Source organism: Podarcis liolepis (assembly GCF_965112155.1).
Source record: "Podarcis liolepis genome assembly, chromosome: W".
In the NCBI taxonomy this organism is placed as follows: Eukaryota; Metazoa; Chordata; class Lepidosauria; order Squamata; family Lacertidae; genus Podarcis; species Podarcis liolepis.
In genome coordinates, this window is record NC_139568.1 from 26,268,813 (window position 1) to 26,412,991 (window position 144,179).

Consider the following 144,179-nt stretch of genomic DNA (forward strand, 5'->3'; position numbering starts at 1 on the left):
CATGCAACAAGGTTTTCAGTCCTTGCAGCAACATTTGATTTGCTCGCTCCACAAGTCCATTCATCCATGGCGATCTAGGCGTTGACAAGTCATGCTGGATTCCCTTCTCAGTCAGGAAAGCTTCAAACTGCTGAGAAGTGAACTCCCCGCCCCGATCAGTAAAGAGACAGCCAATACGTTTACCGTGAACATTCTCCAACCAAGCACAGAATGCCTTGAACTTAGGAAACGCTTGAGATTTCTGCTCGAGCATAAACACATGAATGTACCTGGAAAAAGAATCAATTAGAACCATGAAGTACCTTGCTCCACCCAAAGAGGGCGCAAGTGGACCAACCAGGTCTGCGTGCACTAGCTGGTAGGGTTTGGAAGCCTGCCTGCTAGACTCCTTGCCTTTTGGAGCAACCTTCACCTTGTTCTCTGCACAAGATACACATTTCATGTGAAACTTACAGCGTTTGATGTTCAAACCCTCAACCATCTCTGGCATCTTGGCCAGTGCCTTCCAAGAGAGGTGACAAAACCTTCTGTGTGCATCGTGAATGCAGCCTGCGTATTTCCTGTTATGACAATCTGCGATTAAAAGTGTAAACAAAATTTGACAGAGCCTCCCCCCAAAACTTATCAGGGAGATTGGCATCATGCAACAAGGTTTTAAGTCCTTGCAGCAACGTTGAATGAATGAATTTTATTAATACGGTCACAGACCAGCGTCAACACACACAATATCACAGATCATTAAAAAAATCTCATAAATACAAAGGACAATATGAATATAACAAAGATTTAAATATAAAAATTAAAATTAATTATTGGCGTTCTCCCTGTAGTTAACATTTAGGGGTTTGGTCATTATGGGATACCACTTGCTTCCTGCGATTAATTGCAGACACACAGAATTTGGCTACATTTAATGTAGTTTTGGGATTCTTGTCCTCTAGCAGTAGTTTTAAACTATGGTGTTCCGATTCTTTCCTGGACTTTTGCAAAACAGGTGTAATAAAAGTCAAACGTATATCCTCATAAAGACGGCAACGTAATAGTACGTGAAGAGCAGTTTCAACTTCCAACGAGCCACAAGGGCAGACCCGTGCTGTATATGGTTTACCCTCAAATCTGCCCTGAAGTAAGGCAGAAGGGAGAACGTTGAATCTGGCGAGGGTAAAAGACCGTCTGTATTTGGGTACCTGAAGACCTGACAGATAGTTAGCTGGAGAAAAACCTCTCCCATGGTCCCTTACTGCTGGATGTTTGATCATTTCGCTCATGTGGCATTGTAATTCTACGTCCCAGATACGTTGGCGAATTGTAGTCCTAGCTTTCTCGAAGCCTGCCGCTATCAGGGTCTGCTGTGGGATCCCCAAGCCTTTAAGCTTTTCCAGCAGTGTAGCTTTCCATCTGGATTGATAGGTATCTAATAAGGTTAAAGGTGCCAGCCCAACCGGGAAGAAAATAAGCTTTAGCCAATAATGAATCTTCAATATCCATATCCGAGTACTGATAGGAATTTGCCCAACCTCCAAACGGACCGCTATGTTGGATACGCAAGAGGGGATCCCCAGCAGGCAGCGGAAAAACTTAGTTTGGAATGCCTCTGAGAGAGTAAGGTTTTTAAAGCTGCAGATCTGGGATCCATATAACAATTGTGATAGTATTTTGGCAGCAAAGACCTGGGAGGCTGCCGGTATGTATTGGCCCCCTTTCCCATAGAAGAATCTTATTAACGCTTTGGTAGATCTTTCTGCATTTGCAATAGTATTATTAATCTGAAAGCGCCAGGAGCCCCTTTTCTGGAAGGTTACACCCAGGTATTTAAAGGTTGCTACCTGTTCTATTGAGCGATTGTCTATTCTCCATTTGTGCCTCCTCCTTTTTTTAGAGAACGCCATAACTTTGGATTTATTGTAGTTAATTGTTAGTTGTTCGATGCTACAATATTTAGTAAAAGATCTCAAAAGTTTTCTTAAGCCAACACAAGAAAAAGAAATTAAAACTGTATCATCCGCATATAAAAGGACCGGGAGGGGCGTACCAGCCAATTTGGGGGGGTGGGGGGGTGGGCATTTTCTTTCTCCATATTTCCTACTAACGAGTTGATATAGAAGTTAAATAGAGTAGGCGCAAGGACACACCCTTGCCTGACCCCCTGATGGATTTGGATTTCCTTGGATAGGTGGCCCTGTCGGTCACACCTTACCCGGATCCGTGTATTTTCATATAGACTGTGGATGAGATACAGTAGGCGTTTGTTTATATTTGCGGCGCTTAGCTTTCCCCAAAGCCTGTCCCTCGGTATTAAATCAAAAGCAGATTTGAAATCTATAAAGGCCACGTATAGGGAACCTCCTTTTCTTGATGTATATTTCTCCGCAAGATGTTGGAGAACAAGGCCCTGGTCTAAGGTTGACCGATTTGCCCTAAACCCAGCCTGTGCTTCTGAAAGAATGTGGTCTTATTCCAGCCAGTCCACTAATTTGTCGCATAGTTGGGCAGCGTACAGTTTGCTAATGATACTTAGGAGGCTGATTGGCCTGTAATTAGCCAGATCTGATCGGCTCCCTTTCTTGAATAAAGGGATGATGATTGCTAATCCCCAGTCCTCAGGGATAGTGGCCGATTGATCTATGCTGGTAAATAGGGCGGCTAACACAGGGGCCCACCATTCAACATTAGCCTTGAGGAGTTCCGGTGTAATGTTGTCTACGCCGGGTGCTTTTCCAGGTTTAAGGGATTGGATGAGCCTATAGATCTCTTCAGTTGCTACTGGGGGCCATTCGGCGCCAATATCACTCGGAGCTAGGGCCAGGGCCTGCAGATGATGATTTGATGTATATAAAGATAGAAAGTAAGCCTCCCAAATCCCAGCTGGTATAGTATAATCAATTTCAATCGGGGAGTCTTGCCAACTTTTCGCGACTATTTTCCAAAAAGTGGCTGAGTCTTTCCTTCGAGAGGCCTCTAATAAACGTTGCCCCTCCCCCCTTTGGGCCTGAAGCTGTTTCTTTTTAATCAGATCTTTATATTTACGTTTGGCTTCGAACCATTCCGCAGGAAGCAAGGGTAAGTTCGCTGATTTGTAATTCCTGTACTTATTCAGCAAAGAGCGCTTCGTAGCAATACATTCCTGATCAAACCAGGGTTTGGATTTGTTGGGGAATAGAGGTTGGCGCGATGTCTTTTTTTGGGTCAGGTGGGGTTGCAAAAGTGAGATCAAATCCTGGAACAAGATTATTCTAGATTCAAAACATGGTGAGTTTAAGAGATTATCTCTTCTCATAAGGAATATGTCTGAGTATAGCCTTTCAGATGTTTCAGCATTCAGCTTTTCGGACCATCTAATACGTGAGTATCTCAACTCCATGTTGGAGGACCTGGGGGCTTCAAGTTTATCGTTGCAAAATAAGTCTTTACTTGCATCCAGGAGGAGGCAGAGCGGTAAGTGATCACTATCAACCCTCTCCTCCACTTTGCACTCAAGGGCTCTATTTAGGAGATTAAATGATACCATAACATAGTCGATAGTGGAAGCTCCTGCGCTTGATATAAAAGTAAATTCCCCACAAGTCTCCCCATTCTTGCGCCCATTTAGTATGACCAGGTCCAGCTTGTTAGAAAGACGCAATAGGCACAGACCTGCATAATTACAACCCTTGTCTTTTGAGAGTCTGGTGGGTATAAGATGGTTTTCCTCCATGATGGGTGGCGAGTCGTGGAAGTGTGCATATAATGCTTCGTCAGACTGGCCAATTCTGGCATTAAGGTCACCAGCCACTAGCACTGAAGCTGCAGGGGTTTGAGTCATCAAACCATCAATGTATGTTTCCAGCCTATGCCAGGTGTTTTTAATCAGCTGCTTGCCTCTTTGGGGGGGGGGGAGATATACATTAATCAGTAGCAGGGTGAAGAATCTACTTTTCACTAGTAAGGCCATAGCCAGGTGTTTCAGTGTCTCTAACTTTACTAAGGACGCCCTCAACCTTGTAGATATTAAAATGCCTAGGCCACCCTTGACTCTCCCCCCTTTACTGCTTGGGGACCCTGTGAGTGACATTGAGGAAAAGCCGTTAACTTCTAGGTCCCCTGTGAGCCATGTCTCCTGTAAAAATACTATGTCGTAGCCTTGGATAAATTTAACAAAGGATGGATCAGCTGCCTTTTTTTTGCCATCCTGCGATATTCCATGATAAAAAAGTAAGGTTGGCTTTACCAGGATCCACTCCTTGTCAATTATCTTCCAAGGTACTGTTGGAATTTACCATTCTACGTGGCAGCCGACTATAATCCTTACATGGAGAGCTGCCCAGGTGTTCTATGGTGTCAGATGGTAAATATAGAGTGCTCACATTGGTAGACACTGGGCCTTTGCTATACAAGGCCTCCTCCTGGGGGTACTCTACCTGGTTGTAGCCTAATTCCGCTTCATCTAAGTATCTCATTTTGGACCAGAAGCCTGGTGAGGTTTCCTTAGGCATGTTTTTCCTTATAGGGAGCGATGCATTGTTCTCCTTTGTGAGTTGTACTTTCTTGATTGCAGGTAGATTAATCTCTGCCTTTATCTGAAGCTTACGTGGTCGACAAGCCACTGAATCGAGTTCTTGTGAGGTGATCATTTTGGAAGGGCTCTTGCTCTTTCTTTGGACATCCACCTTGGTTTCCTTATATAAGTCTTTTCCTGCCAGCTTATTTCTTAGCGTTTCTAATCTTTCTAAGATTTCAGCTTGTATTAAAGGTGGGAATGTCCAGAATTCACTAATTAAGGTATTTTCTTCAAAGGAGAAGTTGTGTGTGGGGGTACCCAGTTCGTGAGGCGACTGGTGGTTATTCTGAAATTCAGCTTTATTGTTTTCCACCACCTTTGAATGGATGTCTTTCTTATTTAATTTGATGAGGTGTGAGGGGGGCCGGGCACTTCGAATAGGCGAGTCACTGTCAGGCCCACCCTTTGCAGCTTCTCCTTATTAATTAATATTTGTTTTGCGGACGAGTCATCTTTAAATGTCAGCATCACTCGATTATACTTATTGTCATTTGGGAGAAAATCTACATTGATAACGTTACCTTGTAATAGGAGGCCTCTGAGTACTAAGTCAATTTTTTTAGATATATACGTTCTTTCTTTGTTTTTTATAAATTTTTTATTGGTTTTTCACAATTTATATAAACACAGACAATACACAATACAAACATACAAACACAAAACCAAACATGTATAGTTTCATATCCTTTTTTTCTTAAAACTTATTTCTCCGACTTCCCCATACCTCCCCTTTCTGCATTCCAATTCCCAAATTTGTTTCAGCAAATCCTCCCCTTAATCTTATCCATTTTTTCCTTTTCTTTTCTTTTACTTGATCTTTTACAGCTGTAATCCCTTACTTTCTATAACCACAACATTTTAACACTCGTTAATTTTACAATTCTTCTTAAGGTAAATTTTAAATTTCTTCCAATCTTCTTCCGCCGTCTCTTTCCCCTGGTCTCGGATTCTGCCAGTCATTTCAGCCAGTCCCATATAGTCTATCACCTTCATCTGCCATTCTTCCAAGGTGGGTAGATCCTGTGTCTTCCAATACTTTGCGATAAGTATTCTTGCTGCTGTTGTGGCATACATAAAAAAAAATCTGTCTTTCTTTGACACCAATTGGCTGACAATGCCCAAGAGAAAGGCTTCTGGTTTCTTAGGAAAAGTACATTTAAGTACCTTTTTCATTTCATTATATATCATTTCCCAGAAGACCTTAATCTTCGGGCACGTCCACCAAAGGTGAAAAAAAGTACCTTCAACTTCTTTACATTTCCAACATTTATTATCAGGCAAATGATAAATTTTTGCAAGCTTGACTGGGGTCATGTACCACCTATAAATCATTTTCATAATATTCTCTCTTAAGGCATTACATGCTGTAAATTTTATACCGGTGGTCCACAACTGTTCCCAGTCAGCAAACATAATATTATGACCAATGTCTTGTGCCCACTTAATCATGGCTGATTTCACTGTTTCATCTTGTGTATTCCATTTCAGCAACAAGTTGTACATTCTTGACAGATTCTTAGTATTGGGTTCTAACAGTTCTATTTCTAATTTTGATTTCTCCACCTGGAAGCCAATTTTCCTGTCCTGTTTGTAAACCTCCATTATTTGGTAATAATGGAGCCAGTCTCGTACTTTGAGCTTCAATTTCTCATAACTCTGTAATTTCAATTTATCTCCCTCTTGTTCCAAAATTTCCCAATATTTTGGCCTTTTGGCCTCCATATTGAGCTTTTTCACGGCTTTTGCCTCCATTGGGGACAACCACCTTGGGGTTTTATTTTCCAGCAGATCCTTGTATCTAATCCAAACATTATATAATGCTTTCCTGACAATATGATTTTTAAAAGCTTTATGAGCTTTAACCCTGTCATACCATATATATGTGTCAGGGAACTGCCATCGGAGGAACAGGTGGTGGAGGGGCTCAGGGAGGCTGGGAGAGACTCAACAGCTGAAGCAGGAACCAGCAGGGGGAGGAGTGGATCTCTGAGGGAATGCGAGCAGGCGGGAGGGCTCAGAGACACTTCCAGCGAGAACAGTGGGGAGGTATCTGAAGTTCCCATAGGGAGACCCACGCCTCGCCGGAAACTGTCACGCCGTGAGTCCAGAAGACGTGTTTCCGTTAAGGAACTTTTATGCTGGAAACGATTCCGAAAACAACCACTGTCGGAATCTGCAAGTGATTAGAGCAGACATGTCTGAGGAGCTCTGTCACACACAGAGGTTTGTGGAGTTGCACAAACTCTGAGGGACTACGATTTTATGCACAAGCAGCTCATCATCCCATCACAGCATTCCGACAGTCTTTGTAAGCTGCCTGTGCAGGAGAAGGCATCATGAGCGACCCAGCCGGAACCGAAGGAGCAGGGGTTGGAGCTGGTCCAAGCTTGGAAGAAAGGTACCGAGCGTTGGAAATCCAACTGGCGCTGCAGACGGCGAGGCTTGAGGAGAGAAGGGCTCAGGATGCAGACAAGAAGGGGAGAGCCACCCAGTTCACCAGAAAGGTACCAGGATTGGTGCAGAAGTTTGGGGGGGACCCCAAGGACTACCATGCCTTTAGAACAGAGATGCAATATGCCCTCAATGTGCAGTTTGATGAATTCCCTGACGAGGAATCGCAAGTGGCTTTCGTGATTGGGCACCTTGAAAAGGGGGCAAGGGACTGGGTGCGACCCCTGATGGCAACGCATAATGACGTCCTAAAGGACACAATGAAGTTCTTTCGCGCAATGGATCTCATGTTTTCCAGCGATATTGAGCAGGGAGTGGTGTGCAGACAGTTAATGGCTTGCAAGCAGGGGAGCCGATCTGTCCGTGAGTACTGGACTGAGTTTACCATGCTGGTTCACAGATTGGGGTGGGATTTATCGGCGGAACCCATTCAAATGCTTTTTGAAGAAGGTCTTTCTTCGGCTGTGAAAGACGAACTTTCCCGGAGTCCCAGGGCGGTTTCTATGGATCAGCTGACCAAATCTGCGCTGACCATAGGAGCGCGCCAGGAGGCGAGAGCCTTGGAGAGGCGGGAAGGTAAGGGGGAACGTTGGAAGGAGTTCCGCATTCCAGACATTCCTGAGCCAGCTTTCCCGCCGGCAGAGCCGATGGAAATCGGAACAGCGCGCGCGCACGCAGTTTCAAAGCCCAGTGAAGGGGGTAGGAAGGAGGGAAAAGGCGCCCGGAAATGCTATCTCTGCCAACAGCCAGGTCACTTTGCCAGAGTCTGCCCCCAGAGGAAGGAATGGCAAGGGATGGTGGGAGCTGTTGAGGGAGGAGTGGAGGAGATATCGGAGCAAGTAAAAGCCAACGCCTGGCTGCCACCGTCGGGGCACAGCAGCCAGGCCAAAGAGCAGTGAAAGTGCCCACGCCAGAACCTCCCAAACCTGCCCTAGTGATAGAAGTGTCACTAGAGTTGCAAAACGGATACCCTCTGAAGATTAAGGCGCTGTTGGACTCAGGCAGCTCCTGCAATTTCATGAGCAAAGAGTTTGCAGCTGAACACCAGATACAGACGATCCCTTTAAGCAACCCCCTGCAGGTGACCACGATCGATGGCAGGGAGCTGTTGGGAGGGGAAGTCAGCTTGCAGACCGTCCCAATGATAATGAAGGTGGCAAGGCACACAGAACTGATAGCGTTTAATGTGGCCACCTTGGGAGGGGCTCCCATTATTTTGGGGGTGAGCTGGCTGGCGTTACATGATCCACTGGTGGGCTGGCATCAGAGAGTGGTTTCCTTTGGTTCCGCACATTGCTTAGAACACTGCAAGGAGGGAAAGGGTTCAGCAGGAGCCCAAGCTACCCTAGCAGGGACAGAAGTAACGGAGAAGGTGAAGGTACCACGACAATACGCAGATCTCAGCGACGTGTTCAGCGAAAGGGAAGCTGACCAACTACCCCCGCATAGACCCTTTGATTGTCAAATCAATTTACTGCCTGGGGCGCAGCTCCCCGCAGGCAAGTTGTATGCCATGTCAGACAGAGAAATGCAGGAGCTAAGAGAGTTCATTGACAAGAACCTGAAGAGGGGTTTCATCAGAGAGTCAAGAGCGGTGGGAGGTAGTCCAGTGTTTTTTGTGGATAAAAAAAACACGGACAAGCCGAGACTTGTGTGTGACTTTCGGGCCTTAAACGCAGTGTCAGAACCATTGGCCTTTCCCATGCCTAGAATAGATGACATTTTGAACAGGGTGCGGAAGGGAAAGATTTTTACCAAGCTGGACCTAAGGGGGGCGTACAATCTGATACGTATAAGGAAAGGGGATGAATGGAAAACCACCATGTTCACCCCTTTGGGGGCATTTGAATATCTCGTTATGCCATTTGGATTACAAGCAGGCTCGGTGTGCTTTCAATCGCTGATGAACCACGTACTAGGGCCTTTGCTTTACAAGAATTGTGTGGCCTTCCTGGATGACGTGTTGGTGTATTCTGAGAATGAGGAGCAGCATGTGAGAGACGTCAGAGAAGTGTTGCGCAGGCTGCTAGCCAACCGGCTGTGGGTGAAACTGGAGAAGTGTCAGTTTCGTACCAAGGAGGTGGAGTTCCTGGGGTACCGCCTGTCAGACAAGGGATTGGCCATGGATCCCGGCAAGGTCCAGGCAGTGCTGGAATGGAAAACACCCAAAACAAAGAAGGATGTGCAGAGGTTCCTAGGGTTTGGGAACTTTTACCGTAAGTTCATCCGAAACTTTGCCCACCTGACGGCGCCCATAACAGACTGTCTCAGCAGTAAGAAGAAATTTGTTTGGACTGAGGAGGCGGAGCGAGCTTTTGAGGAGCTAAAAAGGGCCTTCGCCTCTGAAGAACAACTTCTGCATGTGGATTTACAAAAAAAGATGAGAGTCGAAACAGACGCATCAGACAGAGCCATAGGGGCGGTGCTTCTTCTGCAGCCAGGGAAGGAGGAGTCAGAGTGGAGACCGTGTGCCTTTTTTTCGCGAAAGCTGAACAAATCCGAGAGGAACTACACGGTGTACGACCGAGAACTTCTTGCTATTCATGAGGCTTTTCGGAGATGGAGGCACCTGCTAATTGGTGCACAACATAAGGTGCAAGTGTGCACTGACCACAAGAACCTAGAGTATTGGAGAACGGCACGAGTGCTCAACCAACGGCAGTTGAGATGGGCCCAGGAGTTCTCCAGATTTAACTTTGAGATTTGTTACGTGCCAGGCCCAGAGAACGTTAGGGCGGACGCTCTCTCACGCAAACCTGAATATTTGGAGGGGGAGGGAGCACCCGAAGAGAGACATGTCATTCCAGAGGACCGCTGGGTGTGGGGGGGGGGGCATTGGTGGGGCAAAGAGAACTGGTAGAGGGAACGGAGAATGATGAATACGCCCAGGACAAACTCAGGGGACTCAGGAGGGAGGGAGATAAACCTGGAGGTTTTGAGGAGAGAAACGGGGCGTTGTACTACAAGGGAGCGTTATATATACCTGAAGGAGAGTTGAGGGGGAAGGTACTCAAGCAGCTGCACGATAGCCCCACAGCGGGGCATTTTGGGCAACACAGAACCATGTGGCTGGTGACCAGGGAATTTTGGTGGCCCAAGGTCAGGGAAGACGTGCGGGAGTATGTGAGGAGTTGTGACCAATGCCAGCGAGCCAAAGGGGAAAGGCGGGCGCCGGCAGGGTTATTAGAACCGCTACCCACACCAGAAAGACCATGGGAAGCAGTGGCCATAGATTTCATGACTGATCTGCCAAGGTCCAGAGGGAAAACAGCCATCATGGTTGTGGTAGACCTGTTAACCAAAATGGCACACTTTATAGCCTGCTCACATGCTGTTACGGCAGAAGAAACAGCTAAATTGTTTGTAGAAAATGTGTTTAGGTTGCATGGCGCCCCCTTGAGGTGTATCTGAAGAAGTGTGCATGCACACGAAAGCTCATACCAAGAACTAACTTAGTTGGTCTTTAAGGTGCTACTGGAAGGAATTTTTTTATTTTGACTATGGCAGACCAACACGGCTACCTATCTACTACTAGAACCATGGAAGGCACCACATTGAGCCGCATGAAATGGAAGTCCATCAACTGTGTATCTGAAGAAGTGTGCATGCACACGAAAGCTCATACCAAGAACTAACTTAGTTGGTCTTTAAGGTGCTACTGGAAGGAATTTTTTTATTTTGCCCTTGAGGGTGGTTTCTGACCGAGGGAAACAATTTACTTCCAGGTTCTGGAGGAAGCTCATGAGCTTACTGCATGTAGAGGTTAATTTCTCGACTGCCCGGCATCCTGAAACCAATGGGCAGGCGGAAAGAGCCAATGGCATCCTCCAGCAATATTTGAGGTGTTATGTCAATGACAGAGAGAATGATTGGGTGGAGAAGTTGGCATTGGCGGAATTTGCCTACAACAATGCGGAGAACGTGTCCACGGGGATGAGCCCCTTTTTGGCTAATTACGGGTGCCATCCCAGGGCTTTCCCGGGGGGGAAGGGGAGAGATGGAGCGTTCCGGCTGCCGAACAGTTCGTAGAAGAAATGGAAGCGATCCATCGCCAGCTCCAACTTAACTTAGACAGGGCCAAGGAGGAATATAAGAGGCAGGCAGACAAACACAGGAGAGAAGGTGAAACCATTAGGGTGGGGGACCAAGTGTGGCTGTCAACCCAAGGGTTACCCTTCAAAGGGGGTTGTAAGAAGTTAAGACCCAAAAGATTGGGCCCATTTGAAATCACACAACAGGTCAATCCAGTGGCTTTCAGACTCCGGTTACCTAACCACATGAAGCTGCACCCAGTTTTCCACAGGTCATTGCTGTCACTGTATAAAGGGGACAGAGAAGGGAGGGTCACTCGGGGACCAGCAATGGAGGAAAGGGAACAAAGCTACCATGTAGCGGAGATCCTCGATTCCAGGTGGAAGGGAGATCAAGTAGAGTATTTGGTAATGTGGGAAGGGGAACCGGAGTCGGAAAACACCTGGGTCAGGGCAGAGGATGTCAATGACGAGGTTTTAATAGAAACTTTTCATCAGAGGTTCCCACGCAAGCCTCAACCGGTAGCGAGGTTCCGGAGGGAATACTTTGCCACCACAGACGAAGAAGAGGAGTTGGAGGGGTTCACAGATTCCGAGGAGGAGGAGGATTCAGCGAGCCGGGACGGCGATCGATGGAGGGAATTGTTCGAGACATCTGAAGATGAAGAAGATTCTTTTCGGGGTTTTACCTCCTCACCTCCCAGAGGAGAGGGAACGGGAGGGGGTGAGGGGGGCCCTGGAGGGGAGGTGGATGTCAGGGAACTGCCATCGGAGGAACAGGTGGTGGAGGGGCTCAGGGAGGCTGGGAGAGACTCAACAGCTGAAGCAGGAACCAGCAGGGGGAGGAGTGGATCTCTGAGGGAATGCGAGCAGGCGGGAGGGCTCAGAGACACTTCCAGCGAGAACAGTGGGGAGGTATCTGAAGTTCCCATAGGGAGACCCACGCCTCGCCGGAAACTGTCACGCCGTGAGTCCAGAAGACGTGTTTCCGTTAAGGAACTTTTATGCTGGAAACGATTCCGAAAACAACCACTGTCGGAATCTGCAAGTGATTAGAGCAGACATGTCTGAGGAGCTCTGTCACACACAGAGGTTTGTGGAGTTGCACAAACTCTGAGGGACTACGATTTTATGCACAAGCAGCTCATCATCCCATCACAATATGCATGCCATCCAAATACATTATTAAAACCTTCCAAGTCCAAGATATCTGTATTCTCAAGAAGTAGCCAGTCTTTCATCCAGCAGAAAGCTGCTGATTCATAGTACAGTTTTAAGTCCGGCAGGGCAAACCCCCCTCTTTCCTTTGCATCAGTTAAAATTTTACATTTTATTCTGGGTTTTTTGCCCTGCCAGACAAACTTCGAAATATCTTTCTGCCACCTCTTGAAGCAATCCATCTTGTCCACAATTTGCAATGTTTGGAATAAAAACAACATTCTCAGCAATACATTCATCTTAATAACAGCAATTCGGCCTAACAAGGAAAGCTTCAAATTTGACCATATTTCTAGATCTTTTTTTACCTCTGTCCAACATTTCTCATAATTGTCTTTAAATAAATTCACATTCTTAGGTGTCATATTAATCCCCAAGTATTTCATCTTCTTAACCACAATTAATCCTGTTTCATTCTGGAACCTCTCCCTTTCAGTAACTGTCAATTTTTTCTCCAATACCTTGGTTTTTTGTTTATTCAACTTAAATCCTGCTACTTGACCAAATTCTTGAATTAATTCTAAAACCCTTTTCGTACTAGTTTCTGGCTCTTGTAAAGTAAGTACCAAGTCATCTGCGAAGGCCCTCAATTTGTACTGTTTAGCTCCGACCTGTACCCCTTTAACCAACTGGTCTCTTCTAATCATATTTAGCAAAACCTCCAGGACTGATATAAACAGTAATGGGGAAATTGGGCATCCCTGTCGTGTCCCTTTTTCTATTTTAAATTCTTCCGTTATCACAATATTTACAATTAATTTAGCCTTTTGTTCGGAATATATTGCACCCATACCATTCTCAAATCCTTGGCCTACCCCCATCCCATGTAGATTCTTCTTCATAAAACTCCAAGAGATATTGTCAAAGGCTTTCTCCGCATCCACAAATATCAGCACTGCTTTAGTGTTTATGTTCACCTCTAATAATTCCAAAATGTCTACTATATTCCTCACGTTATCTGACAAGTGTCTTCTTGGGAGAAAGCCTGCTTGGTCCTTATGAATCTCTTCCACCAATACTTTTTTCAATCTTTTTGCCAAAATGTCTGCAAAAATTTTGTAATCCACATTGAGTAATGATATAGGGCGGTAGTTCTTAAGCTGAGTCCTTTCAGTCTCTGTTTTTGGTATGAGTGTAATATAAGCTTCTTTCCACGATTCTGGTGCCTTTTCCCTCTCTAAAATTTCATTGCAGACTTCCTTCAGAGGTTGTAATAACCACTCCTTCAAAGCTTTGTAATATCTGGAAGTCAACCCATCTGGTCCTGGAGATTTGCCTGGTTGCATGTTTTGAATGGCACCTTCTATCTCTTGTTCAGTTATTTTCTGGTTCAGATCTATTTTACTTTGATGAGAAATTTTTTGTAGTCCGTATTTCTTTAGAAACTCATCTATGTCCCCTTCTTTCTGCGGCCCTTGCGAATATAATTTTTTGAAATAGTTCTGGAAGCAGTTTCTAATCTCATTTGGCTTATAGATATTCTTTCCTTCAACCTCTAGGCTTGTAACCGTGTTTAATTTTTGTCTTTTCTTCAATTGCCAAGCCAGAAGTTTACCACATTTATCTGCAGATTCAAATGTCCTTTGTCTCATTTGTTTGATCTTCCATTCTATTTCTTGATTCATCAATTCCATATATTGCGTCTGATATAACTTAATTTCTCTCAAAATCTCTTGGGACTTTGGTTTAGATCTCAATCTCTTTTCTCCTTCTTTTATCTTTTCCAAAATCTTATCCTTTTTCTCATTTTGGCTTCTCTTCTTTATTGTATTTTGTTGTATTAAAAATCCTCGCATAACAGCTTTGCTTGCGTCCCAAATTACTCTTTTTTCAACATCTGTTTTTAAATTTATTTCGAAATAGTCTCTCAAAGTTTTTTGGGCCTTTTTGTAGACCTCTTCATCTCTGAATAAGGTGTCATTCATCCTCCATCTGAAGGAGCCAGCTGTTGTTAACTTCATCTCCATCTTTACAGCATTGTGGTCGGAGCAGGTTTTTGGGCAGATTTCCACTTTCTTTGTCTTTGGAGCCATCCCACTAGTAACCCATATTTGGTCAATTCTAGTCCATGTCATCATAGCTTCAGAAAAGAAAGTTCCCTCTCTCTCGAGAGGGTTCTTTGTTCTCCAGATATCAATCAAGTCCATGTTTTCAGTCATTTCAAATAAAGTCTTTGGTAGTCTCCCATCTTTAGAGACCACCAGTCTTTGTGCTTTGTCCATATTTGTAGATACTACTCCGTTCATGTCCCCCATCAAAATTAAGTTGTAATCCAAATAATCCAGTAAGGTCTCGTGCAACTTCTTAAAGAATTCAGATTTCCCCTCGTTAGGTGCATAAATTCCCACAATCAGAAATTTTTCTCCTTGTACTTGAATTTCAATTGCCAAAAATCTTCCTTCTTCATCTTTAAACATCAATTTCGGTAATAATTTTTCTTTTGCATAAATCACAACTCCTCTTTTCTTGACTTTATCAGATGAAATAAATTCTTGTCCTAATCTTTTGTTAATAAGTAATTTTCTGTGTATCCTCGTGACATGTGTTTCTTGTAAACAAATCAAGTCCAATTGTTCTTTTTTCAATATATGAAACACTTTTTCCCTCTTTCGAGGAAGGTTCAAACCGTTACAATTCCAGCTTAGAAGTTGCAGAGCCATCTTGCCGTTATTTACTTTCCCCTCCTACTGTGCCGAGTAGTTGTTTGTTGTCCGTCGGTGGTTTCAGTCCGAATGATAAATTTAGAATGTCTGTTATTTCCTTTACTGCTGGGGTTGGTTCCACTTCAACCACTTCTTTCAGAAGATCTTCTCCGTTGTCTCGTAGAAATTGATCCTTGTCACTCCCTGATTTTATTCTTGTTTTCCTCCCCTTATATTTAAAAGATAGGCCTTGAGGAAATTCCCACCTGAAGGGTATTCCGTTCTTTCTCAGTAGGTCAACCAGGTCTTTGTAGTAAGTTCTTGCATCCAAAATATGCTTAGGTATGTCCTTGAAGATCTCCACAAAGGAATTTTCAATTTCCAAAGTTCTTTGAAAATGCAGATTCAATATTTTGTCTCTTTCTTCTTTTGATCTTAAAATTATCAGACAGTCCCTTGGCTTCTTTCTGCTTTGTCTTCTGCCCAATCTAAAAGCAGCCACTATCTTAAATTCTTCCTTCTCTAGCTCCTGTTGCCAAAAGTCCAAAAATTCTTTTGTAAGGAAGTCCACCAAGTTGTCCTTCTCACTTTCCGGCACCGCTCTTATTCTCAAATTCCTCTCTTTCCTTTGTATTCAAGCATAGACAAAGCCAACTCATGATCTTCTAACTTTTTGAAGACTGGTGATATCTTTTCCTGGGTAGCATCTGCAGTAACCTTAGCTTCTTCTGCAATCTTTCGAGTTGTGGCTGATTCTTCTAATAATTTTTCGATAGTCTGTGTGTTTGAATTCACCTTCTTCCCCAGTTCATTTATAGTTTTCGTATTCAAATCAAGTTTTGCTGAGACCTCTGCCAATTGTTTACTAGATTCCGCACCTTGTTTTGTCAGAAATTCCAAAGACTCATTTATTTTGCAGAGAGCTTGTGCCACAGGATCAGATGACATAATTATTGTTTTGGTCTGCCCAGTTGCAGCTGTTACTGTGCCTGAGACCGAGGCCCTTCGCTGGTGTGAAGTTTTAATCTTATATTGTCTGCCGGATCTAGTAGTTCTCTCATCTGCCATAACACTCTTACTCCCAGCCAAGGTCGTTCCCACGTCTGTAGATTGTTTTCAAATGGAAGTTTCCAATGACTTAGCTATTGTAGTCCACTTTGCAACTGTTTCAACAAAGTCCTCTAGGGGGAGAGATCTCCAAAACTTTTACAACAAAATGTCTCTTTAAAGAAGTCCCCAATGTCTCCAAGAGGGTCTATTATAACAGTTCCCAGATATATTTCGAAAGCTTAACAGTCCAGTAATTAAGTATCTTTCACAAAGTCTTAACAAAGTGACAGTTCTCTATCCGGCTTCCCTATCCAGGCAGTCCGTTCCCAGGGCTTTGAAACAGCGGATAAAATTTTTCCAGTGGTTCCTTTTCATGCAGGTATCAAAGGTCCACCTTCCTCCCCCTCTGCTCCTGCATGCAAGAGGGGGATTTCAATTCTAATGTCAAATTTACTTGTTTTCCGAATAGTCCTTCTCAGATTACAGCTTTGCGCTTTCTTTGCTTTGAACTTTCAGCAGTCCGGAAAGGCAGACTTCCTTATTTTATGCCTTTCCCGTTTCCGGCCAAATCATCTTTAAATTGACTTTAAATTCCAATAGATCTTTAAATCCTACTCACGGGTAGTTCTTTTCAGTCCAAATTTCAGGAAGGAATCAGCGCTCTCCGACCATGGCGACGTGGCTTCGCTCCACGGGCTTGGGTGACGACTCTCAGCACCGCGCCACACACCCGCTGCCGCTCCGAAGCCTTTAAAAAGGCTCCTTCGCGGTTTTGGGGGGGCGCAAAGGTGCCCGCCGAGTCTCCTTGCTCACAGGCTTCCGCGCCTGTGATTTTTGTGGGTCCCCGCTTCGCCGTAGCGGTCAGACCCGAACTCGCGGAGCAGACTCCCTCCGGAGCTCGGAGGGGAATCCGCCATTGATCGCTGGCGCCGACCGGAAGTCTATATACGTTCTTTGTTGGTCCAGTGAATGTAATTCTGTACGGTTGTACATAGGGCAAATAACCAATCTGCTTCTGTTGAGAATCAGCGCTTGATTGTTCTGAGTTATCTTACTGAGAATGGGGGTGTTAGTCTCCACAGTAGCAGAGGAGGTTTGCCAGTCTTTATCTAGTTGTTCGTTCCGATCTTTCGTTGATTGAGGGTTAGGAAATTGTGATGCGCTTGTCACTTTGGGTTGCTGGATAATGCTCTGTTTTGGGGTCACGGGTTTAGTATTCTTTGTATTTGATTCCTTTATTGTGGGATTCTCCAGGAGCTTGAATAACTTAGAAAAATTCAATTTCTTAGTTTGTGTATGGCTCTTAGTCCGCCTTCCCACTTTTATGTTTTTAGACTTCTTCTTGTGAAGTAGGTGTAATCTTTGGTGGCGATGCTTCTTTTTAGGTGAGGGGTGTGTGACTCGACTGTTGGTAGACATGGGAGTGGCTCTCTTTGGGACCTTCTCTGAGATACTGGGCTCTGTTGGAATTTCAGCCGCTGGAGTGGGGGAGTGTGAGATTGCTCCCTTCCTGATGAACTCTGTCAGGCTTACTAGCAGACCCGCACATTCCGTAAGAAAGTTCCTAATTGGTCCTAATTCTTTACTTATGTGCATTTGGCATTCTTTCATCATTTCATTAAAAAGCCCAATCAGGACACAGATATTGCTATCTGTGCCCCAGCAGGCTCCTTTTGGCTGACTTGGATTTCCCTCTGTTCTCATCGCACTTGAGAGTTCCATCCTAGCCTTTTTGCTGGGGCTGGCTGCATTAACTGATCCATCCAGTGTGACTTCCAGGCGTTTCAGATTTCGTTCTTGATCATGATCTATGAGAGTGTCGGTAGCACTGGATTGTGAGACTATCTGAGCCATCTCCATTGCCAGACTGATCCCCTCTCTCTCCTCACCAATATCAGGTTCCTTCCCATACCATGTTCGGTCAATAGACCAATTGTGGAAAGGTGGGGACTCGGAGCATATGGACGTTTTTGTTTTAGGCTTAAAATAATGCAAAATTTTCGTCTGCGAGGTTACTGGTGGTGATTCAACCCTCTGCATTGGGGAGATCCCCAGAACTCTACATTTCTGTCTGGTGAGCACCATCTCCGTAGAGTATATGGAGCTATGTGGGATATGTGGATGTATAGATAGCACCGCTTAGTCCCAGTTAGACAAGCTGGAATTAGCACTCCTCTCATTAAATAACGCGCTCCCCAGGAGCTCCACGTCTAGTTAATTGATTAGAAGTGGCTGTGGTCCACTGCGTGCCAGACTTTCCGACAGTTCACGATTTAGCGGTCAGAGATAGAGGAAGATAGATAAAATAGATTTTTACAGCGGCATTACTTACAACGGCATTACTTACAACGACTGTGGCAGGTGAAACGTTGAGGGGAGGAGGGCGATGAAATCCTATCTGGCTTGAACCCCCATCTTACTTGCCGAAGAGACTATGTAATGATACTTCCCGCCGGCGTTGAAAGCCCTCCGGTGATGTTAACGTTAATTTACTGCCCCCACTGTACCCCGCCAGCTGCGTGGAATTCCAAGGTGTAAGTAAAGCTCAGTACTCTCTTTTCCTCTCTTCCTCTCTCCTCTATTATAGTTGCACTTGAAGAGATGTTTCGTTGTGGTAGGCAAGCCTCCAGCAACCAAATGCCAGTAAGATAAGGAGGTAATAAATCACTCAGGCTGGAGTCGGAGTCGGTGTTAACTAAAGCTTAACAGGCAATAAAAATACTAGCTCTAAAACTACTATCTCTAAAAAGCTCTAAAAAGTACGGCAAGGGCGTTTGAAACGAGCAATATAAAGCTGTAGCTGTCTGCAACATCAGAGAGCAGTGTGGGGCTGCTGCTCCCTAGCCGCCATCTTCTTCCTAATATCCAATATGATTGATCTATCAACTTAAATGAGGTAATGAAGTACAATTGGTGGAAATTGCAGCAACGTTTGATTTGCTCGCTCCGCAAGTCCATTCATCCATGGCGATCTAGGCGTTGACAAGTCATGCTGGATTCCCTTCTCAGTCAGGAAAGCTTCAAACTGCTGAGAAGTGAACTCCCCGCCCCGATCAGTAAAGAGACAGCCAATACGTTTACCGTGAACATTCTCCAACCAAGCACAGAATGCCTTGAACTTAGGAAACGCTTGCGATTTCTGCTCAAGCATAAACACATGAATGTACCTGGAAAAAGAATCAATTAGAACCATGAAGTACCTTGCTCCACCCAAAGAGGGCGCAAGTGGACCAACCAGGTCTGCATGCACTAGCTGGTAGGGTTTGGAAGCCTGCCAACTAGACTCCTTGCCTTTTGGAGCAACCTTCACCTTGTTCTCTGCACAAGATACACATTTCATGTGAAACTTACAGCGTTTGATGTTCAAACCCTCAACCATCTCTGGCATCTTGGCCAGTGCCTTCCAAGAGAGGAGACAAAACCTTCTGTGTGCATCGTGAATGCATCCTGCATGAAGAACTTTGTTAGTTTGTGCAACACAACAAGAATCAGCATTAGACACAGCAACAGCACCATTGTCATCATAAGTTATACAGAACAAACCATCTATAAACTTTGCATGCAAAATGTCCTCTTTGCCTTTTCTGATGACACAGACGCTCCTCTTGAAGGAAATCTCAAAACCACGCCCAGTAAGCTGTGGGACACTGAGCAAATTGTCTGCAGCACCTGGAACATATAGTACATCTTTGATGGTAGTGTGCAGACTTGTCAGTCTCACAGTCCCTTCTCCTGCGATTCGCAACGTCTTTCCATCAGCCAGGTGGATCTCACCTTCTTGAGGTTTGAAGGAGATAAAGAGATGGCGGTCATTTGAGACATGGCGGGTACACCCCGAAACAATAACAAACCTGGCCTTGGCCTTTGGAGCAGTCTTTCTGGCAAGCAAAACCTTGTTTTCCACCGGCGTGGGTTTTTGCAGCTTGCCCCCCTGCTCCTGGCCATCAGACATGCCTTTAGCCTTTGGTGAAGCTGTGCCAGCAAACAAAGCCTTGTTTTCCACTGGCGTGGGCTCTTCACCCTCCCTCTGCTTCTGGCCATCTGCAGGCATCTGCCTCTGTTTACTTCTGGCCTTCCGGTATCTGTGAGGATGACCTTGGCTCCCATGAGAAACAGAGTTCTCAGCTGCCAACTCCTTGGCTCCCCCTGGAGGCTGGAATGCTGCCTGGGATGACATCACAGTCAGCTCCCCCTGCAGCTTGCAACCGGTGCCCTCAGCATCCCTGCATTCTCTCGCATTCTGGGAAACAGCCAGGACCTCCGATGCAGTCAAACTCTGGGCTGGGATGACTGGCAGGTGGGCTATCTTCAAAGCATTCCACATCTTACGTGCAGTCACGTTGCCAGCTAACGTTTTAATTTCCTCCAGAGAGACGGACAAGACTATTACGTCAATGGCCCTCGAATTATGGGCTCTCCATCTATGTGTCAGAGGAACTGGAGGGGCTTCAGACACAGTATGCCACACTCCAAACTGACGCAGCAAACTCTCACATCATTTTGCCCACGTTTTATAATTGTGCCGATTTAACTTTGGGCAGCAGCAGCCTCAGAAGCTTGGAAAAACTCCATTCCAGCTTTTTACTTGAGCCGTGAATCTTATTCACTTCAGAGGCTTCTTATCTCAGCAGCCCATTAATCACGAAGCCTGCTTGGCTCGGCTCCCAGGCCAATTAGGCCTGCTGTGCTGGTCCCGGGGGGGGGGGAGGTACTAATACCGTAGCCGAAGTTCAGTCCAGAGTCACTAGCAGGGTAGACGATCACTAGATGAGATGCGAGGTCCGAAACAGGGAGCCGGGCGGGGGAGCAGAAACGCTGGTAGGGCAGCAGCAGGAAGCCAGGCGGGTAACAGGAACACTGGTAGAGCAGAAGCAGGGAGCCAGGCGGGGAACAGGAACACTGGTGGGTCAGCAGCAGGCAGCCGGGCGAGGAACAGGAACACCGGAGAGTCAGGAGCAGGAAGCCAGGCGAGGAACAGGCACACTGGGAGTGCAGATCTAGGTCTGGGTAAAGCAGGTACTCCACAACGACGTTGCTCCCGCAACCTGGGACCGGGCTGCCTGACCTTTATCTTCTTCTAAGGCCAGGGGCGGTCCCGGCCCCCAGGAGCCCTTAAGGCGAGCACTCCTCCTGGGAGAGACCAGTTCCCTTCGCCTCTCTGCCCTAAGCCTCTGCAGTTCAGGAGAGGCCGAAGGGTTACTGGAGGGGGCTCACCTGTAGCCACTGAGTCCTCCAGCACCTCTGGGGCCAGAATGGTCTCACCTGGTGCCTGCCCCTGAGGATCTGGCACAGGTGCAGGCTCCTCAGCATCTAGGCCTTGCCCCAGTTCAGCCGGCCCTGGAGGCGGGGACTCCTGTGCCGGCTGGGATTCCTCCGGTTCACTCTCAGACTTGGAATCCCAGGCCATCACACCTGCCGGACATCAAAAGCTCTTGCCGCGGCAAACGAAAAGCCTCACTTTCGCTTTTCCTCCACATACCTTTCAGCAGTCTGTCGCAGTCTTACTCTCCTGTAAGTGCCGTGAATCTGGGCCCATAACCTGTTGTTGGGATACTGCCAGGGAGACAAAGTCCATCATGGCCCCAAGCCGTCTGCCGGACGATCCATCGATCTCCCGTAGGCACGCAGTATCAGCAATTAGCGACATGAGTTCCTAGAAAATATCTTGCCACATTCTAGAGCTCATGCACACTCTATCAGCAGATAATGCACAGCAAAAGTCGCACTCAGGAGAGCATTATTTACAAGTTTTATTCAGCGTTGATCAGAACAAAGAAAGACATGACTGCCTGCGTCAGTGTCTCCAGACACAGAGAGTGAGAAAACGAAAGCAAAAGACACAACAGAAACATCCTGTGAAAACAGGAAATACGCAGGCTGTGACACAAACATCCTGCTCCCTTTTAAGGTGGAAGGGAAATATCCTAACAATCTTCATATAAGTTAATATTCTTTGGTGTTATCCATAATCCTAAATACTTGATTTTGGGGTAGATTTTAATGTGTATTATTTGTTCTAATTCTGCTTTTTCATCTGGTTCTGGTTCTGGCTCTTTCTCAGGCTCTGGTTCTGAATGAGGGCTTGGTTCTGGCACTGATTCAGGGTCTCACTCTGGCTCTGGCACTCTATCAAGGACTGTTTCAGACTTAGGCTGTGGCTCTGGCTCTGTTTCCATTCTTACAATGGAATGTACACAAAACAATAATCCTTTCTATATAAATTTTTCTATACACTCTGAAAGCATAATAAATCCTTAATTGTTGTTCACCTCCTTTTAGTTCCTTTATCACTCGAATGCTAGCACGGAGTCAAAACTATTATTGTATTTTTGAACATATCTTGTATACCCATCCCATTTTTCTGCAAACTTTTGCTTTGAGATTCCACTGAGTTTGCTAGTCAATTGAGCTGTCTCCACCAATTCCTGTAATTTGATTTGCCAATCTGTTATTTTTGGAGCCTCGTGATCTTTCCATCCCTTGGCCACAAGTATACGAGCTGCTGCGGTTGCATACAAGAATACCTCTCTTAGATTTTTTGGGATCTCTTTATCTAAAATACTTCATAGAAATGCCTCCGGTTTTTTCGTAATAGTTACCCCCATCCTCTTTTTTAATTCATCGTATATCCCCCCCCCAAAAAAAATATTAATCTTTTCACACGTCCACCACATGTGGCTCATGTCACCGTTATTTCCTCCACATCTTTTTAACTAATAGTTTTGTCTTGTTTAAATTCATTTTGGACCCCGCAACTTTACCGTAGCCATATATTATTTCCAACGCCTTTCTTAAACTCAGTTTTGGTTGCTCCATAGTTATAATTAAATTGTCAGCAAATGCCCTCATTTTGTAACTTCTATTTCCCAGCATAATCCCTTTTATTTCTTTTTCTTCCCTAATTTGTTTACATAAAACTTCCAATGTTAATATGAAAATTAAGGGGGATGGGGGCGACCTTGTCTGACCCCTTTACTGATTTCACACTCCTGTGATAAATTTCCATTGATTATGATTTTAGCTTTTTGTTTTGATTATATTGCTTCATTTTTTTCCATGAAATATTTATTAAAAGTTTTAAACAGTATATCACCAAACACATAAAACACCATCACCAACAAAAAACAAACAAAAAAGAAGACAGCAAAAGGTTGACATACAATAAATAAAAATACAACATAATTAATTTCCAGAAAAAACCATATTTCCATAACCTTCTTTTGGGACTTCCTCACATCTCCCTTATCTGCGTTCCCAATTATCAAGTAAATTCAGCAATGCTTCACCTTCTTTCAACTCTTACTTTGTAGTTTTCAAATATTATGTTTCCAATTTTAATTTCTATTTACACATACTTACATATTTAAGTTTGGCATAATATTAGATAAAATTTCATCCTTGTTCTTATAAATCACTCATTTTCATACCTCTTTCAACTAAAGTTACTGGTGCCAGGTTATTTTCTATCCTGCATCATCTTAGCATTCATACAATTTACAATATTTTTGCAAATAGTCCTTGAACTTTTTCCAGTCCTCTTCCACCATCTCTTCTCCCAGGTCCCGGATTCTGCCAGTCATTTCCGCCAATTCCATATAGTCTGTCAGTTGCATCTGCCATTCTTCCAGAGTGGGTAAATCTTGGGTCTTCCAATGCTTTGCAATAAGTATTCTTGCTGCTGTTGTCGCATACATAAAGAAAGTTCGGTCCTTCTTTAACACCCTTTGGCCGACAATGCCCAAAAGGAAGGCCTCTGGTTTCTTAGGGAAGGTATATTTAAATACCTTTTTTAACTCATTGTAGATCATTTCCCAGAAGGCCTTAACCCTTGGACAAGTCCACCACAGGTGAAAGAATGTTCCTTCAGTTTCCTTACATTTCCAACATTTATTGTCTGGCAAATGGTAGACTTTTGCAAGCTTGACTGGGGTCATGTACCACCTATATATCATTTTCATAATATTTTCTTTCAAGGCATTACATGCCGTGAACCTCACACCGGTGGTCCATAACCTTTCCCAGTCAGCAAACATAATGTTGTAACCAATGTCCTGTGCCCATTTTAGCATAGCTGATTTAACCGTTTCATCCTGAGTATTCCATTTAAGCAGCAAGTTATACATTTTTGAAAGTACCTTAGTTTTTGGTTCTAACAATTCTGTTTCTAGTTTTGATTTTTCCACCTGGAAACCTATTTTTTTAATCCATATTAAAAGTCTCCCTGATCTGAGCATAATGTAACCAATCTTGCACTTTATCCTTTAATTTCTCAAAGCTCTGCAGTCTCCAAATGTCTCCATCTTTTTCTAATATTTCCCAATATTTCGGCCATTTGGCCTCCATATTGAGTCTTTTCTGAGCCTTAGCTTCCATTGGTGACAGCCACCTTGGGGTCTTATTTTCTAGTAGGTCTTTGTATTTTGTCCAGACATTAAACACTGCTTTCCTGACAATATGGTTCTTGAAAGCTCTATGAACTTTTACCTTGTCATACCACAAATATGCATGCCATCCAAAAGAATTATTAAACCCTTCCAAATCCAAAATATCGGTGTTCTCCAGAAGCAGCCAATCTTTCAGCCAGCAGAAAGCTGCTGATTCATAATACAACCTTAAGTCTGGCAGGGCAAACCCCCCTCTTTCCTTAGCATCAGTTAATATTTTGAATTTTATTCTGGGCTTTTTGCCCTGCCAGACAAATTTGGAAATATATCTCTGCCACCTCCTGAAACACTCCACCTTATCCACAATCTGTAGGGTCTGAAACAGAAACAACATCTTTGGCAATACATTCATTTTTATAGCAGCAATTCGGCCTAGCAAGGAAAGTTTCAATCTTGACCAACTTTCTAGATCTTTTTTAATTTCTGACCAGCACTTTTCATAATTGTCCTTAAATAAGTTCAAATTTTTGGCTGTCATATTTACCCCTAGGTATTTAACCTTTTTAACCACGTTTAAATCTGTCTCTTTCTGAAACCTTTCTGACTCTAGAGTTGTCAATTTTTTCCCCAAAACCTTGGTTTTTTGCTTATTTAACTTGAATCCCGCCACCCGACCAAACTCTTGAATCAATTCTAACACCCTTTTTGTACTAGATTCTGGCTCCTGTAATGTCAAAACCAAGTCATCTGCAAAAGCTTTAAGTTTAGGACTTCCGGAGGCGGCGCGTTCAGCAATGGCGGTCCTCTTCAGCTGCTGAAGAGGGGCTCCGCGGAAAAGGGTCGTGCGCTGCGGCACAGCGACGACCCACCAAGAGAAACCACGGGTAGAGTGAGCCCGTGGCCGTGGGGTTCGGCGGGCACCAGAAGCGACCTCGGAAACGCAGAAGAGACCCCGTAAGGGGTCTTGGAACGTGGAGGGGGTAGCGGTGCTGTGAATCCATCGCTCTTTCCGTGGAAGTGAAGCCGCGCGGCTGCTGCTGATCGGCGCTGACCTTTCTTCTTTGAACAACAGAATTGAAACAACCTACTCGTGAGTAAGAAACCTGAGGCTTTATCTGAACTAAATTTGGTGAATTTTGGCTGAAAGCGGGAGACGCTAAAAAGGAAGTCAGTCTTCCGGCTCTGTTTAAAGTATCGAGCAAAGTCCCTTTAAAGCTGAAGTGTTGAAAGGAACTTAAAAGGAGTTGGAATTCACTCTGCAAATTTGGTTTTGATTGACTAAAAGTTAAAGAAAGGACATAACAGTTTTATAAGTGAGCTAAGTCTGTGATCCTCTTTCTATTCCCCTGTGGATTACAAAGTTTTGAAACCCTGCTCTCGGTCTGACCGGATACAAGTAACATCGGACTGCGGTAACTGTAGACAAAGTTATAAGTTACATTGGGCTACTTTGCAAGTTGGTAAAAGGAACTGTTGCATGCACCTTGGCAAAGAACTTTTATTCTCTGCAGTTTAAACTGAATGTGAGGGGTTCCCCCCCCTGCTTTGGATAACTTTTTTTGTTGTTGTGGGAACTTAATGGTGGAAATTTCCTATCCTTCTCCCTAATTTTTGGGGAGCTCCCCCTGCTGGATTGTGGAATTATTAGTCTCTGAAAACTGCTACTGGTCTTGGAATTTTTCTGTCTGGATGTTTACCTTTTTTGGGATTACTTTTCCCATGGGATTTACAATTTGACCTTGACACTGGGACAGCTGTGGAATGAGTGGTACAGCAAAAACAAGGGCTGCAAAGAAAGCAAAACAAACTGAACTTTTGCAATCAACTCTGCCTGTGCAGCTACGCAGATCATCTGTCCCAATTTTGACAGGTCTGCAGGAAGGACAATCTATACAGCCTACTCTCGGAGAGATGGCTGCTGGAGGGATAGACCCTGTCTCTAAAGAAATATTGGAGCAGTTGGCAGCACTGAATAAGAAAGCTGATGAACAAGCAGCTAGGTTTGATGAACAAGCTGCTAAATTTGACCAGGTGACAGCCTCAATTAATAAATTGACAGACCAAGTCACTAAAAATACACAGGCGATAGGTAACATTGAAAAGACTACAACAGAAAACCGAAAATTAGTTGACGAAGTAAACACAAAAGCAGACGAAAATAAAAAGAGGATAGAGGAATTAAGAGGGGAAGTCAGACCACTGAGTAGACAGGTTACTGAACAACAAGTGTACCTGTCCCTTGCAGAACTGAAAAATAGGGAAAATAACCTCAGAATTAGAAATATCCCAGAATCAGAAAAAGAGGATTTGATTGGATTTTTGACAACAGAAATATCCAAATTCTGGGGTCTGGCAGAAGAGAAAGACTTTAAAATTGTCACCGCTTTTAGATTAGGAAGAGTGGCTAAGAAGGATAAACCAAGAGATTGCCTGATCATTTTGAGATCTAGGCAAGAAAAAGAAAACATACTCGGCTTGCATTTTAAAAATTCATTGGTGATTCAGGGAAAAAAGGCAGAAATCTTCAGAGATATACCAAAACAGCTTTTGGATTTAAGAGCCACATATAAAGACCTAGCAAGCTTACTGAGAAACAACACAATCCCATACAGGTGGGAATTCCCTCAAGGACTATCTTTTACTTTGAAAGGGGTAAAGATAAGAATCAGAACAGCAGAGGAGCAAGAAAAGTTCCTAAACGATCACGGGGAGGACCTTCGGAAAGGAATAGCAGGCGTCTGGCCACCTCCTTCGTTCGGATTGAACCCGGTTCCACCTCCAGACAAAAACGACAAAGGAGACATCCCAGCAGGCCAATAACTAGTCCGAGATGTCTCTACAGCTTCTCAGTTGGAACATTAATGGCACAAATTCTCCCGAAAAAAGGAAAAAGATTTTTCATATTTTGAGAAAAGAACAATTAGACATCATTTGCCTTCAAGAAACACATGTGACTAGGCTCCATAGGAGAGTGTTAACCAACAAGAGACTAGGCCAAGAATTTATTTCATCAGATAAGGTTAAAAAAAGAGGAGTAGTGATTTATGCAAAGGAGACACTAGTACCAAAATTGATTTTTAAAGATGAACAAGGAAGAATTCTGGCGATTGAAATTCAAGCACAAGGAGAAAAATTTTTGATTGTAGGAATCTATGCACCAAACGATGGGAAATCGGAATTCTATAAGAAGCTGCATGAGACAATGTTGGACTATATTGACTATACTAACATCATTTTGATGGGTGATATGAATGGAGTTGTCTCCACATACATGGACAAGTCACAAAATCAGAACTTAACCAAAGATGGCAGACTCCCAAAGACTTTTTTTGAACTTACAGACAATATGGATTTGATTGATATTTGGAGGACAAAGAACCCTCTAGGTAAAGAAGGAACATTCTTTTCTGAGGCCCATCTTTTGTGGACAAGAATCGACCAAATTTGGGCATCTAGAGGACTGGCACCTAAGACAAAAAAAGTAGAGATCTGCCCTAAAACCTGCTCCGACCATAACGCTTTGAAAATAGACTTAAGACTTACACCAGCTGGATCCTTCAGATGGAGAATGAATGACTATTTGTTCAGAGATCAGGAGATTGTGAAGAAGGCCCAAAAAATGCTGAAAGATTATTTCGAAATAAATTTGAATACTTTGGTGGAAAAGAAAACAATCTGGGACGCAAGTAAAGCTGTTATGAGAGGGTTCCTGATACAGCAGAATTCTATCAAGAAAAAACTCTGGAATGGTAAAAAGGACAAGATTTTGGAGAAGATAAGAGACGGAGAGAAAAAGTTGAGATTAAACCCAAAATCAAAAGAAGTTTTAAGAGAAATAAAATTCCATCAAGCACAATATGCGAAATTGATAAATCAAGAAGTCGAATGGAAAATTAAACAGATGAAACAAAGATCGTTCGAATCTGCAAATAAATGTGGGAAGCTGCTGGCATGGCAGCTGAAAAAGAGACAAAAATTGAACTTTGTTACCAATCTGGAGGTTGAAGGAGAATGTATTCAGAAACCAGAAGATATTAGAAAGTGTTTCCAGAGATATTTTAAAAAACTGTTCACTCAAGGACCCCAAGTAGAGACTGAGATAAATAATTTTCTAAAAAGCTATGGCCTGCAAAAACTAACACAAGACAAGCAAACAGCCCTGAATTACAAAATAACACAACAGGAAATTGAAAGTGCCATTCAGAACATGCAATTAGGCAAATCTCCAGGCCCAGATGGTCTTACCTCCAAATATTATAAGACATTGAAGGAATATTTGGTCCAGCCATTAATGGAGGTATGTAATCAAATCATGGAAGGGAAGGGGGCACCCGAATCGTGGAAAGAGGCATTCATCACCTTGATACCAAAACTGGAATCTGAAAAGACTCAACTTCGGAACTACCGCCCTATCTCACTCCTAAATGTGGATTACAAAATTTTTGCTGACATTTTGGCAAACAGATTGAAAAAAGTTTTAAATGAAGTAATTCATAAAGACCAAGCAGGCTTTCTTCCTGGCAGGCACCTGTCTGACAACACTAGGAATATCATTGATGTTTTGGAGTTACTACAGACAAATTTGAACACGAAAGCAGTTTTGATCTTTATAGACGCCGAGAAAGCCTTTGATAACATATCTTGGAAATTTATGAAGAAAAATTTGGAAGGGATGGGAGTGGGAAGGGCGTTCCAAAATGGTATTGAAGCAATTTATTCAGAGCAAAAAGCTAAATTGATAGTAAACAATGTGGTGACAGAGGAGTTTAAAATTGAAAAAGGGACACGACAGGGGTGCCCCTTATCACCCTTGTTATTTATTTCTGTCCTGGAGGTGTTGCTGAACATGATTAGGAAGGACCAGCAGGTGGAAGGAATACAGGTCGGAGAAAAACAATATAAACTGAAGGCCTTTGCAGACGATTTGGTTTTGACATTACAGGAGCCAGAAGCTAGCACAAAAAGAGCTTTAGAACTAATCTCTGAGTTTGGTCGGGTGGCGGGATTCAAGTTAAACAAACAAAAAACCAAGGTTTTGGCAAAAAACTTGACACCTTTAGAAATAGATGGGTTTCAGAAGGAAACAGAATTAAATGTGGTTACAAAAGTGAAATACCTGGGGGTCAATCTGACTGGGAGAAATTTGAATTTGTTCAAAGATAATTATGAAAAATGTTGGTCGGAAATTAAAAAGGACTTAGAAACTTGGTCAAGATTGAAACTTTCCTTGTCGGGAAGAATTGCAGCAGTTAAGATGAATGTATTGCCAAGAATGTTGTTTTTGTGTCAAACCCTTCAGGTCGTGGACAGAGTGGAATGTTTTGGAAAGTGGCAGAGGGACATTGCGAAGTTTGTCTGGCAGGGCAAAAAGCCCCGAATAAAATTTAAAATATTAACAGATGCAAAGGAAAGAGGGGGGTTTGCCCTGCCGGACTTAAGATTGTATTATGAAGCTGCATCCTTCTGCTGGATGAAAGATTGGTTTTTGCTAGAAAACACTGATGTCCTAGATCTGGAAGGGTTTAACAATGCTTTTGGATGGCATGCATACCTGTGGTACGACAAGATAAAGCTTCATAAATTGTTTAAAAACCATATTGTCAGGAAAGCTCTATTTATTGTCTGGACTAAATATAAGGACTTACTCGAAAGTAAGACTCCGAGGTGGCTATCACCGACGGAGGCTAAGGCCATAAAACTACGTAACATGGAGAGTGGCTGGGTAAAATACTGCGAGATAATAGAAAGAGTTGGTGATACCTGGAGGTTGCAAAGTTTCGAAAAACTGAAAGGAAAGGTGCGAGATTGGTTTCATTATGCCCAAATTTCAGAGATCTTTAAAAAGGACAAAAAAATTGGTTTCCAGGTGGAAAAATCAAAATTAGAGACAGAACTACTTGAACCTAAGACGAAAGTGCTTTCAAGGATGTATAACTTGTTGCTTAAATGGAATACTCAAGATGAGACAGTTAAATCAGCTATGATAAAATGGGCACAAGATATTGGGTACAACATTATGTCTGAAGACTGGGAAAGGTTATGGACCACCGGTATGAAATTCACGGCATGTAGTGCCTTAAAAGAAAACATTATGAAAATGGTATACAGGTGGTACATGACCCCAGTCAAACTTGCAAAGATATATCATTTGTCTGACAATAAATGTTGGAAATGTAAGGAGGCTGAAGGAACATTCTTTCACCTCTGGTGGACATGCCCGAGGGTGAAGGCTTTCTGGGAAATGATTTACAATTAGTTGAAAAAGGTGTTTAAGTACACCTTTTATAAGAAACCAGAGGCCTTCCTCCTGGGCATTGTAGGCCAGAGAGTGCCAAAAAAAGATAGAACTTTCTTTTTATATGCAACTACAGCAGCAAGAATCCTTTTAGCTAAATACTGGAAGGCACAGGAGTTACCCACACTGGAAGAATGGCATTCGCAGCTGATAGACTACATGGAATTAGCTGAAATGACCGGCAGAATCCGAGATCTGGGAGAAGAGGCAGTGGAAGAGGACTGGAAAAAATTTAAGGACTATTTACAAAAACATTATAAGTTATATGAATGTTGAGAATTTGCTAAGTTTTCGGGAAAAAACATACTTCGGTATTGAGATTTGTAAATGATGAAAATTAAGTTAAAATTTTGAAAAGTATAAATTATAGGTTATATAACTAAATGAAAGTACAAAAACACACAAAATAAGGTATCAATTTGCTGTTATTTTTATTGTGAAGAAAGCAGGGGATGGAAGACGTGGGGAAGTCCAGTTGATTATGAAAATAGACTTGAAAAAGTGAATTTTTTTTCTTTATAATTTCTTCTTTTTTCTGTAAAATCGCTTTTGTTGTCCTATTGATGATGTATTCTGACCTTGGAAAAAAAGCAATAAAAAAAATCATTATAAAAAAAAAAAAAAGCTTTAAGTTTATACTGTTTGGCTCCGACCTGTATTCCTTCAACCAAACGGTCCCTTCTAATCATGTTCAAGAGCACCTCCAGGACTGAGATAAATAACAATGGGGAAATAGGGCAACCTTGTCGTGTTCCTTTCTCAATCTTAAACTCTTCTGTCACCACATTGTTAACTATCAATTTAGCTTTCTGTTCTGAATAAATTGCATCTATACCATTTTCAAATCCCCGTCCCACTCCCATCCCTTCAAGGTTTTTCTTCATAAACTTCCATGAGATATTGTCAAAGGCCTTCTCCGCATCTATGAAAATCAATACTGCTTTTGTGTTAATGTTCGTTTGCAAAAGTTCCAAAATATCAATAATATTCCTCATGTTATCAGATAGATGCCTGCCAGGGAGAAAGCCTGCCTGATCTTTATGGATTACTTCATTTAACACTTTTTAAGCCTATTTGCTAAAATGTCTGCAAAAATTTTGTAATCCACATTTAGGAGAGAGATGGGACGGTAGTTCTTAAGTTGTGTCTTTTCAGTTTCCGATTTAGGTATCAATGTGATGAAAGCCTCTTTCCACGATTCCGGTGCCTTCTTCCCCTCCATAATCTCATTGCAAACCTCCATTAATGGTTGCATCAAATGATCTTTCAATGTCTTATAATACTTGGAGGTAAGCCCATCTGGCCCTGGAGATTTGCCCAGTTGCATATTCTGAATGGCACCTTCAATTTCTTGTTGTGTTATTTTGTAGTTCAGTATTGTCCTATTTTCTTGAGATAATTTTGGCAAGCCATTACTTCTTAAAAATTGGTCTATCTCAGTCTCTTTTTGCGGCCCTTGAGTATAGAGTTGTTTGAAATATCTCTGAAAGCATTTTCTAATCTCCACAGGGTTCTGAATGTTTCTCCCTTGAATCTCTAGATTAGTGACCGTATTCAATTTTTGTCTCTTTTTCAACTGCCATGCTAGCAGTTTTCCACATTTGTTTGCCGATTCAAAAGTCTTTTGTTTCATTAACTTAATTTTCCACTCAACTTCCTGGTTAATCAATTTAGAATATTGTATTTGATAAAGTTTAATTTCTCTCAGAATCTCCTGTGACTTTGGTTTCGATCTTAGCTTTTTCTCACCTTCCTTTATTTTCTCCAAGATCTTATCTTTTTTCTCATTCTGCACTCTTTTCTTTATCGTATTCTGTTGTATCAGAAACCCCCTCATGACCGCTTTACTTGCATCCCAGATTACTCTTTTTTCCACTGTAGTGTTCAAGTTTATTTCAAAATAGTCTCTTAAAGTCTTTTGGGCCTTCTTAATGATCTCCTGATCTCTTAGCAAGGTGTCATTCATCTTCCATCTAAAGGAGCCGGTTGGGGTTAGTCTCATTTCCATCTTTACTGCGTTATGGTCGGAGCAGGTTTTTGGGCAGATTTCCACCTTTCTAGTCTTAGGTGCCAGTCCTCTAGTTATCCATATTTGGTCGGTTCTTGTCCATGTCAGTTGGGCTTCAGAAAAGAATGTCCCTTCTCTTCCCAGGGGGTTCTTTGTCCTCCAAATGTCAATCAAGTCCATATTGTCAGTTAATTCAAAAAAAGTTTTTGGTAGTCTGCCCTCCTTTGTCAGGCTTTGGCTTTGTGCTTTGTCCATGTTTGTGGACACCACCCCATTCATATCTCCCATCATAATGATGTTACTATAGTCCAGATAGTCCAGCATTGTCTCATGCAGCTTCTTATAAAATTCCGATTTCCCCTCATTCGGAGCGTAAATTCCCAATATCAAAAACTTTTCCCCTTGTGTTTGTATTTCGATTGCCAAGATTCTTCCCTGCTCATCTTTAAAGAGAAATTTTGGTGACAGGCTCTCCTTTGCGTATATCACCACTCCTCTCTTCTTCACTCGGTCCGAGGAGATAAATTCTTGGCCTAGTCTCTTGTTAATTAGCACTTTTCTGTGGATCCTAGTCACATGTGTTTCCTGCAGGCAAATAATGTCCAATTGCTCTTTCTTTAATAGATGAAATATCCTCCTCCTTTTTTCCGGGGAATTACAGCCATTAATATTCCAGCTTAAGAGCTGCAGAGACATCCTGGACCAATCTGTTATTCCTTAGGTGGTGGTGTCTCTTTCTCCTTTTCTTCAGACCTCAAAGGTGTAGGTACAGGCAATGGCCCAGACCCTGGGGTTCCGCCGATCCCTTTCTGAAGGTCTTCTCCGTAGTCACTCAGAAACTTTTCTTTGTCCTCGGCTGTTTTGATTTTCACCTTTTCCCCTCTAAATGTAAAAGATAGTCCTTGTGGGAATTCCCACCTAAAGACGATTGAATTACTCTCCAGCAGTTTCGCCAACTCTGTGTAGCTTGATCTGAGTTCCAATAGTTGTTTAGGAATATCCTTGTAAATTTCCGCTCTCAAATCTTGAATTTCAAGTGACTTTTTAAAATGTGCACTCAATATCTTGTCTCTTTCCTCCTTTGTTCTAAAAGCAATCAAACAGTCTCTGGGCCTGTCTCTTCTTGCTACTTTTCCAAGTCTAAAAGCACTCACAATTTTAAAGTCCTTATCTTCTTCCAAAGGCCGAAATTTTGTGAATTCTTTTGTCAGGTATCCGATTAAGTCCCCTTGTTCAAGTTCTAAGATTGACCTCAGTCTCAAATTGTTTTCCCTGCTTCGTAATTCTATCGTAGACAGATAGGCCTGCTGTTCACCAATCTGCTTGTGTAATGGTTTTACCTCCTCCTTTAATGCTTCAACTTTTTGGTTAGCTTCCTCAGCCAATTTACGATTTTCTGTGGAGGCTTCAAATAATTTCCCAATTGATTGTGCGTTCAAAGTGACTTGTTCAGTCAATTTATTAACACTGGCTGTATTTTGGTCAATCTTAGCCGATTGCTCATCCGCTTTTTTATCCAGACTTTCCAATTTTTCGAGAATTTTGTCCAATACTGAAGCGGATCCTCCTGAGGCCATACCTTCCAGCAAAGTTTGCTCAGTTTCTTCCTCTTGTGTCACCAAAATAGCAGGAACAGATGATCTGCGCAGCTGTGAAGTTAAAGTTGTCTGTTTAGCTTTAGCCTTGGCCGATCTTGTTTTCCCAGTGCCGCTCATTCCACTTCTGTCTACATGCCAAGGTCAAACTGTATACGCTCCCATGGGAATCCACAAGCCCAGAGAATAAACAAGGAAAGAGAAAGGCAGGAAAGAAAAACAAGTCCCACAGAGTTGTAAATCCAAAATCCTCTAGGGGGAGTTCAAACATATCTTGAGGGAAACTGCTATTTTATTGTTCATAGAAAGTTTTTTCTCAACTTGTTCCAAAACTTCAAATTTTTTAAAACAATGTCCAAACAGCCTCAAATTTCCAAAAGACCTTCAGATCTCTTATAGTTGGCAGAGTTAATCTTCAAAGTAAAACAATGTCTCTAAAAAGTGCCAGAAACGGCATTTCAGTGTAGCAGTTCAGGTAACGCTCAAATGTAACAGTTCAGAATAGCAAAGTAACAAAGTCCACAATCTGACAGTTCTATCAATCTGGCAGTCCGACTGCCTGGGTCTCTTGATAAATTTGTAAATCCAGAGGAAGAGGTATAAACAAAGTCCACAACCAAGAAAAAACCAAGAAAAAATTAAATCCACTGATATCAACAAAGTCAGTTCAATAATGCATGGATTATTGCCTTTAAGCGTCACTTCAGATCGAAGTCTTTGCTTTAAAGCTTTAAGCAGAGCCGGGAGACGGACTTCCTGGTTGCGTCTCCCGCTTTGGCCGAATTTTAAATTAATTTGGTCCCCAATTCCTTCAGTCCCTCTTATTCACGGGTTGTTGCTTTTTTAATCGAATGTTCCCAGGAAAAAAGGTCAGCGCTCACCGACAGCAGCTATGCGGCTTCACTCCACAGAAAGAGTGATCGACTCACAGCACCGCGCCAGCCCTTCCACGTTCCGGAACCCTTTACGGGGTCCCTTCTTCGTTTCGGGGGGCGCTTCTGGTGCCCGCCGAGTCCCACGACCACAGGCTTTTGCTGCCTGTGGGTTTCCGACTTGGGTCTCCGCTTCGCCGTAGCGGACGACCCGTTTCTGCGGAGCTTCCCCTTCACAGTATGAAGGAGACCGCCATTGCCGTTCGCGCCGCCTCCGGAAGTCCTTGATTATATTGCTTCAATCCCTTTTATATACTGCATTCCAAAATCCATATGGTGTAATAGACCTTTCATAAATTTCCAGGATACCCTGTCAAAAGCTTTTTCTGCATCTATAGCCATTAAGACTGCCTTCTTTTCTATTCTTAAGTCTAAATACGCTAATAAGTTTATAATGTTTCTAGTGTTGCTATAAATGTGCCTCCCGGGCAAAAAGCCAGCTTGGTCATTGTGTATCATCATCTGGAAGCCTTTTTTTGATCTTTCGGCTAAAATATTTGCATAGAATTTATAATCGTTATTTAGAAGTGCGATAGGCCTATAGTTGTTAATAAGTAGATTGTCCGTTCCCTGTTTTGGAATTAATGCAATAAGGCTGTCTTTCCAAGAATCCGGCATGGTTCCATCTTTTAAGATGTTGTTCATGATACTTCTTAATGGGTCAGACAGTAAGTCCTCCATTTTTTTATAATATATTGCGGGTAGGCCGTCTGGCCCTGGTGGCTTTCCTATCTTTGCTTCCTTAATTGCTCTTTGCATTTCGTACGATGTAATAGGGGCATTCAACAGTTCTTTTTCTTCTTTAGTAAGTTTCGGGAGACAGTTCTGTTCTAAATGTTCTTTAACTTCTGTTGTTTCATTTCCTTCCTTATAGATTTCTCTAAAGAATTCGAGAAATCGTTTCTCTATTTCTTTAGGGTTGTTTATTATTTTGCCTTTGCACTTAACTCTATTTATAAGCCTTTCTGCCTCTCTCTTCTTTAATTGCCATGCTAATATCCAGGCTCAGGTTCTGTTTCAGGCTGTATCTCTGTTTCAGGCTCTGGCGCTGTATCAAACACTGTTGCAGACTCAGGCTGTGGCACTATGGCTGTAGCTGTGGCTCTGGTTCTGTTTCAGGCTCTGGCACTGTATCAAGCAATGTTTCAGGCTCAGGCTTCTGCTCTTTATTAGACTTTGTGTCTGTCTTTGGCTCTAGCACTTATTCTAGCTCTATTTCAGGCTCGGCCTGTGTCTCAGCCTTTGTCTCTGTTTCACGCTGTTTCTCTGTTTCAGGCTCCGACCCTGTTTCAAGCCCTGTATCTGCCTCTGCCTCTGTTTCAGGCTCTGGCACTCTATGAAGCGCTGTTTCTGGCTCTGGCTCTCTTTCAGGCTCTGGTTCTGAATTAGGGTTTTGTTCTGGCTCTGGCTGTGTCTCTGGATCTGGCTGTGTCTCTGCTTCAGGCTCCTATGCTGTATCAAGCACTGTATCAGGCTCTGCCTCTCCCTCTGCCCCTGGCTACGTTTAAGCGTCAGGCTCAGTTTCAGACAGTGTCTCTGTTTCAGGATCCAGCACTCTATCAAGCACTATTTCAGACTCAGGCTGTGGATCTCGGCTGTGGCTGTGGATCTCGGCTATGGCTCTAGGCTCCGTCTGTGGCTCTGTCTGTGGCTCTGGCTCTCTTTCAGGGTCTGGTTCTGAATGAAGATCTGGTTCTGACTCTGTTTCGGGGCCTCATGATTTCTCTTCCTCTGCCTCTGACCCAGCTATGTTTCAGGGTCTGGCTCTCTTTCAGGCTCTGGTTCTGGCTCCAGCTCCAGCTCCAGCTCCAGCTCCGGCACTGTATCAAGTCCTGCTGCAGACTCAGGCTGTGGCTCTAGGCTGTGGCTGCAGCTATGCTTTGTGCTCCGGCCCTGTATCAAGCCCTATTTCTGGCTCTGGCTCTGGCTTTCTTTCAGCTCTGGCTCTGAATGAGGCTCTGGCTCTGGCTCTGATTCATGGTCTCACTCTGACTCTGATTCAGGGTCTCGCTCTGGCTCTGGCACTCTATCAAGGACTGTTTCAGACTCAGGCTGTGCCTGTGGCTCTGCCTCTGTTTCAGTCTCAGGCTCTGTTTGAGGCTGTGTCTCTGTTTCAGGCTCCGGCACTGTAACAAGTACTGTTGCAGACTCAGGCTGTGGCTCGTGGCTGTGGCTGTTGCTCTGGTTCGGGCTGTTGCTCTTTTTCAGGCTCTGGTTCTGAATGAGGGCTTGGTTATGGCACTGATTCAGGGTCTCGCTCTGGCTCTGGCTGTGTCTCTGTTGCACCTCAAACGGTGGTTTGTTGTTGTTGTTATTTTCTTTCTGGGGTGGGACAAATGTTTAGTTGGGGCGGGGATTATTTTAAGTTTAGCATAATTGTTTCTTGCTTTGTTTTTCTTTTACTGTTTTTTTAGGTTATTGTATAGTTTGTATTTTGCTTTTTAAGGGGAAAGGGTCAGGGCTGCCTGGGAGGGGGCCTCAGCAGGGGGGTGTATTGGAACACCCAATCTCTGTTATCGCGGGTGGGAGGAGCAGTTGCGCTAAGACCAGACCATGTCTTTTTGGGAAAATTAATCCTGCGTCCAGTCAGGCTTCCCCTGCGCAACTCTGTTCGGGAGCTGACCTGGTAGGAAGAGCAGAGTAGCAGCGGTCCTGCGTCCATGTGAGATAAGGGATAAATCACGTCAGGAGACAGTTCGGTTCTTATCTCTAGAAGCGTTTATTTACAAGCAGTAAATCTATCAGAAACTTCCGACATTCTCTGTGCTCCAAAAGCACACACGCAGCCTCTGAGCTGAGCTGTGTCTTAGGCAGAAGCGAAAGCAAGTCTGAACAGTGACACAGACTGTGACACACTTCTCTGCGACAAGCTCCTCTCAGATACAGGACACCACGGAGTTTTAACCCTGTCAGTTCCAAACTCCACACCCCCTCTTGTCCTGCATCTGGGGACAATAGCCAACAATGCTTTCCCCATACACAGACCCTCACAGAACTCCTCGTGCTTCTGGAAGGTTAATGGTTTTGTGAAACCATCAGCGAGGTTCTTGGTTGAGGGACAGTATTTCAGAACAACTAGCCCCTCATGAACACTCTGACATACATTCTGGAAACGTATGTCCAAATGTTTGGTCCTCGCCTTGAATTGCCCCGTCTCGGCCAATTTGAGGCACGGTTGATTGTCTTCATGCACCACAACGGGTAGACAATTCCCTCCACAGATTTCCTCGACCAAACACACATAGAACTCCAGCTCTCTGCAAACCTCTGATAGCGCACTGAACTCAGCTTCAGTAGACGAAAGCGCTATGAGACTTTGCTTCTGGGACCTCCACCCAATCACTGAGTCCCCAAACTTCACCACTAGGCCTGACACTGATTTGCGATCCTGAAGGTTAGCCCAGTCCGAATCTACCCACGCGGTCAGCTTGACACCACCCTTAGCTGACATCTTGAGGCAAAAATCTTTGGTATTTTACAGGTAACGAAGCACCCGTTTAATACCATTCCAGGCCTGCACACTAGGACTTGAAGCCTCTCTACTGAGCAGATTGACAGCAAACGCTATGTCTGGTCTGCTCCACTGTGACAGATACAACAGACTTACCCTTGGTTGACCGGTGGCTTAACCTTGGTTGACCTTGCTGACCTCCTCAGCGTGAACTCTGGAACTGCGCCTGATTCACTTGGGCCAGCTACACCATCCTCTGTGTCAGAAACTTCCCCCTCTGACCTGCTGTGCCTTTTTGGCCGCACAGCTGGGTCTGCTGGCGAGGATGGCTCACTCCTTGGCTCAGACTTGACAGAGACCTGAGGAGGGATCATGGGACTCCCTTTTGGAGAGGTTCGGAACCTCTGCCTTGGAGATCCTGGCTCTGGACTCTGTGGCTGTGGACTGTCCACCTCAGCAACAGGTTCAGCTTCATCCTCCTCCTCTTCCCCATCTGAGTCTAACAGAACATCCGGGTTCCCGTGAAGACGTTTCCACCCACTCTGCTCGCAAAACTCAGCACTGCCGCTAATAAGCAGCTTAGACTGGTTGCCAGTAGGGTATGCAAAACGCCACGCCTTTGAACCCGGCTCATAGCCTACAAAGATCATCTTCCTAGATCTTGGCTCACCCTTTCTGCGCATGGCCTTTGGAATGAGAACCCAAGCCTCACAGCCAAACACTCGCAGGAAATCCACTTTCGGTTTCTTCTGATGCAACAAGAAATATGGTGTGTTGCCTACACTGGAATTGTACACCCTATTCTGCAGAAAACATGCTGCCTTATAACTCTCAGCCCAAAAACGCTGTGGCAAACCCGAGTCTGCCAACATAGCATTCGCTGCTTCCTGTAGCGTGCGAAGCTTTCTCTCTGCAACTCCGTTCTGTTGCGGAGAGTAGGGGGCAGTCAATCGATGACTGATACCTTTCTGCCTGAAGAACGATTGCAGCGCAGAACCCGTGAACTCCCCCCCCCCCGCGATCAGATTGAAAGGAAATCACCCTGGTAGAGAACCGCAGCTCTACCGCTGTGATCCAATCCCTGATCAGTGCAGCTGCTTCTGACTTTTGTTGAAGCAAGAAAACCCAAGAATGCCTTGAAAAATCATCAATCAGAACCAGAACCCATTTAGACCCAGCTAAAGAAGGTGTTGGCATGGGTCCTGATAAATCTGCATGCACAAGTTCAAAGGGTTTGCTGGTCCTCCTCTCTGACCTGGGGTATGTGCATGTTGTGACCTTTGATTGCTTACAGGCTTGACAATCTAAGTATCTATCACATGCTTTGAACCCACATCCAATTGTGTTCTCTGCGGCCCTTTTTACATACGACCACCCTGCATGTCCGAAGCGTCTGTGCCAGAGGTGTAAACAATCATGGTGTGGTGGGACATTTGCACACTGCACTTGAGCGTCTTCACTGGACTTTCCACTAGCCCCATTTTCCACCAGTCCCATTTTCCCACCAGTCCCATTTTCAATAGGCATCTGCACCAGAAAGAGCCTGTCTTTTCTCTCAACACTGTAGATCTTCCCATTCCTGTAGAAGGAACACAGATTGTTAGAGAACAGAACATCAAAACCATCAGCCATAAGAGCTGATACACTTAAAAGAGAATGTGCAAGCTCAGGAACCACAAAAGCTTGCACCTCCTGATCTATAAAGGGACAGTATAAAAAACCAGTTTCAGTTAGCTGTCTCTGAGATCCATCTGCTAATGTGACGTAGCGTCCAGTTTTAACTGTCTTGCAGTTCCTCAGGAGCCCTCTGGAGGTCACGAGGCAATGTGAGGCTCCCGTATCGACAACAAGAGATAAAGTGTCTCTCTGGCTGTTTTCCACAGTTGCCAAGGCCTTGCTCGCACTCCCACCGGTTGCCATGGCCACAGCCTCCCCCCGACCAAGGCTTTTGCCTTTTCTCAGAGACACCATCGCAGCTGTGAGGTGATAAGACGCCTTGTCTTTGTTTTTCTCCTGGCCTGCTGCTTTCCCACGTTTCTGCTGGAACCGCCGCTTATCTGCTTTGTTGACATTCCACGCCGGCCGGTGTCCTTGCCTTCCTGGGCCTCTACAGAACAATGCCCTTCGCTGTTGGACTTCGCCTCAGAGCACAAACAACTCTTGGAGACTTTGGCTTTCCCAGAGCTCTTGGATCGGCCTGCACCCCCACTCCTGGGTGCCCAGCTGCCTGAGGAACGGTCTGCAACTGCCTTCCTCTTCCCAGCTCTCAGCCTCTCTCCAGGACCATCACACAGACGTGTTGAAGCATAGAAACAGCTTCCCGGAACAGTCCCAGCCCCCTCTGGGCTTAGTGCTCTCTCTGGGCATCTCTTAGCCCCCTCTGGTCTGGCTCCCACTGCGGCCTGACATGCCGTCTTCAGTGCCTGCCACGCGACCCAGGGCTTCTTCCCTTGGAGCTTTGGCAACAGCCAAGCATCAACGCTGGCCCTTAAAATGGCTAGCACCCTTTGCTCTCTCTCCAGAGCATCAGCCACGTCTGCCTCACAAGCACGCACTGCTCCTGCAGACCTCTCACTGGGCTGGGCAAAAACTGGACCGGCTTGTGTACACTCCCACAGCTTCTTTTCTGCCAGCCAGTAGTACATGCGCTTACTCCAGGCTTCCCAATTGGCCCCATTCAGTCTTTCGAAGGGGATATTAAAGCTCTCATGGCCCTGCTGTGCCTGAGCAGCAGCCATCTTCCACCAACCGGGGCTTCAAGCGTACTCACGCGTTTGCCAGCAATCTGGACCTCCGAAGCAGCCGTCTTCCTTGGCTTTTGGCTCCGCTCTCCAGCATTCCCCACTGCCCTTCCTGGCATGAGCTCTCAGCAACGCAACGCTGGCAGTCTTCCTCCCTTCTCACACTTGTCAGGAGACGCGTAACTTCCATAACCTTTGGGGAAATTAATCCTGCGTCCAGTCAGGCTTCCCCTGCGCAACTCTGTTTGGGAGCTGACCTGGCAGGAAGAGCAGAGTAGCAGCGGTCCTGCGTCCGTGTGAGATAAAGGATAAATCACGTCAGGAGACAGTTCGGTTCTTATCTCTAGAAGCGTTTATTTACAAGCAGTAAATCCTGTTTGAGACTCAGGCTGTGGTTGTGGCTGTTTCTCTGGTTCTGGCTCTTTCTCAGGCTCTGGTTCTGAATGAGGGCTTGGTTCTGGCACTGATTCAGGGTCTCACTCTGGCTCTGGCACTCTATCAAGGACTGTTTCAGACTTAGGCTGTGGATCTGACTCTGTTTCCATTCTTACAATGGAATGTACACAAAACAATAATCCTTTCTATATAAATTTTCCAATACATTCTGAAAACATAATAAATCCTTAATTGTTGTCCACCTCCTTTTAGTTCCTTTATCACTCGAATGCTAGCACGGAGTCAAAACTATTATTGTATTTTTGAACGTATCTTGTATAACCATCCCATTTTTCTGCAAATTTTTGCTTTGAGATTCCTCTGAGTGTGCTAGTCAATTGAGCCGTCTCCACCAATTCCTGTAATTTGATTTGCCAATCTGTTATTTTTGGAGCCTCGTGATCTTTCCATCCCTTGGCCACAAGTATACGAGCTGCTGCGGTTGCATACAAGAATACCTCTCTTAGATTTTTTGGGATCTCTTTATCTAAAATACTTCATAGAAATGCCTCCATTTTTTTCCGTAAAAGTTATCCCCATCATCTTTTTTAATTCATCGTATATTCCCCCCCAAAAAACAAACCTTAATCTTTTCACACATCCAGCACATGTGGCTCATGTCACCGTTATTTCCTCCACATCTCCAACAAGCATTCGCCAAATTTTTATACATTCTTGATCATCTGGAAGGAGTGAGGTACCACCTATGAGCCATTTTCATCATGTTCTCTCTTATATTATAGCTGGCTGTAAATTTCAAATTTACATTCCATCAGTTTCCCCCACCTTTTAGCATAATTGGACGGCCCACATCTTGGGCCCACTTTATCACTGAAGCCTTAACCTCCTCATCCATTACTTTGTAGTCTAAAAGAAATCTATACATTTTTGCGATTATTTTGGTTTTACTATTCAGTAGTTCTCTTTCAAATCTTGAAGGCTCCTTTTCAAAACCTATCTGCTTATCCTGTCTGAACACTTCATTCACCTGGAAGTAATCTAGCCAACTAGAAAAGTGATCTTTTATTTTCTCATAACTTATCAATATTAGTTGACCCTCCCCCTCCCCCCTTAATATTGTGTTATATGTTATCCAGTTCTCTTTGATGTTGTGGCTTTTTTTAACAGCGATTGCTTCTAGTGGAGAGTTCCATCTTGGGGTTTTCTGTTCCAAATATCTTTTGTATTTCCCCCATACCTTATATATAGCATTTCTTATTATATGATTTGAAAAACTCCTATGCGTCTTTATTTTCCCATAATTAAGATAGCCATGCCACCCAAAACGGGTGTCATGACCTTCTAGATCTAAAATATCCCAATTTTTTAATAAATACCAATCTTTCAACCAGAGAAGACATGAGGCTTCGTAATATAGCTTCAAATCCGGTAGCCCGTAGCCACCTCTTTCTACAGTATCTATTAATATCTTATGCTTTACTCTTGGTCTTTTACCCTTCCACAAAAATTTAGAAATTTCTTTTTGCCACTTGTTGATACTGCTGGTCTTTGCTGTAATTGGAATCGTTTGGAATAGAAAGAGTAGCTTCGGTAAAACTATCATTTTAATTACCGAAATACGGCCCAGGAATGATAAATTTAACCTTGTCCATGTCTCCAACTGTCTTTTGATATCTTTCCAACAACTGGTATAATTATCTTCATATAAGTTAATATTCTTTGGTGTTATCCATAATCCTAAATACTTGATTTTGGGGTAGATTTTAATGTGTATTATTTGTTCTAATTCTGCTTTTTCATCTGGCGACATATTTTTAACTAATAGTTTTGTCTTGTTTAAATTCATTTTGAACCCCGCAACTTTACCGTAGCCATATATTATTTCCAACGCCTTTCTTAAACTCTGTTTTGGTTGCTCCGTAGTTATAATTAAATCGTCAGCAAATGCCCTCATTTTGTAACTTCTATTTCCCAGCATAATCCCTTTTATTTCTTTTTCTTCCCTAATTTGTTTACATAAAGCTTCCAATGTTAATATGAAAATTAAGGGGGATAGGGGGCGACCTTGTCTGACCCCTTTACTGATTTCACACTCCTGTGATAAATTTCCATTGATTATGATTTTAGCTTTTTGTTTTGATTATATTGCTTCAATCCCTTTTATATACTGTACACCAAAATCCATATGGTGTAATAGACCTTTCATAAATTTCCAGGATACCCTGTCGAAAGCTTTTTCTGCATATATAGCCATTAAGACTGCCTTCTTTTCTATTCTTAAGTCTAAATACGCTAATAAGTTTATAATGTTTCTAGTGTTGCTATAAATGTGCCTCCCGGGCAAAAAGCCAGCTTGGTCATTGTGTATCATCATCTGGAAGCCTTTTTTTGATCTTTCAGCTAAAATATTTGCATAGAATTTATAATCGTTATTTAGAAGTGCGATAGGCCTATAGTTGATAATAAGTAGATTGTCCGTTCCCTGTTTTGGAATTAATGCAATAAGGCTGTCTTTCCAAGAATCCGGCATGGTTCGGTCTTTTAAGATGTTGTTCATGATACTTCTTAATGGGTCAGACAGTAAGTCCTCCATTTTTTTATAATATATTGCCGGTAGGCCGTCTGGCCCTGGTGGCTTTCCTATGTTTGCTTCCTTAATTGCTTTTTGAATTTCGTACGATGTAATAGGGGCATTCAACGGTTCTTTTTCCTCTTTAGTAAGTTTCAGAGACAGTTCTGTTCTAAATGTTCTTTAACTTCTTCTGTTGTTTCATTTCCTTCCTTATAGATTTCTCTAAAGAATTCGAGAAATCGTTTCTCTATTTCTTTAGGGTTGTTTATTATTTTGCCTTTGCACTTAACTCTATTTATAAGCCTTTCTGCCTCTCTCTTCTTTAATTGCCATGCTAATAACCAGGCTCCGGTTCTGTTTCAGGCTGTGTCTCTGTTTCAGGCTCCGGCGCTGTATCAAACACTGTTGCAGACTCAGGCTGTGGCACTATGGCTCTAGCTGTAGCTGTAGCTGTGGCTCTGGTTCTGTTTCAGGCTCTGGAACTGTATCAAGCACTGTTTCATGCTCAGGCTCAGGCTTCTGCTCTTTATTAGGCTTTGTCTCAGTCTTTGGCTCTAGCACTTATTCTAGCTCTATTTCAGGCTCGGCCTGTCTCAGCCTTTGTCTCTGTTTCACGCTGTTTCTCTGTTTCAGGCTCCGACGCTGTTTCAAGCCCTGTATCTGCCTCTGCCTCTGTTTCAGGCTCTGGCACTCTATCAAGCACTGTTTCTGGCTCTCTTTCAAGCTCTGGTTCTGAATTAGGGTTTTGTTCTGGCTCTGGCTGTGTCTCTGGATCTGGCTGTGTCTCTGCTTCAGGCCCCTATGCTGTATCAAGCACTGTATCAGGCTCTGCCTCTCCGTCTGCCCCTGGCTACGTTTAAGCGTCAGGCTCAGTTTCAGACAGTGTCTCTGCTTCAGGATCCAGCACTCTATCAAGCACTATTTCAGACTCAGGCTGTGGATCTCGGCTGTGGCTGTGGATCTCGGCTGTGGCTGTGGATCTCGGCTGTGGCTCTCGGCTCCGTCTGTGGCTCTGTCTGTGGCTCTGGCTCTCTTTCAGGCTCTGGTTCTGAATTAGGGTTTTGTTCTGGCTCTGGCTGTGTCTCTGGCTCTGGCTCCAGCTCCAGCTCTGGCACTGTATCAAGTACTGTTGCAGACTCAGGCTGTGGCTCGTGGCTGTGGCTGCAGCTATGTTTTGCGCTCCGGCCCTGTATCAAGCCCCATTTCAGGCTCTGGCTCTGGCTGTGTCTCTGGCTCTGGCTTTCTTTCAGCTCTGGCTCTGAATGAGGCTCTGGCTCTGGCTTTCTTTCAGCTCTGGCTCTGAATGCGGCTCTGGCTCTGGCTCTGATTCATGGTCTCACTCTGACTCTGATTCAGGGTCTTGCTCTGGCTCTGGCTCTGGCACTCTATCAAGGACTGTTTCAGACTCAGGCTGTGGCTGTGGCTCTGCCTCTGTTTCAGGCTCAGGCTCTGTTTGAGGCTGTGTCTCTGTTTCAGGCTCCGGCACTGTTTTGGTTGCTCCGTAGTTATAATTAAATCGTCAGCAAATGCCCTCATTTTGTAACTTCTATAGCTTCTGTAGCTTTTTGTTTTGATTATATTGCTTCAGTCCCTTTTATATACTGTATACCAAAATCCATATGGTGTAATAGACCTTTCATAAATTTCCAAGATACCCTGTCGAAAGCGTTTTCTGCATCTATAGCCATTAAGACTGCCTTCTTTTCTATTCTTAAGTCTAAATACGCTAATAAGTTTATAATGTTTCTAGTGTTGCTATAAATGTGCCTTCCGGGCAAAAAGCCAGCTTGGTCATTGTGTATCATCATCTGGAAGCCTTTTTTTGATCTTTCGGCTAAAATATTTGCACATAATTTATAATCGTTATTTAGAAGTGTGATAGGCTTATAGTTGTTAATAAGTAGATTCTCCGTTCCCTGTTTTGGAATTAATGCAATAAGGCTGTCTTTCCAAGAATCCGGCATGGTTCCGTCTTTTAAGATGTTGTTCATGATACTTCTTAATGGGTCAGACAGTAAGTCCTCCATTTTTTTATAATATATTGCGGGTAGGCCGTCTGGCCCTGGTGGCTTTCCTATCTTTGCTTCCTTAATTGCTCTTTGCATTTCGTACGATGTAATAGGGGCATTCATCAGTTCTTTTTGTTCTTTAGTAAGTTTCAGAAGACAGTTCTGTTCTAAATGTTCTCTAAGTTCTTCTGTTGTTTCATTTCCTTCCTTATAGATTTCTCTAAAGAATTCGAGAAATCGTTTCTCTATTTCTTTAGGGTTGTTTATTATTTTGCCTTTGCACTTAACTCTATTTATAAGCCTTTCTGCCTCTCTCTTCTTTAATTGCCATGCTAATAACTAGGCTCCGGTTCTGTTTCAGGCTGTGTCTCTGTTTCAGGCTCTGGCGCTGTATCAAACACTGTTGCAGACTCAGGCTGTGGCACTATGGCTGTAGCTGTGGCTCTGGTTCTGTTTCAGGCTCTGGCACTGTATCAGTCTTTGGCTCTAGCACTTATTCTAGCTCTATTTCATGCTCGGCCTGTGTCTCAGCCTTTGTCTCTGTTTCACGCTGTTTCTCTGTTTCAGGCTCTGATTCTGTTTCTCTGATTCTGGCTCTCTATCAAGGGCTGTTTCAGACTCAGGCTGTGGCTGTGGCTGTTGCTCTGGTTCTGGTTCTGGCTCTTTCTCAGGCTCTGGTTCTGAATGAGGGCTTGGTTCTGGCACTGATTCAGGGTCTCAGTCTGGCTCTGGCACTCTATCAAGGACTGTTTCAGACTTAGGCTGTGGCTGTGGATCTGACTCTGTTTCCATTCTTACAATGGAATGTACACAAAACAATAATCCTTTCTATATAAATTTTCCAATACATTCTGAAAGCATAATAAATCCTTAATTGTTGTCCACCTCCTTTTAGTTCCTTTATCACTCGAATGCTAGCACGGAGTCAAAACTATTATTGTATTTTTGAACGTATCTTGTTTAACCATCCCATTTTTCTGCAAATTTTTGCTTTGAGATTCCTCTGAGTTTCCTAGTCAATTGAGCCGTCTCCACCAATTCCTGTAATTTGATTTGCCAATCTGTTATTTTTGGAGCCTCGTGATCTTTCCATCCCTTGGCCACAAGTATACAAGCTGCTGCGGTTGCATACAAGAATACCTCTCTTAGATTTTTTGGGATCTCTTTATCTAAAATACTTCATAGAAATGCCTCCGTTTTTTTCATAAAAGTTATCCCCATCATCTTTTTTAATTCATCGTATATTCCCCCCCAAAAAACAAACCTTAATCTTTTCACACATCCAGCACATGTGGCTCATGTCACCGTTATTTCCTCCACATCTCCAACAAGCATTCGCCAAATTTTTATACATTCTTGATCATCTGGAAGGAGTGAGGTACCACCTATGAGCCATTTTCATCATGTTCTCTCTTATATTATAGCTGGCTGTAAATTTCAAATTTGCATTCCATCAGTTTCCCCCATCTTTTAGCATAATTGGACGGCCCACATCTTGGGCCCACTTTATCACTGAAGCCTTAACCTCCGCGTCCATTACTTTGTAGTCTAAAAGAAATCTATACATTTTTGCGATTATTTTGGTTTTACTATTCAGTAGTTCTCTTTCAAATCTTGAAGGCTCCTTTTCAAAACCTATCTGCTTATCCTGTCTGAACACATCATTCACCTGGAAGTAATCTAGCCAACTAGAAAAGTGATCTTTTATTTTCTCATAACTTATCAATATTAGTTGACCCTCCTCCTCCCCCCTTAATATTGTGTTATACGTTATCCAGTTCTCTTTGATGTTGTGGCTTTTTTTAACAGCGATTGCTTCTAGTGGAGAGTTCCATCTTGGGGTTTTCTGTTCCAAATATCTTTTGTATTTTCCCCATACCTTATATATAGCATTTCTTATTATATGATTTGAAAAACTCCTATGTGTCTTTATTTTCCCATAATTAATATAGCCATGCCACCCAAAACGGGTGTCATGACCTTCTAGATCTAAAATATCCCAATTTTTTAATAAATACCAATCTTTCAACGAGAGAAGACATGAGGCTTCGTAATATGTCAGTGTTTGTAGAAAAGCAAAAAAAAAGAAGGAAAGGGTTCTGACCTCCCTTTATCTTCTCAGTCTCCTTGTCGGCACAAAAAGAGTCCACGGGAATATCCTTGCAGAGTTTTATTAAAAGTCTTTGTGCAAAACACGACTGAAACACACCAGCACCAACCAACCCAAACACCAGCCAACACCCCAAACTAACATTTCTCACTATATATACACAACCTGCTGCAAGCCGCTGAGTCATGCTGACCCAGCTTTATTCACATTAAAGAAACAGCGGCCATTTTAGCCGTGACACCCCTTCTGTTTCTTAAATGCGAAAAACCCCAACAGAAACAATACATTACAACAATACAACAATACATTATATACATAAACCCAGTTTTGTCATCAATTCATTATGGCATGTTGCTGGCAAAGGCTTGGTAAACAAATCAGCAATATTATCTTGTGATTGACAATACTCCAGTTTGATTACCCCATTCTGTACACAATCTCTCACATTCGCATGACGGATAGCAATATGTTTTGATGCGGATTTCATTATTTCCGAGCCCGCTAATGCAATGCACGATTGGCTATCTTCATACACTTGGATAGGCAAATCTACTTTGCAATCTAGATCTTTTAGTATCTGTATAAACCACATGATTTCGTTGCATGCTAGTGACAGGCTCCCATATTCTGCCTCACAGGATGAGGTCGCAACAAATCCTTGTTTCTTTGACCTCCATCCAATTATGGAATTGGCAAACATCATAACCATTCCACTTGTAGATTTTCTGGTAGCTACACAGCTTCCCCAGTCCGCATCAACAAATACTTCTAGTTTTTCATCTTGTGTACTAGATATCTTTAAACATACATTTAATGTCCCCTTTAGATATCTGATAAGCCTTTTCAAAGCACACCAATCAGCAGTACTGGGTTTAGATACACGTTGGCTCAGAACATTTGTAGCACATGCAATGTCTGGCCTTGACCACTGGCTTAAATACAGCAGTGATCCTATTTTTGAGTGATACAACTCAGGCTGATCAAATTCATCATCACACAGTGTCTTTGGGAAATCTGGTGTCATGGGAGTCTGAACTGGCTTGCAGTTTTCCATGCCAAACTGCTCTATTAAATGAAGAATTTTCTCTTTCTGGCTCAATAGGAAGCTTCCATCTGCTTCCTGCCTTACTTCTACTCCCAAGTAATTGCTTACAGGCCCTAAGGCTTTAAGCTTAAACCTCTTTTCTAGTTGACTTGTGAGCTTCTGGATCTCATCTGTGGAACTCCCTGCCACAAGCAAATCATCAACAAAGACTAAGAGCATTAGATATTTGTTGCCTGTCCCCTTGGTGTACAAGCATGGATCAGCCACACTCCTTTTAAAACCAAGTTTTACAAGGGCTTCATTTAAACACTGGTTCCAACACCTTCCACTTTGTTTGAGACCGTAAACAGCTTTTTTCAAACGCCAGACTGCACCATTCCCCTCTTCAAACCCAGGGGGTTGTCTCATTAACACTTCATGGTCTAAATTTGCATGCAGATATGCAGCATCAACATCAAAATGGTGCACTGCTAGTTGTCTTACAGCAGCAATGGAAAGCATTAAACGAAAAGTTTCACTCTTTACCGTGGGAGAAAACACTTCATCATAACTCTCCCCTTTAATCTGAGTGAACCCTCTGGCTACTAATCTGGCTCGAAAACGTGGTTCCCCAGATGCAAGGGTTTTTCTTTTGTAAACCCACTTGCATGACACCACTCTGCCACCAGGTGGCGGCATTATGACCTCAAACACTTTGTTACGTTTAAAAGAGTCCATTTCTTCTTTCATAGCTTGTTCCCACAAAGCACATTCCCCAGGGGGTAAGTCTAAGACTTCATTATAACTTTGTGGTTCCACACAACTCACATTGCATACTCTCACTCCTCCTAGGGTCAAACGCTGAGGAGGTACACCCTTGTTTGAACGCTGGGAGCGCCTAGGCACAACTACTTCTTCTTCCCCCCTTATCTCTGGCTCTTCTTCCTCTTCCTCTAGAGAAGTATTATCTATTGCCACATCTTTTGGGGAAATCTGTGCCTCTTCCTCATTCTGCTCCTGTGTTGCCAATGGCTGAGAAGGAGCCTCTTCTCTTACTTGAAGGGGCAGTAGGCAATCAGGGTTGGCATGGATCGCAGTCCATCTGTCCTGGTCAGCGAAGTCTGCACTTCGTGACAGAACCACGCGCCCTGGGCATAAATTGAAACGCCACCCTTTGCCATAGGACTGATATCCCACAAACCGCAGTTTCTGCGCTCTAGCGCCCCCTTTCTGACGCTGAGCTTTGGGAATGTTTACATGTGCCCAAGAACCCCAATTATGGAGCATTGTCCACTCTGGTTCTTTCCCAAACAACACACGATATGGTATATCTTTTATAGAGCTAGACCAGGTTCTATTAATCAAAAAGTTCGCGGTCAGAAAAGCCTCGCCCCACAGCCTATGGTTGTGACCCAATCCTGCATCTACTAGCAGGCAGTCCTTTACTGACTGTATCACAGCCCCACGTCTTTCACACAGACCATTTTCAGCAGGGCTATAAGGGTTAGTCAAACGGTGAGTGATCCCCTTACGTCGCAACCATGCCCCAAATTGTTTGTTCAGAAATTCTCCGCCCCTATCTGTTTGCAGCTGCACAACAGGCCGAGCGAAGAGCTTTTCAGCTTGGGCAACCCATTCTCTGAATGTGGGGAAACACTCAGATTTCTGCTTTAACAAAAACAGCCAACTAAAACGTGATTTGTCATCTATTACCAGAAAAGCATATCTGGCGCCCCCTTCAGTCTTCTGTGGAAAAGGGCCTATCACGTCACAATGGACAAGTTCTAAAACCTCTTTAGATACTCTGTCACTTTTAGAAGCCACAGGCTTCCTCTTAGATTTGGCCATTTTACATACATTGCAATCTAGAAAACAGTTACAGCTATTTACTTTTAGGTTCTTGCACACCTTTTGCATCTCTGAAAGCACACGGAAATTGGCGTGACCCAGTTTTCTGTGCAGTTGATGTACACACCCCTTATGAACTGGAAAATTATCCTGAACCACCTGGGCTACTTTAACAGGCTTGTCCTGCATTACATATAACCCATTTTCCAACTTTGCATGGCCACATACCTGAGTTCCATTCTTTATCAGACAGCCATCCTGCGTGAACTTAACACTATACCCTGCATTAATCAAACAGCTTACAGACAGCAAACAATAGTCCAAACTGCTGACAAACAGAGTCTCTGGTAGAGTAGTGTTCAAGCACTGCAGGAAACATGTTCCCTGGCCATCAATCTTGCTTCTACGACCATCAGCAAGATAAATTGAGTCTTTTCCATCAGCTGGCTTCTCCAGGGTCTTAAAGTCCTCCCGACTATTGCAGATAATCCTGCTGCTGCCAGAGTCCAGCAACCATGTTCCTCGAGGTATCTTTCTCTCCTCCCGAGAAAATGCAGACACAAACTGAGCAGAACGCGTGTTCTTCTTCCCCGAAGAGAACCCCTTCTGCTTACGTTTCTGTGTCGATTGCTGTCTCTGCTCCACGTCGTCTCCTGGAAGTCTTGCCCTGCATTGGCTTTGGAGATGCCCGGGTTGGTTGCATCTATAGCATCTCCTCACCGCCATGGCCAAGTCCAAACCCTGGCGTTGCTCCATTGGCAGATTCTGCTGCTGGCCCCCTCGGCTGTAACTCCTCCGTTCTTGGAGTTCAGCCTGTCTATCTGACCTTCTTTCTGCTTCTTCGGTCAATCTGCCAACCACATACTCAAGGGTCAGATCTCGGGGACGCATACTCTCCATGCTGTTAATCACAGGCAACCAGCTTTCAGGCAAACTTGAAAGGATAATGTATGTTTGGTCAGTCTCATCATAACGCTTACCTCTCTGCTGTAGTTGAAGAAACAGAGATTTCAGCGTTTGAAGATGAGTTGCCAAACTCTCACCTTCCTTCATAACAGTCCTGAACAGCCTTCTGGTCAGAGAAATTATAGTTCCAGCAGTTTCTCTGACATGCATTGCCCTTAATAAATTCCAGCACTCAAACGCTGTGCTGGCATTTGCTACATGCAATAAATGAGAGTTGCTCAAACACAGCATAATTTGGGCACGGGCCCTTTCATCTAGCCGTTTTTTCTCAGCAGAGTCCCGTCTCAAAACCTCAGTTTCAACACAGTCCCATAGTCCATCTCTCCTTAACAACTGCTGCATTTTAATTGACCAACTCAGCCAGTTGCTTTCTGAGAGAAGTTCAAAAGGGATGCCTCCCCCAATATTTACAACTTGGGAAGACTGGAAATCTGCCATCTCTGCTGGTGCTTGCTGAGCCCCTTCTGTGGGGTCTCCAGCAATCTCTCCTGACTCTCTCTTTAGAGTCCAACTAGATGGTCCTGGCTGGCACTCACCGGCTTCTAGCTGCTGCCTCTGTTGACCCTCAGGTCCCGCCTGGTTCTGCAACTGGTGTAGCCGCTCTGTGAGTCGCCTACTGTGGTCCTCTAGCAGTTCAAACTGTTCCAGTAGCCGACGCTGAGTGCTTTCCTGATCCTCAGATCCTCGCCTCTCCAGCGTCACTGCAGACAGTTACAGCTTGCCACCAACTGCTCCAACGCACAGCCACTGTCTCCGTACACCACCAGGACTCACCAGCTCCTTGCTGAAATGCTGTTAGTCGTTTTGCACTCTGCACATGCTCAGAAACACTGGGCCCATAACCTGTCAGTGTTTGTAGAAAAGCAAAAAAAAAGAAGGAAAGGGTTCTGACCTCCCTTTATCTTCTCAGTCTCCTTGTCGGCACAAAAAGAGTCCACGGGAATATCCTTGCAGAGTTTTATTAAAAGTCTTTGTGCAAAACACGACTGAAACACACCAGCACCAACCAACCCAAACACCAGCCAACACCCCAAACTAACATTTCTCACTATATATACACAACCTGCTGCAAGCCGCTGAGTCATGCTGACCCAGCTTTATTCACATTAAAGAAACAGCGGCCATTTTAGCCGTGACATAATATAGCTTCAAATCCGGTAGCCCGTAGCCACCTCTTTCTACAGTATCTATTAATATCTTATGCTTTACTCTTGGTCTTTCACCCTTCCACAAAAATTTAGAAATTTCTTTTTGCCACTTGTTGATACTGCTGGTCTTTCCTGTAATCGGAATCGTTTGGAATAGAAAGAGTAGCTTCGGTAAAACTATCATTTTAATTACCGAAATACAGCCCAGGAATGATAAATTTAACCTTGTCCATGTCTCCAACTGTCTTTTGATATCTTTCCAACAATTGGTATAATTATCTTCATATAAGTTAATATTCTTTGGTGTTATCCATAATCCTAAATACTTGATTTTGGGGTAGATTTTAATGTGTATTATTTGTTCTAATTCTGCTTTTTCATCTGGCGACATATTTTTAACTAATAGTTTTGTCTTGTTTAAATTCATTTTGAACCCCGCAACTTTACAGTAGCCATATATTATTTCCTTTTTTTATTATTATTATTATTATAAACTTTATTACAAGTGCATAAACTTACACATACATAAAATCAGACACATACACCTAGAAGAAATAAAAGCCATATATTATTTCCAACGCCTTTCTTAAACTCTGTTTTGGTTGCTCCGTAGTTATAATTAAATCGTCAGCAAATGCCCTCATTTTGTAACTTCTATTTCCCAGCATAATCCCTTTTATTTCTTTTTCTTCCCTAATTTGTTTACATAAAACTTCCAATGTTAATATGAAAATTAAGGGGGATAGGGGGCGACCTTGTCTGACCCCTTTACTGATTTCACACTCCTGTGATAAATTTCCATTGATTATGATTTTAGCTTTTTGTTTTGATTATATTGCTTCAGTCCCTTTTATATACTTTATACCAAAATCCATATGGTGTAATAGACCTTTCATAAATTTCCAGGATACCCTGTCGAAAGCTTTTTCTGCATCTATAGCCATTAAGACTGCCTTCTTTTCTATTCTTAAGTCTAAATACGCTAATAAGTTTATAATGTTTCTAGTGTTGCTATAAATGTGCCTCCCGGGCAAAAAGCCAGCTTGGTCATTGTGTATCATCATCTGGAAGCCTTTTTTTGATCTTTCGGCTAAAATATTTGCACATAATTTATAATCGTTATTTAGAAGTGTGATAGGCTTATAGTTGTTAATAAGTAGATTCTCCGTTCCCTGTTTTGGAATTAATGCAATAAGGCTGTCTTTCCAAGAATCCGGCATGGTTCCGTCTTTTAAGATGTTGTTCATGATACTTCTTAATGGGTCAGACAGTAAGTCCTCCATTTTTTTATAATATATTGCGGGTAGGCCGTCTGGCCCTGGTGGCTTTCCTATCTTTGCTTCCTTAAGTGCTCTTTGCATTTCGTACGATGTAATAGGGGCATTCATCAGTTCTTTTTGTTCTTTAGTAAGTTTCAGAAGACAGTTCTGTTCTAAATGTTCTCTAAGTTCTTCTGTTGTTTCATTTCCTTCCTTATAGATTTCTCTAAAGAATTCGAGAAATCGTTTCTCTATTTCTTTAGGGTTGTTTATTATTTTGCCTTTGCACTTAACTCTATTTATAAGCCTTTCTGCCTCTCTCTTCTTTAATTGCCATGCTAATAACCAGGCTCCGGTTCTGTTTCAGGCTGTGTCTCTGTTTCAGGCTCCGGCGCTGTATCAAACACTGTTGCAGACTCAGGCTGTGGCACTATGGCTCTAGCTGTGGCTCTGGTTCTGTTTCAGGCTCTGGCACTGTATCAAGAACTGTTTCAGGCTCAGGCTCAGGCTTCTGCTCTTTATTAGGCTTTGTCTCAGTCTTTGGCTCTAGCACTTATTCTAGCTCTATTTCAGGCTCGGCCTGTCTCAGCCTTTGTCTCTGTTTCACGCTGTTTCTCTGTTTCAGGCTCCGACGCTGTTTCAAGCCCTGTACCTGCCTCTGCCTCTGTTTCAGGCTCTGGCACTCTATCAAGCACTGTTTCTGGCTCTCTTTCAAGCTCTGGTTCTGAATTAGGGTTTTGTTCTGGCTCTGGCTGTGTCTCTGGATCTGGCTGTGTCTCTGCTTCAGGCTCCTATGCTGTATCCAGCACTGTATCAGGCTCTGCCTCTCCGTCTGCCCCTGGCTACCTTTAAGCGTCAGGCTCAGTTTCAGACAGTGTCTCTGCTTCAGGATCCAGCACTCTATCAAGCACTATTTCAGACTCAGGCTGTGGATCTCGCCTGTGGCTGTGGATCTCGCCTGTGGCTGTGGATCTCGGCTGTGGCTCTCGGCTCCGTCTGTGGCTCTGTCTGTGGCTCTGGCTCTCTTTCAGGGTCTGGTTCTGAATGAAGATCTGGTTCTGACTCTGATTCAGGGTCTCATGATGGCTCTTCCTCTGCCTCTGACCGAGCTATGTTTCAGGGTCTGGCTCTCTTTCAGGCTCTGGTTCTGAATTAGGGTTTTGTTCTGGCTCTGGCTCTGGCTCTGGCTCTGGCTCTGGCTCTGGCTCTGGCTCTGGCTCTGGCTCTGGCTCCGGCTCCGGCTCCGGCTCCGGCTCCGGCTCCGGCTCCGGCTCCAGCTTCAGCTCCAGCTCCAGCTCCAGCTCCAGCTCCAGCTCCGGCACTGTATCAAGTACTGTTGCAGATTCAGGCTGTGGCTCGTGGCTGTGGCTGCAGCTATGTTTTGCGCTCCGGCCCTGTATCAAGCCCCATTTCAGGCTCTGGCTCTGGCTCTGGCTGTGTCTCTGGCTCTGGCTTTCTTTCAGCTCTGGCTCTGAATGAGGCTCTGGCTCTGGCTCTGATTCATGGTCTCACTCTGACTCTGATTCAGGGTCTCGCTCTAGCTCTGGCACTCTATCAAGGACTGTTTCAGACTCAGGCTGTGGCTGTGGCTGTGGCTCTGCCTCTGTTTCAGGCTCAGCCTCTGTTTGAGGCTGTGTCTCTGTTTCAGGCTCCGGCACTGTATCAAGTACTGTTGCAGACTTAGGCTGTGGCTCGTGGCTCGTGGCTGTGGCTGTTGCTCTGGTTCGGGCTGTGGCTCTTTTTCAGGCTCTGGTTCTGAAGGAGGGCTTGGTTCTGGCACTGATTCAGGGTCTCGCTCTGTCTCTGGCTGTGTCTCTGTTGCACCTCAAACGGTGGTTTGTTGTTGCTGTTGTTGTTTTCTTTCTGGGGTGGGACAAATGTTTAGTTGGGGCGGGGATAATTTTAAGTTTAGCATAATTGTTTCTTGCTTTGTTTTTCTTTTACTATTTTTTTAGCTTATTGTATAGTTTGTATTTTGCTTTTTAAGGGGAAAGGGTCAGGGCTGCCTGGGAGGGGGCCTCAGCCAACAGAATGGCTGGGGCAGGTTCCCTTCGGAGGGATGTATTGGAACACCCAATCTCTGTTATCACGGGTGGGAGGAGCAGTTGCGCTAAGACCAGACAACGTATTTACCGAAGATCTGGTTCTGACTCTGATTCTGATTCTCTGATTCTGGCTCTCTATCAAGGGCTGTTTCAGACTCAGGCTGTGGCTGTGGCTGTTGCTCTCGTTCTGGTTCTGGTTCTTTCTCAGGCTCTGGTTCTGAATGAGGGCTTGGTTCTGGCACTGAAATCTTGGGGTTTTCTGTTCCAAATATCTTTTGTATTTTCCCCATACCTTATATATAGCATTTCTTATTATATGATTTGAAAAACTCCTATGCGTCTTTATTTTCCCATAATTAAGATAGCCATGCCACCCAAAACGGGTGTTGAAGGAAAGCATTGCTTTTGCACATGACCATGGCATGATGGAAAGCATTGCTTCTGCACATAACTGTGGCATGATGGGAAGTCTTGCTTCTAAGCTTTGTTCTGCTCATGCTGCTCAAACCGAGCTGATGCTAAGACATTCCCTCATCACCCTGGTGCGTTCTGTTCACCTTGAGTTCACACCATATCAATCTGTACTTACCCCTCCTTGTACATTCCTTTTCGTACCACTCTGGTATGGGCAGTCCGAAACCATGCCTGTGTAAACTCCGCGTTCCTGTTCCCAACCTTTAACCTGTCTATGATTAATGTCTTATATGCAATAATTAATGTCTTATATGCAACCCTTGCTTTGTACTTATGTTAACCAATCAGCAACAAGCACACACGTGGCAAACGCTGTATAATATCCAATAAAAGGGAGTCTCCGAGGCTTGCTCGAGAGACGCCTCCCGTATGACACCTACCTACTCGTCTGTCGTTCATTTCAACCCAACATTTGGTGACCCTCGACGTGCCAGATCCCTTTACGCAGCCTCATACTTCACTCGATTGGAAAAGTCTCAGCGCGCTACACCGTGAGTATGGGGGGGGGGAGCTTACAAAGTCCCAAAAAGAGCATGCTAAAGAACTGTTTCATTTAGTCAGACAGAGAGTAGCAGGTGCGCATATTTCCTTGAAAGAAATTGTACGATTGTTATGTCATATTGCTTGTGAGTGCCCCTGGTACCCAGAAATAGGGTCCTTGGGGATGGAGACTTGGCAAAAAATCGGAAAAACCCTCTTCGCAGAACCGAGGGCTCCGATTCATTGTCTGCTCACTTGGCAGAAGTGTGCGGATGCCGTCGCTAGATTAGGTCCCCAGGCGTCTCCGTCGGCACCCGCACCCGACAATTCCCCACCAACTGCCCTGCCACCTGCCCTTTTAGCCGCAACAGACAAGCTACCTCCTTACCCAAAGCTTTTGCCTCCATCGCAACTTTCTCTAACCCCCCTTCGCCTCAGCCCACATCCCCCCCATCCCCCCTTCCCTCCATCCTTCGCCTGCTCCTACAGGAGTTGTGCGTGCTGCACTTTTTCAAGCTAGACAGGAAGGAATTCTTTCCTTGGAGGAGGAGGCGGGGTGGGCCGGGGAACTGCCGTCTGCTTTCCCTATTTCTTATACTAACCCTGGCACTGCACAACAACAAATTATGTATGAGACGCTTCCTTATTGTATTCTGAGAGAATTAAGGAAAGCCATTACTGATTCCGGCCTAAAATCCATTTATGTGACAGGAATGCTGGAGGGAATAGCAACTGGTTATACAATGCTACCTCAAGATTGGAAAGATCTGGTTCTGCAAAGAGTCCTGAGACTGAACCAGTGAGCAGAGAGGATCAGCACCTCATACGTAGGTCTGAGACAGGTACAAAGGGTGTACCAACCAAGAGGTATTCAAAAGAGTTTGCTAACTTAGCTGTTGCATGTGTTACTATTGTTAACAACCCAAGAGGTTGAAGCTGTGTCTAAGTCAGAGACAAAGACACAACAGGGAGTTGCTAAGTGTAACACTACATTCCCTAGCCAAGGTAATGCAGATGCACTCATTCCTTGGAAGTCAGACAACCAGAGAGGTACACTGGGGAATCCAGTGGCGGGGAGTTCCAAGGGTGGAACTGAAACAACAGGGGTGTGTTATATGTATAACAACTGTTTGTTTTCTTCTCTGGATCACGCTTTGCTCGCAACGCACATTGATTCTTTTGGGGGAGTATGTTACGGAAATGGAGCAATGCAGCAGCGAGCTGCAGCTGGCTGGAAAGCAAAACAGGATGTGAATGTTTGGGACTGTACCATGAGAACAAAGGGGCAGTCTATTCACTGTGCTGAGCACCGGATGTTAGCTCAGAGTGTCATTTGACCTGTACAGGAAGTACAGGAGGTGGGGTTTGTCTCTCTACTGTTGGTGTTTGGAGAGAGCAGACGCGTTTCTCTGTAATGCTGCAAAGACAGAAATAAAGGCATGTAAATACATTTCTGTCTATCTCTTTCCCCTCCCTGGGGCAGGCAGGGAGCAGGGAAGAGTGGTGTGTTCTCCTCACGCTTGAGGAGGATCGCCGATAGTGACCTAGCCTGTATCCTGCCGGGAATGCAGACAGGGAGGTCAACAAGGAGATCAAGCCGGGTGCCTGGAGAGTGGCCAGTTCCTCTGATAAGGCTTGAGATCCAACAATTAACACCTTTACATTTTAGTCGCACCGCGACCTGTGTGCAACGCGCCTTTCGCAAAGTCCCTGTCTCAGGACAACCACTTAGCTCCTTTGTTAATATTAAGCAACAACATTCGGAGCCCTACCATCAATTTATAGATAGATTGAAAGAATCAGTCACTGGGCAGATTGATGACACTACAGCTCAAAATGAATTGATGAATAAATTGGCTTTGCAGTCGATCATACATCGCCCTAAATATGACCTGGCCGATATGATTCAAGCCCGTGCAGATGTTGGAAGCCAGAGTCATGCGATGTCCTTGCTTGCCGGTGCCATCCAGGCTGGCAACAAGCCCACTGGGAACTGCTTCAACTGCAAGCGCCCAGGTCATTTTGCTAAACAATGCAGAGCCCCTGGCGGGGGTGCAAACAGGAATGGTGATGCCAATAAGGCTAAGCCTTCCAAGAAATGCCCGAAGTGCGATAAAGGCTATCATTGGGCAAATCAGTGCAGGAGTTCGGAAAACTCCTTAGGGGCCCCACTCCCGGGCCAGGACAAATAGGGAGCCCTCCGCCATTAGTCTCCACTATTAAAACCATCTCAAAGGATACACGCTCTGATTTTACCATCGACTTAATCAATCAAGAAACCAAATACACTGTTTTACCTGGTGAAATTGTGCTTATGCCCACCCAATTGGCGGTCCCACTACCTCCTAAAGTCGCAGGTTTAATTTTACCCCAATTTTCTACTGCAAAAGAAGGAATCCAGGTTATTCCAGGAGTTCTGGATCCTGACTATGTGGACACAATAATGGTTCAACTTTGGAGCCACATGCCCATGCAGTTAAAGAAGGGTGAGTCCTGGGCGCATTTAGTGGTGCTCCCTTCTCACCCTACTGTTTCTATTATTGATAGTAATTTGCACGAGCTCTCTCCTTTTTCTCCACAGCTGTTAGCTGTAATCCAGCGGATTGGTCATCAGAAACTTCTCCGTAAGTACAAGATAAATGGCAAGGTTCTGGAAGGCTTGATTGACACAGGCGCGGACATTTCTGTAATTTCCAGTAGTTGCTGGGACCCAACGTGGCCCCTTGAGTCTGCCTCTGCAGTTTGGGGTGTAGGTGGACCTCAAACCTCTTCCAATTTCTCTTCCCAGTAGGTCTGAATATATCTCTTTAGCTGTTTCTCTCCTAGGAGTCCCTGGATTGGCTGTACGCAATAGTAGGAACATTAACTCTTTAGCTTGTTCTGCAGCAAAAGCCCTGAATTTTACTTTTCAAGCGCTTCATCTTCTAAATAAAGAGCAGAGTGAACTCCAGCATGGTCTTCTGCAGAACCGCACTGCTATCGATTATCGATTGATGCTTCATCATTACGGCCGTGAACAAGTGGACGACATGTGTTGTTTTAATATTACTGATAATTCTAAAGACATCCAAAAGCAAATCTCTCATTTGCAAAATCTTACACACCACATTAAACAGGACGTTGGACTTTCTGGCCTGTGGGACTCATTCACCCAGTGGCTCACTGGCTGGTTGCCAAACCTGAATTGGCTTCGTAATCTCTTTCAATATGCCATTATTATAATATTGTCAGGGGTTCAGGAGCAGAGGCAAGGGCAAGGGAGGAAACAGAGAGCGAGGGGGAGGAGGCAGAAGAAAAGATGAGTGATGACGACGACCCGAGATCTCCGAGTCTTTCCAGTGAATCAGAAGATTCACAGAAAGGAGCACCAGTGGCCAGGGCAAGGGGGGAGCCTAGGGGGACACCCCAGGAAGAAAGGGCCAGAGGGGGCTCAGAGGGGAGCAGTTGGAAATCGGGACCAGCGTCACCAACAGAGAGCAGGGGAGAGGAAGGGCGCCAGGGATCAAGCGCTGGAAGCTCACAACAGGAGGGAGGGCACGAGTCAGGAGTGGCCACACCTCCATCGGGGAGCGAAGAAACGGTCAGACAGAAAGTGGAAGGTTGGGCGCGCGCGCCAAGTTCAAATGCACAGGAAGGTGGCGCAGTAAGCAGCCCGGAAAGGGAGCCAGGTCCTAAAGCCCGGCGCAAGGAGACAGGAGGGTCCGGGGGGTCAGCGTCAGAAGAATCCCGGAAGGAAGAGACCCCGGGGGGCAGAGGGACCCAGAGAAGAACAGTCAGGCGGAAAAGGTGGAGTAAGGCTAGGGTATTAAGTTGGTGTACAGGGGGCGGAGACTCAGACGGAGCTTCACCGGTCTAACCCTTAAGACGTAGAGTTGCGCGCAGCAGCTTGAGAATGGAAACTGTAACTCAATAAAAGACTTTTACAAGTGACTGCTGGCTAGCGTGATCCTCTGTGAGCTAGGATCTGGGAGCAGCTCTGACAAATATGTATATTGATTTTGCTATGTTGCTTCCTCCAATGCATTCCTGGACTCATAGGTCTTTTGTCTCGGCTTCTCTCTCCCCCTCAGCCACCCAATAAAATCATTCCTGCCTACTTTGCGAAATTGCAGCACCAGCAGTAAACATTAGGGGAGATGTGGCGAACTTATTTCGGGCATGCGCTGGCATACCACGTATCCTGAAGTATTTTTGTCTTATTCACCCAGAACACCTCGCAAATAAGAAAAGAAAGGGGGAGATGAAGGAAAGCATTGCTTTTGCACATGACCATGGCATGATGGGAAGCATTGCTTCTGCACATAACTGTGGTATGATGGGAAGTCTTGCTTCTAAGCTTTGTTCTGCTCATGCTGCTCAAACCGTGCTGATGCTAAGACATTCCCTCATCACCCTGGTACGTTCTGTTCACCTTGAGTTCACACCATATCAATCTGTACTTACCCCTCCTTGTACATTCCTTTTCGTACCACTCTGGTACGGGCAGTCCGAAACCATGCCTGTGTAAACTCCGCGTTCCTTTTCCCAACCTTTAACCTGTCTATGATTAATGTCTTATATGCAATAATTAATGTCTTATATGCAACCCTTGCTTTGTACTTATGTTAACCAATCAGCAACAAGCACACACGTGGCAAACGCTGTATAATATCCAATAAAAGGGAGTCTCCGAGGCTTCCTCGAGAGACGCCTCCTGTATGACACCTACCTACTCGTCTGTCGTTCATTTCAACCCAACAGGGTGTCATGACCTAGATCTAAAATATCCCAATTTTTTAATAAATACCAATCTTTCAACCAGAGAAGACATGAGGCTTCGTAATATAGCTTCAAATCCGGTAACCCGTAGCCACCTCTTTCTACAGTATCTATTAATATCTTATGCTTTACTCTTGGTCTTTTACCCTTCCACAAAAAAATAGAAATTTCTTTTTGCCACTTGTTGATACTGCTGGTCTTTCCTGTAATTGGAATTGTTTGGAATAGAAAGAGTAGCTTCGGTAAAACTATCATTTTAATTACCGAAATACGGCCCAGGAATGATAAATTTAACCTTGTCCATGTCTCCAACTGTCTTTTGATATCTTTCCAACAATTGGTATAATTATCTTCATATAAGTTAATATTCTTTGGTGTTATCCATAATCCTAAATACTTGATTTTGGGGTAGATTTTAATGTGTATCATTTGTTCTAATTCTGCTTTTTCATCTGACGACATATTTTTAACTAATAGTTTTGTCTCTCCTGTGTGTTAGTTTGGACTCTCCTGTGTGAGTGTCTGAGGGCCCTGCTCTTGCCGCTTACCATCTGGCCCGGGGAGGGGCCTGAAGCCTCACAAGGACTGCTGCTTTCTGTTGCCCAGGAGGACTCTCCTGTGTGAGTGTCTGAGGGCCCTGCTCTTGCCGCTTACCATCTGGCCCGGGGCGCGGCCTGAAGCCTCACAAGGACTGCTGCGCTCTGCTGCCCAGGAGGACTCTCCTGTGTGAGTGTCTGAGGGCCCTGCTCCTTCCTGCCGCTTACCATCTGGCCCGGGGCGGGGCCTGAAGCTTCACAAGGACTGCTGCGTTCTGCTGCCCAGGAGGACTCTCCTGTGTGAGTGTCTGAGGGCCCTGCTCCTTCCTGCCACTTACCATCTGGCCCGGGGCGGGGCCTGAAACCTCACAAGGACTGCTGCGCTCTGCTGCCCAGGAGGACTCTCCTGTGTGAGTGTCTGGGGGCCCTGCTCCTTCCTGCCACTTACCACCTGGCCCAGGGCAGGGCCTGACGAGCCTCACTAGGACAGTTGCTGTTACTGCTGGAGTGGTGCAGAGTGCTTTTAAAATGTTTTTTAAAAAATTCTTTTGAATTTTTTGTAAGTGGGGGGTGGGGTGGGATAGATGCTTATTGGGCCTGGGAATTTGTTTGATTTTATGTTTTTGTAATTTTTACTGTTTTTTGTTTGTATTGTTTTATTGGTGTGTTTTTTAAGGTGTTATTTTGTTCTTAAGGGGAGGGGTCAGGGCTGCCGGGGAGTGGGTCCCAGCCAATAAAATGGCTGGGGCATGTTCCACGGGGGGGGGGGGGGATGCACTGGGACAACCGATCTCAGTGATCACGGGTAGGAGGAGGAGTTACGCTAAGACCAGACCATGTCATTACAGAGGAGGCAGGTTTAGTCGTTGTCTGAGGACTATCCCTGCCTCTGGGTCTGGTCCTGACCGGATGGATACTAGAATCCGCAAGGGATACCCACATGACCTGAAGGTGCTGCTGTGCAATGCCACGTCAATGATTCATAAGACCACTGCCATCCATGACTTGATCATGGATGGAGGACTTGACCTGGCATGTGTGACAGAGACTTGGTTGGATGAAGCAGATGGGCCTGTCCTTGCCGCTGCTTGTCCACCAGGTTTCTCTTACTCACAGCAACCCAGGTCATGTGGGCGGGGGGGGGGGTTGCAGTGATTTTTAGGAAGTCATTAGTTTGCACCAGGCGTCCTATTGGGAAGACCCAGTTTTCCGAGTGCATGTTCTGGAAGTTGTTAAAGAAATTGGAGTTCTTTTTTTTTCTTTTTCAAACATAATTTTTATTAATTTACACCAAAACAAAATAAAAATAAAATTCTACATCTTATTATCACAAATTACTTTCTTTAGGACTTCCTTCAGCTTCTCCACAAATCATCCGTAGTCATTTTTTAAATTACGTATTTCATACTTTATATTGACATTATTTGACTCCTTACTTCTATTTCTCTTCAGACAATATTCCTACATTTTTCACAGTGCTCTTTTAAATCCCACTAGCGTTATCTGTCCTTTACTTATGTTTTCCAGATGTTCCACAAATTTCCCCCAGTCCTCAATGAACCTTTGGTCTCTTAAGTACCTAATTTTCCCCGTCAATCTATCCAACTCCGCGTAATCTAGCAATTTCATTCTCCATTCCTCAACTGTCGGTATTTTCTGTTGTTTCCAGTTTTGGGCCAGGAGGACTCTTGCTGCAGTCGTTGCATATTGAAACAATTTACAATCGTTACTCTTTATCTCCCTTCCTAATATTCCTAACAGGAAAGCCTCGGTTTTTTTTTCAAATGTATACCTTAAAATTTTCTTCATTTCATTATATACACTTTCCCAAAAACCTTTTACCTTTTTGCATTCCCACCACATGTGGTAGAAGGACCCCTCTTTTTCCCTGCATTTCCAGCATTTATTACAAGTTTTATACATTTTTGCCAATTTTGCAGGGGTTATATACCATCGGTAAAACATCTTCATTATATTCCCCTTCAGCCTCATACAAGCTGTAAATTTTAGGTTTTTTTCCCAAAGTTTTTCCCACTCTTCCAAATATATATTATGTCCAATGTCCCTGGCCCAATGTACCATGACCGACTTTACTTCCTCCTCTATCAGGTTCCACTCTAGCAGCAAATTGTACATTTTGGATAAAATTTTATAGTCGTTATTTATTATTTCAATCTGGAATTTGGAGTCCTTATCAGCATATCCTCTGTCTTTGATATCTTTCCTGAACATTTCATTTATTTGAAAGTAATGTAGCCAATCAAACACATTTTCTTTAACCTGATCGTACGGTTTCATTTTCCATTCCCCCCCTTCTTTGAATAACAATTGATCATAAGTAATCCAGTTGCCTCTCATATTGATCTTCTTAACGCTCATAACTTCTAGTGGGGATAACCAGTGTGGAACTTTAGGTTCTAATAGATATCTATTCCTTCCCCACACTTCAATCAGGGGACCTCTAAAGATGTGGCTTTCGAAACCCTTATGAATTTTCTTCTTCTCATGCCATAAATACGCATGCCACCCAAACCTGTTGTCGAATCCCTCCAGGTCTAACAGTTCCTTCTTTTCCAATTTTATCCATGCTTTCAACCAGCAAAGGCACGAAGCCTCATAATATAGTTTCAAATCTGGCAGGGCAAAACCTCCTCTTTCTTTTGCATCTGTTAAGAGCTTGAACTGGATTCTCGGCCTTTTGCCCTGCCAGATATACTTTGAGATTTCTCTTTGCCATTCTTTGAATATCTTAATTCCTTTAATTACAGGGATAGTCTGAAACAAAAACAACATTTTTGGGAGTACATTCATCTTAATTGTAGATATCCTACCCCAAAATGACAGTTTCAACTTTCCCCACACCTCGAGGTCCTTTCTTATTCCTTTCCATACCGGCTCATAGTTATTCTTGAATAAATCTATATTTTTCGGGGTTATCCATATTCCTAGATATTTCACCTTTTTGACCACCTCTATCTCTATTTGTTGTTGCACTTCTTCAATTACACTTAAGTCTATATTCTTCACCATTATTTTAGTCTTTTTCTTGTTTAATTTGAAGCCTGCCACTTTACCAAATTGTTCGAATTCTTCCAATACCTCTTTTATTGAATTCGTCGGGTCTTCTATTGTTATTACCAAATCGTCTGCGAACGCTTTAACTTTGTATTCATTTTGGCCAATTGTTATCCCTTTTATCTTCTTATTTTGTCTTATTGAGTTCAGGAGGAGTTCCAACACCGTTATAAACAACAATGGAGAAAGTGGGCATCCCTGTGTTGTTCCTTTTGCTATCTTTATTTCTTCTGATACCACATTGTTTATAATCAATTTTGCCTTTTGTTCTGTGTAAATTGCCTTTACTCAGTTAAAGAATTCTGTACCAACCTCCATATATTCCAGATACTTTAACATAAAGTCCCAAATTATATTGTCGAATGCCTTCTCTGCATCCACGAACATCAATATAGCTTGCTTCTCACTCCTGGCAGACAAATATTCTACTATATTTATTATGTTTCTTATATTATCTTTCATTTGCCTGCCAGGTAAGAAGCCTGCTTGATCCCCATGAATGCTTTCTAACAGTATGTTTTTCATTCTTTTCGCCAAAATTCCTGCAAAAATTTTGTAATCTATATTTAACAGTGAGATCGGTCTATAATTTTTAACTTGCAATAAATCTGAGTCCTGTTTTGGAATTAATGTAATAAATGCATCTTTCCATGTTTCTGGTATTTCTCTTTCTTTTAAAATGTTATTCATTACTTCTTTCAGTGGTGTCATCAATGCGAATTTCATTTCTTTGTAGTAGTTAGCGGTGAATCCATCTGGACCTGGGGCTTTCCCCCTTTTTAATTCTTTTATTACTTCTGTTATTTCTTCTATCTCTATTGGGGTATTCAGTTGCTCTTTTTTATCTGTCGGAATCGTCTGCACCTTTTTTTCTTTCAGAAATCTTTCTATTTTCCTCGAGTTGTTTTTCTCTCTGTTTTTATATAATCCTCTGTAATAATCCAAGAAACCTTTCCTTATTTCCTTGGGGTTAGTTATCTCTTCTCCATCCACTACAATTTTATTTATTGTGTTTTGTCCCTTTCTTTTTTTGATCTGCCATGTCAGCAATTTTCCTGATTTGTTTGCAAATTCGAAACTTCTTTGTCTTAGTTTTTTAATGTTCCATTCCACTTCTCTGTTTATTAGCATAGCAAACTGGGATTGCTAAACTTTAATGTTTTCTTTTATTCTCTTATTATTAGGTTTTTTAACTAATTTTTGCTCATTGTCCATTATCTGCTTCAAGATATCTTTTTTCCCTTTTCCTCTACCCTTATTTTTAATGGCATTCTGCTGGATGAAGAAGCCTCTCATCACTGCCTTACTTGCATCCCACACCACTTTTATTTTTGTACCTTTATTCAAATTATCCATAAAATATTCCGTCAACCTTTTTTGAGCTTTTTCAACAATTTCTTGGTCGTCTAAAAGGTAGTCTTTCATTCTCCACCTAAAAGTTCTATCTTCCAAACCTTTTAGTTCCATTTTTATTGGATTGTGATCAGAGATCATTTTGGCTTGGATTTCTACCCGAAGAGTTCTTGGTGTTAATTCATTCGAAATCCAAATCTGATCTATTCTGGACATTGACTGGTTAGGCTCAGAGTGGTAAGTGAACTGTTTTTCCAGTGGATGTCTAAGTCTCCAGATATCTATCAAATTACAATTCTTAACCAATGAAAAAAAAGTTCTAGGTAACTTCCCTTCCTTGCTTCTTCCATCTCTGAGTCTGTCCATTTCCAATGACACCACCCCGTTCATGTCTCCCAGTATTATAATTTTCTGATCTACATATTCAGATAATTTTTCTTCCAAAGTTTTGTAAAACTCAGACTTATTACCGTTTGGTGCATAGATCCCGACTATAATTAGATTTTCTCCCTGCCATTTCTCACTCCACTATTATCCTTCCTTCTTCATCTTTAAAAATTTGTTGAGCTTCAATTTGTTTTTTAACATAGATGACCACTCCTCTTTTTTATCTTTATCTGAGGATATAAACTCGTTTCCTAATCTTTTATTAATCAATATTCTTTTGTGTCTTCTTGCTACGTGTGTCTCTTGTAGGCAAATAATGTCCAGGCTTTCTTTTTTTAAGATTTGTTGAATTTTATTCCTTTTTCCCCCCTCATTCATCCCATTAATGTTCCAGTTCCAAATTTTTAACGCCATAATGTTTTAAATTTAAATAAATTTGTTTCCCCTTTTATAATTTAGCTGTTTCTTCTTCCTCCTGATCCTCTTCTTCTCCTGATGTCTTTTCTGTTTCTTCCTCTGAGTCTGCGCCTCCTGCTGCCTCTTCTCCTTTATCTTCTTCTTTTTCTGATCTCAGTTCTTTATATTTTCTCAGGAATTTTCCAGTTTCTTCTAGGCTTATCAGTCTATGCCTCTTGCTTCTGTAAGTAAATGAAATACCTTCCGGGAATTCCCATTTAAATTCTATGTTATTTTTCTTCAGCGTCTGCACCAGTGCTTTATACGGCTCTCTACGTTTCAGTAATCTGATTGGTATGTCTTTAAATATTATTATGTAGTTCCCATTAATGCTCAATCTTTTTTCTCTATTTTTTTGCAGAATCATATTTCTCATTTCCCTTTCTTTAAATGTGATCAAGCAGTCTCCTACAAATTTTTTAACTCTAGTTGTTCTTACACGTAATCTAAATGCAGATTGTACCGATCTTGCCATTTCTTCTACTGGTAATTCCATCCATTGAGCTAATTCTGTTATCAATTTCTCTTTAATGTTTTCACCTTGTGATTCTGGGACCGCTCTAAGTCTCAAATTAACTTCCCTCTGTCTTAGTTCATTCATAGCTATTACGTCCTTCATTTCTTCTTGCGCTTTACTCAATTCCATCATCTCCACTTTTATCCTATCTTCTTCACGTTTCACATCTTTCATTTCTAATCTTGTCTTTTTCAATCCCTCTTCCACGGATTGTGTTCTTCTAAATACTTCCTTTATTTGCCCTTTCAGTTCATTGACTGTTTCATCCATTTTTTTATCCATTTTTCCAATCTTATTATCTACTTGTTCTAATTTTACTTCTAAATTTTTTTCACTTTGTTTAATTTCCGCAAACATTCTTAATATATCTGCTTTAAAGTCTATTTCTTGCTTGGATCCTTTTCTTTCTGTTGGTGTCCCCCCCTCCATCCTCTTTGTTGGATTCGACATTGTATCTTATTTACCCAAAACCCTCTATTACGTATCAAAATATTTTTATATCTCAATTTCTAAATTCTAATTTGTGATCCCTCAGCCAAAATGCCAAGTAAGTTTACCAAATTTTACACAATCCCCAAATAATACAAATGTAACCCCAAAGAATATTCCAGCAACCAAGCAGAGTCTGGTCCTTTTCCTCTTCTTGCCTCCACTCAGGCTAATCCACTTAGTTACCCAATCTTCTTCTTCTTTTTGGCTTTAATTATCAATTTTCAGTTTGAATTTCAATTTTGTAGTCCCTTCAAGTTCCTAACTTCAAATGTTAGCACTTTAATCCCAATCAAAAAGGAAGAAAGTAATCAGAAAGGTAAGGGAATATATATTACCCAGCTCAAAAAGGGGGAGAGGAGCTATATTATAACGACCAACGTCTGTCTGTCTTAAAGTCTAAGGGCACCCTTTGATTAAAATCCGCGAAATTGGAAGAAGTCCATGAAATTGGAAGAAGAAGGAAAAAAAAAATTGCAATGTTATACTCTGTCCACTAGGTGTCCTCCGTTGTTATGGCGTAATTCGGAAGTAAAGAAAAGGGACTTGAGAAAATGAGTCAGTATTTTAGTGTCTTTTTAAATATTGCTATATTCCAATTCCAATAATGACATAAGCAGGACTGGCAAACAAAAAATAAAAATAAGTTAATTCAACCCAAGCCACCAAAATGCGTTGTTAATTACTACGCTTCAGATTCTTTAATGGCGTCGGAACCTTCTCTTCCATTTCACTATCCTTTGCTCTTTCGAGGCAAAAGTGGAGAACAGTTCCTTCTTCTCTCCCCCCCCCCTCAGTTCATTGAGTACTTCCAGTTTTCAAAGCGATACTTTCTGTTCCCTATTTTAGTTCTAACCTGTTCTTGATATTGAGTATCCTCTTTTCGCAGGATACTTTCAAAATAAAAGTCCTTCAGGGAAACAAACAATAGCCGCTAGGGCAACTCACTTTCCCTTTCTCCGCTCTGCAAATCACTTTGCGTCCATGCTGATTCCGGATAATAGCTGAACTCCGCAATATTCTTGTTTTCCCTCCGGGTTTCTTTTATTCTTTAATTAATCGCCAATTTCAGTTTATTCCCGGGTTTCTTTTATTTTGAGAGCGAGGCGCTTTCTCTGCAAGACCGGGGCTTCGCTACTCGGGAGTAGATAATGGCTTCTCTCAACCTGCCGCTCCGCCCCGCCGTTCTCTTCGCTTCTTTCGGAAGCTACCTGACGGCTGGGCGAGCCGCTTCTGGTCCTGCCGGGATCCTGACCTTCTGGACACCCACCAGAGGTATTTTGGGGGGCCTCCACGCCTAGGGCACCCCCTTTTCCCCCGAAGTAGCTCGGGATTTCCCTCACGGAAAAATCCCCTCTTGCGACGAGATCGCGCTCCACCGGAAGTATATAATTTGTTATATTTATGATTTATGGCATTGAAGCACCTTGATTTACCTTGACATATTATTTGATATTACCAGCTGAAGAAGGCGTTTACTCCGAAACAGGGCCCTGTCCTGGTCACCACTACTGAGTCGTACATCTGATTCACACTCCGGATACTCCGTTTTGGCCCTATTTGATCCTTTATTCTGTATTCTTTATCCTGATTTTTTATATATATGGACTCTTTTTGACTGCCATTGAGACTTGTATAAAACAATTGTTGTGCACTGGTATTTCATGTACCTTTGTACCATATCACTGTATATTTGAAACTACATTATTTCTGTACTTAAACGTTGTATCCAAACTTACCACTACTTTAAAACCATCATACTTACATGTTATATTTAAATTTACTACTAGCTTCAAACTGTTATTCTTAGCAGAATATACACGTTTTTCATTTCAACTCTTGAGTAGGAATTATTCCTCTAATTGAAAGTTGTGGCCAGAGTTCTTGGTATATCTTGTTCTGGAAGTTGGGCAATAGGGGCAGTACAGGATTCCTTTTGGTGTACCGACCTCCCCGCTGCACCTAGGATTCCCTGCCCGAGCTGCTTCAGGTCGTGGCGGATGTTCTCCTGGAGACACCTAGTTTGGTTGTCCTAGGGGATTTTAACATCCATGCCGACACGACCTTACAAGGGGCTGCTCGGGACTTCGTGGAAAGCATGGCCTCCATGGGGCTGTCCCTGAATAAGTCTGGCCCAACCCATAGCCACGGGCATGCCTTAGACATGGTGTTCACCTCTATGGATGTTGGTGATCTGACACTAAGTAAAAGCGAAACGAAAGAAGTGCCATGGTCAGATCACTTCCTGGTGCAACTGGACTTCTCTGCGACCCATCCCCTCTGCAGGGAGGTGGGACCAATTCGGATGGTCCGCCCCCGCCACTTAATGGATCCAAATGGTTTCCAGAGAGTGGTAGGGGATGCTTTATCCCGTGTTGATGGCCTTTCAGCCGATTCCCTGGTGGCCCGCTGGAATGTGGAGTTAACCAGGGCTATTGACTGTTTGGCTCTGAAGCGCCCTCTCCGATTGCATGGAGCCCGGACAGCCTCATGGTTTTCCACGGATCTGAGGGCAATGAAACAATCGTTGAGACGGCTAGAGCGCCGGTGGCGGATAACTCATTCCGAATCTGAACGGACACAGGTTAGAGCTCAACGTCGAGCCTACCAAGTGGCGATAGCGACGGCGATGAAGACTTTCTTTGCCGCCTCTATTGCATCTGCAGAAAACAGCAGCAGGAGACTTTTTCAGGTGGTTCACAATTTAGCGGAACCACCTGCGACATCTGGGCCCAGTACGGGCCACATGATCTCCTGCAATGATTTTGCAAAGTTTTTTGCAGATAAAATCGCTCAGATTCGGGAAGAAGTAGACTCCACCGTGGGAGCAGGGCCAGGGCGGGAGAGTGCTAGAGTCCTGTCTAGTCAAGTTGTGTGGGATCAATTCCAATCTGTTACCTCCGAGGATGTGGACAGTCTGCTTGGACGAGTGAAGCCAACCACCTGTCTCCTGGATCCTTGCCCATGCTGGCTTATAAAAGCTAGCTGGGAAGGGCTGGGCGATGGGCTTCATGGGGTGGTGAATGCTTCCCTCCGTGAGGGAGCCTTCCCAGACCCGCTGAAAGAGGCGGTTATTAAACCGCTTCTTAAAAAACCATCTTTAGATGCGGCCACAATGGCCAATTATCGCCCAGTCTCAAATCTTCCATTCTTGGGCAAGGTGTTTTAGCGAGTGGTTGCTGAACAACTCCAGGCACGCCTGGAAGAAGCGGACCATTTGGATCCCTTCCAGTCGGGATTCAGGCCTCATCATGGGACTGAAACTGCCTTGGTCGCACTGGTTGATGATCTCCGGCGGGCTAGGGACAAAGGTGAGAGCTGTTTCCTAGTTCTGCTGGATCTCTCAGCGGCGTTTGATACCATCAACCATAACATCCTTCTGGACCGTCTTGAGGGGCTGGGAGCTGGGGGCACTGTCATACAGTGGTTCCGCTCCTTCCTCCTGGGCCGTGTTCAGAAAGTGGTGGTGGGGGATGAGTGTTCAGACCCTTGGGCTCTCTCTTGTGGGGTGCCTCAGGGTTCTGTCCTCTCCCCCATGCTTTTCAACATTTACATGCAGCCACTGGGAGAGATCATCAGGAGGTTTGGGCTGGGTGTTCATCAATATGCGGATGATACCCAGCTCTACCTCTCTTTTAAATCAGAACCAGTGAAGGCGGTGAAGGTCCTGTGTGAGTGCCTGGAGGCGGTTGGAGGATGGATGGCGGCTAACAGATTGAGGTTGAACCCTGACAAGACAGAAGTACTGTTTTGGGGGGACAGGAGGCGGGCAGGTGTGGAGGATTCCCTGGTCCTGAATGGGGTAACTGTGCCCCTGAAGGACCAGGTGCGCAGCCTGGGAGTCATTTTGGACTCACAGCTGTCCATGGAGGCACAGGTCAAATCTGTGTCCAGGGCAGCTGTTTACCAGCTCCATCTGGTACGTAGGCTGAGACCCTATCTGCCTGCAGACTGTCTCGCCAGAGTGGTGCATGCTCTGGTTATCTCCCGCTTGGACTATTGCAATGCGCTCTATGTGGGGCTACCTTTGAAGGTGACCCGGAAACTACAACTAATCCAGAATGCGGCAGCTAGACTGGTGACTGGGAGCGGCCACCGAGACCATATAACACCGGTCTTGAAAGACCTACATTGGCTCCCAGTATGTTTCTGAGCACAATTCAAAGTGTTGGTGCTGACCTTTAAAGCCCTAAACGGCCTCGGTCCAGTATATCTGAAGGAGCGTCTCCACCCCCATCGTTCTGCCCGGACACTGAGGTCCAGCTCCGAGGGCCTTCTGGCGGTTCCCTCACTGCGAGAGGCCAAGTTACAGGGAACCAGGCATAGGGCCTTCTCGGTAGTGGCGCCCGCCCTGTGGAACGCCCTCCCATCAGATGTCAAAGCGATAAACAACTACCTGACATTCAGAAGACATCTGAAGGCAGCCCTGTTCAGGGAAGTTTTTAATATGTGACATTTTAGTGTATTTTTCATCTTTGTTGGAAGCTGCCCAGAGTGGCTGGGGAAACCCAGCCAGATGGGCGGGGTACAAATAATAAATTATTGGCCACAAGTATACGAGCTGCTGCGGTTGCATACAAGAATACCTCTCTTAGATTTTTTGGGATCTCTTTATCTAAAATACTTCATAGAAATGCCTCCGTTTTTTTCGTAAAAGTTATCCCCATCATCTTTTTTAATTCATCGTATATTCCCCCCCAAAAAACAAATCTTAATCTTTTCACACGTCCAGCACATGTGGCTCATGTCACCGTTATTTCCTCCACATCTCCAACAAGCATTTGCCAAATTTTTATACATTCTTGATCATCTGGAAGGAGTGAGGTACCACCTATGAGCCATTTTCATCATGTTCTCTCTTATATTATAGCTGGCTGTAAATTTCAAATTTACATTCCATCAGTTTCCCTCACCTTTTAGCATAATTGGACGGCCCACATCTTGGGCCCACTTTATCACTGAAGCCTTAACCTCCTCATCCATTACTTTGTAGTCTAAAAGAAATCAATAAATTTTTGCGATTATTTTGGTTTTACTATTCAGTAGTTCTCTTTCAAATCTTGAAGGCTCCTTTTCAAAACCTATCTGCTTATCCTGTCTGAACACTTCATTCACCTGGAAGTAATCTAGCCAACTAGAAAAAGTGATCTTTTATTTTCTCATAACTTATCAATATTAGTTGACCCTCCTCCTCCCCCCTTAATATTGTGTTATACGTTATCCAGTTCTCTTTGATGTTGTTGCTTTTTTTAACAGCGATTGCTTCTAGTGGAGAGTTCCATCTTGGGGTTTTCTGTTCCAAATATCTTTTGTATTTTCCCCATACCTTATATATAGCATTTCTTATTATATGATTTGAAAAACTCCTATGCGTCTTTATTTTCCCATAATTAAGATAGCCATGCCACCCAAAACAGGTGTCATGACCTTCTAGATCTAAAATATCCCAATTTTTTAATAAATACCAATCTTTCAACCAGAGAAGACATGAGGCTTCGTAATATAGCTTCAAATCCAGTAGCCCGTAGCCACCTCTTTCTACAGTATCTATTAATATCTTATGCTTTACTCTTGGTCTTTTACCCTTCCACAAAAATTTAGAAATTTCTTTTTGCCACTTGTTGATACTGCTGGTCTTTCCTGTAATTGGAATCGTTTGGAATAGAAAGAGTAGCTTCGGTAAAACTATCATTTTAATTACCGAAATACGGCCCAGGAATGTTAAATTTAACCTTGTCCATGTCTCCAACTGTCTTTTGATATCTTTCCAACAATTGGGATACTGCCAGGGAGACAAAGTCCATCATGGCCCTAAGCCGTCTGCCGGACGATCCATCGATCTCCCGTAAGCACGCAGTATCAGCAATTAGCGACATGAGTTTCTAGAAAATATCTTGCCACATTCTAGAGCTCATGCACACTCTATCAGCAGATAATGCACAGCAAAAGTCGCACTCAGGAGAGCATTATTTACAAGTTTTATTCAGCGTTGATCAGAACAAAGAAAGACATGACTGCCTGCGTCAGTGTCTCCAGACACAGAGAGTGAGAAAACGAAAGCAAAAGACACAACAGAAACATCCTGTGAAAACAGGAAATACGCAGGCTGTGACACAAACATCCTGCTCCCTTTTAAGGTGGAAGGGAAATATCCTAACATCCTCCCCCTTTCCGTGTAACCTGTAGTACCTGTGGTTCAACCCAATTGCAACCTTTGTACGTAAACCTTAAGTTGTTCTCTGTTAACAACCTTAGACAACAGATCATCAGGAATTTCATTTCCTGGCATGTAGGACACCTGAATGAGTCCTTTCTGAATACACTCTCTTGCACGATGTAGCTTAATCTGCAAGTACTTGGTTCTTTGCTTGCAAAGCCAAACACGATCTATTGTCTTGATACACTTGTACAGGACATTTCACAGAAACTCTGATGTCCTTAAACAGTTGCATCAACCATTCACAATCCATGAGTGAAAATGACAGAGCATTTAGTTCTGCTTCACAGGAACTTAGGCTTACTGTCCTCTGCTTCCTGCACAACCAGTCAAACAGGCAGTGGTTGTACATGTAGCATACTCCAGAAGTGCTTGTACCATCCGTGGTGTCACTTCCAAAACTTGCATCTGCAAAGATTTCAAGACCTCCAGTCTTCTGACTGGTGAACCTCAGCCTGTAGTGCAAAGTCCCTTTCAAATAGCGGGCTATGCGCTTCAGAGCTTTCCAATCCTGAACAGTAGGATTGTTAGCATGTCTGCTAAGCAGGTTAGTGCTTACAGCTATGTCGGGTCTGGAACATCTAGCAATGAAATTCAACTTGCCTAGAATGCATCTGTACAGCGTAGTGTCAGAAAACACTTCAGCAGTACTGTCTACCTGGTAACCTGTCACCATCGGTGTGTCTGCTGGGTTTGCATCAACCAAATTCAACCTGGTTAATACATCAGCAATTTTCTGTGTTTGGTGTACCAGAAAATTACCTGCTTGGTCCCTCTCCACCTGCAGAGAAAGATAGTTGGATACCTCACCAAGATCCTTCATGTCAAAGTGCTCCTTCAGCTGAGCTAGTGTGCTTTGATAAAAAGCCTGATTCTTCCAAAACATCAGAAGATCATCAACAAAACATAAGCAATACAGTTTGTTTTGCCCCTCCTCCTTGACAAACACACATGGATCAGCTTTGCCCTGGTGAAAACCTAGAGAAAGCAATGTCTCAGTGAGCTTTGTGTTCCAACACCTGGCACTCTGCTTGAGACCATATAAGGATTTCCGCAGTTTACAGACCATTCCCTTTTGTATCTGCATCCCATCAGGTGGAAGCATAAACAGCCCCTCCCCCAAAATCCCATACAAAAAAAGCTGTATTAATGTCATGATGGGAAACATGCAGTTTCTCCTCCGCAGCGATCTTGAGCATCAGCCGAATGCTCTCATATTTGACTGTGGGTGAATAGGTCTCGTGGTAATCCTGTCCTGGTACCTGTGAAAAACCTCTGGCAACCAATCTGGCTTTGTGTCTGACAACCTTGCCATTCTGGTCTGTCCTGGCCTTGAAGACCCATTTGCTGCCAACCAGTCTCATTCCTGGGACTACCGGTACCAGTTCCGAAGTTTGGTTCCTATTCAAGGAATCAACTTCAGCCTTCATGGCATTAAGCCAAGGCTCAGCATCTTTAGAGGTTAACTCCTGAACCTCTTTGAAGCTTGAAGGTTCCCATACCTTCTCTGAGCTACTAAGAACAGCAGTTGCTGTCTTAGCAAACTCATCAGCAAATGTCTTTGGAGGTCTGCCCTTTGTGGCTCTTTCAGATCTGCGTACTAGACGCAAGTCTTCTGGACTCATCTCCTCTTTCTTAGGAGAAAAGTGACCAATGGTGAACAGTGGTTCTTCCAGTTCATTGTCAGATGCATCACATGGTCTGATTGAGGCCTTTGCGCTCTTATGTCTGCTGTGTCATCACTGTCACTGACATCAGCAGCAGCGCCGCCCACTGAGCTGGAATCCGAACTCTGATCATCATCATCATCATCATCATCATCCTCAGCTTCCTCAGCTTCCTCAACTGCCTCAACATTATCTGCTTTCTTCACATCACCTTCATCCTCCTCTGGGTAACTCTGGAAAATTCCCACATTTCCCCCCCCCCCACACACACACTTGGGATTGTACTCAACACACTTTGTGAACTTAATGGACTTAGAGTCAGTCATCCATACCCTGTATGCACCTTTTTCGTACCCCATGAACAAACCATGTGCCCCACGCTTGCCAAGCTTGTTGCTCTGTGGGGTGTGTACCCACATGTCAGAACCAAATATTCTCATGTGCTTGATGTTGGGTTTCTTACCAAACATCTTCTCATAGGGGGTACAACCAATAGGTGATGACAATCTGTGATTAAAAGTGTAAACAAAATTCGACAGAGCCTCCCCCCAAAACTTATCAGGGAGATTGCAATCATGCAACAAGGTTTTCAGTCCTTGCAGCAACATTTGATTTGCTCGCTCCGCAAGTCCATTCATCCATGGCGATCTAGGCGTTGACAAGTCATGCTGGATTCCCTTCTCAGTCAGGAAAGCTTCAAACTGCTGAGAAGTGAACTCCCCGCCCCGATCAGTAAAGAGACAGCCAATACGTTTACCGTGAACATTCTCCAACCAAGCACAGAATGCCTTGAACTTAGGAAGCGCTTGCGATTTCTGCTCGAGCATAAACACATGAATGTACCTGGAAAAAGAATCAATTAGAACCATGAAGTACCTTGCTCCACCCAAAGAGGGCGCAAGTGGACCAACCAGGTCTGCATGCACTAGCTGGTAGGGTTTGGAAGCCTGCCTGCTAGACTCCTTGCCTATTGGAACAACCTTCACCTTGTTCTCTGCACAAGATACACATTTCATGTGAAACTTACAGGGTTTGATGTTCAAACCCTCAACCATCTCTGGCATCTTGGCCAGTGACTTCCAAGAGAGGTGACAAAACCTTCTGTGTGCATCGTGAATGCATCCTGCATGAAGAACTTTGTTAGTTTGTGCAACACAACAAGAATCAGCATTAGACACAGCAACAGCACCATTGTCATCATAAGTTATACAGAACAAACCATCTATAAACTTTGCATGCAAAATGTCCTCTTTGCCTTTTCTGATGGCACAGACGCTCCTCTTGAAGGAAATCTCAAAACCATGCCCAGTAAGCTGTGGGACACTGAGCAAATTGTCTGCAGCACCTGGAACATATAGTACATCTTTGATGGTAGTGTGCAGACTTGCCAGTCTCACAGTCCCTTCTCCTGCGATTCGCAACGTCTTTCCATCAGCCAGGTGGATCTCACCTTCTTGAGGTTTGAAGGAGATAAAGAGATGGCGGTCTTTTGAGACATGGCGGGTACACCCCGAATCAATAACAAACCTGCCCTGGGCCTTTGGAGCAGTCTTTCTGGCAAGCAAAACCTTGTTTTCCACCGGCGTGGGCTTTTGCAGCTTGCCCCCCTGCTCCTGGCCATCTGCAGGCATCTGCCTCTGTTTACTTCTGGCCTTCCGGTATCTGTGAGGATGACCTTGGCTCCCATGAGAAACAGAGTTCTCAGCTGCCGACTCCTTGGCTCCCCCTGGAGGCTGGAATGCTGCCTGGGATGACATCACAGTCAGCTCCCCCTGCAGCTTGCAACCGGTGCCCTCGGCATCCCTGCATTCACTCGCATTCTGGGAAACAGCCAGGACCTCCGATGCAGTCAAACTCTGGGCTGGGATGACTGGCAGGTGGGCTATCTTCAAAGCATTCCACATCTTACGTGCAGTCACGTTGCCAGCTAACGTTTTAATTTCCTCCAGAGAGACGGACAAGACTATTACGTTAATGGCCCTCGAATTCTGGGATCTTCATCTATCTGCCAGAGGAACTGGAGGGGCTTCAGACACAGTAAGCCACACTCCAAACTGACGCAGGAAACTCTCACACCATTTTGCCCAGGTTTTATAATTGTGCCGATTTAACTTTGGGCACTGAGTAGCCTCAGAAGCTTGGAAAAACTCCATTCCAGCTTTTTACTTGAGCCGTGAATCTTATTCACTTCAGAGGCTTCTTATCTCGGCAGCCCATTAATCACGAAGCCTGCTTGGCTCGGCTCCCAGGCCAATTAGGCCTGCCGGAAATCAAAAGCTCTTGCCGCGGCAAACGAAAAGCCTCACTTTCACTTTTCCTCCACATACCTTTCAGCAGTCTGTCACAGTCTTACTCTCCTGTAAGTGCCGTGAATCTGGACCCATAACCTGTTGTTGGGATACTGCCAGGGAGACAAAGTCCATCATGGCCCCAAGCCGTCTGCCGGACGATGCATCGATCTCCCGTAGGCACGCAGTATCAGCAATTAGCGACATGAGTTTCTAGAAAATATCTTGCCACATTCTAGAGCTCATGCACACTCTATCAGCAGTTAATGCACAGCAAAAGTCGCACTCGGGAGAGCATTATTTACAAGTTTTATTCAGCGTTGATCAGAACAAAGAAAGACATGAATGCCTGCGTCAGTGTCTCCAGACACAGAGAGTGAGAAAACGAAAGCAAAAGACACAACAGAAACATCCTGTGAAAACAGGAAATACGCAGGCTGTGACACAAACATCCTGCTCCCTTTTAAGGTGGAACGGAAATATCCGAACAATCTTCATATAAGTTAATATTCTTTGGTGTTATCCATAATCCTAAATACTTGATTTTGGGGTAGATTTTAATGTGTATTATTTGTTCTAATTCCGCTTTTTCATCTGGCGACATATTTTTAACTAATAGTTTTGTCTTGTTTAAATTCATTTTGGACCCCGCAACTTTACCGTAGCCATATATTATTTCCAACGCCTTTCTTAAACTCTGTTTTGGTTGCTCCGTAGTTATAGTTAAATTGTCAGCAAATGCCCTCATTTTGTAACTTCTATTTCCCAGCATAATCCCTTTTATTTCTTTTTCTTCCCTAATTTATTTACATAAAACTTCCAATGTTAATATGAAAATTAAGGGGGATAGGGGGCAACCTTGTCTGACGCCTTTACTGATTTCACACTCCTGTGATAAATTTCCATTGATTATGATTTTAGCTTTTTGTTTTGATTATATTGCTTCAATCCCTTTTATATACTTTATACCAAAATCCATATGGTGTAATAGACCTTTCATAAATTTCCAGGATACCCTGTTGAAAGCTTTTTCTGCATCTATAGCCATTAAGACTGCCTTCTTGCCTATTCTTAAGTCTAAATACGCTAATAAGTTTATAATGTTTCTAGTGTTGCTATAAATGTGCCTCCCGGGCAAAAAGCCAGCTTGGTCATTGTGTATCATCATCTGGAAGCCTTTTTTTGATCTTTCGGCTAAAATATTTGCATAGAATTTATAATCGTTATTTAGAAGTGCGATAGGCCTATAGTTGTTAATAAGTAGATTGTCCGTTCCCTGTTTTGGAATTAATGCAATAAGGCTGTCTTTCCAAGAATCCGGCATGGTTCCGTCTTTTAAGATGTTGTTCATGATACTTCTTAATGGGTCAGACAGTAAGTCCTCCATTTTTTTATAATATATTGCCGGTAGGCCGTCTGGCCCTGGTGGCTTTCCTATCTTTGCTTCCTTAATTGCTCTTTGCATTTCGTACGATGTAATAGGGGCATTCAACGGTTCTTTTTGTTCTTTAGTAAGTTTCGGAAGACAGTTCTGTTCTAAATGTTCTTTAACTTCTTCTGTTGTTTCATTTCCTTCCTTATAGATTTCTCTAAAGAATTCGAGAAATCGTTTCTCTATTTCTTTAGGGTTGTTTATTATTTTGCCTTTGCACTTAACTCTATTTATAAGCCTTTCTGCCTCTCTCTTCTTTAATTGCCATGCTAATAACCAGGCTCATGTTATGTTTCAGGCTGTGTCTCTGTTTCAGGCTCTGGCGCTGTATCAAACACTGTTGCAGACTCAGGCTTCTGCTCTTTATTAGGCTTTGTCTCAGTTTTTGGCTCTAGCATTTATTCTAGCTCTATTTCAGGCTCGTCCTGTGTCTCAGCCTTTGTCTCTGTTTCACGCTGTTTCTCTGTTTCAGGCTCCGACGCTGTTTCAAGCCCTTTACAGTGGTGCCCCACAAGACGAATGCCTCACAAGACGGAAAACCCGCTAGACGAAAGGGTTTTCCGTTTTGGAGGTGCTTCGCAAAACATATTTCCTATGGGCTTGCTTCGCAAAACGAAAATGTCTTGCGAGTTCCTGTGGGGTTTTTTCCTTCCCCCCCTTTTTCCCAAGCCGCTAAGCCGCTTATCAGCTGATCCTAAGCCGCTTATCAGCTGATCCGCTAAGCCGCTTAACAGCTGATCCGGTAAGCCGCTAAGCCGCTAATAGCGCTAATCTGCGAAACCGCTAATGGGCTTGCTTCGCAAGACGAAGAGACTCGCAAAACGGATTCGTCTTGCGAGGCACCACTGTATCTGCCTCTGCCTCTGTTTCAGGCTCTGGCACTCTATCAAGCACTGTTTCTGGCTCTGGCTCTCTTTCAGGCTCTGGTTCTGAATTAGGGTTTTGTTCTGGCTCTGGCTGTGTCTCTGGATCTGGCTGTGTCTCTGCTTCAGGCTCCTATGCTGTATCAAGCACTGTATCAGGCTCTGCCTCTCCCTCTGCCCCTGGCTACGTTTAAGCGTCAGGCTCAGTTTCAGACAGTGTCTCTGTTTCAGGATCCAGCACTCTATCAAGCACTATTTCAGACTCAGGCTGTGGATCTCGGCTGTGGCTGTGGATCTCGGCTGTGGCTCTAGGCTCCGTCTGTGGCTCTGTCTGTGGCTCTGGCTCTCTATGAGGGTCTTGTTCTGAATGAAGATCTGGTTCTGACTCTGATTCAGGGTCTCATGATGGCTCTTCCTCTGCCTCTGACCCAGCTATGTTTCAGGGTCTGGCTCTCTTTCAGGCTCTGGTTCTGAATTAGGGTTTTGTTCTGGCTCTGGCTGTGTCTCTGGCTCTGGCTCCAGCTCCGGCACTGTATCAAGTACTGCCGCAGACTCAGGCTGTGGCTCTAGGCTGTGGCTGCAGCTATGTTTTGCGCCCCGGCCCTGTATCAAGCCCTATTTCTGGCTCTGGCTCTGGCTCTGGCTCTGGCTCTGGCTCTGGCTCTGGCTCTGGCTCTGGCTCTGGCTCTGGCTCTCGCTCTCGCTCTCGCTCTCGCTCTCGCTCTGGCTTTCTTTCAGCTCTGGCTCTGAATGAGGCTCTGGCTCTGGCTCTGATTCATGGTCTCACTCTGACTCTGATTCAGGGTCTCGCTCTGGCTCTGGCACTCTATCAAGGACTGCTTCAGACTCAGGCTGTGGCTGTGGCTCTGCCTCTGTTTCAGGCTCAGGCTATGTTTGAGGCTGTGTCTCTGTTTCAGGCTCCGGCACTGTATCAAGTACTGTTGCAGACTCAGGCTGTGGCTCTAGGCTGTGGCTGTGGCTGTTGCTCTGGTTCGGGCTGTGGCTCTTTTTCAGGCTCTGGTTCTGAATGAGGGCTTGGTTATGGCACTGATTCAGGGTCTCGCTCTGGCTCTGGCTGTGTCTCTGTTGCACCTCAAACGGTGGTCTGTTGTTGTTGTTGTTGTTGTTGTTTTCTTTCTGGGGTGGGACAAATGTTTAGTTGGGGCGGGGATTATTTTAAGTTTAGTATAATTGTTTCTTGCTTTGTTTTTCTTTTACTATTTTTTTAGGTTATTGTATAGTTTGTATTTTGCTTTTTAAGGGGAAAGGGTCAGGGCTGCCTGGGAGGGGGCCTCAGCCAACAGAATGGCTGGGGCAGGTTCCCTACGGGGGGGTGTATTGGAACACCCAATCTCTGTTATCACGGGTGGGAGGAGCAGTTGCGCTAAGACCAGACAACGTCTTTACCGAAGATCTGGTTCTGACTCTGATTCTGATTCTCTGATTCTGGCTCTCTATCAAGGGCTGTTTCAGACTCAGGCTGTGGCTGTGGCTGTTGCTCTGGTTCTGGCTCTGGCTCTTTCTCAGGCTCTGGTTCTGAATGAGGGCTTGGTTATGGCACTGATTCAGGGTCTCGCTCTGGCTCTGGCACTCAATCAAGGACTGTTTCAGACTTAGGCTGTGGCTGTGGCTGTTGCTCTCGTTCTGGTTCTGGCTCTTTCTCAGGCTCTGGTTCTGAATGAGGGCTTGGTTCTGGCACTGATTCAGGGTCTCGCTCTGGCTCTGGCTCTGGCACTCTGTCAAGGACTGTTTCAGACTTAGGCTGTGGCTCTGGCTCTGGCTCTGTTTCCATTCTTACAATGGAATGTACACAAAACAATAATCCTTTCTATATAAATTTTCCAATACATTCTGAAAACATAATAAATCCTTAATTGTTCTCCACCTCCTTTTAGTTCCTTTATCACTCGAATGCTAGCACGGAGTCAAAACTATTCTTGTATTTTTGAACATATCTTGTATAACCATCCCATTTTTCTGCAAATTTTAGCTTTGAGATTCCTCTGAGTTTGCTAGTCAATTGAGCCGTCTCCACCAATTCCTGTAATTTGATTTTCCAATCTGTTATTTTTGGAGCCTCGTGATCTTTCCATCCCTTGGCCACAAGTATATGAGCTGCTGTCGTTGCATACAAGAATACCTCTCTTAGATTTTTTTGGGATCTCTTTATCTAAAATACTTCATAGAAATGCCTCCTTTTTTTCGTAAAAGTTATCCCCATCATCTTTTTTAATTCATCGTATATTACCCCCCCAAAAAAATCTTAATCTTTTCACACGTCCACCACATGTGGCGCATTTCACCGTTATTTGCTTCACATCTCCAACAAGCATTCGCCAATTTTTTATACATTCTTGATCATCTGGAAGCACTGAGGTACCACCTATGAGCCATTTTCATCATGTTCTCGCTTATATTATAGCTGGCTGTATATTTCAAATTTACATTCCATCAGTTTTCCCCATCTTTTAGCATAATTGGATGGCCCACATCTTGGGCCCACTTTATCATTGAAGCCTTAACCTCCTCATCCATTACTTTGTAGTCTAAAAAAAGTCTATACATTTTTACGATTATTTTGGTTTTACTATTCAGTAGTTCTCTTTCAAATCTTGAAGGCACCTTTTCAAAACCTATCTGTTATCCAGTTCTCTTTGATGTTGTTGCTTTTTTTAACAGCGATTGCTTCTAGTGGAGAGTTCCATCTTGGGGTTTTCTGTTCCAAATATCTTTTGTATTTTCCCCATACCTTATATATAGCATTTCTTATTATATGATTTGAAAAACTCCTATGTGTCTTTATTTTCCCATAATTAAGATAGCCATGCCACCCAAAACGGGTGTCATGACCTTCTAGATCTAAAATATCCCAATTTTTTAATAAATACCAATCTTTCAACCAGAGAAGACATGAGGCTTCATAATATAGCTTCAAATCCGGTAACCCGTAGGCTCCGTCTGTGGCTCTGTCTGTGGCTCTGTCTCTCTTTCAAGGTATGGTTCTGAATGAAGATCTGGTTCTGACTCTAATTCAGGGTCCCATGATGGCTCTTCCTCTGCCTCTGACCCAGCTATGTTTCAGGATGTGGCTCTCTTTCAGGCTCTGGTTCTGAATTAGGGTTTTGTTCTGGCTCTGGCTGTGTCTCTGGCTCTGGCTCTGGCTCCAGCTCCGGCACTGTATCAAGTACTGTTGCAGACTCAGGCTGTGGCTTTAGGCTGTGGCTGCAGCTATGTTTTGCGCTTCGGCCCTGTATCAAGCCCTATTTCTGGCTCTGGCTCTGATTCATGTTCTCCCTCTGACTCTGATTCAGGGTCTCGCTCTGGCTCTGGCTCTGGCTCTGGCACTCTATCAAGGACTGTTTCAGACTCAGGCTGTGGCTGTGGTTGTTGCTCTGGTTCGGGCTGTGGCTCTTTTTCAGGCTCTGGTTCTGAATGAGGGCTTGGTTATGGCACTGATTCAGGGTCTCACTCTGTCTCTGGCTGTGTCTCTGTTGCACCTCAAACGGTGGTTTGTTGTTGTTGTTATTTTCTTTCTGGGGTGGGACAAATGTTTAGTTGGGGCGGGGATTATTTTAAGTTTAGCATAATTGTTTCTTGCTTTGTTTTTCTTTTACTATTTTTTTAGGTTATTGTATAGTTTGTATTTTGTTTTTTAAGGGGAAAGGGTCAGGGCTGCCTGGGAGGGGGCCTCAGCCAACAGAATGGCTGGGGCAGGTTCCCTACGGGGGGATGTATTGGAACACCCAGTCTCTGTTATCGCGGGTGGGAGGAGCAGTTGCGCTAAGACCAGACCACGTCTTTACCGAAGATCTGGTTCTGACTCTGATTCTGATTCTCTGATTCTGGCTTGTTGGGTGTAGTGAAGGGTTAACCTTCTGTGCCTCAAGCCTGAGAGGAGGCGCTTACAAGGGAAGTAAGCCAGGACGTGACGAAAGCCGCTTGGAATGCTGTGAGCTGAGTGGGAACCGAAAGCACTTCAGCCACTGCACTGAGAGAGAAGGACGCAGAGAAAATGCAGCTTGAATCTGATGGTCTTTATGAATTGTAAACACACTATATTTGATCAAATAAAGGGATAGTAGGACAGAATAAACGTGTGGGACTTGTTTACTGCTCTCTCGAACACCTAGAACACCTCCTCAGGCAATTGTCAAATTTGAGCCAAAGCGTGAGCCTTCCTCACCTGCTGGACCAGCTGTAAGGCCCAAGAGGCGCAGCAGGTCAGAGGGGGAAGACACTGAATGTGAAATAGAAGGTGAACTTCTATTTCCCAGCATAATCCCTTTTATTTCTTTTTCTTCCCTAATTTCTTTACATAAAACTTCCAATGTTAATATGAAAATTAAGGGGGATAGGGGGCAACCTTGTCTGACCCCTTTACTGATTTCACACTCCTGTGATAAATTTCCCTTGATTATGATTTTAGCTTTTTGTTTTGATTATATTGCTTCAATCCCTTTTATATACTTTATACCAAAATCCATATGGTGTAATAGACCTTTCATAAATTTCCAGGGTACCCTGTCGAAAGCTTTTTCTGCATCTATAGCCATTAAGACTGCCTTCTTGCCTATTCTTAAGTCTAAATACGCTAATAAGTTTATAACGTTTTTAGTGTTGCTATAAATGTGCCTCCCGGGCAAAAAGCCAGCTTGGTCATTGTGTATCATCATGTGGAAGCCTTTTTTTGATCTTTCGGCTAAAATATTTGCATAGAATTTATAATCGTTATTTAGAAGTGCGATAGGCCTATAGTTGTTAATAAGTAGATTGTCCGTTCCCTGTTTTGGAATTAATGCAATAAGGCTGTCTTTCCAAGAATCCGGCATGGTTCCGTCTTTTAAGATGTTGTTCATGATACTTCTTAATGGGTCAGACAGTAAGTCCTCCATTTTTTTATAATATATTGCCGGTAGGCCGTCTGGCCCTGGTGGCTTTACAGGGCTACAACAAAAATGTTTATTCGGCTTCACGCCCATCATAAAGCACAACACACAAAACAAATCAAATAAAACAGCGGTCTCGTACAAGCCACAAGTAATATAACACAATTCACAGCTCTCAAGGACAAATATTGGCAATTCAAAAGAAAAATTTAAGATTAAGATTAAGATTAAAAAATTTAGACACTACTCTAAAATCAATATCTGATGTCATTATCGAAAATTATTATAACTATCAATAATCAGCTAACATTCCATTCCGTCTCTTGTACGAGAGGACGGCTGTTAGGAATTTAGCAACCTGTAGGGTAATATAAGGATCCACATCTTGAAGAACCCAGGCAAGCTGTAGGTCTACTAGTTTGTCAGCCATAGGCTGGATTATGGAGTTTAGTATACTAGCACGAGCTGAACTGTACATAGGGCAGATAAACATAACATGATGTAGAGATTCAGATGTTTTCATTTCACAAGCACACATTGAAGGGACTTGGCCCTTAGTGAATCTATGTCTCAGCACGTTTGTTGGAAAAACATTGAACCTAGCTCTAATGAAGGCATATCGGTGAGATGCGGCCATAAGCGATGTTAAGTAGGACGGAGCACGGTAGATAGGGGTTATGCTGAGATTTAACGGCGAGCAGGCTCCACCACCAGCTAAGAAATTTTGGTATAGCTCCGCATCATCCAGCCTTTGATTTATACACCTTTTTGCCACGTTTAGATCCAGTTTGAGCAATTCAGTGGGCGAGATCTCATAGGACAGCAATTTGGCATGGATTTTTCCTGACCACAAATTTGTGAAGTCATCCCGCCACATGCATTGAATGAGATAGTGGTTCGGGAGTTTATGCCATAGGGATATCCAATAAATCAAAACTCTCCTCCATAATACTAACTCCACTGAGGGGATCTTCATTTCTAAGCGAATAGCCGCATTACTTACGCATGTTGGTAGTTTTAAAAGTCGGCGTAAGAATTGGCTTTGAAGCGACTCTAAAGGTGAGAGGTTTGCAAAGGCAGCCCATAAAGGTGCAGCATAGGCCATTGTGGCCATCACTTTGATGCTATACACTTTCAAGGCCGCAGGGATGAATAAGGCCCCCTCAGAGTAGAAAAAACGGAGGAGGGAGTGCGATAGGGCTTTTGTCTTGTTTTGAAGATATTCAACGTGCGCTTTCCACCCTAAATTATATTGAAAATAAATTCCTAAATATTTAAATTTATGTACTTGTTCGATTTTCGTGCCCTCCAATTTCCATGAATATAATTTTCGACTCCTTGAAAATATCAGTACTTTGGACTTGGTGTGGTTGATAGACAGATGATTAGAATGGCAATATGACGCAAAAATCTTTAGTGCCCTCCTTAAACCCACTCTGGAGTAAGAGAGTAGTACCGCATCATCTGCGTAGAGAAGTAAAGGACAGCGATAATCCGCTATACGGGGGGTGTGGATAAATTTTTGTGAGTCGATTAATGGGTTCCTCAGATCACTGATAAATAAGTTAAAAAGAAGTGGCGCTAAAATACAACCCTGGCGTACACCCTTATTTACTGGCACTGGGTTAGTTAGGTCTCCAGCAGGGGATATTCTTACCCTGGCCGCGGACCCGGCATGAAGTTGGGAGATAAGCCACAGGAGCCTTCTATCTATTCCCCAGCAGGCAAGTTTATCCCATAGTAATTGCCTCGGAATACTATCAAACGCAGCTTTCAAATCTATGAAAGCTGCGCAAAGTTGGCCCCATGGAGGTGTCGAGTATTTCCGGGCTAAGTGATAAAAAATAATTGCCTGGTCTGTTGTGGATCGGTTTAATCTAAATCCAGCTTGCTCATGCCCAATCCGGTCAGCCTCAACTGACCACTTCATCAACCTTGCCAGCAAAAAACGGGCATATATTGTCCCAATGGACGATAGCAGACTGATATTCCGGTAATTCCCTGGGTCACCGGGAGGGCCTTTTTTGTAGATAGGAATTATAATGGCCTCCTTCCACGTTCCTGGTATTAAGTCCGTGGCATTTATTGCGTCGAATGTTTTAGCTAAAATCCCTGCCCACCATGCAGAATGTAGCTTTATAGTCTCAACAGGGACCAAATCTGGCCCAGGGGCCTTACCAGTTTTCAGCTCAGCTATCAATTCTAGGATTTCAGCAGGGTCGGTATTGGGCCAGACGGGAAGGGGATTAGAAGGTCTCCAGTGAGTGGCCGGAGCTTCTGCCACTGAGAAATATTTTCTCAGGAACTGCTCCCATGTAGAGGCCGGGATCACAGTTAAGGGGTATTTCGTGTTTCTTCCCTTTATTAAGGACCAAAATTTCCGGGAGTTATGAGATTTTGAGGCAGAAATTATAGTCTGCCAGCGATTTAAATGCCATTCCCGTTTGGCCGATTTCTGGGCCTGTTTGTATGCTTTTTTAGCCAGGGAATAAGATGGAGGTAAGGCCAGAGCGCCGGAAAGTTTATAGTCATTATATATTGTATGTAGATGGAGTCTGGCTAGTTTACAAGCAGAGTTGAACCAAGGGGCGCCAAATTTAAAATAATCGTTTTTAACTCCATAGGTTGGAGAAGTAAAAAAGCGAGTTAAAACTTCTATCAGGCAAGAAAAAAAAAATCATACAGGTAATAGGATCACGCGGGACAATTCCTACGTCCGGCTGATCACCAGGAAACTTTTCTCGGATAAAATCCGTATATCTATGGGCGAGGGCAGGGGACCATCTAATCCCCTTTGTTTTAGTGGACGGCTCCACAATCACCGGGATTGGGTGGGAGCGCTCGAGCAGCTGCCAGTCAACACATAACTTGGTTGTCAGGGGAAGATGGTCACTAAATTGGGCATTATCAATTTTAAAAGAGGTGACATTCAAAAATAGATCCCGGGAAACCAATACATAGTCAAGAACACTGTTTGATTTTAACCCCAGGTGGGTGAACTCTCCTGGTATATCTGGAGGACACCTGCCATTTAATATAATTAAATTAAGGCATAAAGTCATCTGATAAAGCATCACTCCCGCCTTATTGACTTTTGCATCCTTTGATATTCTAGTGGGGATATATCCTAGATCGTAGGTTTGAGCCCCGGGGTCAACCCACCATTTAGACTTTATAAGAGCCTCCCGATTTGAGTCTATCCGAGCGTTAAAATCGCCTCCGGTAATGGAGGGGACATTAGGATATTTAAGATAACAAGAAAGTAAAAAATCCTCTAGGGATTCCCATCTAGAAGTAAGATCAGCTGCTAACCCTCCCGGGGGGAAATAGACATTTGTAACCAATAAAGAGAAGTTTCCACCAGAGATCAGTCCGGTAATAGCATAAGGCGGAAATGCGTGTACTAGTGAAAGTTTAGCCCGAAGTTTAAGGGAGATACCAATTGTAAGGCCACCTTTAGGGCGGCCACCATTCGTTGACGGGCTAGCAGGCAGACATATAAACTCAAAGCCATTTAACTCAATTTCCTCCTCCACCCAAGTTTCTTGTAATAGAATGATAAGAAAGGAATTAATATATTTTTGGAATTCTGGATCTGATTTTTTACTTTTCCATCCAGCAATGTTCCAACTTAATATTGAAGGCTGGGGTTTCCTCGTTCCTCCAATTGACTGTCATTCGGAAGGTTGGCTCAACTTTAATACGGGAAGAAATCACTTATCTTCCTCTGATGAAAAGCCTCTCGTAAAAGCTGAGTGGGAGGATTTACAAGGTTGTCTGACTGTTGAACTTGGCCACTCGATCTACTAGGAGTATGACCTTGAGCAGGGGCGGCCCCCTTTTCCAAAAGAGTTTGGTGGGCCACCCGGTGTGGTCCATCTATCTCGTCAGAAGTTTGGTCTCTCTGTAGCCTGCTACTGGTCTTTTGGGCTACTTGATTTATGTGGCCTGTTGGATCTTCAGTCAGTTCCGTCACTGGTCTTGCTGTTGAATCCATAATGCTCCGCAAAGAGGGATGAAGCTGAGCGAGTGGGCTATTTGGGAAGGTTGGCAAAGGCACCTCTTCTCTTGATTGGTCAGTGCTATAAGAAGGTTCCAGGTCCGGCATCGATGAATGTGTAGAAGGGGATTTTTCCTGTTGTGTGCTGCTTTCTTCAGGTATGTTTATCGAGGGACGGTAATGTAAATCTATTAAGAGCACGAAGGGTTGTTCTGGTTGGAGGAAAGGACTGGTAGTTGCTTCTTGGGGTTGTATCTTATCCTCCATTTCCGACATACATTTAGCATTAGATATTGCGAGATCCATATGAACTGGTTCTTCTAGGATGTCATGATCGCTGTACATGGGTATTCTGGTGCTGAGCTTCCTGATAAGTTGGGTTTTAAGCGATTCGAGCCTATTAATAATTTCTTTTTGTTCCACCGCTGGTAAGTCTGCAAAGGAGGCAATGAGTTCGATCTCTTCTGGTGGGGTCAGGCCACTTTCCGGATGGTCATTGTTCTTTGCTAGGGGAGTGGAGGCCACATAACTCATCTCCTGGGGTAGAACACCCACTCCGGTGTCCACTGGTGGATCGGGTTTAGCAGATTTTAAGCCCTCTTTGGTTATTGCCTCCAACAGTAGGGGTTTAGGCGTAGGGTCTATAAAGGCTCTCGTTGGTGCTATCCCACAGCGAAACAAAAATGCTTTCCTTCGTAATATGATAGTGGGAATTTTTGTGGATTGGAACGCAAGCAGGACTCTCTGGGATTTATGATGATAGACAAGGGGGAGGACTGCACAGAGGTCAATTTGTGTTGCCTCCATATCTAAAAGCCCCATTAGGAGTTCCATGGCACCGCCCAGAGTTCTCCATCTTGGGTCCCCATATTGTATAGTTAGGCACACTTTCCTTGGTGTTAAAATCAAGGATTGATGACCTAATTGAAGGTTAAGATTGTATTTAAATTTGTCAGTACGTTTGTTATTTAAGGACAAACTCCTCGTCCCCTTCCTCTCTTCAAGAGACTTAACACCGGCTGACGCTGGAGAAGTAGTAACTATCTTTTGTTGGAGGCTGTGCAGCTGGGACGAAAGATCATCTAGTCTTTTGAATATACAGTGCAAGGTTTTGATTATTAAATGGGACTGTTCAAATGTCATATGATTGGCCGTGCCAAGGACCAGTTCCTCCTTCTGAGGAGAGACTACACTCTTACTGTTGCCCACATCGCTTGTTATTTGAGGTATTATTCGCTCTTCGTCTTTAAGTGCTGACACGCAATCAATCAGAGGGTTAAAACGGTTCTGAGTTTCTACCGTGTAGGAACAATCCAGTAGATTACTCCCTTCCTTAAAGTGACATGGTTCCACCCTTGTTTGCTTTGATCTCGGAAAGGGAACGGGGACTGTCTCCTCAGAATCTCTAAGACGTTTCCCATATCCCATAATTCAGATATCGAGTAGAGGGGGGATAGTATTTTAACGTCAACTCAGGTGATAAATATTTCCTTCAAGCCTGCCAGCACTTGCAGTGGGGGTATATTTCACTGCCTGTTCATATGAAAGTCGGCGTCTTCACCTTCACCCTCACAGTCCGGCAATTTAGTTCTACAAGGAGACTACCGGTAAGCAACACAGACAATTCCTTTGAAGTCCTACTCCCACCAGGACTAAGACTAATATAAAAATTCTCCTTCGGAGCTTATCGCAGGGCCACCGCGGGTCGGTCTCAGATAAAAGGGAAACTCCCAAAGGCCTCACCAGTAGTGTTGGTTTGACTTTCTTCCTCTGTTCAGCCAGCGCTCTGTTCGGAGGTAGATAGTGGCTTCCCTCAACCCACTGCTCTGCTCCGCCGTACTCCAGTAAAACAATAAACCAATAAAACAATAAAACAATAAACTAAAAGCAAAGGGAAGCGAGGAGGTGATAAAACAGCTTATAAGACGTTAAAACTGAGAGTTTAAAACTAGGAAGTGGCTAAAAACTACTTTAAAAACTACTTAAAAGCTTAACTAAAAGCAGAGGAGTCTGACTAGGCTGCTGTGTCCGTCGCCATCTTGGCTCCTCCTCCAGTGGCTTTCCTATCTTTGCTTCCTTAATTGCTCTTTGAATTTCGTACGATGTAATAGGGGCATTCAACGGTTCTTTTTGTTCTTTAGTAAGTTTCGGAAGACAGTTCTGTTCTAAATGTTCTTTAACTTCTTCTGTTGTTTCATTTCCTTCCTTATAGATTTCCCTAAAGAATTCGAGAAATCGTTTCTCTATTTCTTTAGGGTTTGTTGGATAGAAAATGAACGACAGACGAGTAGATAGGTGTCATATGGGAGGCGTCTCTCGAGCAAGCCTTGGAGACTCCCTTTTATTGAATATTACTGCGTTTGCCACGTGTGCTTGTTGCCGATTGGTTAACATAAGTTCAAAACAAGGGTTGCGTACAAGACATTAATTATTGCATATAAGACATTAGTCATAGACAGGTTAAAGGTTGGGAAAAGGATAACGGAGTTTACACAGGCATGGGTTCGGACTGCCCGTACCAGAGTGGTACGAAAAAGGAATGTACAAGGAGGGGTAAGTACAGATTGATATGGTGTGAACTCAAGGTGAACAGAACGTACCAGGGTGATGATGGAATGTCGTAGCATCAGCACGGTTTGTGCAGCGTGAGCAAAACAAAGCTCAGAAGCAAGACTTCCCAGAATGCAGGAGAAAAGAAGCAATACTTTCCCATAATGCGACAGTTATGTGCAGAGAGAGAACTTCCCTTTATCTCCCCCTTTCTTTTCTTGTTTGCGAGGCGTTCTGGGTAAATAAGGCAAAAATACTTCGGGATCAGTGGTGTGCCAGCAAATGCCCAAATTAAGTTCGCCAGGGTCGATGGGACAAAAATATTTTGGGATACGTGGTCTGCCAGCGCATGCCCAAAATAAGCCTGCCCACATCTCCCCTTAGGTTTACTGTTGGTGTTGCCATTTCGTAAAGTAGGCAGCAAGGAGTTTAGTGGGTGGCTGAGGGGGAGAGAGAAGCCGAGAGAAAAGACTTATGAGGCCAGGAACACATTGGAGGAAGCAACATAGCAAAATCAATATACATATTATAACAATGGCATATTGAAAGAGATTACGAAGCCAATTCAGGTTTGGCAACCAGCCAGTGAGCCACTGGGTGAATGAGTCCCACAGGCCAGAAAGTCCAACGTCCTGTTTAATGTGGTGTGTAAGATTTTGCAAATGAGAGATTTGCTTTTGGATGGCTTTAGAATTATCAGTAATATTAAAACAACACATGTCGTCCACTTGTTCACAGCCATAATGATGAAGCATCAGCAAATAGTGATAGCAGCACAATTTTGTAAAAATCCATGGTGGAGTTCACTGTTCTTTATTCAAAAGGTGAAGAGCTTGTGAAATAAAATTCAGGGCTTTTGCTGCAGAACAAGCTAAATTATTAATGTTCATACGATTCCGTACAGCCAATCCAGGGACTCCTAAGAGAGAAACAGCTAAAAAGATATATTCAGACCTACTGGGAAGAGAGACAAAAGCATCACAATCGTTAGTCAATTTCACAGAGCGGCGATATCGAGAGCGGGATAAATGATGCTTCTTGGGTAAAATGATGCACAAACGGCTTAAACAGCAATGTGTACCATGGCTGATGTATTGTTGGCACATGGTAGGGGAATTCAGCATTCCTTGTGGTAGGACTTTGCATTGATACCGTTCCGTGGGCTGACTGTTATTTAACACAGGAACAATAAAAGCAAAGAATTTATGATCCTTCTCCTGTAGGGGAATGGAGAAAAAACAATCTTGCAAATCTATTATAGCCAATTGATACAAATGTGGAATCACATTTGGATTAGGCAGACCACACTGCAAAGGCCCCATGGGTTCAAGGATCTGGTTTATTTTCCTTAAATCTTGGAGAAATCTCCATTTTCCACTCTTCTTTTTTATGACGAAGACAGGGGTATTATAGGGACTAACTGAAGGCTCAATATGGTCTGCCAATAATTGTTCATTTACCAATTGTTTTAAAGCAAGTAGCTTTTCCCCCGTTATGGGCCATTGTTCTACCCATACTGGACTGGTAGATTTCCAGCTAAGGGGAAGTGCAAGCTTACTCATTAAATTGAATGGTAGCTTGTAATTGTTGCAGCAGGTCTCTGCCCCACAGATTGAGGTGGATTTTTAACACACAGGGTTGGATGTATGCAATGGTTTCAGAGCTATCAGGCAGAGAAACAGGCAGCCACTGTACACTTTTGGAAGAGGTTTGGGGGCCACCCACACCCCAGACTGCAGACGCAGACTCAAGGGGCCACGTGGGGTCCCAACAACTACTGGAAATTACAGAAACGTCTGCGCCCGTGTCAATCAAGCCTTCCAGCACAATACCATTGATTTTATACTTACGAAGAAGTTTCTTCCCTCCAATCCTCTGGACAACAGCTAACAGCTGTGGAGGGAAACAAGAGAGCTCGTGCAAATTACTATCCATAATAGAGGCAGTAGGATGAGAAGGGAGCACCACCAAATGCGCCCAGGACTCACCCTTTTTTTAATTGCATGGGCATATGGCTCCAGAGTTGAACCATTATTGTGCCCACATAGTCAGGATCCAGAACTCCTGGAATAACCTGGATTCCTTCTTTTGCCGCAGAAAATTTGGGTAAAATTAAACCTGCGACTTTAGGAGGCAGTGGGCCTGCCAATTGGGTGGGCATAAGCACAATTTCACCAGGTAAAACAGTGTCTTTGGTCTCTTGATTGATCAAGTCAATGGCAAAGTCAGAAGGCGTATTTTCAGAAAGTTTTTCAGCAGCGGAAACTAAAGGCGAAAAACTCTCTAATTGTCCTGGCCCGAGAGTGGGGCCGCAATGGAGTTTCCCGGACTCCTGCATTGATTAGCCCAATGGTAGCCTTTACCACATTTCGGGCATTTTTTGGAAGGTCTAGCCCTGTTGGCAGCACCATCCTTGCTTGCCCCCCCCCCGCCAGGGGCTCTGCATTGCTTAGCAAAATGGCCTGGGCGCTTGCAATTAAAGCAATTCCCAGTGGGCTTTTTGCCAGCCTGGATGGCACCAGCTAGCAAGGACATCGCATGACTCTGGCTGCCAACATCTGCACAGGCTTGAATCATGTCGGCCAGGTCATATTTAGGGCGATGTATGATTGACTGCAAGGCTTTCTTGCAATCGGTGTTTGCGTTTTCAAAGGCCAATTTTTTCATCAGTTCATTCTGATCTATAGTGTTATCAATCTGCCTAGTGACTGATTCTTTCAATCTATCTATAAACTGATGGTAGGGCTCCGAATGTTGTTGCTTAATATTAACAAAGGAGCTCAGTGGTTGCCCTGAGACAGGGACTTTGCGAAAGGTGCGTTGCACACAGGTCGCGGTGCGACTAAAATGTAAAGGTGTCAGCGTCGCCTGGGCTGGCATATTATCATACGGACCAGCACCAAAGAGTTGGTTGGCTGAATGCTGTGGATCAGCCAGGGCTACTGCGCAATGCTTAAATTCACTTTCAAATACCACATACTGAGCTGGTGATAAAAGCATGCGCATCAGATCTTTCCAGTCTTGAGGTAGCATTTTATAACCAGTTGCTATTCCCTCCAGCATTCCTGTCACATAAGTGGATTTTAGGCCAGAATCAGTAATGCCTTGTCTCAATTCTCTCAGAATGGAATAAGGAAGCGTCTCAGACATAATTTGTTGTTGCGCAGTGCCAGGGTTAGTATAAGAAATAGGGAAGGCAGACGGCAGTTCCCCGGCCCACCCCACCTCCTCCTCCAAGGAAAGAATTCCTTCCTGTCTAGCTTGAAAAAGTACAGCACGCACAGCTCCTGTAGGAGCAGGCGAAGGAGGGAGGGAAGGGGGGATGGGGGTGGATGTGGGCTGAGGCGAAGGGGGGGGTGATGGAGGCAAAAGCTTTGGGTAAGGCGGTAGATTGTCTGTTGCGGCTAAAAGGGCAGGTGGTGGGGAATTGTCTGCTGCGGTTGCCGACAGAGACGCCTGGGGACCTAATCTAGCGACGGCATCGGCACACTTCTGCCAAGTGAGCAGACAATGAATTGGAGCCCTCGGTTCTGCGAAGAGGGTTTTTACGATTTTTTGCCAAGTCTCCATCCCCAAAGACCCTGTTTCTGGGTGCCAGGGGCACTAACAAGCAATATGACATAACAATCGTTCAATTTCTTTCAAGGAAATATGTGCACCTGTTACTCTCTGCCTGACTAAATGAAACAGTTCTTTAGAATGCTCTTTTTGGGACTTTGTAAGCTCCCCCCCCCCCATACTCACGGTGTAGCGCACTGAGACTTTTCCAGTCGAGTGAAGCATGAGGCTGCGTGAAGGGATCTGGCACGTCGGGGGTCACCAGATGTTGGATTGAAAATGAATGACAGACGACCATTCAGAACATGCAATTGGGCAAATCTCCAGGGCCGGATGGGCTTACCTCCAAATACTACAAGACTTTAAAAGACCATTTGATTCAACCATTGAAGGAGGTATGTAATGAGATTATGGAGGGGAAGAAGGCACCGGAAACGTGGAAAGAAGCTTTCATCACACTTATACCTAAAGTGGAAACTGAAAAGACACAACTTAAGAACTACCGTCCCATTTCCCTTTTAAATGTGGATTACAAAATTTTTGCAGACATTTTAGCTAATAGACTAAAACGAGTGCTAAATGAAGTGATTCATAAAGACCAGGCAGGCTTCCTCCCAGGTAGACATTTGTCTGACAATACAAGGAACATTATTGACATTTTGGAACTATTGCAAATGAATACTAATACAAAAGCAGTGTTGATTTTTATAGAAGGCCTTTGATAATATTTCATGGAATTTTATGAAGAAAAATCTTAAAGGGATGGGAGTGGGATGGGGGTTTGAAAATGGTATAGATGCAATTTATTCAGAACAAAAGGCAAAATTGATAGTCAATAATGTGGTGTCAGAAGAGTTTAAAATTGAGAAAGGAACACGACAGGGTTGCCCTATTTCCCCACTGCTATTCATCTCGGTCCTGGAGGTGCTCTTGAATATGATTAGAGGAGACCAGTTGATTGAAGGAATTCAGGTCGGGGCTAAACAATATAAACTTAAGGCTTTTGCAGATGACCTTGTTTTGACATTACAGGAGCCAGAATCTAGTACTAAGAGGGTGTTAGAACTGATTCAAGAATTTGGTCGAGTGGCAGGATTTAAATTAAACAAGCAGAAAACTAAAGTTTTGGGGGAAAACTTGACAACTTTGGAAAAAGAAAGGTTTCAGAAGGAGAAAGAGTTAAATGTGGTCAAAAAGGTGAAATATTTAGGGGTTAACACGACGGCTAAAAATTTGAATTTATTTAAAGACAATTATGAAAAATGCTGGTCAGAAATCAAAAAGGATCTAGAAATTTGGTCAAAATTGAAGCTTTCCTTGTTGGGTCGAATAGCTGTTATAAAGATGAATGTATTGCCAAAAATGTTGTTTTTGTTTCAGACTTTGCAGATTGTGGACAAGATGGATTGTTTCAAGAGGTGGCAGAGAGATATCTCTAGGTTTGTCTGGCAGGGCAAAAAGCCCAGAATAAAATTTAAAATATTAACTGATGCTAAAGAAAGAGGGGGGTTTGCCCTGCCAGATATGAAACTGTATTATGAATCAGCAGCTTTCTGATGGTTGAAAGATTGGCTACTTCTTGAAAACACTGACATTTTGGATTTGGAAGGGTTTAACAATAAGTTTTGGGTGGCATGCATATTTGTGATATGACAAGGTTAAAGCTCATAAAGCGTTTAAGAACCATATAGTCAGGAAAACACTGTTCAATGTCTGGACAAGATATAAAGATCTTCCGGTTCAGCGCGACTCCAGTGCAGGCGGGGATCTCTTCCTTGCGGAGGATCCTGAGCTTTCCGGAGAAAATAGGGGTTCCACAGGGCGCCGTGGTCCCCTGAAAAGTGTCTGGAGGGTGTTCAGACACACAGGTTCCCGCAGAGCCAAAACGCGGACCTCTCGGCTGTCAGGTAACTCCGGTTTCGGAGCGAAGAGTACGGCGGGGGGAGAAGCGGGCGAGGGAAGCCATAGCTGTCTCCGAGAAAAGCGAAGCCCCGAGTCTGCATGAGAAGTGCTGGATTCTCAAAAAAAAGAAACTCGAGCCTAATAAGATGATAAATAGTTTGGACACTACTAAAGGATAGGCTCGATAAAAAAGGGTAGTGAAAAAAGGGCTCTATTTTTATCTGGAGTCATTTCAAACGCAAGGAGCTAGACAAAGCGGAGAGAAACGTGAGTGACGCTGGCGGTTAAAGTTTTTCTCTCCTTTCCAACTTTCTTTGTTTGCATGAGAGGATACTAAATAACCAATAGAAGAGGAACTCGGAAGGAGAGCAAAGAGACAATTTTTTGCTACTTTTGGCTACTTCTTAGCCCTCCCGGTGACGGGGGAAAGAGGCGAAACCTATCTTTACTTTTGAAGTTCCGCGTAACTGGAGATTCCATTTTGCGAGGTTTGGGCTCCATTACAAACTTTTCGAGTCGCCTCCGGAAGAAGGAGGAGGAAGAAGGCACCTTTTCTTAAGTGCTAACTTCCACCCCCGAGAATTTACGTTTATATAATCTTAAAAACTTTAGTTAAGTTTTGAACTCAATAATTGCTACTGCTTTCTGTGGGTAAAACTAAAAGAGAAGCCGGATAAATTCTCTCTGCCTCCCTCCCTTCTCTTGCGTGCCCTTTTCCAGGCTTCGCCTCCAGAAGACCTCTAGTGGACGGGGGAAAAATTACAATTTGTTTTTCTCTTCCTCCCCTTTTCCTTTTGTTTTCTATATATTTCGACGGTCTGAAGCTTTTGCTACCTTTTCTGCTGTTGGGATTTAGCCCAATTGAGGGCAAGAAGAGCAAGAAGTGGCCTTAAAAAAAAAAAACTTTTGGATTAAACAGCCTTATGAGGAATAGCCCATTTGGGGGCAGGAAGAACTGAGAGTTGCCTACTTATTAGAGTTAAAATATTGGAAGATTTTGGGAGGTCGACAAATCGTACCTTTCTTTTTCTCCCCCCCCCCCCCCTGTTTTCCCCTGGGCCTCTCTTCCTGCCTGTTGGAATATCCTACTTGGTGGACTTGGTGGACTAGCCTAATTGGTGGTAATAAGAAGAGAATACCAGATTCCTACCCAACCTTAATTAAGACCTTTTAATATAATCTACCATATAACTCACCACAAAATTACCAGAATTGACTATATGGAACTTTAGCGGACTCAAAAGAACTATTAGGTTTGAAGTCGTCAGGAGTCTTATAAAACACTGTTAAAATGATTGTTACGTCCTGATTGGGAAAGGGCAATTTGGACACTGCAATAGGTTTATTACTTTACTTAGTTGGTGCAGTAAGCTTTATTCATATAAAATGTCGCATGTACCAAAGAAAGGTGGGAATGGGGGGACACCAGTAGAAAGAAAGGGGTCTAAACAAGAGACAGATTTCAGATCGGAAATATTAAAGATGTTTGCAGAGATTAGGCAAAGTGAAAAAAATCTGGAAACAAAAATAGAACAGGTCGACTCTAAAATTGGGCAAATGGATAAAAAAATAGATGAAACAGTGAGTGAGTTAAAAGGGCAAATTAAAGAGGTATCCAAAAGAACTCATGCGCTAGAAGAAGGGATGAAAAGGACAAAATTGGAAATGAAGGATTTAAAGCGGGAAGATGATAAATTTAGGATAGGACTCTTGGAAACTAACAAAATACAAGAGGAAATGTGGGATGCGATCTCCATGAGTGAACTTCGGCAACGGGAAGTAAATTTAAGGTTGAGGGGGGTACCAGAGAACCAAGGAGAAAATATTAGGCAAAAATTAACAACAGAACTGGCACAATGGCTGGAGTTGCAAGCTGAGGAGGTGGCGAGTACAATACAGAACGTCTTTAGATTAAAAGTGAAGACGATTAAGGCGAGGAAATTCCCAGGGGACTGTCTTATAACTTTCAAGGATAGAGACATGAGGAATTTGGTACTTCAAAAAAACAGAGAAAAAAGATTATATATTGATGGTAGTTACATAATTGTTTTCAAAGATATACCAATTAGACTGTTGAAACGGAGAGATCCCTACAAGCCACAGGCGCAAATTCTCAAAAAGAACAATATAGAATTTAAATGGGAGTTCCCAGAGGGAATCTCATTCACTTATAAAAATAAGAGGCACAGACTAACCAGCCCAGAAGAAATAGGGAAATTCCAAAGAAAATACAAAGAGTTGTTAACGGAAGAGGAAGAAGAGGTCGGGGGAGCAGTAGGAGGGGTAGAGGCAAAGGGTCTGAAAGAGGTGGGGGAGAAAAGGAAGGTTGGGGAAGGGCTGGAGGAGGAGGAGGGGGAGGAGGAGGGAGAGGAGGAAGAGGAGAGATTATAAGGAATTTAAGTTGAGAAAAAAGTATTTTTGTTAATTGAGAACAATATGGCATTAAAATTATGGAACTGGAATATAAATGGATTAAACGAAAAGAAAAAAAGGAATAAGGTGGAACAATTCTTAAAGAAAAAATTTTTAGATATCATCTGTTTGCAAGAAACGCATGTAGCAAAAAGGCACAGGAAAATTTTGATAAATAAAAGACTTGGAAACGAATTTATATCTTCGGATAAAGGGAAAAAAAGAGGAGTAATCTTATATATAAAAAGCAACATAGAAGCTCATCAAATCTTCAAGGACGAAGAAGGAAGAATTATTGCTGTTCAAATTAATTGGCAAGGCGAAAAAATAATAATTGTCGGAATCTATGCCCCTAATGGAAATAAAACTGACTTTTACAAAAACTTGGAGGAAAAATTAATGGAATATGTGGATCAAAAAATAATTATGATGGGAGATATGAATGGGGTGGTCTCAATTGAAATGGATAGACTGAGAGAGAGTGGTTCAAAAGAAGGTAAACTACCAAATCATTTTTTGAAATGATTAAAAATTGTAACTTAATAGACATTTGGAGGTTAAGATACCCATTGGAAAAACAATTCACATACTATTCAGAACCAAACCAATCGTTGTCGAGAATCGATCAAATTTGGATTTCGAACGAGCTGACCCCAAGAATTCTCCAGGTTGAAATAGAACCAAGAGTAATTTCAGACCATAATCCGATTAAGTTAGAGATTAAAAGTCTCGAAGAAAGAATGTTTAGATGGAGGATGAACGATTATCTTTTTGATGATCAAAAATTTGTGCAACGGGCACAGAAAAAAATGAAGGAATATTTCATGGACAACTGTAATAAAGGTACGAAAATGAGTATAGTGTGGGATGCAAGCAAGGCAGTGATGCGAGGACTTTATATACAACAAAATTCAATTAAAAGAAAGATTAGAGAGAAAGAAAAGAAAGAAATACTAAAACAAATTATGGATTACGAGCAAAAGTTAATTAAAAAACCAAATAATATGAAAGTCAGACAAAGCATCAAGGCCTTGCAAACCCAATTTGCTATGATAATAAATAAGGAGGTGGAATGGAACATTAAAAGAATAAGACAAAAGAACTTCGAATTTGCGAATAAATCAGGAAAATGGTTAGCCTGGCAGATTAAGAAAAGAAAAGAGCAAAGTACAATAAATAAAATTAGAGTGAAGGAAGAAGAGATTACCAACCCTAAAGGCATTAGGAAAGGATTTTTGGACTTCTATAGTCAATTGTACAGGAAAAAAAGAGAAGAATAATATAAGGAAAATAGAGAGATATATAAAAGAGAAAAAGGTGCAAAAGATCCCGACAGAGGCAAGAGACAGATTGAACGCCCCGATAGAAGAAGAGGAAATTAAGGTGGTCATATCAGAGCTGAAAAATGGGAAGGCCCCAGGACCAGATGGCTTTACGGCAAGGTACTACAAAGAACTGAAAACAACTTTGGTAACACCGTTGAAAGAAACAATGAATAATATATTAAAAGAGAGAGATATCCCAGAGACCTGGAAGGAAGCATATATAACTTTTATTCCGAAAGAAGGTGTGGATTTAACACAAGTAAAGAATTATAGGCCAATTTCTTTGCTTAATACTGACTACAAAATCTTTGCAGGAATAATGGCAAAGAGATTAAAAAAAGTATTGCAAGGAATCATCCAAGAAGACCAAACGGGTTTCCTTCCTCGAAGGCAGATAAGAGATAATGTGAGGAATATAATAAACATTTTGGAGTACCTGACAGCGAGTAATGAGAGAAGAGCAATGCTAATGTTTGTAGATGCCGAAAAGGCATTTGACAATATATCATGGGACTTTATGTTTAAAAATATGGAATATATGGAGATGGGGAATGAGTTTTTTAACGGAATAAAGGCAATATATACGGAACAAAGGGCAAAGCTGATAGTAAACAACGTGACAACAGAAGAAATTAAAATATCAAAAGGAACTAGGCAGGGCTGCCCGCTCTCACCATTGCTATTTATCATGGTTTTGGAGATCCTCCTGAATTCAATCAGAGAAAATAAAAAGATAAAGGGGGTGACAGTAGGAAAAAATGAATATAAAGTTAGAGCCTTTGCGGACGATTTGGTTATTATGGTGGAAGACCCGACGAACAACGCAACTGAAGTTTTAGAGGAAATTGAAAAATTTGGTGAGGTGGCCGGCTTTATATTGAATAGGGGGAAGACAAAAATATTGACAAAAAATATGGATCAAACAATGTTAGAGGTGCTACAACAACAAATAGGTATTGAAATTGTTAAAAAGGTTAAATACTTGGGCATATGGTTAACAACTAAAAATATTGATTTGTTTCAAAATAATTATGTACCGGTATGGCACGGAATTAAGAAAGATTTGGAGAGATGGGGAAGGTTAAAATTATCCTTTTGGGGCAGAATAGCAATGATCAAGATGAACGTGTTGCCAAAGATGATATTTTTATTTCAGATGATCCCAGTATTAAGAGGAGTGAAGATCTTTAAGGAATGGCAAAGAATAATATCAAGATATATCTGGCAGGGCAAAAAAACAAGGATCAAATATAAATTGTTAACGGATGTAAAGGAAAGAGGAGGTTTTGCCCTGCCAGACTTGAAGTTATACTATGAGGCATCATGTCTTTGCTGGGTAAAAGAATGGATAAGATTAAAAGACACAAAATTGTTGGATTTGGAGGGATTCGATAATAGATTCGGGTGGCATGTTTATCTATGGAAAGAAAAGAAAAAGGGTCACAAATCGTTTGAAAATCATATTTTCCGAAAATCCCTAATTGAAGTATGGGACAGATATAAAAATATATTAGAAAGGGGAGTGCCACACTGGTTATCTCCATTAGAGGCCATGGCAATTAAGAAGATTAATATGAGGAGTAATTGGATTACATATGGTGATTTGGTCATGAAAGAAGGGGATAAATGGAGAATAAAACCATATGAGCAAGTAAAAGAACAGGTATATGATTGGTTGCAATACCTACAGATAAGGGACATGTTTAATAAGGAGGTAAAAGAAAGAAGATACAATGAAAAAGAATCGAGATTCCAAATAGAAATTATTAATAATGATTGTAAGATAATATCCAAAATGTATAAAATCTTATTGGAATGGCAAACGATGGATGAAGAGGTGAAAGAGGTAATGATCCATTGGGCCAGGGATTTAGGATATAGTATAGAGCTGGAGGAGTGGCAAAAAATATGGACTGAAAATCTGAAATTCACGGCATGTACAACGTTGAAAGAAAACACTATGAAGATGGTATACAGATGGTATATGACACCGGCTAGGCTTTCAAAAATGTATAAAGTATGTAACAAATGTTGGAAGTGTAAAGAGAAGGAGGGTACATTTATGCACATGTGGTGGGAATGCAAAAGGGTGAAGGGGTTCTGGGAAACAATATATAACGAGTTAAAGAAAATATTGAAGTATAACTTTGTAAAGAGACCAGAGACTTTTTTACTGGGAGTAACTAGAAATGAAATAAATAAGAGGGATAGAAAACTCTTCCAGTATGCAATAACAGCAGCGAGAACCCTATTGGCTCAGAGATGGAAAAATGAAGAGGCACCGACTTTGGAAGAATGGAGAGCAAAATTAACAGATTACGCAGAATTGGACAAATTAACGGGGAAAATTAGACTTCAAAGAGACCATAAGTTCCTGGAGGACTGGGAAAAATTTAGGGAATATTTGAAAACTGTATGTGAGGACCACATAACGCTAGTGTGTTTCAAAGAAGCTTTGTGAAAAAATAAGGAATATTGCAAGAAAGAAAATGAAGGTAGGAAAATTTATCTAACGGTGATATTATAATTAAGAAATGCGTAGGTAAAGGAATAACTATGGAAGACTACCAGAGGAATTGAGGGAGGTCCAATAAGTGTAATTATGTGATGTGAAAATTGATTGTTTGAAGATATTAAGAAAACTTTTAATAAAAAATATATATTTTTTTTTTAAAAAAAGATCTATTAGAAAGTAAGACCCCAAGGTGGTTGTCACCAATGGAAGCCAAGGCTCAGAAAAGACTCAATATGGAGGCCAACTGGCCAAAATATTGGGAGATAGTAGAAAAAGATGGAGACATTTGGAGATTGCAGAGTTTTGAGAAACTAAAGGACAAAGTGCGAGATTGGTTACATTATGGTCAGATTAGGGAGGCCTTTAAGGTGGACAAAAAAATAGGCTTCCAGGTGGAAAAATCGAAACTAGAAACAGAACTGTTAGAACCAAAAACCAAGGTTCTTTCAAGAATGTATAACTTGCTGTTAAAATGGAATACTCAGGATGAAACGGTTAAATCAGCAATGATAAAATGGGCGCAAGACATTGGCTATAATATTATGTTTGCTGACTGGGAATGTTTATGGACCACCGGTGTGAAATTTACGGCATGTAATGCCCTGAAAGAAAATATTATGAAAATGATATACAGGTGGTACATGACCCCAGTCAAGCTTGCAAAAATATGCCATTTGCCAGACAATAAGTGTTGGAAATGTAAAGAAACTGAAGGAACATTCTTTCACCTTTGGTGGACGTGCCCAAGGATTAAGGCTTTCTGGGAAATGATCTATAATGAACTGAAAAAGGTATTTAAATATACCTTCCCTAAGAAACCAGAGGCCTTTCTTTTGGGCATTGTTGGCCAAATGGTGTTAAAGAAGGACAGAACTTTCTTTATGTATGCAGTAACAGCAGCAAGGATACTCATCGCAAAATATTGGAAGACACAAGATTTGCCCACCCTGGAAGAATGGCAGATGCAACTGATTAGACTACATGGAACTGGCAGAAATGACTGGCAGAATCCGAGACCTGGGAGAAGAGATAGTGGAAGAGGACTGGAAGAAATTCAAGGATTATTTGCAAAAGTATTGTAATTTGTATGAATGTTAGAATGATGCAGGATATCAAGATAATATGGCATTAGTGACATAGCTGAAAGGAGTATGAAAACAATTGATTTATAAGAACAAAGGTGAAACTTGAAGAATATTATGTCAAGCTTAAATATTTGATAACAAAGGGAAAAATTGGAGACATAATAGCTGAAACGTATAACTTAAAATAAGTTTTGAGAGAAGGTGAAGCATTGCTGAACAAGATTTTGTAAATGGGAATACAGAAAAGGGAGGTGTGAGGGAGTCAGAAAAGAGGGTCATGGAAATTTTATTCATGAAACTGAACCACTTTCTATGTGTTTTTTATGAATTTTGGTTCTTTGCCTTTGTTGTATATCCTTTTTCGTTTCTTTTTTTTTCCTTGACGGTGACGGTGTTTTTTCCTTTTTGGGTTGTGTATGTGAATGGTGTTTTATTGTTTAAATACTTAATAAATATTTTATATATAAAAAAAAGAAAATGAACGACAGACGAGTAGATAGGTGTCATATGGGAGGCGTCTCTCGAGCAAGCCTCGGAGACTCCCTTTTATTGAATATTACTGCATTTGCCACGTGTGCTTGTTGCTGATTGATTAACATAAGTTCAAAACAAGGGTTGCGTACAAGACATTAATTATTGCATATAAGACAGTCATAGACAGGTTAAAGGTTGGAAAAAGTTATGTGCAGAGAGAGAACATCCCTTTAAGGGTTGTTTATTATTTTGCCTTTGCACTTAACTCTATTTATAAGCCTTTCTGCCTCTTTCTTCTTTAATTGCCATGCTAATAACCAGGCTCAGGTTCTGTTTCAGGCTGTGCCTCTGTTTCAGGCTCCGGCACTGTATCAAACACTGTTGCAGACTCAGGCTGTGGCACTATGGCTGTAGCTGTGGCTCTGGTTCTGTTTCAGGCTCTGGCACTGTATCAAGCACTGTTTCAGGCTCAGGCTCAGGCTCAGGCTCAGGCTCCTGCTCTGTCTCAGTCTTTGGCTCTAGCACTTATTCTAGCTCTATTTCAGGCTCGGCCTGTGTCTCAGCCTTTGTCTCTGTTACACGCTGTTTCTCTGTTTCAGGCTCCGACGCTGTTTCAAGCCCTGTATCTGTCTCTGCCTCTGTTTCAGGCTCTGGCACTCTATCAAGTACTGTTTCTGGCTCTGGCTCTCTTTCAGGCTCTGGTTCTGAATTAGGGTTTTGTTCAGGCTCTGGCTGTGTCTCTGGATCTGGCTGTGTCTCTGCTTCAGGCTCCTATGCTGTATCAAGCACTGTATCAGGCTCTGCCTCTCCCTCTGCCCCTGGCTACGTTTAAGCGTCAGGCTCAAACTGTGGATCTCGGCTGTGGCTGTGGATCTCGGCTGTGGCTCTAGGCTCCGTCTGTGCCTCCGTCTGTGGCTCTGGCTCTCTATGAGGGTCTTGTTCTGAATGAAGATCTGGTTCTGACTCTGATTCAGGGTCTCAGGATGGCTCTTCCTCTGCCTCTGACCCAGCTATGTTTCAGGGTCTGGCTCTCTTTCAGGCTCTGGTTCTGAATTAGGGTTTTGTTCTGGCTCTGGCTCCAGCTCCAGCTCCAGCACTGTATCAAGTACTGTTGCAGACTCAGGCTGTGGCTCTAGGCTGTGGCTGCAGCTATGTTTTGCGCTCCGGACCTGTATCAAGCCCTATTTCTGGCTCTGGCTCTGGCTCTGGCTCATGGTCTCACTCTGACTCTGATTCAGGGTCTCGCTCTGGCTCTGGCACTCTATCAAGGACTGTTTCAGACTTAGGCTGTGGCTGTGGCTCTGGCTCTATTTCCATTCTTACAATGGAAGGTACACAAAACAATAATCCTTTCTATATAAATTTTCCAATACATTCCGAAAACATAATAAATCCTTAATTGTTGTCCACCTCCTTTTAGTACCTTTCTCACTCGAATGCTAGCACGGAGTCAAAACTATTATTGTATTTTTGAACATATCTTGTACAGTGGTACCCCGCAAGACGAACGCCTCGCGAGACGAAAAACTCGCAAAACGAAAGGTTTTTTCGTTTTCGAGTTGCCTCGCAAGACGAATTTCCCTATGGGCTTGCTGCGCAAAATGAAGCTTGCCCCGGGGACAGCGGGTCTTCTCTTTTGAAGCAAGGGGCGGCGGGGAGAAGCGATCTTCTCCCCGCAGCCCCAGGTCCGGGGACAGCGGGAAGCGCTTTTGAAGCAAGGGGCTGCGGGGAGATCGCTTCTCCCGGTGCTCCGAAGCCGGGCGGGGGGGAGGGAACACCTTCTGAAGGCAGGCGGGGGGCGAAAGTCTTTGCTCCCCCCTGCCTGCCTGTCCCGGGCTTTTGAAGGCAGGCGGGGGGGAGCAAAGACTTTCGCCCCCCGCCCGCCTTCAGAAGAGGTCCAGGACCTCTTCTGAAGGCTGGCGGGGGGCAAAAGTCTTTGTCCCCCCTGCCTGCCTTCCCAGGGGCTTTTAAATCGCCCCGGACAACGGAGAAGTCCTCCGCTGTCCCGGGGCGATTTTAAAATGCCGCCCGCCAGCATTTTAAGATCGCCCGGACAGCGGAGAAGTCATCCGCTGTCCCGGGGTTTTTTAAAATGCTGGGGGTGGGAAGAAAAGCCCTTGTCCCCCCCCCCCCACCCTTCAGAAGAGGTCCGGGGACAGACTGTCCCCGGACCTGGTCTGAAGGCGGTTTCCCTAGGAACGCATTAATTGATTTTCAATGCATTCCTATGGGAAACCGTGCATCGCAAGACGAAAAAACCGCAAGACGAAGTGACTTGCGGAACGAATTAATTTTGTCTTGCGAGGCACCACTGTATAACCATCCCATTTTTCTGCAAATTTTTGCTTTGAGATTCCTCTGAGTTTGCTAGTCAATTGAGCCGTCTCCACCAATTCCTGTAATTTGATTTGCCAATCTGTTATTTTTGGAGCCTCGTGATCTTTCCATCCCTTGGCCACAAGTATACGAGCTGCTGCGGTTGCATACAAGAATACCTCTCTTAGATTTGTTGGGATCTCTTTATCTAAAATACTTCATAGAAATGCCTCATGTCACCGTTATTTCCTCCACATCTCCAACAAGCATTCGCCAAATTTTTATACATTCTTGATCATCTGGAAGGAGTGAGGTACCACCTATGAGCCATTTTCATCATGTTCTCTCTTATATTATAGCTGGCTGTAAATTTCAAATTTACATTCCATCAGTTTTCCCCATCTTTTAGCATAATTGGACGGCCCACATCTTGGGCCCACTTTATCATTGAAGCCTTAACCTCCTCATCCATTACTTCGCAGTCTAAAAGAAGTCTATACATTTTTGCGATTATTTTGCTTTTACTATTCAGTAGTTCTCTTTCAAATCTTGAAGGCTCCTTTTCAAAACCTATCTGCTTATCCTGTCTGAACACTTCATTCACCTGGAAGTAATCTAGCCAACTAGAAAAGTGATCTTTTATTTTCTCATAACTTATCAATATTACTTGACCCTCCTCCTCCCCCCTTAATATTGTGTTATACGTTATCCAGTTCTCTTTGATGTTGTTGCTTTTTTTAACAGCGATTGCTTCTAGTGGAGAGTTCCATCTTGGGGTTTTCTGTTCCAAATTTCTTTTGTATTTTCCCCATACCTTATATATAGCATTTCTTATTATATGATTCGAAAAACTCCTATCCGTCTTTATTTTCCCATAATTAAGATAGCCATGCCACCCAAAATGGGTGTTGAAGGAAAGCATTGCTTTTGCACATGACCATGGCATGATGGGAAGCATTGCTTCTGCACTGTAGTGGTTGGGAGTTACTCGTGCGTAATCCTGCCCCGTTTGAGCATCGGATTGCCTGGTTAAACCCTCCGGACTGCACAGCCCATCTCAGCGTGGCTGCCCTTAGTCACTCGTAGAATCTGTCTTTGGGCGTTTCTTAAAGAGCTGCCAACATAAGAGTTGTTTGACGCCTAAGCGTCTCCACCTCTCACTGCCCGGGAGTCTCCTGCGCAGGGTGGGCGTGGGCAGCAGGGTGCTTGGGCTCTCCTCACTAACTTCCAACGAAGAGTCCTGGAGCCCCTGCACCTCCCTGTCCCGTTGCTCTCCTGGATCCCTGGTGTTACACTCATTCTCTTCCCCTCTTTCCCAGCTGAGTCTCCCCCTAGCGCTAGGACCTTCTCCTGCAGAATCAGAGACCCTCTCCTTCTCCCGTGTCTCTGATGTCAGTTCCCTGACATCCACCTCCCTCCCAGGGCCCCCTTCACTCCCCCTCCTACCTGTGGGCTCTATTGTAGCCTCTGCTCTGGTTGGTGAGCCAAGAAAACCCCGGAATGAGCTGTCCTCCTCATCTGTGGGTGCGAAAACCTCTTCCCACCTGCTAAGGTTCCCACCCAAGGAATGACTCTCCCAATCCGATTCTTCTTCGGATTCTGAAAACCCTTCAAAACTCTCTTCCTCCTCTGTGGTACCGAATTGTTCCTCCCAGAATCGCTCTAAGGGTTGGGGCTTATCTGGGAACCGTCGGTGGAACACTTCCACCATATGCTCGTTGCCAACTGCCTCTGCGGGCACCCACGTGTTTTCCGACCAGGGCTCTCCTTCCCACGCCACCAAGTACTCCACTTGCCGACCTCGCCACCTTGAATCAACTATCTCTGCGGCCGAACTTTGGTGTTCCCTTTCTTCTACCTGTGGTGGTGGCATGACTTCTACCTCCCGCCCCTCAAATTCCCGCCCCTCTCTGTGTGGTGAGAGTAAGGACCTGTGGAACACGGGATGTATTTTCATGTTGTCGGGCAACCTGAGCTTGAACGCCACGGGGTTTATCTGTTGTATGACTTCAAATGGCCCCAGTCGTCTGGGCTGCAACTTCTTGCACCCTCCCTTAAAGGGTAACCCTTGAGTGGACAACCACACGCGATCCCCCACCCTTATGGTTTCCCCTTCCCTTCGGTGTTTATCTGCTTGCTTCTTGTAATTGGCTTTGGCCCTTTCTAGATTCATCTTGAGCTGTTGATGTAACGCTTCCATTTCTTCCACAAACTGCTCAGCTGCGGGCACACTCCAGCTCTGTTCCTCATTACCCGGGAATGCCCTGGGATGACACCCATAATTGGCCAAAAATGGACTCATTCCTGTGGATACATGTTCAGCGTTATTGTACGCAAATTCTGCTAACGCTAGTTTCTCTACCCAGTCATTCTGCCTCTCGCTCACGTAGCAGCGTAAGTATTGCTGGAGTACGCTGTTTGCCCTTTCCGCTTGCCCATTGGTTTCTGGGTGTCTCGCGGTCGAGAAGCTAACCTCGACTTGCAGTAGGCTCATGAGCTTCCTCCAGAACCGGGAAGTAAATTGTTTTCCGCGGTCTGACAGAACCCTCAAGGGGGCGCCATGCAGCCTGAAAATGTTTTCTACAAACAACCGTGCCTTTTCTTCCACCGTCACCGCATGTGAACAGGCGATGAAATGGCACATTTTGGTTAGCAAGTCAACTACTACCATCACTGCTGTTTCCCCCCTCGATTGGGCAAATCCGTCATGAAATCAATTGACACCACCTCCCAGGGTTTGTTGGGTGTGTGTAAGGGTTCCAGCAAACCTGCTGGTACAGTGCGTTCCCCTTTGGCCCTCTGGCAGCGGTCACACCCTCTTACATATTCGCGTACATCTTCCCTCACCCGTGGCCACCAAAATTGTCGAGTCACCAGCATCATGGTTTTGTGTTGCCCAAAGTGCCCCGCTGTGGGGGTGTCATGTAGTTGCTTGAGTACCATTCTTCTTAGAGCCTCCCCCGGTAAGTACATCGCCCCCCTGTAGTACAACACCCCTTCCTTCTCTTCAAACCCCTCTGGTGCTCCCCTCTCCTCTTGGAGTTCCCTGATTTTTGTTCGTGCGAATTCATCGTCCCTAGTGAGTCCTGCCAGTTCTCTCGTGCCCACTAGAGTACCCCCACACACCCATCGGTCCTCAGGTATGACGTGTCGGGTCTCCGGCAGCCCCTCTCCTTCGAAGTACTCTGGTTTCCGCGAGAGCGCATCTGCTCTCACGTTTTGCTCGCCTGGCACATACTGGATTTCGAAGGAAAACTTGGAAAACTCCTGCGCCCAGCGAATCTGTCTCTGGTTGAGCACCCGTGCTGTCCGCGAATATTCCAAGTTCTTGTGATCTGTGCAGACCTGGATCTTGTGCTGCGTCCCTATCAACAAATGGCGCCACCGACGAAAGGCGGCGTAAATTGCTAGCAGTTCTCGGTCGTACACGGTGTAGTTTTGTTCCGACTTGCTCAGCTACCGCGAGAAAAAGGCGCACGGTTTCCATTCTTGCTTGTTCAGTCCTGGCTGCAACAGAACCGCCCCGATGGCTCTGTCTGACGCGTCCGTCTCCAACCTCAGTGGTTTCTCCAAATCCACATGTAGTAATTGTTCTTCCGATGCGAACGCCTTCTCCAATCTTTCAAAGGATTGCTGGGCTTCCTCCGTCCACACAAACTTTCTTTTACTACTGAGACAGTCCGTGATTGGCGCCGTCAAGTGTGCCAAGTTCTTGATGAACTTCCTGTAGAAATTGCCAAAACCTAGGAACCTCTGCACATCCTTTCGTGTCTTTGGGGTTTTCCACTCCAATACAGCTTGCACCTTGCTTGGGTCCATCGCTAAGCCTTTGTCAGATAACTTGTACCCCAGGAACTCCACCTCTCGGGCATGAAACTGACATTTCTCTAGCTTGACCCACAACTGGTGTTTCCGCAAGCGTTGTAGCACTTCCCTGACATCTCTCACATGTTGCTCCTCATTTTCTGAATATATCAAGACGTCGTCCAGGAATGCTACACAGTTCTTGTAAAGCAGAGACCCCAACACGTGGTGCATGAACGCTTGAAAACAGGTGGAGCCTGACTGTAATCCGAAAGGCATAACGACATATTCAAAGGCCCCCAGGGGTGTGAACATGGTGGTCTTCCACTCATCTCCCTCTCTCATTCGGATTAAGTTGTAAGCCCCCCTAAGGTCTAGCTTGGTGAAAATCTTTCCCTTCCTCACTCTCGTCAGAATGTCGTCAATTCTGGGCATAGGGAAAGTCACAGGTTCTGACACCAAATTTACCCCCCGGAAGTCCACGACCAGCCTCGGTTTATCAGTGTCCTTTTTGTCCACAAAAAATACTGGACTGCCCCCCACTGCCTTTGACTCTCTTATAAACCCTCTCTTTAGGTTCTTGTCGATAAAGTCCCGTAACTCCTTCATCTCCCTGTCTGACATGGCATACAGCTTACCCACCGGCAGCTGCGCCCCAGGGAGCAAATTGATCTGGCAATCGAACGGCCTGTGGGGTGGCAGTCTATCTGCCTCCTTTTCACTAAAAACCTCCTTCAGATCAGCATATTGTGGTGGCACCTTCCCTTTACCCTCCACTGCAGTGCTTGCCACTCTGGCTACGCTCATCCTTGGCGTTTCCACGCCTAGGCAGTGCTGCAGGCAGTAGTCAGACCCAAAGCTGACGGTCCTCTGATGCCACGCCACCACCGGATCATGTTGCGCTAGCCAGCTCATCCCTAATATTATTGGGGGACCCGCTAATGAGGCAACGTGGAAGGCGATTGTCTCTGAGTGCCTAGACACTCTCATTCTCATTGGTGGGGTCTGGTGGGTAACTTCCCCCCCAATCAGTTCCCTCCCATCAATGTTGGTGACTTGCAAAGGAGCATCCAACGGTAGCAGGTGAAGCTGATGCTCTAAGGCAAAGTCCCTGCTAAAAAAGTTGCATGAGCTTCCTGAGTCCAGCATACCCTGAACCTTCACTGGGTGCCCATTTGGGAGTTCAAGCACCACCTCAATGGCAATTGCTGCTCTTGGAGAATCTGGTTTGGGCACATTCATTGGTTGTTGGCTCGGCTGCTGTGCCCACTGATTGGCAGCCAAGCATTTCCGTTTCCCTGCTCCAGAGTCTGGGGTTCCTCCTCCTCGCCCCCCACGGCCCCCACCATCCCTTGCCAGGCCTTTCTTTGTGGGCAGACTCTGGCAAAATGTCCTGGCCGTTGGCAAAGGAAACATTTCTTGGTCGTTTTTACATCCTTTCCCTCCTTTTTGCGACTCTCGCTGGAGTTTGAAACTTTCTGGGCGCGCGCACCGCCTATTTCCATTGGCTCCGTTGGCGGGGAAAGCTGCCTAGGTATTCTAGGAATGCGGTAGTCATGACAACGCTGCTCTCTCCCTTCCCGCCTCTCTTGAGCCCGCGCTTCCTGTCTTACGCAAATCGCAAGGGCTGCCTTGGTCAGCTGATCCATAGACTGTGGGCGGGGTGCGCGCGAAAGCTCGTCTTTGACCGTTGGTGACAACCCCTCCTCAAATAGCATTTGTATGGGTTCCGGGTCCAGCTGCCACCCCAGGCGATGCACGATCATGGCAAAACGTGACCAATAGTCTCTAACTGACCCTTCTCCCTGCTTACAGCTCAGCAGTTCCCGTTTGGTCACACTCTGTTGCACATCGCTACTGAACATAGCGTCCATCGCCTCAAAGAATTTCGATAGATTCTCCATGGCGTCATTCTGCGTCGCCATAAGCGGTCAAATCCACTCTCTCGCCCCGTCCTGCAAGTGCCCCACAATATAAGCAACTTTGGCTGCGTCATTTTCAAAATCGTTTTGCTGCAGCTTCAAGGCATATTCTATTTCTGTTCTAAACGCCCCATACTCTTGGGGCTTTCCCCCAAACTTGTGCACCAGTCCCGGTACCTTCCTCGCTATGGGGGTGGGTTTCCCCTGAGCATCCAGCGACCGTCGTTCGTCCAGCCTCGCCGTCAGGATGGCTATGTGCTCTTCCAAATCGCGGTTTCTCTCCTCCAGCGACTGGCCTCCAGCCGCCCCTCTCGTGGCTCCGACTTCTCCGGTCTTACTCATGATGCTCCCTTCTGCTTGTTGCGCACGAGCAATTTTCAGTGACAGACAGATTGCTGCAGTGGTTGGGAGTTACTCATGCGTAATCCTGCCCCGTTTGAGCATCGGATTGCCTGGTTAAACCCTCCAGACTGCACAGCCCATCTCAGCGTGGCTGCCCTTAGTCACTCGTAGAATCTGTTTGTGGGCGTTTCTTAAAGCGCTGCCAACATAAGAGTTGTTTGTATCTTGGCTCACAGTCAGAGGTACCTGGCCTCCCCCGAGGCAATTGAGCGAGATACTGTGTTTACCTTCCGTCTGCAACTGCCGGCAGGCTAGGTAAACAAACCGGCGATTCTTCTCATTAGACGTGAGAAAAACACACCCTCTGCTTCTTCTTCTTCTCTCTCCCTCCCTGCATTCTCCCAGGGAGGGGAAATGAGACAGACAGGAGTCCTATTTACATGTTTTATTCCTGTCACTCTAGCAGTACATAGAAATGTGACTGCTCCCTTCAGACTCCATCAGAAGAGACTCACACTCCTCCCCTGTACTTCCAGCACAGGTCAGATGACACACTGAGCTAACATCCGGTGCTCAGTACAGAGAATAGGCTCCACCTTTTCCCCAGCAGTACATCTGCAAAACACAACATCCTGTTGTGCATTCCAGCCATCTGGAGCTGGCTTTTGCCTTGGTGCTTTTTCCTGACAGTTTGACGCCTAAGCGTCTCCGCCTCTCACAGCGCGGGAGTCTCCTGCGCAGGGTGGGCGTGGGCAGCGGGGTGCTTGGGCTCTCCTCACTAACTTCCAACGAAGAGTCCTGGAGCCCCTGCACCTCCCTGTCCCGTTGCTCTCCTGGATCCCTGGTGTTACACTCATTCTCTTCCCCTCTTTCCCAGCTGAGTCTCCCCCTAGCGCTAGGACCTTCTCCTGCAGAATCAGAGACCCTCTCCTTCTCCCGTATCTCTGATGTCAGTTCCCTGACATGCACATAACTGTGGCATGATGGGAAGTCTTGCTTCTAAGCTTTGTTCTGCTCATGCTGCACAAACCGTGCTGATGCTAAGACATTCCCTCATCACCCTGGTACGTTCTGTTCACCTTGAGTTCACACCATATCAATCTGTACTTACCCCTCCTTGTACATTCCTTTTCGTACCACTCTGGTACGGGCAGTCCGAAACCATGTCTGTGTAAACTCCGCGTTCCTTTTCCCAGCCTTTAACCTGTCTATGACTGTCTTATATGCAATAATTAATGTCTTATCTGCAACCCTTGCTTTGTACTTATGTTAATCAATCAGCAACAAGCACACATGTGGCAAACGCTGTATAATATCCAATAAAAGGGAGTCTCCGAGGCTTGCTCGAGAGACGCCTCCCGTATGACACCTACCTACTCGTCTGTCGTTAATTTCAACCCAACATCTGGTGACCCTCGACGTGCCAGATCCCTTTACGCAGCCTCATACTTCACTCGACTCGAAAAGTCTCAGTGCGCTACACCGTGAGTATGGGGGGGGGGGAGCTTACAAAGTCCCAAAAAGAGCATGCTAAAGAACTGTTTCATTTAGTCAGACAGAGAGTAGCAGGTGCGCATATTTCCTTGAAAGAAATTGTACGATTGTTATGTCATATTGCTTGTGAGTGCCCCTGGTACCCAGAAATAGGGTCCTTGGGGATGGAGACTTGGCAAAAAATCGGAAAAACCCTCTTCGCAGAACCAAGGGCTCCGATTCATTGTCTGCTCACTTGGCAGAAGTGTGCGGATGCCCTAGCTAGATTAGGTCCCCAGGCGTCTCCGTCGGCACCCGCACCAGACAATTCCCCACCAACTGCCCTGCCACCTGCCCTTTTAGCCGCAACAGACAATCTACCTCCTTACCCAAAGCTTTTGGAGGAGGCGGGGTGGGCCGGGGAACTGCCGTCTGCTTTCCCTATTTCTTATACTAACCCTGGCACTGCGCAACAACAAATTATGTATGAGACGCTTCCTTATTCTATTCTGAGAGAATTAAAGAAAGCCATTACTGATTCCGGCCTAAAATCCACTTATGTGACAGGAATGCTGGAGGGAATAGCAACTGGTTATACAATGCTACCTCAAGATTGGAAAGATCTGATGCGCATGCTGTTATCCCCGGCTCAGTATGTAGTTCTTGAAAGTGAATTTAAGCATTGCGCAGTAGCCCTGGCTGATCCACAGCATTCAGCCAACCAACTCTTTGGTGCTGTTCCGTATGATAATATACCAGCCCAAGCGCAATTAACACCTTTACATTTTAGTCGCACCGTGACCTGTGTGCAACGCTCCTTTTGCAAAGTCCCTGTCTCAGGACAACCACTTAGCTCCTTTGTTAATATTAAGCAACAACATTCGGAGCCCTACCATCAATTTATAGATAGATTGAAAGAATCAGTCACTAGGCAGATTGATGACACTACAGCTCAAAATGAATTGATGAAAAAATTGGCTTTCGAAAATGCAAGCACTGACTGCAAAAAGGCTTTGCAGTCGGTCATACATCGCCCTAAATATGACCTGGCCGATATGATTCAAGCCTGTGCAGATGTTGGAAGCCAGAGTCATGCGATGTCCTTGCTTGCCGGTGCCATCTAGGCTGGCAGCAAGCCCACTGGGAACTGCTTCAACTGCAAGCACCTAGGTCATTTTGCTAAACAATGCAGAGCCCCTGGCGGTGGTGCAAACAGGAATGGCGATGCCAATAAGGCTAAGCTTTCCAAGAAATGCCCGAAGTGCGGTAAAGGCAAATCAGTGCAGAAGTTCGGGAAACTCCTTAGGGTTTAAAGAAGGGTGAGTCCTGGGCGCATTTGGTGGTGCTCCCTTCTCACCCTACTGTTTCTATTATTGATAGTAATTTGCACGAGCTCTCTCCTTTTTCTCCACAGCTGTTAGCTGTAATCCAGCGGATTGGTCATCAGAAACTTCTTCGTAAGTACAAGATAAATGGCAAGGTTCTGGAAGGCTTGATTGACACAGGCGCAGACATTTCTGTAATTTCCAGTAGTTGCTGGGACCCCACGTGGCCCCTTGAGTCTGCCTCTGCAGTTTGGGGTGTAGGTGGACCTCAAACCTCTTCCAAAAGCGTACAGTGGCTGCCTGTTTCTCTGCCTGATAGCTCTGAAACCATTGCATATATCCAGCCCTGTGTGTTAAAAATCCATCTCAATCTGTGGGGCAGAGACTTACTACAACAATTACAAGCTACCATTCAATTAAATGAGTAAGCTTGCACTCCCCCTCCACTGCAAATCAACCACCCCGGTATGGGTAGAACAATGGCCCATAACGGGGGAAAAGCTACTTGCTTTAGTGCTCATTTTCAGCGTTTTGTTTTTGCCTCTTTCTGCTTCCGCTCTTAATAGCGGTAACTCCACACCAACAAATGTTTGGGAATCTTTTGCAAAGACCCTCAATCTTTCTTCCTTTTGCCTAACCCAACAGGTATCAATAGGTGAAATCCTTGGCTCCTGCCTTATCCCTGTTTGCCATGACCATTTTGACATACAAAATGATACCTGGTTTTTCTCATCCCTACCCCAAAATGATTCTCTCCGCACCCTTGGTTATTCCAGTTACCACAACTGGGGTAACCAAGTGCGCTTACGCCCACCTTTGGCCATTGATTTGTTGACCCCATACGTGGCTTCTTTTAATGTCACCTGTGCCCGTATGGTCAATTGCACAAAATCCAACTGTGTGAAAATGGGCAAGGATAATTTCCACTGCTCTAATTATGTAAATATTTCTTATGTATATAAATACACAGAACTACCTGCTGGCTGGTTCTGGACGTGTCCTGGCTATACATTTAATTACATTCCAGCAAACATCAGCCATGGTACACCCTGCTGCTTAAGCCGTTTGTCCATCGTATTACCCAAAAAGCATCATTTGACCCGCTCTCGATATCGCCGCTCTATTGCATTGACTAACGATTGTGACGATTCAATTTCTCTTCCCAGTAGGTCTGAATATATCTCTTTAGCTGTTTCTCTCCTAGGAGTCCCTGGATTGGCTGTGCGCAATAGTAGGAACATTAACTCTTTAGCTTGTTCTGCAGCAAAAGCCCTGAATTTTACTTCTCAAGCGCTTCATCTTCTAAATAAAGAGCAGAGTGAACTCCAGCATGGTCTTCTGCAGAACCGCACTGCTATCGATTATCGATTGATGCTTCATCATTACGGCCGTGAACAAGTGGACGACATGTGTTGTTTTAATATTACTGATAATTCCAAAGCCACCCAAAAGCAAATCTCTCATTTGCAAAATCTTACACACCACATTAAACAGGACGTTGGACTTTCTGGCCTGTGGGACTCATTCACCCAGTGGCTCACTGGCTGGTTGCCAAACCTGAATTGGCTTCGTAATCTCTTTCAATATGCCATTATTATAATATGTATATTGATTTTGCTATGTTGCTTCCTCCAATGCATTCCTGGACTCATAAGTCTTTTGTCTCGGCTTCTCTCTCCCCCTCAGCCACCCAATAAAATCATTGCTGCCTACTTTGTGAAACTGCAACACCAGCAGTAAACATTAGGGGAGATGTGGCGAACTTATTTTGGGCATGCGCTGGCATACCACGTATCCCGAAATATTTTTGTCCCGTCAACCCTGGCGAACTTGTTTCGGGCATGCGCTGGCATACCACGTATCCCGAAGTATTTTTGTCTTATTCACCCAGAACACCTCGCAAATAAGAAAAGAAAGGGGGAGATGAAGGAAAGCATTGCTTTTGCACATGAACATGGCATGATGGGAAGCATTGCTTCTGCACATAACTGTGGCATGATGGGAAGTCTTGCTTCTAAGCTTTGTTCTGCTCATGCTGCTCAAACCGTGCTGATGCTAAGACATTCCCTCATCACCCTGGTACGTTCTGTTCACCTTGAGTTCACACCATATCAATCTGTACTTACCCCTCCTTGTACATTCCTTTTCGTACCACTCTGGTACGGGCAGTCCGAAACCATGTCAGGAAAAAGCAGCAATGCGAAAGCCAGCTGCAGGTGTCTGGAATGCAAAACAGGATGTTGATGTCTGGGACTGTACTATTGGAACAAAGGGGCAGTCTATTCACTGTACTGAGCACCGGATGTTAGCTCAGAGTGTCATCTGACCCGTACTGGAAGTACAGGGGTGGAGTTTCTTACTCTACTGTTGGAGTCTGGAGAGTGCAGACACGTTTCTCTGTACTGCTGGAATGACAGGAATAAAGACATGTAAATAGATTTCTCTCTGTCTCTTTACCCCTCCCTGAGGGAAGCAGGGAGGAGGGGGAGAGGTGTGTCCCTCTCACGCTGAGTGGGATCGCCGATTGGTGACCTTGCCTGTATCCTGCCGGGAGACGCAGACGGGGAGGTCAACTAGGATCTCAAGCCGAATGCCTGAGTGTGGCCAGTTACCTCTGACTGCGGCTAGAGAATCCGACAAACCATGCCTGTGTAAACTCCGCGTTCCTTTTCCCAACTTTTTACCTGTCTATGATTAATGTCTTATATGCAATAATTAATGTCTTATATGCAACCCTTGCTTTGTACTTATGTTAACCAATCAGCAACAAGCACACACGTGGCAAACGCTGTATAATATCCAATAAAAGGGAGTCTCCGAGGCTTGCTCGAGAGACGCCTCCCGTATGACACCTACCTACTCGTCTGTCGTTCATTTCAACCCAACAGGGTGTCATGACCTTCTAGATCTAAAATATCCCAATTTTTTAATAAATACCAATCTTTCAACCAGAGAAGACATGAGGCTTCGTAATATAGCTTCAAATCCGGTAACCCGTAGCCACCTCTTTCTACAGTATCTATTAATATCTTATGCTTTACTCTTGGTTTTTTACCCTTCCACAAAAATTTAGAAATTTCTTTTTGCCACTTGTTGATACTGCTGGTCTTTCCTGTAATTGGAATCGTTTGGAATAGAAAGAGTAGCTTCGGTAAAACTATCATTTTAATTACCGAAATACAGCCCAGGAATGATAAATTTAACCTTGTCCATGTCTCCAACTGTCTTTTGATATCTTTCCAACAATTGGCATAATTATCTTCATATAAGTTAATATTCTTTGGTGTTATCCATAATCCTAAATACTTGATTTTGGGGTAGATTTTAATGTGTATTATTTCTTCTAATTCTGCTTTTTCATCTGGTGACATATTTTTAACTAATACTTTTGTCTTGTTTAAATTCATTTTGAACCCCGCAACTTTACCGTAGCCATATATTATTTCCAACGCCTTTCTTAAACTCTGTTTTGGTTGCTCCGTAGTTATAATTAAATCGTCAGCAAATGCCCTCATTTTGTAACTTCTATTTCCCAGCATAATCCCTTTTATTTCTTTTTCTTCCCTAATTTGTTTACATAAAACTTCCAATGTTAATATGAAAATTAAGGGGGATAGTGGGCGACCTTGTCTGACCCCTTTACTGATTTCACACTCCTGTGATAAATTTCCATTGATTATGATTTTAGCTTTTTGTTTTGATTATATGGCTTCAATCCCTTTTATATACTGTATACCAAAATCCATATGGTGTAATAGACCTTTCATAAATTTCCAGGATACCCTGTCGAAAGCTTTTTCTGCATCTATAGCCATTAAGACTGCCTTCTTTTCTATTTTTAAGTCTAAATACGCTAATAAGTTTATAATGTTTCTAGTGTTGCTATAAAAGTGCCTCCCGGGCAAAAAGCCAGCTTGGTCATTGTGTATCATCATCTGGAAGCCTTTTTTTGATCTTTCGGCTAAAATATTTGCATAGAATTTATAATCGTTATTTAGAAGTGCGATAGGCCTATAGTTGTTAATAAGTAGATTGTCTGTTCCCTGTTTTGGAATTAATGCAATAAGGCTGTCTTTCCAAGAATCCGGCATGGTTCCGTCTTTTAAGATGTTGTTCATGATACTTCTTAATGGGTCAGACAGTAAGTCCTCCATTTTTTTATAATATATTGCCGGTAGGCCGTCTGGCCCTGGTGGCTTTCCTATCTTTGCTTCCTTAATTGCTCTTTGCATTTCGTACGATGTAATAGGGGCATTCAACGGTTCTTTTTGTTCTTTAGTAAGTTTCGGAAGACAGTTCTGTTCTAAATGTTCTTTAACTTCTTCTGTTGTTTCATTTCCTTCCTTATAGATTTCTCTAAAGAATTCGAGAAATCGTTTCTCTATTTCTTTAGGGTTGTTTATTATTTTGCCTTTGCACTTAACTCTATTTATAAGCCTTTCTGCCTCTCTCTTCTTTAATTGCCATGCTAATAACCAGGCTCAGGTTCTGTTTAAGGCTGTGTCTCTGTTTCAGGCTCCGGTACTGTATCAAACACTGTTGCAGACTCAGGCTGTGGCACTATGGCTGTAGCTGTGGCTATGGTTCTGTTTCAGACTCTGGCACTGTATCAAGCACTGTTTCAGGCTCAGGCTCAGGCTTCTGCTCTTTATTAGGCTTTGTCTCAGTCTTTGGCTCTAGCACTTATTCTAGCTCTATTTCAGGCTCGGCCTGTGTCTCAGCCTTTGTCTCTGTTTCACGCTGTTTCTCTGTTTCAGGCTCCGACGCTGTTTCAAGCCCTGTATCTGCCTCTGCCTCTGTTTCAGGCTCTGGCACTCTATCAAGCACTGTTTCTGGCTCTCTTTCAAGCTCTGGTTCTGAATTAGGGTTTTGTTCTGGCTCTGGCTGTGTCTCTGGATCTGGCTGTGTCTCTGCTTCAGGCTCCTATGCTGTATCAAGCACTGTATCAGGCTCTGCCTCTCCCTCTGCCCCTGGCTACGTTTAAGCGTCGGGCAGGTTTCAGACAGTGTCTCTGTTTCAGGATCCAGCACTCTATCAAGCACTATTTCAGACTCAGGCTGTGGATCTCGGCTATGGCTGTGGATCTCGGCTGTGGCTCTAGGCTCCGTCTGTGGCTCTGTCTGTGGCTCTGGCTCTCTTTCAGGGTCTGCTTCTGAATGAAGATCTGGTTCTGACTCTAATTCAGGGTGTCATGATGGCTCTTCCTCTGCCTCTGACCCAGCTATGTTTCAGGGTCTGGCTCTCTTTCAGGCTCTGGTTCTGAATTAGGGTTTTGTTCTGGCTCTGGCTGTGCCTCTGGCTCTGGCTCCAGCTCCGGCACTGTATCAAGTACCGCTGCAGACTCAGGCTGTGGCTCTAGGCTGTGGCTGCAGCTATGTTTTGCGCTCCGGCCCTGTATCAAGCCCTATTTCTGGCTCTGGCTCTGGCTCTGGCTCTGGCTCTGGCTGTGCCTCTGGCTCTGGCTTTCTTTCAGCTCTGGCTCTGAATGAGGCTCTGGCTCTGGCTCTGATTCATTGTCTCACTCTGACTCTGATTCAGGGTCTCGCTCTGGCTCTGGCACTCTATCAAGGACTGTTTCAGACTCAGGCTGTGGCTCTGCCTGTTTCAGGCTCAGGCTCTGTTTGAGGCTGTGTCTCTGTTTCAGGCTCCGGCACTGTATCAAGTACTGTTGCAGACTCAGGCTGTGGCTCTAGGCTGTGGCTGTGGCAGTTGCTCTGGTTCGGGCTGTGGCTCTTTTTCAGGCTCTGGTTCTGAATGAGGGCTTGGTTATGGCACTGATTCAGAGTCTCGCTCTGTCTCTGGCTGTGTCTCTGTTGCACCTCAAACGGTGGTTTGATGTTGTTGTTGTTGTTATTTTCTTTCTGGGGTGGGACAAATGTTTAGTTGGGGCAGGGATTATTTTAAGTTTAGCATAATTGTTTCTTGCTTTGTTTTTCTTTTACTATTTTTTTAGGTTTTTAGGAATGGCATCAGGAGAGTTCTGAGGTATTTGCAGGAAACCAAAGACTTTTGTCTTAGGTTGCCGGCACAAGGAGTCTTGTGGACTCGGATTGGGCTAATCTTGAGGATCGCAAGTCTGTGTCTGGCCTAGTGGTGAAGTTTGGGAACTCAGTACTTGGATGGAGGTCTAAGAAGCAAAGTCTTATAGCGCTCTCATCCACTGAGGCTGAGTTTAGTGCTCTTTCAGAGGTGTGCTGAGAAGTAGAGTTCTATGCTTGCTTAGTGCAGGAAGTCTGCGAAGTGGATTGTCTGCCGATACGTGTTTTCGAGGACAATCAACCATGCCTGCGTTTGGCAGAGTCAGGTCAGTTCAAGGCTAGAACTAAACACCTAGACATTCGCTTTCGGAATGTGTGCCAGAGCGTTCAGGAGGGATTAGTTGCGCTGAAGTATTGTCCCTCTGCCAAGAACCTAGCTGATGGGTTCACGAAGCCACTCACCTTCCAAAGACATGGGGAGTTTTGCGAAGGTCTGGGTTTGGGACGACCAAGGGTCGATTCTCCCCTCAGGCGCAAGGCAAGAGGGGGTGTTGGGTGTAGTGAAGGGTTAACCTTCTGTGCCTCAAGCCTGAGAGGAGGCTCTTACAAGGGAAGTAAGCCAGGACGTGACAAAAGCAGCTTGGAATGCTGTGAGCTGAGTGGGAACCGAAAGCAGTTCAGCTGCTGCACTGAGAGAGAAGGACGCAGAGAAAATGCAGCTTGAATCTGATGGTCTTTATGAATTGTAAACACACTATATTTGAGCAAATAAAGGGATAGTAGGACAGAAGAAACATGTGGGACTTGTTTACTGCTCTCTCGACACACGCCGCTGTGTACTTCTGCTAATTGCTTTACGATCTACAGAGGCTCCCAGGGGAAGCGTGGCTGGGCGCCGAACAATAAAGCAATAAATCTACCGAACATGGTTATGGGTCAACGTGAAGCGTGTGAGAAAGGGCTTGGAAGACTTTAAAAGGACTGAACGTCAGCTTGATCGACTGCCAAGGCTTCAAAGAGAGCAGAGGGCAGATCGGAGGAGGCTGACGGAGTGGGAGCTGGGAGCCACGTCGTCCGGAGTGCCCGGTTTGGCTGCAGAGTGAGTACTTTTGCAAGAGGCCAACAGAAGGGAAGGGAAGCAATGGCTCAGCCCCGTGCACATGGCTTTGAGTTTAAACTGCCATGTCAGAAACTGACTAGCCAAAATTGGCTGCAGTGGAGCTTTCAAGTGGAGCTTTTGCTGGTGGGGGAGCAGCTTTGGGACGTAGTACAGCCTCCACAGAATGCAGCTGGGAAAGCAGAGGCTAAGAGGGCTGCAGAGCAAAGTGAAGTTGAGAAGCATGTTGTAGTGGTTTGGAGTTACTCGTGCGTAAACTGTCCCCGTTTGGGAGCTTAACGGCCTGGGTTAAACCGTCTTGACTGCACAGCCCATGTCCGCGTGGCTGCCTCAGTCGCTAGCAGTATCTGTCTGTGGGCGTTTCTTAAACCTCTTCCAGCATAAAATCTGTTTGACACCCAGTCGTCTCTGCGCAGGGAGGGCGTGGGTAGTGGAGGACCAGTGCTCTCTGTCAGTATCTCAGCTCGCAGTCAGAGGTAACTGGCCTCCCCCGGGCAAACCGAGTGAGATACTTGTTGACCTTTCCGTCTGCGTCTCCCGGCAGGCAAGGTCATAAATCGGCGATTCTCCTCATCAGACGTGAGAAGAACACACCCTCTGCTTCTCTCCCTCCCTGCATCCCCCAGGGAGGGGAAATGAGACAGACAGGAGTCCTATTTACATGTTTTATTCCTGTCACTCAGCAGTACAGAGAAAACGTGTCTGTACCCTCCAGACTCCAGCAGTAGAGTCACAGCTCCACCCCTGTACTTCCAGCACAGGTCAGATGACAGTCTGAGCTAACATCCGGTGCTCAGTACAGAGAAAGGACTGCCCCCTTTCTCCACTAGTACAGTTGCAGACATCAACATCCTGTTTTGCTTTCCAGCCACCTGCAGCTGGCTTTTGCATTGCTGCTTTTTCCTGACAACCTCCCCCAAAAGCATCAATGTGCAAAACATGATCCAGAGAAGAAAACAAACAGTTGTTATACATATAACAGTCCCCTGTTGTTTCAGTTCCACCCTTGGAACTCCCCACCACTGGTTTCCCCAGTGTACCTCTCTGGTTGTCTGGCTTCCAAGGAATGAGTGCTTCTGCATTACCTTGGCTTGGGGCTCTCTGTTATGTCTTTGTCTCTGACTTAGACACTGCTTCAACCTGTTTTGAGATGTTAACAATAGCAACACACGCAACAGCTATGTTAGCAAACTCTTTTGAGTACCTCTTTGGTGGTACACCCTTTGTAACTCTCTCAGACATGCGTATGAGGTGCTGATCCTCTTTGCTCACTGGTTCAACCTCTGGACTTTGTTGAGAACCAGTAGCAATGGCAAACAGTGGTTCATCCTTCACCTGTGAAGGTCTAGCCATTATCTGAGGTTTCCTCTCAATGACTGTTACAACTGAACTCTCTGAGCTATCACTGTCATCATCAGTACCACTGTAATCTGTGAAATCAGAAAAACCATCATCATCTGAATTGTCATCTGTGGGAAATGTGTGTACTATTACCCGCTCTTGTTCAGGAGCACTCTCTAGAAACTTTGTGAGAATCACCTGACCAGATTCAGACAAAATTACTCTGTAGAGACCCTTTTCATATCCCACAAAAATGCCTCTGACATTCCTTACTCCACCTGGAGCTTCTGTTCTCACATGAGACCCGAAAACCTTAAAATAGGCAACAGAAGGTTTTCTATGGAACAGCTTCTCAAAAGGAGAACTTCCCAACTCTGTTGAGACTTTTCTCACCCACACGTGAAGATAAGACATTAGCGACTCGGCCCAATATTCATGTGGCAAATGTGAACTCAGCAATTGCGCATTCATCCACTTTTGCAATTCTTTGTTCACCCTCACACAGACCCCCCTGTTCCATGCTTCGGCTGAAACAGCAACTTTGTGGTCTATCCCTTTTCCATCCAGGAACTTCTGAAACTTCTGTAACAGAAAAACTTGCTTCTCATCTGTGAAGAGACAGTCAATGTTAGCATCATGCATACTTTTAACCTTGTCACAAAACTCCTGAAACCTTTCTAAGGTCTCTTGTGGTTTTTCCATCACAAAAACCCAAGAATAATTAGTAAAACAATCCACACACACAAGGTAATATGGTGCACCGCCCCTAGATGGTTCTAGAGGACCAATCACATCAGCATACATCCGCTGAAATGCTCTGTTGACCCTCTTGTTCACCTTCCTGGTGTCCTTGGCCACACCTGCAAGAGAGATTTCGTTAGAATCAGAAGAATTACATTTCATGTAATCACTTTGATCAAAAGTCAACAAATACAGTCCATCTTTCTCTCTGGCAGTAAGATACAGTTCTCCATCTTTGAAGATCTTGCAGCTTTTAGCATCATAGGACAGTTTCAGTCCTTTCTTTGCAATCTGCGACACACTCAGCAGATTAAAACTCAGTTCTGGAACCAAGTAAACATTGTTTATAGTCAAGTTCAGACTCTCAAGATACACAGTCCCAATTCCGGTCGCTTCCAACTCCTGACCGTTGGCCTGTTTCACAGCGAAGCTTTGCTTCTTAAACGTAGAAAACAGTTCTCTGTGTGGACACATGTGTTTTGTGCAACCAGTGTCGATTATGAAGGCGTTCCCAACATCTGGCGTGGTTCCTTTCGCCATCATAGCCTTTGCAGGTTTCACCTGGCACTTGGTACGGCTTTTGCCTGACGCCTCAGGCTTCGCAGAGCTGCTCTTGGCTCCTTTTGACTGGCGTGGCTTTCTATAGTTTCGCTGTAGATGCCCAGTCTGTCCACAATTGTAACATTGGACAGTGCTCAATGCTACAGCATGCTCTCCAGTAGCATCAGTAGCGGGGGAATTAGAACTCTGTTCTTCCCGGCTTCCGGGATGCCGCGGCCACGGGAAGGAGCGCGAGGCAACTCGTCTGAGGAGCCTCGAACAGCGTGGGGGTCTTAGGGGGGTCACGAAGGCTCCGTGAACCCCTAAACCACAGGTGGAATATCCTGTTGGTCAAAACACCCAGCAAGGCTGCATGTGCTCGCCTGTGTTGCCGGCATTTAACAAGGCTGAAGCCGCAGTGAGAAGGGGAAGCATCAGACTCCATGCTGTGAAGCCTCAGGCTCCGAGTGAAAGCGGTGGACCTCCGACAACAGAGGAAAAGCTGGGAAATAGTTCTAAAGTTTTGACGAAAGCAGAGGAGGGAGAACATTGGAAAACAATCAAAGTAAAAGCAAAAGGAATGCTGAATGAAGTACCAAGCGGAGAAGTAATTAAAGACAAAAGAAGGAGGAATTCACTACTGGCGGCAAGATTGATAAAGGAGTAAAGCGAAAAGCTGGCAGACGTGAATGAAAGAGCAAGAAAGTAACCGCTAGCGAGGGGAAGGAATATCCTCGGTAATAAAGTACACTTTATAAAGTACAAAGTACAAAGAGTTGGAAGCAAGGTAATACTGAGTGGTTTTTTTTGATAGAGAGACTCTTTACCGGGTTTGAGAGGAGGAAAGGAGGTTTCTGGGGCATTTGGTTGATGCTTTAACCGACAGGCTTTTTGAGGACGTTATCGTTAACATCAACTTTCTTGTTTGAAGTGGGTGGAAGAAAGCCTGGGTCCTCCCCAGACCTTAATGCCGGTTTTATGTTAGTGACTTCCCTATGGGTTTAAAAAAGGGAGGAGGAAGCCATTCCGAGACTTAACTTGGCTCTGTTATTCGCCATTTCATCTTGTTCTTGATCTATTACGCCTCTGCATATATTTGAGATTTAAAGGGACATGCACCAAAAGCCAAATAGGAGAATTTAAACCAGCATAAAGAACACTTCCCGAAGAACCTCCAAGTCTCCAGTAAAGGAAAATTTTTGGTGACGCCAGACTTCTATAATACCACCCTCTAAGAGGGCAAAGACTGTAAAAGGTAAAGACTGTAAAACTTTGTGTATAGTCTGACGCCTACTATCTGCTATTACACCCCAACGCCAGACCCGGTAACTTATTAACCCATTAGAGACCATCTGTGATCCTGTGCCTCATCCCTTTTTGAAAGACATTAGTGTGGTGGACCCTAAGATTTTTCAAGCCTACAAAATGACAAACGGTGCAAAAAAGGGGGTGGCAACACCAGCGGAAAGGAGGCCGTCGAGACAAGAGGATGCTAAGGAAAGTAAAGAAATTAAAGACTATAGCAGTCTGATGGCCGAAATAAGGAAAGAATTCAAAAATAATGAACAATATATTGAGAGAAAATTACTTGAGGTACAAGACACTTTAGACAAGAAATTGGAGGGAGTGGTGGGGGAATTGACAGGAAAGGTTAAAGATTTATCAGTAAGAACTAAGGTTTTGGAAGATTCAATGAAAAAGGTGCAAAAAGATACGAAAACTAGTAAGAAGGAGGTGGATAGAATTAGAGTAGAAGTTAAAGAGATAGAAAGAGTGCAGGAAGAGTTGTTGGACAATATGGCTATGACGCAAATGAGGCAAAATCAAACCAACCTGAAACTGAGGGGTGTACCAGAGACCCCAAATGAGAATATTAGATCTAAAATGATAAAAGAGCTGGCAACTTGGTTAAATAAGAGTGAGGAGGAGGTAAACTGTCATTTAGTAAATATTTTTCGAATAAGACCAAAATCAGACAGAGCCAGAAAGAAAAAGCTGCCAGGTGATGTAATTGTCATGTTCAACACTTTGGAAATAAGAAATGAAATACTGCAACAGAACCACATAAAAAGGTTATATATTGAAGGAAACCCAATTATTATCTTTAAAGAAATTCCTTTGAGATTTCTTCGAAGGAGAGAGACATACAAAAAATTAACAAACCAAATGAAGAAGAATGGGATATTGTATAGATGGGAGTTTCCTGAAGGCATTTCATTCTACTTTAAGGAAAAAAGGTTTAAATTAAGCACCAATGTTGAACTCCAAAAATTTGCGAGGAGATACGAGAAGGACCTGGGAAAAGTTGAAGGGGAGGCGGAAAGGGAGGAACGACAGAGAGACGAGGAGGGTGAAGGGAGTGAAGAAGAAGAAAAAGAGGAGAGCTTAATAGGAGAAGGGGAAGAACAAGAGGAGGAAAGCAAGGAACAGTAGTTTCTATTTAATCTAGTTAAATTAGCTAGAATAGTTTAATAGATGGCTTTAAAAACAATAAGCTGGAATGTGAACGGTTTGAACAATAAAAATAAGAGGAATCAGATTGCGCATGTATTGCTGAAAAAGTATTGGGATTTAATTTGTCTTCAAGAAACGCATGTTATAGGAAAACACAAGAGGGTATTAAGTAATAAGAGATTGGGATTGGACTTTGTGACCTCCGACAAGGTTAAGAAAAGAGGGGTAGTGTCAGGGGTTCAGGAGCAGAGACGCAGAGAAGGGAGGAGACAGAGAGCGAGGGGGAGGAATACGAAGGAAGGATGAGTGGGGATGACGACCCGAGATCACCGAGCCTGTCTAGCGAGTCCGAGGATTCCCAGAAGGGAGCGCCAGCAGCCAGGGCAAGGGGGGAGAGCAGGGGGACACCCCAGGAAGAAGGGTCCAGAGAGGGATCAGAGAGCAGCAGTTGGAGATCGGGACCCACGTGCCCAGCCGGGAGCAGCGGGGAGAAAGGGGACCAGATATCGGGTTCCGGAGACTTTCAGAAGGAGGGAGGGCATGAGTCAGGAGTAGTCACGCCCACCTCGGGGAGCGATGAAACTATCAAGAGGAAAGTGGAGAGTTGGGCGCGCGCGCCAAGTTCAAATGTAGCGGAAGCTGGCGCAGTCAGCAGCCCAGAGAGTGAGCCGGGTCCCAAAGCCCGCCGCAAGGAGGCGGAAGGGTCAGGGGGGTCCGCGTCAGAAGAGAGTAGGAAGGGAGAGACCCAGGGGGGCAGAAGGACCCAGAGACGGAAGGAAAGGCGCAGGAGGTGGAGCAAGGCTAGGGTATTAAGCTGGTGCGCTAGAGGCGGAGACTCAGACGGGTCTTCGTCATTCTGACCTAGAAGAAGTAGGGCTGCACATTGCAGTTTGGAAATGGAACCTGTAATCCAATAAAGACTCTTTGAAACTGAACGCTGGCTGACTTGGTCCTATGTGAGCTGGGACTGGGTGGCAGCCCTGACAGTAAGACCCGTCTCTGTAGCTTCTGACACCTGATACCTCGCAGCGGAGACAGCAGCAGCTGGAGGAGGGGATCGGTGTTTGGGAGCAAGCTCACGACAGTTGGCAAAGATGACGGAAGCAGAGAAAGTTTCAGCGCTGCAACAGGCAGTTACCCAATTGAATGCGGAGGTACTGGCATCCAAGAAAAGGGAGGAGGATGCGGCAGCCGCCTACCGGGATCTCCACGCCAGGTTTGAAGCATGGGTTAAGCACGGGCAGCCAGGACCCAGACCGGAGGGGGTCGGGTTGGCACGGAGAGCAGGAGGGCTTGTGGCTCACTTCGATGGGAATTTACAACAGTACCCCAATTTTCGAGCAGATGTAATGTGCGCACTGCAACTGCTGGCAAAAGACTTTAGAGATGAGGAAGAGAAAGTGGGGTTTATACTATCCCATTTGCATGGGGATGCTAAAGCGTGGCTACGCAATTTGTGGAGGGATAAAGATCCGGCGCTTCAGAGTGCAGATGCCTTTATCAAAGCGATGGATGCGTGTTTTTTGTCTACCATTGATGTGGATCTTGCCCGACGGGAGATTCATGGACTGAAACAAGGGAGGGCGAGCGTACGGCAGTACCACGCCCGCTTTTTTGCGCTTGTCAGTGCTTTGGAATGGGACCGGGATTCGCCCCCAGTCAGGGACCTGTTCTGGGAGGGTCTAAGCCCTGCTGTGAAGGATGAAATTGCGAGGGGGGAGAGGCCCCGAAGCACGCAAGAAGTGGTCCAAAGGGCGCTGACTGTGGGGGTGAGGCTGGAAGAACGTCCATGGTGCAGAGATGAAGGACGTGGAGGGCGCGAAGCAGCGAGAAGTTTCTCTTTCGTTCCAAGGGAAGCAGCGCGTGCGCAATCCACACCTCCGCCAGGAGGGGGGGTGGAACCTATGGAGGTGGGAGGCGCCAGGGCTCAGTCAGCTACCAGAGCCTCTGCACCGACGGCAGTCAAGACTAAACCTCCTAGAGGGACCCGGAAGTGTTACATATGCGACAGCTCTCAACACTTGGCGAAAGAGTGTCCCCAGAGGAGCTCCAAGCACACTGCAGCCTCCGCGACGGTGAAAGCGGCCACGCAATACAGCGAAACTCAGCAGGGAAACGACGATGTCTGGCTGGAGACAGAGGCACTGGGGCCCAGCCAGACGCATCAGTGAAGCAGTCCCCAGCGATATTGCAACCCACGGACCCCCTCCCACCCAAACCAGTGGTGCAGCTCACAGCGTCTCTCCAGCTACCAAATGGCGTCACTATCGAAGTGCCGCTTTCTGTGGATTCTGGAAGCAACGCAGACTTTATAGCACAGGATTTTGTGGAGCAGCACGCTATACCGCTACTGCCTGCCACTCTGCCCCTGCAAGTCGTCACAGTGGATGGCAGAGAGTTGCTAGGGGGGCAGGTGGTGAAGCAGACGCCACCAATGGTGATGCAACTTGGTAACCACAGGGAAGTCATCAGTTTTAATGTCACCCGACTGTCGGACACGCCCATTGTGTTGGGCATGAGTTGGCTGGACAGGCACAGTCCAACGCTGGCTTGGTACCAGAGACAGCTGATCTTCGGCTCCTCTTACTGCGCAGAACACTGCATCCTGCCCAGGCAGGAGGGAGAGGAGGAGGACTCACAACTGCAGTTGGGAACGTTGCAAGCAGTCCCCCACAAATACGCGGACTTTCTGGAGGTCTTCTGCGAAAAAGAGGCAGACAAGCTACCACCGCACAGGCAATATGACTGCAAGATTGACCTCCTGCCAGGGGCGACGCTGCCGAAGGGGAAGCTATATTCCATGTCTGAGGACGAACTACAGGAACTCAAACAGTTCATAGATCACAATTTGCAGCGCGGTTTCATCCGGGAGTCCAGAGCAGTAGGGGGCAGTCCTGTTTTCTTCGTGAAGAAGAAGGACACGCCCCAAAAAAGATTGGTGGTGGATTACCGCCTCTTAAACAGGATGACCAAGCCCTCCGATTTCCCCATGCCCAGGATTGACGACCTGCTGGCGACGGTGCGCAAGGGACGCGTGTTCACCAAGTTGGATCTGCGAGGAGCGTACAATCTCATTCGCATGAGGGAGGGCGATGAGTGGAAGACAGCCATGTTCACGCCTCTAGGCACCTACGAATACGGAGTGATGCCGTTTGGTTTGCAAAACGGTTCTCACTGTTTTCAAGCTTTCATGCATCACGTGTTGGCAGGACTCCTCTACAAGAAGTGCGTCTGTTTTCTGGATGACATCCTGATATTCTCTGACTCACAGCAGGCACACGACCAGGACGTTCGGGAGGTGCTGAAGAGGCTGCAGCAGCATAGACTGTACGCCAAACTGGAGAAGTGCCAGTTCGACACGACGGAGGTGGATTTCTTGGGTTACAAGCTGTCGGACAAGGGGCTAGCCATGGACAGCGCCAAGGTTCGTGCGGTGTTGGATTGGAAGAGCCCGCGCAACCGGAAGGAGGTCCAGAGGTTTGTCGGATTCGCCAACTTCTATCGCAAGTTTATCAAGGGGTTCGCGATGCAGACGGCGGCTATTACGGACACGCTAAGCTCCAAGAAAAAGAAATTCGTCTGGACGGAGCAGGCGGAGCGGTCCTTTCAGACACTCAAGCGTCTCTTCGCGTCGGAAGAGCAACTGCTGCATATCGACCCCAGCAGACCGCTGCGGGTAGAGACAGACGCGTCCGATAGAGCAGTGGGAGCGGTCCTGCTGCAGAGGGACCCACAGGGGGTCTGGCGGCCGGGGGCGTTCTACTCCAGAAAGCTCAGCAAGTCGGAGCAGAACTACACCATCTGGGATAGGGAGTTGCTTGCCATTCATGCAGCTTTCAAGGCGTGGCGGCACTTCCTGGTCGGCGCCAAGCACACGGTGCAGGTCTGCACGGACCACAAGAATCTGGAGCACTGGCGCACGGCTCGGTTCCTGAACCAGAGGCAGATACGTTGGGCGGAGTTCTTTGCTGATTTCGATTTCCGAATTGAGTACGTCCCGGGCGACACCAACATCATGGCGGATGCACTGTCCCGAAAACCGCAATACCTCGAAGAGGCGACGCCAGCGGCAGCCATGCACATCTTCGCGCCAACAGCGTGGGCGTGCGCTTCAGCCACAGTAGACCTGGATGCGGTGCGACGGGCGTTGCAGGACGACTCCTTCGCGCAGGCGAAGATGGCAGAGGTGCACAAGGGCACGGCGAAGGGCGACGAGTTCCAGATACGAGACGGCTTGCTCTTACGTAAAGGGGCCATCTACGTGCCGGGAGACGAACTTCGCGCCAGGGTACTGCAGCAGCTGCACGACGCACCCACGGCCGGGCACTTTGGCACAGAAAAAACGGTGGAATTGGTCGCAAGAGACTTTTGGTGGCCCAAACTGAGGGGGGAAGTCGCGGACTACGTCGCGAGGTGCGACACCTGCCAGAGGGCCAAGCCGGTGCACAAACCACCGGCGGGACTGCTGGAACCGCTGCAAACGCCGTTTGAACCGTGGGAGAGAGTGGCCCTGGACTTTGTCACGGATCTACCCAGCTCGAGAGGCAAGACAGCTGTACTAGTGGTGGTGGACTTGTTCACCAAGATGGCACACTTCATACCGTGTGCGAAGGTGGCCACGGCGGAACAAACGGCCAAACTGTTCATAGATCACGTGTTCAAAGTGCACGGGCTGCCGCGGTCTATACTGTCCGACCGCGGACGCCAGTTCATCTCGAATTTCTGGCAAAAGCTGATGGGCTTCCTGAACGTCAAGATCAATCTGACATCAGCAAGACACCCGCAGACCAACGGGCAAGCGGAGAGGGTCAATGCCATCATGCAGCAGTACCTGAGATGCTATGCCAATCAACAGCCTGCGACGTGGGTGGATTACCTGCCGCTCGCCGAATTCGCCTACAACAACACGAAGCACGTGTCCACAGGGGTGACGCCGTTCTTCGCCAACAATGGGAGGAATCCCAGAACCTTCCCGGGACTGGACAGGATGGGGGAAGGGGAACCGCAGACGGCGGACGCTTTCGCATCTGAGTTGCAAGAGGTCCACGATCAACTCAGACGGCAGCTGGAGCTAGCGAAGCACGCATACAAAGTACAAGCTGACAAGCACAGGCGAGTGGGCGAAGAGATCCGAGTGGGAGACTGGGTCTGGTTGGCAGCCCACGCGGTGCTGACCCGATCGTTAGCCAAGAGAAAGCTGGGGCACAAGCAACTCGGTCCATACCGAGTCGAAGCGCAGATCAACCCGGTGGCTTTCCGGCTGGTGCTACCGGAGGGTTCCAGGATGCATCCGGTGTTCCACAGGTCGGTGCTCACTCCCTACAGGGCACCGCACAGGTTCCAGGAACCAGGAACGGCACCGAGTCAGTCTCCGGAACGGACGGAGGCGGGAAGGTTGCCACAGCAGGACCCCATCAACGAAGTCACAGAGATTCTGGACTCCAGATGGGGGGAAGACGGAGTAGAATATCTACTAGCAAGGGAAGGCACCCGGGCCAGTGCTAATAGCTGGGTGCCGGACTACGCCTTGGAGGAACCCCTGCTAAAGGATGAGTTTCATGCCCTTTTCCCACACAGACCTATGCCAGCGGGCTTCTTCGACGACTGGTTGTTCACGCCCACGCTTTCCTCCAGCACTTTCCATGGTTTCGACTCGGACGGGGAACCAGCACCGCGCACACGTTCCCCAGAGGGGTCACCGGAGGGTTCGGCGTCCGAGAACTCGTATTGGTGGGATGATCGGCCAGAGGAGCAGTGGCGCCGGAAGTGGCAGGAGATACCAGGTCCGGCGGCAGACGCAGAGACTGACATGGACATTTGCGGGGAGGATCTTGGTTTCGAGCACGGCGGCACCGAAATGGAGGCGGAGGAGATCACAGTTGCCGAAAGCGGGGAGGAAGACTCGGAGGTCTTCAGTTGGCGGCCAGCAACGGGGAGCGAACTGTATCCGACATTCACTCCCGTGATGACGGAGCACCCACCAACCACCCTTGAAAGCGGGGAGGGGGGGAAGGGGGGGCTTCGAGGGGGGGATGGATGTCAGGGGTTCAGGAGCAGAGACGCAGAGAAGGGAGGAGACAGAGAGCGAGGGGGAGGAATACGAAGGAAGGATGAGTGGGGATGACGACCCGAGATCACCGAGCCTGTCTAGCGAGTCCGAGGATTCCCAGAAGGGAGCGCCAGCAGCCAGGGCAAGGGGGGAGAGCAGGGGGACACCCCAGGAAGAAGGGTCCAGAGAGGGATCAGAGAGCAGCAGTTGGAGATCGGGACCCACGTGCCCAGCCGGGAGCAGCGGGGAGAAAGGGGACCAGATATCGGGTTCCGGAGACTTTCAGAAGGAGGGAGGGCATGAGTCAGGAGTAGTCACGCCCACCTCGGGGAGCGATGAAACTATCAAGAGGAAAGTGGAGAGTTGGGCGCGCGCGCCAAGTTCAAATGTAGCGGAAGCTGGCGCAGTCAGCAGCCCAGAGAGTGAGCCGGGTCCCAAAGCCCGCCACAAGGAGGCGGAAGGGTCAGGGGGGTCCGCGTCAGAAGAGAGTAGGAAGGGAGAGACCCAGGGGGGCAGAAGGACCCAGAGACGGAAGGAAAGGCGCAGGAGGTGGAGCAAGGCTAGGGTATTAAGCTGGTGCGCTAGAGGCGGAGACTCAGACGGGTCTTCGTCGTTCTGACCTAGAAGAAGTAGGGCTGCACATTGCAGTTTGGAAATGGAACCTGTAATCCAATAAAGACTCTTTGAAACTGAACGCTGGCTGACTTGGTCCTATGTGAGCTGGGACTGGGTGGCAGCCCTGACAGGTAGTAATTTATATAAAGGAAAAATATGACCCGCAATTACTGTACAAAGATGAACATGGGAGAGTAGTGGTGGTGCAGATGGTGTTTCATGGAGAAAAAATAGTTGTGGTTGGAATATATGCCCCGAATGAGAAAAAATCAGCTTTCTTTTTGGAATTAGATAATATACTAACGGAATGGATGGATCAGAAAATGATATTGATGGGAGATTTTAATGGGGTGGTGACGCCGAATACGGATAGATTAACAAAAAGACAAGATGGGAAAGAAGGTAAATTACCACGATCTTTCTTTGACATGGTAAATAATTTGGGATTGACGGATGCTTGGAGATTTAAAAACCCTACTGCAAAACAATTCACTTTTTTTTCAAATCCGAATCAGAGCTGGGGGAGGATAGACAGTATTTGGGTCTCGAGGGAATTGGTACAGAACTTAATTAAGTCTGAAATTTGGCCTCGAACTTTATCTGATCATAGTGCGGTTTCCATGGAGTTAAAAAGTAGAGAATAAATCAATCTGCGTTCACACTTTTAGCCCGAAATGCAGCATACCTTGAGCTCCGTTGCTTGGAAAACAATTTCCTCTGGGGGTCCAGCCGTCTGTTCAGCTTCTGGCTGCTCTCAGACGCTATTTCCTCCCTTGGAGCAGAGGAGGACAATTCACCAGCCTCTCATGCAGATGTTCGATGAATCGCAACCATCCGAACGCTGCCATATGTCAGTATCTCAGCTCGCAGTCAGAGGTAACTGGCCTCCCCCGGGCAAACCGAGTGAGATACTTGTTGACCTTTCCGTCTGCGTCTCCCGGCAGGCAAGGTCATAAATCGGCGATTCTCCTCATCAGACGTGAGAAGAACACACCCTCTGCTTCTCTCCCTCCCTGCATCCCCCAGGGAGGGGAAATGAGACAGACAGGAGTCCTATTTACATGTTTTATTCCTGTCACTCAGCAGTACAGAGAAAACGTGTCTGTACCCTCCAGACTCCAGCAGTAGAGTCACAGCTCCACCCCTGTACTTCCAGCACAGGTCAGATGACAGTCTGAGCTAACATCCGGTGCTCAGTACAGAGAAAGGACTGCCCCCTTTCTCCACTAGTACAGTTGCAGACATCAACATCCTGTTTTGCTTTCCAGCCACCTGCAGCTGGCTTTTGCATTGCTGCTTTTTCCTGACACTGACGTCCAGGGACGAATCCTGGAGCCCTTTCCCCTCTTCCCCCATTTGCTCTCCTGGATCCTTGGTGTTACGCTGATTTCCTTCCCCCTCTATTAAGCTGCGTCTCCCCCTGGCGCTGGTACCTTCTCCTGCAGAATCGGAGAGCCTCTCCTTCTCCTGTTGCTCCGATGCCAGTTTCCTGACATCCACCTCCCCTCCAGGACCCCCTCCACCCCCTGCTCGACCTGTGGAATCGATTTCTCTCTCTTCCTCGGCCGACGAGACGGGGAAACCCCGGAAGGAACTGTCACCATCCTCAGTGGATTCGAAACCCGCTTCCCACCTGCTTTGATTCCCACCCACGGGGTGACCCTCCCAGTCTGATTCTTCCTCGGATTCTGAAAACCCCTCGAAACTCTCTTCGTCATCTGTGGTTCCAAATTGTTCCTCCCAGAACCTCTCTAAGGGTTTGGGCTTGTCCGGGAACCGGCGGTGGAATACTTCCACCATATACCTGTCATTGATGGCTTCCGCGGGAACCCACGTGTTTTCTGACCAGGGCTCCCCTTCCCAAGCCACCAAGTACTCCACCTGACGACCTCGCCACCTTGAATCAATTATTTCCGTGGCCGACCGCTGGTGTTCCCTTTCTTCTACCTGCGGTTGTGGGGTGGCTCCTACCTCTCGCCCCAGGAATTCCCGCCCCTCCCTTTGTGGTGAGAGCAAGGACCGGTGGAACACAGGGTGTATTTTCATGCTGTCTGGCAACTTGAGCTTGAATGCTACGGGGTTTACCTGTTGTGTTACCTCAAATGGCCCCAGCCGTCAGGGCTGCAACTTCTTGCACCCCCCTTTAAAAGGTAACCCTTGGGTGGACAACCACACCCGGTCTCCCACCCGTATGGTTTCCCCTTCCCTGCGGTGCTTGTCTGCCTGCTTCTTGTAAACAGCCTTGGCCCGCTCCAAGTTTATCTTAAGTTGCTGGTGTAGGGCTTCCATTTCTTCCACAAACTGCTCCGCCGCGGGTACACTGCAGCTTTGCTCCTCACTCCCCGGGAAGGCTCTGGGATGGCACCCATAATTGGCCATAAACGGACTCATCCCCGTGGACATGTGTTTAGCGTTATTATACGCAAATTCAGCCAGCGCTAGTTTCTCTACCCAATCGTTCTGTCTCTCACTGACGTAGCAGCGTAAGTATTGCTGGAGTATACTGTTTGCCCTTTCCGCTTGCCCATTGGTCTCTGGGTGCCTTGCCATTGAGAACCCCACCTCGACTTGCAGCAAGCTCATGAGCTTCCTCCAGAACCGGGAGGTAAATTGTTTTCCGTGGTCGGAGATAACCCTCAAGGGGGCGCCATGCAACCTGAAAACGTGCTCTATGAACAATCGTGCCGTCTCTTCTGCCGTCACCGCATGTGAGCAGGCTATGAAATGGCACATTTTGGTCAGCAAGTCGACTACTACCATGACCGCTGTTTTCCCCCGTGATTTGGGCAAATCAGTCATAAAATCAATGGACACCACCTCCCAGGGTTTGCTCGGTGTGGGTAAGGGTTCCAGTAAGCCTGCTGGGGCCGTCCGCTCCCCTTTTGCCCTTTGGCAGCGGTCGCACCCTCGTACATATTCCCGTACATCCTCCCTCACCCGTGGCCACCAGAACTGTCTGGTGACCAGCATCATCGTTTTGTGCTGTCCAAAGTGCCCCGCTGTGGGGTTGTCGTGGAGTTGTTTGAGTACCCTTTCCCTTAGAGCTTCCCCCGGTACATACATGGCCCCTCTATAGTACAACACCCCTTCTTTCTCCTCAAACCCTTCTGCCGCCTCTCTCCCATCTCAGAGTTCCCTGATTTTAGTTCGTGAGAATTCATCATTCCTAGTAAGCCCTGCCAGTTCTCTTTTCCCCACTAGAGTTCCCCCACACACCCATCGGTCCTCAGGTATGATGTGTCGTGTCTCCGGCGGACCCTCTCCTTCGAAGTACTCTGGCTTCCGCGAGAGAGCGTCCGCTCTCACGTTTTCCTCTCCGGGCACATACTGGATTTCAAAATAAAATTTGGAGAACTCCTGCGCCCAGCGAATTTGTCTCTGGTTGAGTACTCGTGCAGTTCTCCAGTACTCTAGGTTCTTGTGATCGGTGCACACCTGGATTCTGTGTTGCGCTCCTATCAGTAGATGACGCCAACGACAAAAGGCAGCGTAGATCGCGAGCAGTTCTCGGTCATACACGGTATAGTTTTGCTCCGACTTGCTCAACTTCCTCGAGAAAAAGGCACACGGTTTCCATTCCTGTTTGCTCCGCCCTGGCTGCAAAAGGACCGCCCCTATCGCTCTGTCTGACGCGTCGGTCTGTAGCCTCAGGGGTTTCTCCAGGTCTACGTGTAATAGTTGCTCTTCCGACGCGAACGCCTTCTTCAATCGTTCAAAGGATTGCTGAGCTTCCTCCGTCCACACGAACTTCTTTTTGCTGCTGAGACAGTCCGTGATGGGTGCTGTCAAGTGGCCGAAGTTCTTGATGAACTTCCTGTAGAAGTTGCTGAAACCTAGGAACCTTTGTACATCCTTCCGTGTTTTGGGGGACTTCCATTCCAACACTGCTTGCACCTTGCTTGGGTCCATCGCTAAGCCCTTGTCAGACAACTTGTACCCCAGAAACTCCACTTCTCTGGCATGAAACTGACATTTCTCTAGCTTGACCCACAACTGGTGTTTCTGCAATTGTTGTAGCACTTCCCTAACGTCTCGTACATGTTGCTCCTCGCTATCCGAATAAATCAAGACGTCGTCCAGTAATGCCACACAGCTCTTGTAAAGCAGAGACCCCAACACGTGGTGCATGAAAGCTTGAAAACAGGCGGAGCCTGACTGTAATTCAAAAGGCATAACTAAATATTCAAAGGCCCCTAGGGGGTGAACATGGTGGTCTTCCATTCACCCCCCTCCCTCATCCTGATCAAGTTGTAAGCCCCCCTGAGGTCCAGTTTGGTAAAAATCTTTCCCTTCCTCACTCTCGTCACAATGTCGTCAATTCTGGGCATTGGGAAAGTCACGGGTTCCGACACCAAATTTACGCCACGAAAGTCCACTACAAGCCTGGGTTTATCCGTGTCTTTTTTGTCCACAAAAAACACCGGACTGCCTCCCGCTGCTTTCGATTCTCTTATGAATCCTCTCTTTAGGTTCTTGTCAATAAACTCCCGTAACTCCTTCATCTCCCTGTCTGACATGGCATACAGCTTACCCACCGGCAGCTGCGCTCCCGGGAGCAAGTTGATTTGGCAGTCAAAGGGCCTGTGGGGTGGTAGCCTATCTGCCTCCTTCTCACTGAAGACCTCCCTCAGATCAGCATATTGTGGTGGCACCTCCCCTTTCTGTTCCACTGCCATTCCTGCCATTCGGGCTACACTCATCCTTGGTGTTTCCCCTCCTAGGCAGTGCTCCAGGCAGTAGGCTGACCCAAAACTGACTGTCTTCTGATGCCACGCCACCACGGGATCATGTTGTGCTAGCCAGCTCATCCCTAATATTATTGGGGGCCCCGCTAGTGAGGCAACGTGGAAGGCGATCGTCTCTGAGTGCTTAGACACCCTCATTCTCATTGGTGGGGTCTGGTGTGTCACTTCCCCTCCAAGAAGCTCCCTCCCATCAATGGTGGTTACTTGCAAGGGAAAATCCAAAGGTAGCAAGTGAAGCTGGTGCTCTAATGCAAAGTCCTTGCTGAAGAAATTGCAGGAGCTGCCCGAATCCAGCATTCCCTGAACCTTGACTGGGTGCCCATTCGGGAGTTCTAGCACCACCTCAATGGCTATAGCTGCCTTTGGGGAATCTGGTTTGGGCACTTTTACTGGTTGCTTGCCTGGCTGCTGTGCCCGCTGAGTGGCAGCCAAGCGTTCCCATTTCCCTGCTCCTGTGTCTGTTGCCCCTCCTCCTCACCCCCAGCGGCTCCCACCATTCCTTGCCAGGCCTTTCTTTGCGGGCAGACCCTGGCAAAATGTCCTGGCCGCTGGCAGAGGAAACATTTCTTGGTCGTTTTTCCGTCCTTTCCCTCTCTCTTGCGACTTTCGCTGGAGCTTGAAACCTCCTGGGCGCGCGCACCATCTATTTCCATTGGCTCCGCCGCCGGGGAAGGCTGCCTTGGCATCTTTTTTTTTTCCCCTCTTAAATTTTTATTCAGTTTTCCTTTTACTTATATTGGTTACAACCATAATTACAAATTAACAATTTTTTGAACCTCCACCAGCACCTCCCTCAATCATCCATTTTTCTTATTTTCCCGCATTTTCTATATAATATTGCCGATTTACTATTCACCTTCACCTCTCTAATTCTGTCTTGCAATATACCTTAAAATATTACAAAGTCTCTTTAAACCCCACTAGCGTTGTTTGTTGATCACATATAGTTTCCAGATATTCCGCAAACTTTCCCCAGTCCTCGATGAATTTTTAATCTTTCTGATATCTTATTCTTCCAGTCATTTTATCCAATTCTGCATAATCTATGAGTTTCATCCTCCATTCATTCAAGGTCGGCAATTCCTCCTGTCTCCACCTCTGGGCCATCAGTGTTCTTGCCGCTGTAACAGCGTACTGAAACAGTTTATAATCCCGTCTTTTTATCTCTCTTCCTGTTATTCCTAACAGAAAGGATTCTGGTTTCTTAACAAACGAGTATTTAAGCATCTTTTTCAATTCACTATAGATCATTTCCCAGAATCCCCTCGCCTTCCTGCAAGCCCACCACATGTGAAAGAGAGATCCTTCTTTTTCTTTGCATTTCCAGCACCTATTACATGTCTTGTACATTTTTGCCAGCTTTACCGGTGTAATATACCACCTGTACACCATCTTCATTATGTTTTCCTTTAGTGCTGTACATGCAGTAAATTTCATGTTCTCATTCCATACCTTTTCCCAGTCCTCTAATTGTATATTGTAACCGAAGTCTCTGGCCCATTTAATCATGACCGACTTTATCTCCTCGTCTTTTGTTTGCCATTCCAAAAGTATTTTATACATTTTTGAGATTATCCTAACATCATTATCAATTATTTCTGATTGAAATTTAGACACTTTTTCTATATAGCCCCTTTCTTTAAGGTCTTTATTAAACATTGCATTTGCCTGGAAGTAGTGCAGCCAATCATAAACCTGGTCCTTAACTTGTTCGTATGGCTTCAATTTCCATTTCTCCCCCTCTTTCATTACCAACTCACCATATGTTATCCAATTTGGCCTCATATTAATATTCTTTACCGACATTACCTCTAGTGGTGACAACCAATGCGGGACTTTAAATTCCAAAATATTTTTGTACCTGTCCCAAACCTCTATTATAGAACCCCTAATAACATGATTGGTGAAACCTTTGTGGACTTTCTTCTTCTCCAACCATAAATAGGCGTGCCATCCAAACCTATTATCGAAACCCTCTAGATCTAATAGTTTGTTGTTATTTAATTTTATCCACTCCTTTAACCAGCAAAGACAGGACGCCTCGTAATATAGTTTTAAGTCCGGCAGGGCAAAACCGCCTCTTTCCTTGGCACCTGTTAGTAACTTAAATTGTATTCTTGGCTTTTTGCCCTGCCAGATATATCTCGAAAGCGTTCTTTGCCATTCTTTAAACACGCTTATTCCCCTAATTATAGGGATCATTTGAAACAAAAATATCATCTTTGGAAGCACACACATTTTGATCGTTGATATTCTGCCCCAAAAGGACAGTTTCATTCTACCCCAGGTTTCTAAATCTTTCTTAATTCCGTTCCACACCTGAATATAGTTGTTCTGATATAAATCAATGTTTTTTGGGGTCAACCATATTCCCAAATATTTTACCTTTTTGGCCACATCAATCCCTGATTCTCGTTGCATTTCATCCGTTAAACTCTGGTCGATATCCTTAACCATTATTTTTGTTTTCTTCTTATTTAACGTAAATCCAGCCACTCTACCGAACTGGTCAATTTCCTCCAATACCTCATTTAAGCTGTTTTTAGGTTCTTCAATCGTTATTACAATATCGTCGGCAAAGGCTTTGACCTTATATTCATTTCTACCGACTGTCACTCCTTTTATCTTGTCATTATTCCTTATTGAACACAAAAGGACTTCCAGGACTATTATAAATAGCAACGGCGAAAGAGGACACCCCTGTCTAGTACCTTTCAATATCTTAAATTCTTCGGTATGTATATTATTCACAATCAATTTAGCTCTTTGTTCCGAGTAAATTGCCCTTATTCCATTGTAGAATTCATTCCCGACTTCCATCATTTCTAAATTTTTTAACATAAATTCCCACGATATATTATCGAAAGCCTTCTCTGCGTCCACAAACATTAATAAGGCTTGCTTCTCATTCCTTGCAGACAGATATTCCAAAATATTTATTATGTTTCTAACATTATCTTTCATCTGTCTGCCCGGGAGAAAGCCTGCCTGATCTATATGTATTAC